The sequence below is a fragment of the Indicator indicator genome, chromosome 24 (genome assembly GCF_027791375.1).
Source record: "Indicator indicator isolate 239-I01 chromosome 24, UM_Iind_1.1, whole genome shotgun sequence".
Taxonomy (NCBI): domain Eukaryota; kingdom Metazoa; phylum Chordata; class Aves; order Piciformes; family Indicatoridae; genus Indicator; species Indicator indicator.
In genome coordinates, this window is record NC_072033.1 from 16902993 (window position 1) to 17043202 (window position 140210).

General features: G+C 50.2%; 3 protein-coding genes across 8 annotated transcripts; 2 read left to right on the plus strand and 1 right to left on the minus strand.

Annotated features, from left to right (window-relative positions):
- Window positions 1-1738: 1738 nt before the first annotated feature.
- On the minus strand, window positions 1739-4700 carry PPDPF (pancreatic progenitor cell differentiation and proliferation factor). The gene is made up of 5 exons (XM_054392001.1): window positions 4596-4700; window positions 3459-3549; window positions 2476-2553; window positions 2215-2311; window positions 1739-2051 (listed from the first exon to the last, which is right to left on the minus strand). The coding sequence occupies exons 2-5, from the start codon at window positions 3511-3513 to the stop codon at window positions 1943-1945; spliced, it is 339 nt and encodes a 112-aa protein (XP_054247976.1). The 5' UTR covers window positions 3514-3549; window positions 4596-4700; the 3' UTR covers window positions 1739-1942.
- Window positions 4701-14171: 9471 nt separating this feature from the next.
- Window positions 14172-27349, plus strand: EEF1A2 (eukaryotic translation elongation factor 1 alpha 2). The gene is made up of 8 exons (XM_054391763.1): window positions 14172-14182; window positions 15483-15699; window positions 19532-19711; window positions 20671-20967; window positions 24169-24319; window positions 25678-25934; window positions 26161-26395; window positions 26926-27349. Exons 2-8 carry the CDS (start codon window positions 15556-15558, stop codon window positions 27051-27053), a joined length of 1392 nt encoding a protein of 463 aa, XP_054247738.1. The 5' UTR covers window positions 14172-14182; window positions 15483-15555; the 3' UTR covers window positions 27054-27349.
- Window positions 27350-42611: 15262 nt separating this feature from the next.
- On the plus strand, window positions 42612-110207 carry KCNQ2 (potassium voltage-gated channel subfamily Q member 2). Of its 6 annotated transcripts, XM_054392122.1 has the most exons (18): window positions 42612-42907; window positions 68076-68166; window positions 68335-68461; window positions 70301-70476; window positions 71543-71668; window positions 74484-74594; window positions 75312-75407; window positions 76589-76683; window positions 79940-79969; window positions 84438-84506; window positions 86308-86337; window positions 91618-91671; window positions 99488-99711; window positions 100046-100154; window positions 100700-100831; window positions 102297-102404; window positions 108005-108128; window positions 109476-110207. In XM_054392122.1, exons 1-18 carry the CDS (start codon window positions 42612-42614, stop codon window positions 110205-110207), a joined length of 2730 nt encoding a protein of 909 aa, XP_054248097.1. The 6 variants fall into 6 exon arrangements, with proteins under 6 accessions (XP_054248097.1, XP_054248099.1, XP_054248098.1 ...); XM_054392124.1 differs by lacking the exon at window positions 102297-102404; XM_054392123.1 differs by lacking the exon at window positions 91618-91671.
- Window positions 110208-140210: the final 30003 nt, after the last annotated feature.

Consider the following 140210-nt stretch of genomic DNA (forward strand, 5'->3'; position numbering starts at 1 on the left):
TTTGGGGCTGGTTGTTAGGGTTTTCTTGTCCTGATTTTCCTGTGTTTTTTTAAGTTTAAAGGCTGCCACCTGCCTCCTGAGAGACACAGCCAGAGGCATGGGGGTACAGCCTCCCCAGCAGCACCCAGCACCAGTGGTGCTGGAAGCCTCAGGGGGGCCAAACCACACCCCCAAGGCTGCTGGCCCTGAGGAACCTCCTGCAGCCATTCCCTTTGGAAGCACATACAGTACCAGCAAAAGTCCCAGTGCTGCCCTGGCTCCCTCCTAGGGACAGATGGGACACAGATCCTCTGCCCTAAGGACAAGGACCACTGCCTGGAGACACAGAGCTCAGAGCAAAGCTTACACAACACTTTTCCCTACCAGAAACAACCTCCAAAGTTGGAAGTGACCTGGGGTGCCTTTGCAGAGTGGACAAAAAGCAGAGCAGCCACTCCCTCCCCCAGCTGCTCCTGGGCCAAGCTTTGCCCTTTGCCCCTGCCCCCATGGATGCCAGCAGTGCCAAGTCACTGCTCAGGGGTCCCCAGCTGCCATGAGGGCAGGGGCACACAGGGATTGCTCTATATCTGGTGCTGAAAGCAGTCCAGTGCAGGAAGATTTGGTACCCTTAAATGGAGCCCTGCCAGGGTTCTATTTGCCTCCAGCAGGAACAGAACCTTGCTCTCAGCATGCAGGCACTGGCAGGCTCTTGTTTTCTATCAGGTTGATCACAGAAGGTCCAAGTTGACTAATTCAAGGCAGAAATCAAGCAAAACGCCACTTATGGCAGTAAAGGACCAGCTGAGCTCCAGGGCTGCTCAGCCCAGTGCACCCCTGAGCAGCCACCACACCATGAGCTTCAGCCTGACTCCAGACCCACAAAATGCAAGACACATGCAAATTATCTTCACCCTCCCCTTACATGCACATTACTGAGGGCCCAGTCCTTCTCCCAGCACTGACCAGGCTCAGGCAACTGCTCCCACCCCACAAGAGACTGGAGCAGGGCAGGGCAGTGATGTGCTTGAGGAGCAAAATTAGTTCAGTGCCTGCAGGGAAAGACTGCACAGCCAGGGGAGGAGGAAAAAAGGGTGGGAAAAGCCTTTGCAGCATGCACCACAACACAGTCAGACCTTGCTCACATGCAAACCACAAACACCAGTGAGTCATGCTGGCATGGCCATATGCCCCACAGCTTTGCCAGGCAAGAAGGACATTGAGTTGCTGGAGTGTGCCCAGAGCAGGGCAACAAAGCTGGTAAAGGGTTGAGAGCAGGGCTGGGGAAGAGCAGCTGAAGGACCTGGGGATGTTTAGTCTGGAGAATAGGAGGCTGAGGGGAGACCTTCTGGCTCTCTACAACTTCCATAAAGGAGGGTGGGGTGAGGTGGGGGTTAGCCTCTTCTCCCTACTATCAGGTGATAAAACAAGAGGAAATGTCCTCAAGCTATGACACAGGAGGTTTAAGTTCACCTTTCTTTCCTGTAAGAGCGGTCAGGGATTGGAACAGGTTGCCCAGGGAGGTGGTAGAGTCACCACCCCTGGAAGCAGTTAAAGTTGTGGCCATGGCACTTTGGGCCATGGAGGTTTTGGGTTGGTGGTTGGACTCAATCTTGGAGGCCTTTTCCAACCAAAACAATTCTGTGATTCTATGACCTTGCTGCTGTGATTGGAGGCTGCAGCCCATCCTCACCCAGACCCAACACCCATAGCACTGCTCTGCCCTCCCACCCCAGAGGAAGAACCACCCCCAGTGCTTGTAAGGGCTGCTCAAGTTTATTCGTTGCCATTGCAGGACAGGAGGTAAGCCAAAGGAGTTGCACCAAGAGCAGAGTAAAAAGGCTGGTGTGGAATCATCAGGGGGTGCTGCTCTCCCACAAGGCAGCAGCCCTGCTGGGAGCAGCCTGCCGAAGCCAGGGGGAGGGGAAGGGCTGTGCCCGCCGCCGGGGGGCCGCCAGGGGGCTCCTCATGGCGAGGGCCCCGAGCTGGACTCGCTGGTGTGGCGCTGCCGCCCTGCACCGGGGGCTGGCACCAGGCCACAGGCCACCACTCCTGGCACCCGCGGTGCTCCCAAGCTGCAAGAGAGCAGAGAAGGGATCAGCACTAGGGTATTGATTATCACTGTTTGGTCTTCATGCAGTCCTTTGCTGCCAAACATCACCCATGCCCAGGGATGTCCCCCCCCTTGGGTGCCAGTTGGCATCCCCTCATGTCACCTCATGCAAGGGAGGCACTCACCTCTCCAGGGACTCTGACACAGTTGTCATGGCTGGGGGGGCTGTCTTCCCAAAGAAGAAGCTGGCCCACCAGTGGCCAGGGTCAGACTTGGGCAGACCTGGGGACAGTGTGTGCCAGGGAAAGCCCAGGTCAGGGTAACCCAAGCAGCCCTGCAACCACCCCAGCTTCATCCCACAAGAGAGGCTGGGTCACCTCCAGCAAGATCTGGAGAAGAGGGCTTGGGAGCCGTCTGCCCACCGCCCCAAGCCAGACAGCACTTACCCGGGGGGTGGGGGATGACCTCCCCAGAGTACTCGGAGCTGCCACAGGAGCTGTTGCTGGATGTAGAGCTCAAGCGCCCTGTAGAGATATCAGAGCCATCAGAGCCACCACCAACCCTTGGCTGTGCCATGACCAGCAGAGCATGGCCGAGGTGTAGCCATCCCTGTGGCAACACAGCCCAGTCCCACCACTGTCTCACTCAAGTATGTTCCCACTTTACTGCCATGCCAGTAAAGACCAGGAGGAAGGGAATACTGCAGAGATTACAAGCTGGCCAAGAGCAGGCAGCAGCAAAGCACCTGAACACCTCTGTGGGAAAACATCTGCAACCCCAAGGATATTATTTAATGGCTCTGCATCTGTAGGTGACGTTCAGGAGGCTTTCACACAACTTGAGGCCAAGATGATGCAGATTCTTGCATCTAACCCATGCAGTTATAGTCCAGCTGCTGCAAGCCTGTTACTGGTTTCAGCTCAAGGGGAACACTTTAATTCTTTCTGGTTCAGGCAACTCATTAAACCAGAAAGGCCTCCCCTGGGGAGGTGCCAGTAGCTACAACCAACCCAGACTGGTCTTGCAACTCATTTCACAGAATCATAGAATGGTTTGGGTTGGAAGGGACCTTAAAGATCATCCAGTTCCAAGCCCTCTGCAGTGCAAGATGCATTTGAAGCCATCACCTCCCCTCACCCACAATCTTAGGCTCTGCAAACTCCTTCAGTTCTTATCTCCAGCTCATACAGCTGGGCAAGGGCTGTCATGACCCCAAGAAGGGTCTGAGCAGCAGGAGGGGCAGCTGCTGGATGCCCCCTTCCTCAGCAAGGAGCCTGCTAGCTCTCATGGAGCTTCAGCTGAAAGCACATCCCTGAGCTCAGCTCCATCTCTGCTGCAGCCACATCCCCCTGAATGGTGCTGAAGCCTGGCAGAGCACCCTGCCTGCTCACCCACCCCCTCCAAACCGACCTCAGCCACAAGCCCTTACTTCTGTGGTAGTTATGTGTTGCCATGAGCGAGCCACTCGATGGGATGGATGCCATGGTTCTTGATCTTGGTTCTTGTGCAAATCTAAACACCTGCAAGCAAAGGGACACTCACTGCACAGGGGCCAAAACATGGTCCTTACAGCTTGCACACACTCAGGACCTGACCTCTGCCCACACGTTAGCAAGCGCCAGGAATTTAAGTGGCACCAGTGTGGCTTCTGAAGAGATGTGGCCCAGGCAGTGGCACTGACTGGGCATAGGGCTGAGGGCTCTTGGTGCCAAGCACAGCTTAAATCTGCAGCTACATGCAAAGCCAAAATAATTCCCTGGAAAACAGCTCCTAGCACCAAGCTGCTCCCTGGCAAGCCGGAGCTCACAGGGATGTTTTCCCTCCCAGCTCCCCTCCTTGCATCAACAGTTGGGACTCACCCAGCCTCAGGCAGAGATTGTGTAAGAAGCAGAGGAGCGTTTAGCTTGGGGCACAAGCCCAGGGCTCTCCAGCCTGGGATTCCAGCTCCAGCCTGTCCCCAGCATTGCCTCCACCGCCCCCGAGCTCGGGGCAAACTTGCCAACCCTGCTCCCTCCTGCACAACACATCCCTCCTCCTGCCACGTCTGCTCCAAGCACGGCCATGGAAATCGCACTCCCTGGCCACTTTGGAGCCGGAGATAGACTTTTCTTCTCCTGGTGCAAGGCACCCCCCGATAGAATGCTGCCTCGTCCCACACCCCGTGGTTTCAAAACGGCTTCAAACAGGCTCCAACACTTGCCAGCACAAACTACAGTCCCCTGGGGATGCAGGAGAACCCCGGACCCCCACCAAATACGGTGGGACAGCAAAAGCACCGACCTGAGCTGCAACTGGGCATACGGATCGAGTGCCACAGGACCCTCACCACCCCCCAAGCTCCTGGTGAGGCTTTCCCTACCTGAACGATGCACTCAAGTGTTGGCTGTCCCGCTACAGAATGTCCTCCAAGCATCCCCGTCCCCATTAACTATCCTTAGTGAGGAAACTGAGGCACGGATTCTCCTCCCATAAACTTCACCCAAAGAGCCTCGCTGCAGCTTTGCCCTCCTGAAGCAAAACAGCCCCCCCTACACACCCCTAAATTGCCCTCCCGATGGTAGAGTACCTGTGCTGGGCGGCTGTGGTGGTGGGGAAGGGGTGGGGGTCCGGCTGGCAGGCACTAAGGCCGCGGGGGGCCAGGAAGGGCCGCGTCCCGACCGCTCCGCACCGCCCGGCCTCGGCCGCGGCGCTGCGTGACCTGTACCCCGCCCCCTCCTTATATCCCAACTGACCACGCCCCCATGAGCTAGTGCCACCAATCAAGAGAGGGGGCGCGGCTGGACACGCCCCCTCATGGTGATAAAGAGGCAATGGCGGCGGCGCTGTGTAGGTAGGGAGTGGGTTTGGCTGGGATGCGCTGCCGCGCTCCGGGGTACCGGAGAATGTCTGCTTCATGACAGACTGACCTGGGACAGGCGACAAGGGTGCCGGGGCAGTGGTGGAGTCACCATGCCTGGAAGGGGTTCAAAGCCGTGGAGATGCGGTGCTGAGGCACATGGGTTGATGGTGACCTGGCAGTGCTGGGGTAGGGGCTGGACTCCATCATGCTAAAGAAGAGCTACGGGAGTGGTTGAGGGACTTGAACTTCTTCCTACGAAAAGGGACTGAGCGCCCTGGAGCTCATTAGTCTGAGGAAGAGAAGACTGAGAGGGGTTCTGATCAATGTCTTATGAGTGGTGGCTGTCAGGATGAAGGTACCAGGCCCTTTTGGGTGGTGCTCAGTGACAGGACAAAGAGAAATGAGTACAAGCTAGAACCCAAGAAGTTCCACCTCAACATAAGGAGAAGCTTTATGGTGAGGGTGCAGAGGCCTGGAGCAGGCTGCCCAGACAAGTTGTGGAGTCTCCTCTGGAGACTTTCAAAGCCCATCTGGATGTGTTCCTGTGTGGCCTGCCCTGGGTGATCCTGCCTTGGCAGGGCATTTGGAACTAGTCTCTGGAGGTCCCTTCCAACCCCTTTCTGTGAAAGGTCTTTTCCAACCAAAACAATTCTATGGTTCTGTTAACTAAACAAAATCAGGATTTGGGTGTAAAGGGAATCAGAAGCACAGCTAGACTCTTCCTGAGCCCCAAAGGTCAGGAGCAAACATAGGACATCACAATGAGAGTGGTAAAATACTGCAAGAGGATGCCCAGGGATGTGGTTGACGTCCTGTCCCTGGAAACATTCAAGGTCAAACTTGATGTGGTCCTGGGCAGCTTGTGGAGCTGCCAAGGGGCTGAGCTGCCGTTGGAGCTGTGTTTCTTAGCAGAGCAAGCCACTCCAGCATGGGGACAGTCCAGGTGACTCATGTCCCCAGATCCCCTGTCCTGGCCCACAGGACAGGGCAATACTCTGGGCTGGGTGCTCTCCCTGTGTGTGTCAGAGAAAGCTTTGGCACCACAAGGCTGTAAATAAATAGTTTGTTTTCAAAGTTTACCCTGGAGGTTTAAGGACAAACAAAAGAGCATGTGTGGTCCAGCTCAGGACCAAGTGCCTCCAGCCATGCCTCAGTTTCCCCATGGATGATACTGACTCAGCTCTTTCCAGGGAGTGAGTTGGCTAGAGGCTGTGATGGACTTTGAATATCCAAATACCAACTGGCAGTTTAAACAACCACGTGGTTGTTTTCATTCCTAGCATGCAAACTCAAGATCAGCTTTGATTGGTGGTTTGATTTCAGGGTCCCTTGGACCCCCAGACCAGCCCTGCTGGGAGCATTCATTCTAAGTCCCACCAGCTTCAACGCATGAAGAGCCCCAGGGCATGACCTGGAGAGATTTATCTGGTCCAGAAGGAAAAGATGTGTCCTCCTTTTTTTGCTAGTGTTTCAGACCTGAAAGGTCATTTTCCTTTCAGTGAAGCTGTGTCATCGCTCAGGTTCCTGCTTAAATCCTTCCTGAGAGCTGTATCCCTCAGTCCCTCTAATAATCTACAGAGTAATGAGTTTATAGCTATAGAAAATATGTTCTACAGTGGGTACAGGATGGGTGGTTCTCAGTGGGTACAGGATGGCTAAGTGGTGAGTGGGCTGAGTGGGCTAAGTGCTTTCATTAATATAGAGCAGAGATGAACCAACACTTCCTAAACACCACTTACACCCACGTCTGAGGCTGCTCAGCTGATGGCACAGCCCTGGGGAGGGAAGGGGACGCTGCTGCCAGTGCAGCGAGGGATGAACTGGGGCTGCACTGGTGCAAGGAGATCAGTGTCCTCGTGCAGATGAATTACAAAACCTGTCTTGTTTTGCTTTCCATCCCAAAGCCAAAACCACTTCTCCCTAAGGATACAGTGGGGCAGAGGAGCCCAATGGTGATGGAAGGAGTATCCAGCACAAAGTCTGTCAAAAGTGTTGAGGAGGAAGATAAATTTCATTGGTATTGACCAAGAATCAGTTGTTTTAAAGCAGGTGGATGACAAGATTTGGATATATTTTCTCTTCGATTTTCCTCTCATTAGAGCCTCTGAGTTGACTCTCCCTACCCTTTGCTTTGGAACAAGCTTTCTGTGTTTTCCTTTTTTCTTTCTCTTAAACCTGGCTCTCTGGGCTACATGTTACAGATGGAAATTAGCTTTTGTTATCTGCTGGTTGTGAGCACCTTTCATATTGTACTTGACAGAAACAGCTGGAAGCCAGCAAAGGCTGTGGGGCTGAAGGAGCTGCTGCCTCTGGACTCCACCAGCTCACACAGGGCATCATGGATGGGTGTTAGCTAACACTGGGGCACCCCAGTGCCCAGTCAATAAGGCTTAATGCTACTCCTGGCAATATGACATCCCAGAAGCTTCAGGAATTTGGTCAATGGTAAGAAAGTCCCCAGCAACCTGTGCTCAGGCTCTGCCCTCCTGCTCCTCCTGCGCGGCAGGTTCGGGATTTGGGCAGAGTCTGTCCAGCGCAGGCAGCTGCTGCCACCTATGGGTAAGAACCAACCGAAATGTCCACCTCAGACACCACGCCAGGGGCATCTCCTCTGTGCCCAGGGACTTTGCACCCTCACAGAGCAAGAGTGGCAGCCTGGAGAAGAGAAGGCTGCAGAGAGACCTTCTGGCGGCCTTTCAGTGCATAAAGAGGCTGATCAGAAAGCTGGGGACAGACTTTTGAGCATGGCCTGCTGGGACAGGACAAGGGGAGATGATTTGAACTCAAAGAGGGAGAATAAACAAGGCATGAGGAAGAAATGTTTGACACTGAGTTGGTGACAGCCTGGCCCAGGTTGCTTAAAGATGTGCAGATATCCCATCCCTGAAACCACTGCAGATCAGGTTGGTTGTGGCTCTGAGCAGCATGTTCCAGTTGGAGATGTCCTTGCTGACTGAAGAGGGGTTGCAATAAATGACTTATAAATGTCCTTTCCAACCCAAACCATTGAGTGATTCCATGATTCTATGAAATCAAACCCATGGTCAGCCCTGCTCTCCTCCTCTGCAGTTTGTGCCAAGGAGTGCTGGCATCCAGGGTTGATTTCCTAAAAGGCTCAGGGAACTTCCACCAGGAGCTCCCCAAAATTCTGCCTCTGATCTGCAAATGAGCAGAACGTGGAGAGAATTAGATAGAAAGCCACTAAGTGTCTGATTTGGCTATGCAAAAGGGATGTCTCCAACAGGGGAAAAGGACTGAAAGGAGACTACTGCTTGCTGGGATCCAGAAGCTTTAACTGAAAGCTTTAACTTGCTCCTATGAATTCATGACTGTTGTCCCATCTGTTCCTCTGGGAAAGGTGGGAAAAGCGTTGTGGAGAAACCAGCAGCAGCACTGAGCAGGATCCATCTCCCCACAGAAAACTCTTAGATCAGCATCTCCTCTGTGGGGCTGGAGGAGATGTGCCCCCCAGTCACTGCCATTGTCTGGGAAGGAGATTTCACTGCCACCACATGCAAACCAATTCCTCATTCATATAAATCCTTGGGCTGTGATGGGGGTTGGCTCAGCAACAGCTTTTCTCATTAAGTTGCCTGATCTATGTTTCATTCTGAATGCATCCAGAGCTTGTGCTCATAGCCAAGGATCTCCATTAACGGCCCTTGGACTAAAGCAATCACAGATATGGGCAGCCAGGGCTCTTTTCACTCAGTGGCTGTGATTCAATATGAGAAGCCATCCCCAGGATTAATGCAGCCTTCTCCTGACTGGGAGATGTGCAGAGCTGCCAAAACAAACACAGCAGTCTGTTGTAGCTTGGTGCAGCACCAGACTCCCTTGCTGGAAAACCAGCATGGGCCAGGAGCAACCCAGCATTCTGCAAGCAGCATGAAACCCCAGGACAGAGGTCCCTTATCTCACCTGAGTTTCACCTCAGTCAGGGTCTGTGCCCTCCTTGGCACACAGGGAGATTTGCGGGATCAGCTTCTCACAGCCCCCGCAGGTGCTACATCCAGGCAGCAAAGATGTCAGAGGTGTCTCTGAAGAGAGGCACTCCAAGCGGTGCTTTTCTCCTGCTTTGGAGTTTAAAAAGACTTGAGAGCGTGGCAATGTCTGTTCTGGCTGATTCCCAGAGAGCAGCTTGCTCTGGGCACTTTCGTTGTTCACAGACCCTTGCTGCCAAGGTTGCGAAACAAGAAGGTAGAGAGAAAAGACAGTGGGGAAGGAGAAAAGCAGGGCAGGAGTTAAAAATTTTCAGAGGAAATCTGAGTTTAGGTGAGGAGCTGCTGGGGATGTGCACCCAAGAATGTCTTATAACCCCTGCTGGCTGCTGCTCATCTGGGAGAGGTGGGAACCTGCCTCCAGCTGCTGGCCACGCTCTTCATGCCACCCCATCAGGGGTGACACCAGACACCACCCCCAGCTGGCCAGGTGGCTGGAGGGCTTGGACATCTTGTTACGACTTCCAAAGTTTATTTTTAAACCTTGGGCTCCAATTTAAAGGTATCAGCAGCGTGTGCTGAGTGCAGGAATTCAGAATGCTCCTCTTCTCCTACTTCTCCTGCCTTTTTGTCCCAGCATTTCTGTCTTCATCTTCCCTCACCAGGTCTACAGCTTGAGGAAAACCTACTCACATTAAAGGTGTCATGGAATCTCTCGTTTGCTGTCGTGGGCCAGGAGTGCTCTAGACAAACACACAGAGAAGCACAGCACATCCACACAGGGGCTGCAGAGGTTGACCTCAGAGCCAACTCCCTGCAAACATGCTCTGGAAACCTCTGGGAGATGCAGCAGGGAGTCCCATCCTGTCTTAACCCCAGTTAAGCTGGGGGTTCACAGGGCTGCAGGGCCTGCTTGATGTGCTGGCTCTGGCTCAGGATTGCCATGGGATGCATGTTGTGTAGACAAGGAGAGGATGCCCAGTGTCTTGGTGTTCTGAGGTTATCCACCTCCACCAGATGGTAAAGAGAGGTTGTGGAGACTCTTTCTTTGCAGAGATTCCAAACTCACCTGGATGCAATTCTGGGCTGCTATGGGTGAGCCCTGCATTAGCAGGGGTGATAGACTAGATGATCTCCAGAGGTCTGCTCCAACCCCAGCTATGCTGAGGTGCTGTAAATGCTGAAACATTTGAGTGCAAAGCTTCTGCAAAGCCTCCAAAACTGGTGTGGAAGGAATTGGAAGCCTGACTGTGGGAAGAAGGAAACCTAACAACCCTTGCATGAAGCTGTCCTTTACAGGACAACCACTGCCCTGCACCTCACTGATTTGCTTCTCCATGGCTGTGGCACTTCTTCCTTTGAGGGAAAATCTCTCTGTGCTTTGCATGGGAAGAAGGAAGGAAACCACCAATTTATAGCTACCCTTGTGTCCAGCCCCAACTTCTCCTTGGCACTCCTGGAACTTCAGGAGTGACATCAGGGCAGGCATCCCTTGTTTGCTCTCTGCTCTGCCCAAACTCCTGCTGTCAGAGCAGACCTGAGGCATTTTCAGTGACAACCCCACCAGTGCACAGAGAGCTGAGCATGTTGCTGAGGGGAAGGAGCACCCCCAGCACGATGGCAAATCCCTGCAGGCAGCCTGGGCTGTTCTCATCCCAGATACATACCAATTACCAGCACTGCGGAGTGTTCCTCCTCCCAGTCACACCAGGAGGGGCCTCCCTGGCAGAAAAAAAAAAAGGAAAATTAAACTCAAAAAAAGTCTCAATTATTATGCCTGGGAAAAGGACATTTTAGCACAGCTTGAAGCATCAGATCCTAAACTTGGAAGCTGTGGGGCTGGATGGGGTTGAAATGCTGATAATAGGGCTATGAAGTACTTACCATGCATGTGTGCAGCCTGCCCATCCCTTCAGAGGTCATTGTGTTGTCTTGAGTGACCCCCAGATCATTTGGGGATGGTTTTTGGAGTGGGGGAGCCAAGCCTAAATGAAATCAATGGGAATTGTTTCAAGGATTCACAGATTCACAGCTTGCATTGAGCGGGAAGGGACCCTCAAAGGTCATCTGCCCAATCCTGCTGCAGCCAGCAGGGACATCTCCAACTAGAGCAGGCTGCCCAGGGACACATCAAGTCTGATCTTGAATGTCTCCCAGGACAGGGCCTCCATCACCTTCTTGGGCAGCCTGTTCCAGTGTCTCCCCACCCTCACTGTGCAGAACTTCCTCCTGATGTCCAACCTAAGTCTGCCCTGCTCCAGTTCCAAACCATTGCCCCTTGGCCTATCACTCCAAGCCCTTCTAAGCAGTCCCTCCCAGGTCTTCCTGTAGGTCCTCTTCAGATACTGAAATGCAGCTCTAAGGTGTCCCTGGAGCCTTTTCCTCCCCAGGCTGAACAGCTCTTACTCTCTCACCTGGGGCCTGAATCTGGATCCAGCTGAGGTGCTAAATTTCACCTGCCCTCAGATTTTGCCTGCTCAGGTCTCTTGTATTTTCTGCAGCTGAACATTTAAGGACAGGCTGACAGTTTTCCAGGAGGAAAACCAGTTCCACTCAGGTGTGTGAGAGTTGAGCTTGAGGTGTTGATGTGTATGGTGAAGCCCTTTTCTGCAGGCAGTGGCCAGACAGACCTGGGCAGACAGCTGTGGCTTTAAGCTTCTTGGAGGCTGGGTGTAAGGTGGCTTAGCAGAACCAGGATTATCCAGGTCTGAGAGCCCTCTCCTCCTCATGCCCCACACTATTTATAGTCCCATGGGCTATCAGGCTGTATTTCACTGTAGGAGTAAAGCACATTGCACAGCCCATTTCTCTTTGCCCTGCCTGGAAAAAGGGCTGACAATTCAAATTCTCTTTCCTGAGGAAAGACCTGAATGAGGAGAGCTCCATACCATGCTCCCATGGCCCAAGCAGCCGAGGGACCTGGGATTTATTTCATCTCCTGAAGGCTGAAATCTCCATCAACAAACACAGCCTCTGCCCTTCTGAGGGCAGTTCCTAGGCTGCCTGCAGCCCTTGTGTATAAAGGAGGAGATCATTTCTTGGCAAACCACTACAATATGGACAGGAGGAATAGGGGCTTTGGATACTCATCCTTCCTGTGTGTCACTGCACTTGGGCTGGATGACCTTCGGAGGTGCCTTCCAACCCAGACCATTCTGAGTCCATCTCCAGCACATCCCAGCCTGAGCTAACATTGCTCCTCCTAGCCCAGACCAAAGCTGGGGCAATCCCTTTGGGTGCTGCCTTAGAACCTTCCTCTGGGAAGTTTGGTTTTGTTGTTTCTGGCACTTGGTTCATTTTGTGTCATGCAAGAAATGCTGCACAAAAGGAAAGAGATCTTTCCTAGCATGTTTCTAAGAAAATACTGATGACTAGGGGGAAAGGATCCAAGCTAGAGGAAGGGAGATGTAGATTAGATGTTAGGAAGAAGTTCTTCAGCATGAGGGTGGTGAGACACTGGCACAGGCTGCCCAGGGAGGTGGTGGAAGCCTCATTCCTGGAGGTTTTGAAGGCCCGGCTGGATGTGGCTCTGAGCAACCTGATCTGGTGTGAGGTGTCCCTGCCCATGGCAGGGGGGTTGGAACTGGATGATCTTTGAGGTCCTTTCCAACCCTGGCAATTCCGTAATTCTATGATTCTAACTCCAATGTTCATGAAAAAATAAAGCCTCTCTTTAAGAATTAGGAAGATTTTAATCTAAATGATCTTAGAGGTCTCCTCCAACTGAAATAATTCTCTGACTCTATGATTCTGTGGGTCAGTTTTTAACCCTCAGGCTACAAAGGGAAAGGTACTGTCCTAAGAGTACCTGACTTACTGTTCCACTCACTGGAAGGGTCGCCTGGGCCATGAAATTGGCCTGGACTCTTACAGAGCTAGATTCCAAATTAGCTTTTGTTTGACCCATATTTAGCTTTGTGACAGAATATTTTGCGTTGGCCTTGTGATTGCACAGCTGACACAGGTATGAATATTCCTTATATAAAAATATAGATTTATAGTCTATAAATAGCCACCACATGTTATTGTTTCATATGCAAAGGAGGTTTCATTGTAATACTATAGGAGATTGTTTTCCTCCTAGGGCCTGAATCCCCTCTCCCATTAAATGAGATGATGTTAATAAACCACAGATTCCTGAGCAGCCAGGTGCAGCAATTTGGTTTGCTCTATTTGTCTTTGCTTTGCTGTTTGTTCCTGAGCTAATGCATTTCCACTGAGGCAGATACTCAGGTCAGTGCCTGTGGGGCTCTGCCCAGGAATGTGTTTGCCCCTGGGGCCATGCAGCGACCCCTCTCATCCCAGCACATCTGGGAAAAACAGTCCTGCATCACTGGTTCCACTGTGGGCAGAGCAATGCTTGGGCTACTGAGTGGCCCTGGGACTCTCTCCAGTTCCAGCCCTGTCCATTCACCTCCAGGCTCCCACAAGGGATCCACAAGATGGCCTCAAGTTGTCCCAGGGGAGGTTTAGGTTGACCATGAGGAACAATTTCTTCCCCAAAAGGGTTGTCAAGGCCTGGCCCAGGCTGCCCAGGGCAGTGGTGGAGTCCCCATCCCTGGAGGGGTTTCAAAGGCCAGGAGATGTGGTGCTGAGGGACATGGTTTGGTGACAACATAGTGGTGCTGAGTTAAGGGTTGGACTGGATGATCACAAAGGTCTTTTCCAGCCTAAACCATTCTGTGATTCTATCCCTTTGTTGCCCATTCTTTGACCTCCTTCCCATCCCTCCATCTTTTATACCTTGCCTATCCATTCACCTTCCACCCTTCCTTTTCTCCCATTCCTCCATCTTTGACTCCTTCACCTCCCCCCCTTCCATTTTCCTCCCCTTTCTTTATCTCCTATCCTTCTGTCTGCTTCCCATCCCTCCATCTTTCACACCTTGCCTATCCATTCACCTTCCACCCTTCCTTTTCTCCCATTCCTCCATCTTTGACTCCTTCACCTCCCCCCCTTCCATTTTCCTCCCCCCTCTTTATCCCCTATCCTTCCGTCTCCTTCCCATCCCTCCATCTCCCATCCCTCCATCTCCCATCCCTCCATTTCTTCCATCCCTTCATCTTCTTCCCATCCCTATATCCCCCATCCCTCCATCTCCCCCACTTCCATTTCCTCCATCCCTCTACCTTCCCATCCCCATCTCCCATCTCCCCACGCCTTGCTTCTCCCTGCTCCCTCCCTTCCTTCCTCCCTCCCTCCTCCTCCTCCTCCCCCCGGCGCCTCCTCCTCCTCCCCCGCCCTGTACCGCATTGCCGTAGTGCGGGGGGGTCGCTGCATTGCGCTGCCGCCGTCAAGAGGAGGGCCCCTCCCGGGGAGATAAAGCCGCCGGAGCCCAAGCTGGCAGCCTCTGCTGCCCCGACCGCCGCTCCGGTAAGAGCTCCGGGACCCTCCCTGCCCCGGGCTGGGCAGCTCCGCAGCGGGGATGGGCAAAGGGACTGGGCTTTGGAAGGGCTTTTTGGGAGTGATGTCTTGCTCCAGGGGTTCAATGAATACCGAAACCCTGTTCCAGGTGCTGTCTGTGATGGGGTTGGCGGTGGGGGGAAGGAGGATGTGTTACCCCAGCATAGGGAGGAAGAGGATGGGGCTTTACCATTCCTTCATCCCGCAGGTGCTTCTTCTCGCAGGTGGGAAATACCAATTTTTCCACCACCTCTCCCCAGCTTTTAGCTGCTTGGGGCTGGGGGGCACAAAAAAAAATCCCAAACTCCAAGAAATCCTCAGTTCCTAAAGTGACCCCAATCTCCCACCCCCGAGCTGGGGTAGGGGGGAACAGGGACTCTGCTCCCAGAGCTGAGCTATGCTGGGGATGGAGCTGCAAAATGGCCAGATCCGGTCCGGAGCCGGTCAAGGACAGCAAAGGGACAGGGCAGGAGGGCTGGGGGGGGGAGCTGCTGGCAGGGGGATGTCATCACCCGCATGACTGAATCGCTGCTGAGCAGCAAACTCCTCCTGACCTCCTTTACTTTTGGAGGCAGATTCCTAAAATTGGATTTTATTAGAAGGTCGAATTAAAGCTCTTAATTGTGCTGGGGTTGGTGTAGCAGCTGCAGAGCCATGGTAATGCTGGCAGATGCCAGGAAAGCGCCTGGATACATCTCCTGGTGGTTCTTTGCCCCCTTCCCACTGGTTTATCCAGCTTCATGGCAGCAAAATAGAATGAACCCACCCAGTGCTTCCCACCACCACCTCTGTGCAGCTCTGCTCTGAGGGCTATTTTTGTCCAGCCCCTTCTGCAGACACCATGTTGTCACCTGAACCAGGCAGGGCTTGGGAGTGGTGTAGGCACTGTGCAGGGACAGGCACCCACAACATGGAGGAGATGCCCTCAGGTTGGGAAAGACCCAGAATGCAGCAGAGCAGCCCTGAGCCGGAGGAAGGGCACCTTTGAGGCATGGATGATGTAGCCCTGGGAGCTGGGGGTCTCCAGGAGGGTGGTAAAGGGGCAGACACCCAAAACATGGCATCTTGCTGATGGAGGCTGAATGTGGCATCCAGAAATAGCCTGGCTCCAGCTCAGCACGGGCAGGGTTGCCAGACGAGGCTGGGCACCTCTGACCAGGCTGGGGCACGTGGTCCAGTGGGAAGGTGGGGAGAGAGGAGAGCCACCCCTGCTGGGCCAGGGGTGTGCTGCCATGGGGTGTTTGTGACGTGCCTGCCTCTTGCCCCACAGCCTCCCCCAGAAGGCAGCTGCGTGCTCACAGCCTTGCCCACCTGCCCCGGCCAGCCCCACCAAGCCCAGCAGCATGGGGAAGGAGAAGACGCACATCAACATCGTGGTCATTGGTCATGTGGACTCTGGGAAATCCACCACCACCGGGCACCTCATCTACAAGTGCGGGGGCATTGACAAAAGGACCATCGAGAAGTTTGAGAAGGAGGCTGCTGAGGTGAGGAGCCCCTTCCCGACATGTGCCCCCCACTCCCACCCACAGGGATGCTGTGTTGGTGTCCCCCAGCACCTCTTTTCCTGGTGCTGCTCTTCTCATACCTTCTCTTTCTCCCTTCATTCCCACCTATTTCTCCCTTCATTCCCACCTATTCTGTACCCCTGGGTCTTCATGACTCCTGTGGCCTTGGGAAATTAGGCCACCTGGATGCTGGCCACCCTCTTCTCCAGAGCTGGGAGACTCCCTGCTGTGGGCTGGAATGAGGGCAGGGGCATCACCAGGCCTGCAAGATGGGTTAGGGAACTGGTGGTAATTGCCAGGATCCTGGAAGAACCACAAACCACCGTGTTTCAGGGCATGAAATTCCTTCTAAATATTGTGCACGAGGAGAAAGGCCTTCGAAACCTGATGGTCCCTCACCCCCTCCTTGCAGTGCTCCCTGAATTTCACTCTGAGGCATCCCCTCCTAGTACATGCTGGGCATGAGGTGCAGCAGCAGCAGGACCACTTGGTTTGATCCAGGCTCTTCCAAACCCCATCTATGCTTCTCTGGGGGTCTCGTCTGGTGTCTGGCTTGACTGGCAGTCTTCAATGCAGCAGAGCTGGCAGGGAGCACCAGTGTTTAGCTTAAATCCTTTTGTTTAACCTTACAATGGAGGCGTTCGGCAGAGCCTGTGCTGGGCAGGCAGCAAAGCACCACCCAGCCCATAGTGTCTGGCAAAGGCAGGGATTAAAGAGGAAGCAATAACCTGGGGAAGAAAAAGGTGAATTGGAAGAGCTGAGCAATTAATGATGGTAAATTCTAGAGTGGTGGGGGAGCCAGGAAGAGCCTTGCCGGGGCAGAGCTGCTCTCGCAGAAGATGGCTTTGTCGTCATCCTTCCGAGGAGCTTTAATGCAGACATCCCTCCATTATTAGGATGATTTTATTCTGGACAGGATCCCATCTTTCAATGAAAAAAAAAAAAAAAAAAAGGTTTCCAGAGCTGCCAGTCCTTATGAGATGTTTTTCTGCCTGCCTGTCTGTCTTAACCCTTTGAATCTGCTGATAGCATCCAAGCTAAACCAAGCCCTTCTGCTGCCAGGCAGCCCTTCTCCCAGCTCCTACACAATCATTTCTCTCCCTCCTGTTCTAAACTGATCCCTGATACCTCTCCACATAGTTTCGCCCCTCACCTACTGATGGGGGCATGGCAATATGAGGTTATCCTAGATGTGATTGCAGCTATTTTAATTGAAGAGATACTTTCATTGCCTTGCCAGGAGACGCAGGCACTGGGAGCTGCTATTAATAGCCTATTGACTGAGCTTACAGACTCCATTTTCTGATGCAGGGCCGGGGTTGGTTTGCTTCCATTAGGTGGCATTCACAGGAAATGGAGGCCTGCCTGCACCCAAAAAAACCCAAAAAAAACAAAACAAAAAAACCACCAGTGATAAAACAACTCAATCAAAAACCCAAAGCCAAGGTCTGATAGGTTTTTTGAGAGAAAAAAACAAGGATTCTGTTTTCTTTTCAATTCAGGGGCAGAGGGTAACAGAACCTCCCAAGGAAGAGTTATTCTGTTTAAAGAGCAATCAGCATTCCTGGTCTCCCCAAACAGCAAGCTGGCCTTCTGCTGGGGTGCCATCAAGGGGAACCAGGCTTTTCCTTGCCCTGAACAGGGAAGGTATTGTGCAGAGCTGGATAATACCCTGGCTCTGCCTTTGGTGGTGTTCACCGACAGCTCTGGGTAACTGAATACACCCTGTGAGAGCAGTGGAGCTGCTGACACAATGAGAGCTCTCATCTGCCTTCATGTTATGTATGATGCTGAGTTCTGGAGTGGGTTGCTCGTGGGGTGTTTGTCTGAGGGACATGGTTGCCTGCAGTAAGGTGCTGGTTCCTGCCTGGCTCCCATGTGAGAGGCAGGGATCTACTTTGTGCCTCAGGTTCCCCATCCAGAAGGGAAGGGTTGGGCTGGTGATGGGTGAAAGGCTGAGGGATGTTCTGGCTGAGCTTCTGCCCCAGAGCTACCTATCCTTAATGCATTGTGTGAAAGCCCAGAGTCACAGGCAGGATCACAGAATGCCAGGTTGGAAGGGAGCCCAAGGGTCATCTGGTCCAACCTTTCTAGGGAACAGTAGGGTTGAAATGAGATGGTTCAGCATCCTCCCTCAGTGTGTCTCTACCATTTCCATCAGCAAATGAGCACATCTTGACAACCCTGAGCTAGGTGACCCTGCTTCAGCAGGTGGCTTGGACTAGATGATCTCCAAAGGTCCCTTTCCACCCCATCATGGGATCCCCTCCCTCTTCCCCTGGCAAGAGATGTTCATGCTGGAAAGGGTTAACCTCCCAGCTCCTGCTCACTGAGCCTGATGCCAGGAGGATGCTTAGGAGCAGAGATTTGATTCTGGATTTTTCCACCCCCTTCCTGAAGGCTCAAGACCTTCCAGCTGCACAGTGGGGATGGGGCATCGCCCTCTCAACCCAGCATCCCCTCTGAGGAGGGGGAGGCTTGCCCCTGGCTTTAGGATTTTTCCCCTTAATCCTCTGGAGCAAGCTGCAAAGTCATCCCCAGTGCTCAGCTGTTACATAAATGCCAGCACTGCTAATTCCTGCTGCTGGCCCGCAGCTCGGGGATGGAGAGCAGATGCAGACCAGCCCCCAGGCATGGTGTGGGCAGGGTGGCTTCAGTTCTTGGTGAGAATCATCCCCAAAGGGTTCACTGCCTGCAGCCAGGAAGCGCTTCCCTCTGGGCTGTTGGTTGATAATTGGCCAGAAGGGATTGCAGGCACTGATGCTCCAGGTGGAGGAGAACACTGGGATGGAGGGAGGGAGAGAGGGATGGATGGTTGGTTGTGAGACTGGTATCACAGTGGCAGCAGTCCCATTAAATCATGCACAAATGACCCAAATTCCATTTTCCATCTTAAAAAGCCCTTTACTGAGGTCAGGAGTTTCTGACTGATGCCCATTAACCCTTTGCTTCAGCCAAGCTCCATACTATGGTCAGCATGGGCTGGTCTTGTCTTGCCCTCTCTTCATGTTGGCAGGATCCCAGCTCAGGCTGGGAGCACCACCTCCATGCTGGGGGAGGGGGAAGCCCAGCTCTCTCTTATGTCAGAGGACACCAGCCCAAAGGAGAGAAGGAGGTTCAGGGCTCCATCACAGGGCAGGGATTTGCTGTAGCTCATCTCCCCCAGTGTGATGCTCTGCATCCCAGGCTTGGCTGAGATGTTGGCCATGTGGTAGCAACAGTTGGGCTGGGGGCAGCTCCCAGCAGCTTCTAATGTGAATTCACACTGGCAAAACCCAATCACATTTCTCTTCTGCTCATAGCAACTGTCTCTGCTTTTCATTGTCTTTTAACCCATTCTCCTCCCACCCCCACGTCAGTTATGGGCATGCTCCTGCAGCAGTGCCCTTTCCCACCAGCCGGCTGTCTCATAGCCTCAGCTGATAGATTCAGATGCAACAAGAAGGTTTCTCCCACTGCTGTGTAGCTCTGAAGCAGCACAACCTCCCAGCAGCAGTGCAGGACTGTGGTGTCTGATAGAGGAGGCCTCTTGGGTCAGTGGCTCCAGCTCCTGTCCATCCAACCCCACTCACAAATACACCTCACAGCTCTTCTCCCAGCCTCTCCTCCATCCTGTTGAGGAGCCCTTTGACAGCAATGTCTCCTCTCAGCAGTATTTGATACAAATAGGTAACAGCTGCCTTTGACTTGCTTAGGAGAAATTTGCCTGCAGCAGCCTTTGTGAGCCTGAGGTGTGCTCTGGAGTGTGGCTTGCTGGCACCAGGGCTGTGGGCTTGGGTTTCTCAGCAGCTGTTGCCTTTGTGTTGGCCAGATGGGGAAGGGGTCCTTCAAGTACGCCTGGGTGCTGGACAAGCTGAAAGCTGAGCGTGAGCGTGGCATCACCATCGACATCTCCCTGTGGAAGTTTGAGACCACCAAGTACTACATCACCATCATTGACGCCCCTGGCCACAGGGACTTCATCAAGAACATGATCACTGGGACCTCCCAGGTGAGAAACAGTGGCCAGAGGGTGGGACGCTGCCAGGGGCTGGAGGGCTGAGGCTTGCTGACAGGCCCAGGGTCACATAGGTGCTGTTGGAATCCTTCTGGAGGTGAGTGGTTGAGACAGCAGATGGAAGACCCAGCATGCTGTGGTTCCTGCACCTCCCTGCTCATCTGGGTGAAAGGGCCACCAGGAGGAAGTGGGGATGGATATGACCTCTCTGGCAGGTGGGGTGCTGTGAGCTGCAGGCCTTTGAGTGAGGACATCTCCACGTTATTGTAGCCTCAGTCTGCTGTGGTATACAAGAAACTCCCAACAGTCCCTTGGGCTTTCTTGGCTAAAGGAGTCTCCATGGATCTTGCTCCTTCCTTAGCTTCTTGCCTTTGTCCCATACCCACACTGCACTGCCAAACTCCATGGTCTAGTCTTGCAGGGCAGAGTGATTTTTTCCTCATCACACTGCAGGACATTCCTGCATCTCCCTGTGGTTAATGGGTGCTGGATGAGCCTCACTGCATGCCCAGATTGATTCCCATTGGGATGCCAGCTGGGCTGGGCACAGCTTTCTGTCAAAGCCAGACAGCTTCTGCTGCGGGCTCTGAGTCCAGAAGAAAGCCAAGGAACACAAACTGCGTGGCTGTAATCTCAACCATCACCCTGGGAGATGATTTGCAAGACTTGACTAGGACTTTAGGTGAGGCCTTGGCTTGTTCAACCCCAGATGATCAAGATGTGGTCCTTCAATTTGGACAAACCCACCCTGGTTTCCAAGCCACGTTGTAAAACCATGGTTGGCAGGGCTGAAATAGTGCAGCTGGGTCACTTTTGAGGTAGTTGAGCAGGGCTGTGGGTAGCAGCTGGCAGGGAATCTATCCAAGCCATGGGCAATGTTCACCTGGGACTCACTGAGGGCTCTCGGGGGTGTCACCGGGAGCAGAAGCAATTCCTTGGCTCTCTCCTGCCAGGCTGACTGTGCCGTGCTGATCGTTGCTGCTGGCGTGGGTGAGTTTGAAGCTGGCATCTCCAAGAACGGGCAGACTCGTGAGCATGCCCTGCTGGCTTACACCCTGGGGGTCAAGCAGCTGATCGTGGGCATCAACAAGATGGACTCCACAGAGCCCCCCTACAGCGAAAAGCGCTATGACGAGATCGTCAAGGAGGTCAGCGCCTACATCAAGAAGATTGGCTACAACCCAGCCACAGTGCCCTTCGTGCCCATCTCGGGCTGGCATGGAGACAACATGCTGGAGCCCTCTCCCAACGTAAGTGTCTGCTGTGTTAGACTTCTCCCCTGCCAGCCACACTCCTGCAGGCTGGAGCTGCCCTCCATGCCCTGACAGCCAGGGGCACACTGTGTGTGCCGCCGTGCGGGACCAGTCTGTGCCAGCAGGCAGGGCCTGGGCATGTAGCTCTGGTGAGCTGAGCTGGGGTGAAAGGGCTCTGAAAGGGCTCTCTGTTCCTGGGCATGCTGCTGGCTGTGCTGTGGCCAGACAACTTCAGCAGCTAAACATGAGCATCCCCTGGAGATGAGCTGAATGGCTCTGCTCCTGGGATGTGCTTTGGAGGGTTCTCATGAGCACACCCCCAGTGACATCAGAGCCATCCACAGCTACTGTCACTCTCATCAGGACCTTCCTGAGTGCTCTGAGGATGTTTGCTGAGGGAAACTACATGATCTGGTCACAGACTTGGGATGGCTTCCACTGTGCAGACAGGCTCCTTGGTGCTGTGCTGGGTATCAGGTCCCCTTCCTCATCAGTGCTGGTTCCAATGCTGTGATCTCGTCTCCTATGATGATTTTTTTTCTCTTGAGGGTGCCAAGTTTCCCATACCAAAACTGTGGTTTTCTGGGGCTGCTCCTTGGCCAGTGGATTTCAGCAATGTTCCTCCCTCTGCACTGGGGATGAGCATGGTAGGGACAAAAAGCCAGGATGCTCTGAGGGGTCTTTGCTGTCATTTCATATAACAGCAGGGGAGAAAGAATCATGGAGTCATAGAATTGTTTGGGTTGGAAGAGACCTTTCACATTATCAAGTCCAACCAGTTCAGCACTGCCAGGGCACCACTGAACCATGACCCTCAGCACCACATCTCCAGGGCTTTTGTGGTGGGGACTCTGCCACTGCCCTGGGCAGCCTGGGCCAAAGCTTGGCAACCCTTTGTGAAAAGAAACTTGTTCCTCATGTCCAACCTAAACCTCCTCTGCTGCAACCTGAGGCTGTTTCTCTTGTCCTGTTGCTTGTTCCTTGGGAGAAGAGACCAACACCCACTTGGCTCCAGCTTCCTTTCAGGGAGTTGCAGAGAGCCAGAAGGTCTCTCCTCAGCCTCCTTTCCTCCAGGCTCAACACCCCCAGGTCCCTCAGCTGTTCCTCAGAAGACCTGAAGAATAGATGAAGGATGGATGCTTCATGGCAGACAGACTGCCAGAAGTTGCTGTTATTCTGACACTGGAGTGTTTTGGATAAAAAGCAGCCTCAGCTTTTGTCTTCTAAAGAAAGAATGGTCTGGAAAGTTCTGGCCAGAGGAAGGTGCCTGCTGTCCTGCTGGGTGACCTTGAGCAAGTTGCTCAGAGCAGAATCATCCAGCAGCCTTTTGTGAAACTGTTGGGAAATTTGATGCCTAAAGGAGCTTTAGGACTGGATTATGAGGTCAGGGCTCCACATTGAGGGAGACAACATTATGAGTCCAGCAGTAATTGAGGGAGGTCAGGGATCATGAATATGAGCTGGAGAAGTCCTGCAGTACAAGCTCACACCAGCATGAAACAGCTCACAGCCTTGCTCAAGAAAGGCAGCACTTGGGGCTGGGTGGGAAGGAAGAAATTTTTGGGGTTCTTGGGAGATTCCTGTCCCTTGAGGAGCAGAGCTGGGATAAAGGTCACCCACGGCCATGCCAAACCCAACCACATAGCTCCTGGGTGCCTCACATCAGACAGGCTCCAAATGTCAGCAGCTGCTGGCCTAGGAAGATGATCCTGGACAATTCTTCTATTAATAGGCTGTAGAGGGGAGGCCTGGAGCAGGATGGGGCTCACTGGTTGGCTCACAGAGGATGTTCCCAATGTGATGTGCTGCCCAAGGGAAGGTAGGGGCTGAAATTGCTCACCCCTCTGTAAGGGGGCACCTGGCTCCAGGACAGGCTCCCAGGAGCTGCCTGAGCTGGGAATAAGCCAGCCAGAGGTCTAGATCAGAGGGGGCGGGGTCCTCCCCATGCTGTGGTCCCCAGGACATCCCTGTCCTGCCTTTGCCAGGACTCTGAATTGGGTCAGACTCCTTTCCCATGTCGCTCATGTAGACAAGCTGGGGTAGGTATCTCTCCTCCCATTCCTCACCAAAAAAAGCTCGGACTTCTTTCACTCCCAGTTTCTGGCAGGGTTTCACTCAAGCACAAGACAGTCAAGTGACTTGTCCCTCTGTCAGGGGACCTATCAGAGAGCAAAGATTAGAGCCATGACGTCCCTGCAGCTCCTGTCACCTCCAGGTGAGCTGTGGTGGTACATCAGCCTGGAGCCAGCTCTGCGTGGGAAGCTCCAGCCCACGTCTGCTGCACAGCAGCAGAGAGCCAACTGCAGAGCACTGTGGCTGTGCTGCTCCTCCATCAGGGTCTGACACTGCAGAGCTGTTTGGCTGTGACCAACCTGCTGATTGGGGATGTCCCTGCTGACTGCAGGGGGATGACCTCTAGATGACCTTTCAACCCAGTGCATTCTATGATTCTATGACTTTGTAGACCCTGACCTTTGTTTGTTGTATCAGGGTTCTCCCAGACTCAGGATTGAATTTTTCTTGCCAGTGAGTTCCAGGTTTTGCTACAGCTTCCAGATGTGCAGCAGAGCCCTGTGAAAGTGCTGTGGTTCCCTGTATCAAACTATGAGCATGGTCAGCCCTTTTCTGGGTAAACTTTAGGGCAGGATCTTCAAAGTTCCAATTCAGGACAGGAGCTGGGAGCAGCGGCTGCCCCTCAGCAGCTGTGGGTTTCCAGCCTCCTCCCAAACCAGTTTGAAATCCAGACCCTAAAGGGGCAACAGCTGCAGTGAGCAGGGAGCAATGTTCTATCTGGGGCTTCCCTTGAAGAAATGAGTCCCTCACAACACTGAAGGTTGGGTCACTTGTTGCTGGAACTTGGCTGGAGGTCCCTGTGCTGGAAACATCATTGCTGGAGAGCAGGACCCAGGCAGCTGGCACAGCATCCATGGGTTGGTGTTGGACATGGAGCTTTGAGTTTGCTGGATTTAACCACTCCTATCATTTTCCTCCTCTCAGTGGATGTTTTGCACACCTCTGGATGGGATTGGGCAAAGGGGTGCAGAGAAGCCTTCGGGGGTGGTGGAGTGGCAAGAGCTCTCCAGCCCTCAGGGAAAGCCAGGACATGGCTGGACTGACTCTCTGAAAGTTGTCCTGGTGGGATCCCCTCTGGTTGCTGAGGACAGGCACACTCAGGGTGTGCTGCTGCTGTGTTTGTAGATGCCTTGGTTCAAGGGCTGGAAGGTGGAGCGCAAGGAAGGCAACGCCAGCGGCGTGTCCCTCCTGGAGGCCCTGGACACCATCCTGCCCCCGACCCGCCCCACAGACAAGCCCCTGCGCCTGCCCCTCCAGGATGTCTACAAGATTGGAGGTGAGCAAGAGCCTGGCCACTGGCCCTCTGCTTTAACTGGAGTCTTTGTTCCCTAGGAACTTGGGAATGACACCTCCAGGTACTGGGAGACTGGAGGGATTGGACTCTTCAGACTAAGGATGCTGGGGAGAAGGGTCGGAGCTCAGGGCAAAGCCCCTGCTCGAGACTGGGCTGGCTGGGGTGGGGGCAGACGTGCTCAAAGGTGCCCTGGAGAGGAGCAGCAGGTTTGGGAGCTGTCCCCAGGGAACACAGGATACAAAACCGGCTGCAAATTTGGGTGACCCAGAGGTCACAGCTTGCAGGGCAAGTTGGAGGCAGCAAAAACTGTGCTAGGACCCAGCTGAGGGACAGGACCAGCAGGGAGGGCCACCAGCGAGGCTGGTGCCCAGTGGCTTGTCCATGATCTGCCCATGCTGCCCAAATGCTGGTGTCCATCACCAGCACCTCCCTCTGCTGAGCTGAGCCACAGGTTCAGCCATGTAGGGAGGTCAGTGGTTGGTCCCTGTGCCTCTGGATCAGTGATGGGGACGCTTTGCTGGGCTAAAAATACCCCCTGAGCTCTCTGACCTGCTGGCAGCATCTCTGCTGACTCACCCAGCTGCTGGGGCAGGTGGGCACAGCCTTTTCCAGCCCTATTCCACACTTTTCCAAGGACGTCTGTGCTGCAGGAACCATGGGGGTTAGCAGGCTTTTGAACCCAGTCTTTTGATCGCAATGGAGATGGAAGGTGTTCAGCAGGTCTGTGTCTCCCCCTGGCTACGCTGGGGCAGAGAGGGATGGGTTTGCCATCAGGCAGGTGCCCAGAGAGCAGAGACACCATGGGAAGAGGGGAGCTGGAGGCAGGATGGATGTGGAGGAGCAGATGGGTCTGGCCAACCTCCCCAACCTTTTTCCAAGGCTGTTTCTCTTAGTGATTCTTCACCTGACTCCAAAGGTGAGTTTTCCCAAAGTCTCTTGATGACACAGGGTAGAGAAAGTAAGTTCCCTTCATTTAACCCCTGGCATGCTGTGCTGTGGCCATCAGGGATGTGGAGCATGCCCACTGTGATGACCCCCCCCCATGCAGGAGATGCCACAGCTGCTGCAATGGAAGAGCTTCCAGGGCATATGGATGGCTAAGGGTCTTCTGATTCTGGTGCCACTCCTTTCTGCCAGCTTGGGTACAAAGGAGGGACTTCTGGTTGTTTTGAAGTCCTTAATGCTGATCTTGCAGCTTAAAACTGGGTCTTTGGGCAGGCAGCAGGTGTGGTCTGTGGTGAAAACCAGTGTTGATATCTTGTTTATGCTGCAGCTGAGTTCTGGCCCCAGGCTGTGCCAAGCAGGTTACATTTTGCTCTGCCCTGTTGCTGTCTCCTCAGGGATTGGCACAGTCCCCGTGGGCCGGGTGGAGACTGGCATCCTGCGGCCTGGCATGGTGGTCACCTTTGCACCTGTGAACATCACCACTGAGGTTAAGTCTGTGGAGATGCACCACGAGGCCCTGAGCGAGGCTCTGCCTGGGGACAACGTCGGCTTCAACGTGAAGAACGTGTCCGTGAAGGACATCCGCCGCGGGAACGTCTGTGGGGACAGCAAGTCCGACCCGCCGCAGGAGGCAGCCCAGTTCACATCTCAGGTCAGCAGAGCTGCTGCTGCCACCGTGCCACCCTCCCCAGAAGTGCTCAAGGCCAGGCTGGATGAGGCCTTGACCAACTTGGGCTAGTAGAAAATGTCCCTGCCCATGGCAGGGGGTTGGAACTGGATGATCTTCAAGGTCCCTTCCAGCCCAACCCATCCCATGATACAGGGTATGCCACCACGCTGCCTCTGCCAGGCTTGCCCTGACCCTGCTGTGTCCCCAGGTGATCATCCTGAACCACCCTGGGCAGATCAGCGCCGGGTACTCACCCGTCATCGACTGCCACACCGCACACATCGCCTGCAAGTTCGCTGAGCTGAAGGAGAAGATTGATCGGCGCTCCGGCAAGAAGCTGGAGGACAACCCCAAGTCCCTCAAGTCAGGAGATGCAGCCATCGTGGAGATGATCCCTGGCAAGCCCATGTGTGTGGAGAGCTTCTCCCAGTACCCACCTCTTGGTAAGGAAACAGCTCCTTGGAGGTCTCCTGTAGAGAAGCACGAAGGTGGTACAGGTGTAGAGCCCACACCCCACGTGCTGAGCCTCTCCCAGTGTTCCCCACCAGACAGCTGGGGAGGGAGCTGGGAACATTCTGGGGGTGCAAAACTGATGCATGCACCTATAGGGCTGATGGGCTGGGCTGGGTTCTTTGCTGAGCTGGGTTTCCAGAGGCAAGGCTGAATTTTCCCTACCTATCCTCCAAGGTGGCTAAATCCTGATAATTTCTGAATGCAGAAACATTTTTCAGCTTCCCTCTCTAAGCTCTTCACTATGAGGATGGAGAGGCACTGGAACAGTTGCCCAGAGGAGTTGTGGACACCTGATTCCTGGAAGTGTTTAAGGCCAGGCTGGATGAGGGTTTGAGCAACCTGGGCAGGTGGGAGGTGTCCCTGCCAAGGGCAGGGGGTTGGAACTGGATGAGCTTTGAGGTTCCTTCCTACCCAACCCCTTCCATGCATGAATAAACGTCTGAACCCCTCCCTCCCGCAGGCCGCTTCGCTGTCCGTGACATGCGGCAGACCGTGGCCGTGGGAGTCATCAAGAACGTGGAGAAGAAGAGTGGTGGGGCTGGGAAGGTCACCAAGTCTGCTCAGAAGGCCCAGAAGGCTGGGAAATGAATCGTGGGCACCCAGTGCCCCGTGCAGAAACCACCCCTGCCACCAGGACGCTGCCACCGTCTCCCCCGGGCGCATGTGTGCACATCAGCTTGTAAGAGTTTATATGTCAACGACTGGATGCTCACCATTAAGGTCCAGTGGAAGTTCTTTAAAAGGAAAAGCATGTTCCAGCCTTTGTGAGCCTTCATCTTGATTTTACCAATAAAACTGGTGCAACATCCACAGTGGGAAAATAAAACAACCCCCCCAAAACCCAACCAACCAAAACCAAACCCCCAAAGCAACAACAAAACCAATCAACCCTAACAGCTGTGGAGCTCTGTCTGTCTGTTGGTCACTGAGGGGTGGGGCTGGATGGGCTTGGTGCTGTCCCACACAGAGCCGGTGCTGGGGATGGGCACAGGTGGGGCTGGGATGGAGGTGTGGGGGGAAGGAGGAGAGCTTGGGCACACATCTTCCAGGTGTCGCCCAGCAACCAGCTCTTGTCCCCTGCCCTGTGCAAGAGTCTGCGGTTTGATGTTCTCCTTAACCTGCTCCACCCTCTAATATCAATTATTATATCTTACTAGATTTATTATCATTTTCCTGGGCAAAATAAGCTTCAGCTGACCCCATAGAGTGATGCCAGTGAAGGAGAGAGCAGAGCATACCCCACACCTCCTGGAAGGGCTGCCAGAGTCATTTTTGTTCCCTAAAATGCCTCATCCTCTGGGAAGGAGTGCCCAAGGCTGCCTTCTCTCTGCACCTTCTTTTGCACCACACATGGTGGATCCCCCCAGGGACACATCACTCTCTGCAACTCCCTGAAAGAAGGTTGGAGCCAGGTGAGGGTTGGACTCTTCTCCTAAGGAACACAGGACAGGACAAGAGGAAATGGCCTCAAGGTGCCCTTGGGGAGGCTTAGGTTGGGTGTGAGGAACAAATTTCTTCCCCCAAAAGGGCTGTGACAGCCTAGCATCTGGATTGATCTTTGTCCTAGTGCAGCAGGTTTCATGTTCTAAGAGCAGGGTTTCATGTTCCAAGCCCCATATCCATGGCAGCTGATTGTGCCTCACCTATGGGCAGAGCTGGGAGCTGGAAGGATGCTGCTTCTAATGCAGCCCTTGGGCTTCTCTCAGCCTTTTTGCTCTTTCACCACTTCTCTCTTTTACTCAGTTTCACCATCTCAGATTTCAGCTGAACTAAACCAGGTTGAACCTGATCAGTTTCCCAAGATATGCCAGAAAACTCTGGTGCTTTATCATTGGGTTCTATGCTCCCTTTGAGAGGTCCTCCAGGTTCACAGGGCTGCAGTGTGAGAAGATGTTTTGAACATCTTCTGGAAGGGTGTCTGCAGAGGAGCCAGGAGGAATCTTTGTGCCACCCACGTGCTGTGCATGGCACACCCACATGTGTCTGTGCCTGGTAGACACAGCAGGCAGTGGCTACTGCCCCCAGGGTGCTGATTTGCAGGGCTGGGCTGGGTTTGCCAGCACAGGAGCCCTGCCACAGCACTGGGCCAGGCTTTGCCATGGGTGCTGGAGACCTGGAGCAGGCTGCCCAGAGAGGTTGTGGAGTCTCCATCTCTGGAGTCATTCCAAACCCACCTGGACATTGTGACTCTGGGCAAGCTGCTGTGGGTGACCCTGCTTTAGCAATGGGGTTGGACTGGATGATCTCCAACCCCCACCATGCTGGGATTCTGTATCTACAGTGAGGAGGTGTCAGGGTGCTATTCCCACCCCATCTGGAGACATTTCCAGGGGACATTTGCTCCTCAGAGTGGGTTTGGTTGCACTCTAGAGTGCTAGAGCATCCTGAGGTTGGTTGCACTCATGACTTTCAGGGGAAGTTGCAATGCTGGCAGTAGATGCCATGCACAGGCTCTGTGAAGGATGACATCATGCAAGGTCCTTCCCAGGAGAGCTCCAGAGGCACAAACATCATTGCTGTTTCAGGAGCACTTAATGATCCCAATTAACCTGTGACACTCTGCAGAGTAAAGTGCTTCCAGGCAGAGCCTCAAGGAGCCTACTCTGAGTTACAGAGAGCTTTGCATGAAGCCATCACCCCTGGTCCCCCAGCACTGTCCCCATCCCCTTTCTGGTCTAACAGCAGACATGTGCCAGCCACGGAGCCACCTTCCCCACAGATGTGCAGCTCTCCTCACCCCCAGCAGCAACCAGCTTCATCCTGTAGAAATTTATTTGATTCCCAAGGTCTCTGCAGCATTTGGGGTTTATGAGGCACCACGTCCTTGGCATGCACAAATTGGGGAGAGACCTGGGGATCCCTCCAGGCACAGCAGGACCATGGCAAGAGGCTCTTTTCCCATTGATAGTTTAATCTCAGCTTCCAGCTCCTCCTACAATTCCCAATTCCTGAGACATGTTGTCCCTGAGCTAGCACAGCAGGCTTGTGCCCCTTCCTGGGTATTTCCAAGCAGGCATCTGGCCCACAGCCTGTGGAGAGACCAGCCCTTGCAGCTCTGCTGGAGGGGGACAGTTCTGGCTGTGAGCTGGCACCCATGCCACGGCTTGTCACAGAATCATGGAATTGTTCCATCTGGAAGAGACCTTTGAGATCACTGAGTCCAACCTTCAACCCAAGACCACCATGGCCACTAAAGCATGTCCTGAAGTGCCAGGGCCACATATTTCTTGCACACCCAAATCACAGATTTGTTTTGGTTGGAAGGAAAGGACCTTTGTTTGGCACAGGTGACCCATTCTAGAGTCCCACCAAAAGCTCAAGGAACTCAGCACCACCCTGAGCTGGACCACCACAGAGGGCTTTCAGCAGCCCTGGCAGTGAGCTCAGATTGATTTGGGGGCAGGCAGCTGGGTGCCGTGTGGACCACGACAGGTACCAGGCAGAGCTGTGCTGGTGAGATGCATTTTAAGCCTCTGACTTCTCGGATTCCTCTCTGCCATGGTCAGGTGCACTGGCACCTCACAACCAAGAGCTCAGAGGGTTTTTTTACCTAGCAGCTTCTCTCGTTTGAAGGCGTTTTCATCACAGACCTGCGTGAGACACTTCGGGGATGCTGCTCCTCCGTAGCAGTCTCAGCGATGCCATCTCGTGGAAACAGAGACAAAGTCCTCCGGCAGCAGCTGCCGCGGAGAGGAAACCCAGTCCCGCATCCTACCGCTGCAAGCCCTGGCCCCGGCAGGAAGTCTGTCCGTAGGGAAGCAAAGGAAACAGCCTCGGGAGCTGCAAAGTGCTTGGTGTCATTTATTCGGGGATCAGAGATTGCAGCTGTGATTGTATTGCCTGAAAATTAAAGCTTGTGGGGAGGAAAAATTACTTAGAGGTTATAGGAAAGTTAAAAAGCATAAAGATTGCCTTTCCTGCACTGCTGAAGATTGGTTCTTGAGGAGGTTGGTTGAGAAACCAATGGACCTGAAAGAAGCAGAGAGGGGGAGGTGTTTGGTGGGGCTGGATGTGGGCCAGCAAGCAGTTTCCAAAAGGACATCATGGCCATGTTGCAGGCAGTCCCTGTTCACAGCACTGCTGCCTCCCTGGGGTTTCCTGGTGGAAAAGGGAATCACAAAATCACAGAATGGGTAGGGTTGGAAGGGGCCTCAGAGGTCAGCCAGTTCCATCCCTTGCTATGAGCAGGGACACCTCCCACCAGCCCAGGCTGCTCAAGGCCTTATCCATCCCAGCCTTGAACAACTCCAGGCAGGGAGCAGCCACAGCCTCCCTGGGCAGCCTGTGCCAGAGTCTCCCCAGCCTCACTGTGAACACCTCATGAACAAGACATGCCAGACCCCATAAATAGGACCAACCTTCAAGGTGTGACTGGACACCTCTGCCCATCCCCAGCCTGGTGCTGCCTGCTCTTGTGGCACCCTCTGGAGAAGGAGAAATGAGGAACCTCTCCTCCTTTGCCACCTCTCCCCCATGGGCTGTGCTGCTGGATGTGTGCTGTTAATAATTTAAGGCAGGTTTCCTTAACCCACCTGAGCTGATTGGCAACTCAGCAAGCACTTTGGGCTGTTCTAAAACATTTATGAGGTTTGCAGCAAGACTGCAAGTGGAATCCATGCTGCAGATGCTGAGCTGGCTGAATTTGAACCACTCTCTGCCCTTCTGCACTTGGAGACAAGTTAAATCATCAACCACAACTCCTCATCTTCCTGGGCACATCCCAGCAGAGCCCCAGCACAGGCACATGTCCCCAGGCAGGTGGTCACCGTGCTGCTGAGGAGCACTGCATGGCATCTTGGACACAACGAAAGCTTCTCTGGGTAAGGCAGCTCCTTCCCCATTGCTCCCTTCATCTCTCACCAGTCTCCCATGGACAGTGAGGTCCTGCTGGCCTCATGTTGACTCAAAACTCTTGGTGACACCTGGAGCGTTTCAATAGCATTGGAAAACACACTGCCCTATGGAGAAATCCCAGAATCCCAGCATGGTGGGGGTTGGCAGGGACCTCTGGGGGTCACCTAGTCCAACCCCCCTGCTAAAGCAGGTTTGCCTGGAGCAGGTTGCACAGGAATGCACCCAGAGGACAGGTTTAGTTTGGAATGCCAAGTGAACATCTCCTGAGCTCCCATCCATTCCTGCTGCCTTGGGAGCTGATGCCACTTGCTGCCAGAGAGGCCAAAGTACACTTTACCCACCCTGAACATCAGCTTCACCCCCGTGGGTTCTGCCATCTCCTGCTGGTGACAAAGGTGCTGAGTCATCTGCAGTGGAAGTGTTGCAGATGCAGCACGAAGTCCATTACTCTGTGACCTCAGAAAGTGAGTTCAGCACTGACCAATGTCTTTGCCTGAGGGCTGTGTTCCAGCAGCAGCTGCTTGCCCTGTCCTTGGGCAGTTCCACAACTCATCTCACCTTGCCAAGCTGTGCTACTGATGGGCATCTCTCCACCCAGCATGGGCAGGAATCGCTACTGCTCTGCTCCCCAGCCCATGCTGCTGGGCTCTGCCACTTTCCTGGAACAGACCCATGTGGTGCTTAGCACCCAGATCTGAGCAGGTGGGGTTGAGGCTTCCATGCCAGCCTCGGCAGTGCCTGGCCCAGGAGGACCAAGGAGACCTGCAGGCAGAAGCTTTGTTCTCCCTGGGCTTTCCATCCTTGGGACTGTCTTTCTGTTCAGGAGGCTGGTAAAACAAAGTCCTTGGATAACTCTCCTTGGGAAACAGAAGATGGGCCAGATCAGGAAGGTGGTGAAATCAGAACAGGGCAGAGGAATCTTCCCATACCTGGGTGGATCTTGTCTTTCCATCCTGCTTCCCCCCTGCACCCTTCATTAAGTGCATCAGCCACCTGTGGCCAAAGCCTGCCCCAGAGAGGTACAGACAATGACTTCAAGGTCTTTTCCAACTGAATTGATTCTGTGGTTATATGAATGTGGCAGTTTAGGCTGGGTGCCCCCTGCCACTGCTGCATGAGATACACCTCTGGTGTGCCAGGTGCCCACCCAATAGGGGTGGACACAGGAAATGGCGTATTTCTACCCATAAATCCTGCGCCCTATAAAGCCATCTGCAGAGTCATTCTCTTCCTCTTTCTTCCCTCTCTGCTCCCATGGGAGATGTCCTCTCTTATCGGGTAATGCCGGGGGAGAATGGAGGATGGGGGGGGGGGCAGTCTCAGATCTGGCCAGCCTGAGACTTGCCTAGCAGCGGGAGGGGGAAGAAAAAGCCCTGAGGGTTTGGGTAGACCCTCAGGTGGGAGAAGGGAAGGATTGGGAAACCTCTGGGTACTATGTAAGGGATTCTGTATGCTTTAGGATGTTCTTTGCCACTATGCTGTATAGTTTTTCTGTAGTTTCACCAATTGCTTTTCCATTTAAACTTTTCCATCACTCTCCAATCCGTTTGCGTGTGTCATTCTTTTGTCCCTTTCGGGTCAAGAGATGTTCTGGCTGGCCTCAAACCAGCACAGATTTTTGGTAGCAGAGGATGGTTGCTGTGGAACTCTGCGAATTGGATTGGAGAAGTGCAGAGGTGGAAAAGTTAAAATGGTATCTGGGCATTGTTGGTTTTGGTGGCTGAGCTCAAGGCTTTGTGCTGGCGCGATCGTGTGAGTGTTTTATGGGTTCCGAGGGGACGCCCTGCTGCATGGCGGTGGCGTAGAATCCCGTCTGCTGTTCTAAGGCGGCAGCGGTGATTTTGTAGCCATTTGCTTTGGGGGAAAGCTTAAGAATGCGGTGCCTGTCCCTTTCCCTTTTGTTCCCCGCAGCACCAGCGGCGAGCAGAGCGGCACGGAGCAGAGGAAGGGGAGGGACAGTCGGAAGCAGACCAGGGTCAGCTTGTCCCGCGGCGGTGGGGGCTAGCCGCAGCGGGGCGGTGAGCGGTGGCTCCTGCAACTCAAGAAGGCGAGTCGTGGCTCCAGTTCAAAAGCTGCTTCCTAGGACCCAAGGAGCGAGTATAGCTTTGGCTGGAAAAGCCGCTCTTGTGGCCCGAGGGGTGGCAGCGGTTTTGATCTGTACCGCGGCTGCAGAGGTGACGGCGACTCTGTGGTTCCGTATATCGGGCAATGGCCGCTGTTATCTCTCTCCTGATTTTCGGACGTGTTCCGAAAATGGCGCCTAGCACCTGGCTCCACCTCTCTTCTCAGCGGGTTGCAGTGCAGCCACTCCCTCTCCGGGGGAGGGCTGTGTAGCCGGATGCCTCCACGCCTCGGCATGCGTACGCTCAGGGGGAGCGGTGTGCCTGTGCGCGGTGTGCATCCGTATTAGCCTCGGGCCGCGGCTGGAAGTGGTCAGCACTGGGCTTGGGAAAGGTCCGTGCAGCTTTGGAAAGTCTCAGTATGCTGTTGCCTGCAAGGGGTGGAAGGAGTCGAGTTGAGGAGCCTGATTGTTCTGACTCGATTGCCCCGAGGGGTGGAAACATGCTGCTTGAGTGGATGGAGATTGATGTTTGATTGAGAAGTTGTGAGGTTATTTCCAGGTGGCCAGGATGTCCATCGGATCCATGAAGAGTTCACCATGCAGAAGAATGAACTCTGCGTCGCTGGGAGGTTCCACAGGATGAGGGAGAAGAGCTGGAATGAACTGTGACTTGAGCCCGAGGGACAGACCTTTTGGAAGGACGCCCAGGAGGACCTGGACTTTGCCAGACATGTCATCTAAGGACTGTTCTGATTTGATGAAGAAACATCCTTTGGACCACTGTGAGCAAGACAAAGTCACAAAAGCAAAACAGGGGCTGCATAAAAATAAGTCTGGAAGTGAGGAAATGTCATCCTGCATGCAGAGCATGGCATGAGCAGCCTGCTCTGGTTGGAGATGTCCCTGCTCACTGCGGACAAGATGACCTTGAGGGTCATTCCTACCCAATCAATCTGTGAATCTGTGAACCTGACCCTCCAGCATAGTTCTGCCTGCCCTGTCCAGTGTTCAGGCACTGAGATGTCTAGCAGAGGCTCACTGCTTTTCCAGTGTTCCCCACATGGGATCCAAAAGGAATCCCCAAAGAACCACAGAATCATTTTGGTCAGAAAAGATCTTTCACATCACCAACAGGCTGCCCAGGGGGGTTGTGGAGTCTCCTGCTCTGCAGACTTTCAAGACCTATCTGGATGCACTCCTGTGTCACCTGCCCTAGGTGACCCTGCTCTGGCAGTGGGAAACCTGGGATTTCTGGAGATCCCTTCCAGCCCCCACCACTCTATGACTGTATGATCAAGTCCAACCTTATCTAACCACCAAGTCTGATGCTAAAGAAGCAGTTTCATGAGCAGCAGAACCAAGGGCATCCAGTTTCCGCTTGATTTGTATTCTCAAAAGTCAAAGGTAAATTCTCTGATGTCCAATACACTTGTGGCATCCACCACCAGCTCCCTCAGTGGGGAGGTTCCAGGGTTTCTATCCTCCTTCTCTTCACATCTTTTCACCTGTAGCAACCTGAAATGTCCCCAGTACCTGTAATTAACCAAGATTAAAATTGTCCATAAGCTCTGCAGCTTCTAAGGGAGGGCATAGAGAGGCAGATATGTACACCCCAGCTGTCCTTACGACCTCAGGTTAGAGATAAATCATAGAATCATAGAATCATAGAATCAAGAAGGCTGGAAGAGACCTCAAAGATCATCGAGTCCAACCTGTCACCCTAAACCTCGTGACTATCTAAACCATGGCACCAAGTGCCACGTCCAATCCCCTCTTGAACACCTCCAGGGATGGTGACTCCACCACCTCCCCGGGCAGCACATTCCAATGGCCAACCACTCTCTCTGTGAAGAACTTTCTCCTCACCTCCAGCCTAAACCTCCCCTGGCGCAGCTTGAGACTGTGTCCTCTTGTTCTGGTGCTGGTTGCCTGGGAGAAGAGACCAACCCCCTCCTGGCTACAACCTCCCTTCAGGTAGTTGTAGACAGCAATGAGGTCACCCCTGAGCCTCCTCTTCTCCAGGCTAAACAGTCCCAGCTCCCTCAGCCTCTCCTCATAGGGCTTGTGCTCAAGGCCTCTCCCCAGCCTCGTTGCCCTTCTCTGGACATGCTCCAGCAATTCAACATCTTTCCTAAACTGAGGGGCCCAGAACTGGACACAGTACTCAAGGTGTGGCCTAACCAGTGCTGTGTACAGGGGTACAATGACCTCCCTGCTCCTGCTGGCCACACTATTCCTGATGCAGGAATAGTGGCCAGGAGTTTGCTGTGGGGGACAGTGTCAAAGGCCTTGCTGAAGTACAGGTAGACTACATCCACAGCCTTTCCCACGTCCACCAGGCTGGTCACCTGATCATAGAAGGAGATCAGGTTGGTGAGGCAGGACCTGCCCTTCCTAAATCCATGTTGGCTGGGCCTGATTCCTTGGCCATCCTTCAGGTGCGCAGTGATTGCCCCCAAGACAATCTGCTCCATGATTTTCCCTGGCACTGAGGTCAGGCTGACAGGCCTGTAGTTCCCAGGTTCTTCTGTCCGTCCCTTCTTGTGGATGGGTGTGACATTGGCCAGTTTCCAGTCTTCTGGGACCTTTCCAGTGAGCCAGGACTGGTGGAAAATGATGGAGAGAGGCTTGGCCAGCTCATCTGCCAGCTCTTTCAGCACCCTAGGATGAATCCCATCAGGTCCCATGGACTTGTGAATATCCAAGTGACTCAACAAGTCTCGAACTAATTCCACATGGATTTCAGGAGTACAACACTGCTCCTTGACCCCATCGACCAGTTCAGGAGGCCAGTTATCCTGAAGTCCTCCTGCCTTACTGTTGAAAATGGAGGCAAAGAAGGTATTTAGAATCTCAGGCTTCTCCTCATCCTTAGAGAAAGAAATCATAACCCTCAGTCTCTTCATGTTCTTGTGATTTCCCAGGGGTCCAGGATGAAGCCTGCAGCAAAAGCTTGGGTGCAGAGAAGCCATGACTTTAGTTCAGGAGCTTTTCTGTGCCTGTGCCACTTTCCACATGGTGGCAGAGGCAGGAGCAGGGAGGCAGCCAGGTCTGTCTGGCAGGTTCCCAACAGAAAACTTGTGGTTCCAGTTTTTTTCTTTCCCTCCATGCATGTTTGGAGCTGTTACATCTCTACAGATGCAGGGGCCATTGATCTCCACCTCCTGCTTGCAGGGACCTTCCTAACCAGGGCATTGAACCACATCTCTGTGCTCTCCCTCAGGGGCCAAACCACTCCAGCTGTCCCCAGCATGAGATCAGGATGGCCTCATCTCCTCCCAACCCCCCAGGCATCCAGCACAGTCCCCAACAGAGCAAAGATCCCATCCCATGCCACCTCCTAGCCTAACATCTCCAGTTTTCCTCCCCAGTCACCTCATTATCCCCATAGCACGTGTGGTGCAGCCCTGGAAGGCTCTGAAAGGTCCCTCCCCTCCTAACACAGGACACCTGGGGTGTTTGGAGCCTATTTATTTCAGGTGGTTCCTCTTCCCTTTCCCCACAGCAGAGCACAGTGCAGACCTCTCCAGCCTGCTCCTGCACTGTTCCCCTCTCAGTTAAGGTGTGTCAGAGTTGTGAGCTATTTCAGTCTGGGTCTGCTCTTTCTGATGCCAACCCCCAGGCCCTAAATATTCATGCAGGCTTCAATTCAGCTTTGAAGTCAGTCGGAGGCAGGTGCTTGAATGGGAACAAAACACCTCCTGGGTTTTGTGGGACTAGGTCCCAGCAAGGATGCAGCTACAGTCCTAGGAGGTGCTTTACTGGGAGCAAAGTCAGTCCTGAGCTGGATTCCAAGCTGCTGAGGCCTGCCAAGCCTGGAAGAGCTCCTACAGAGGCCAGGTGAGTGTTACTGCACCAAAGCTGTGTGCTGTAAAGAGCAAAGCACTGGTTTGGAGGGATGGGAAAGGGGCTGCTGATGGGAAGCCTTCCAGGTCAAGCCACATCTCTGAGGGAGTCACCCCAAAGAGCTCATGGTGGTGGCAGGGGGAGACTCTGGAGCATCCTTGTCTTGGGGAATGAGGCCTAAGAGCACAAAGGTGACAGCTTGTGTTGTGTGGCTTTGGCCTTTGTGAGTGCAGGAGGAGGAGGCAAGAAACCAAGGAGGTCAGGAGGAAGAATGTGAGCCCTGGGAGATATGAGGAATGACTAAGCTAAATAGACAGAGTTTGAGAAAAGGAAAGCTCAGGGGCAACATGGTCCAGGGTAAAAATACCTTCAAGGTAACAATAGAAATGAAGCAAGAGGATTGTGTGTCATCTCAAAGGAGCCTAGGGCAACAGCCAGAGCTGAGGGTAATGAAAGAAGCACACAGAGGTGGGGAAGGAGACCTGGCAGGTGAAGAATTTGCAGGAGAAAGGTCTGTGGGGGGCTGAGTGGGATAGAAGCAGAGTGGTTGCAAGGGACAGCAAGGTGGGAACGAGCCCCCATGTGACCAGGGGGCTTAGTTGTAGCTTTGTGGATGCTTTGAGTGTAAAACCAGTTTAGATCAACACAATTCACCTTTCCTCCCTTGTTTCTCCTTCCCTGTCCAGTAGCTGTCCCTTCCTGTCAGTGGTGTTCTTCCTTGTCAGACCTTCCCAGCACAAATGGGTGTTTAGACCTTGGCAATTGAAACCATCCTTAGAAAGGCAGAACATGAACTTTGCAGTTGAGAAAGGAGTGTGTGTGTGTCTGCCTTTTGAGTTAACATAGTGCCCTTTGAGGAGGCTTCAGCTCCAGGCCAGCTCAAGCCTCTCTCACACGGTGTGATTTGTCCTCCAGTGAAGTAGGTGTTGCCTAAGAACAGGACAGAGAGGTGGATGATGGCAGAGAAATCTTGCATTCAGTAAATATGGAATATAAAATGAGTGGCTCAGCACCAGGATGAGCCAAGCCTGGCTTCTTCGTGCTGGTTGCAGATTGTGATGGAAGCATTTCACTGGCTGGAAGGGGAGGACTCCTCATGGGTACCTCCTCTGGTGTCTACTATAGATGAGGTGCATGTCAAGATCCCCTTTCCCTTCAAAGAAGGAGGAGTTAGGAGGCCCTCTTGCCTCTCTCTAGGCTGCTAGTTTTGAACATTGACACAAACTTAAGTAGTGTTGAGCTGCTGACTGTCAGATTGGCTTGAAACAGGACAGCGTCTGGGGCATCTTCTCTTTAGGTTGGTGAAAAATAAATACAATCAAAAGAGGTGATGCAGTGGCTGAAACTGAGTGCCAAGAAAGACTTTTGCCCAGTGCCTAGTTTGAAACCTTTGATCTTAAGGTGGTTCTTCTGCACTAGCGTCTTCATCCCTGGTCTCAGTTGTCACAGCCCCAGGGGCTGGAGAGGTCATCTGTGCTTGGCCACAGGAGGCTCAGACCAAGGGGTGGATGGCTCCAGGAGGGAGACTTTCAGCTCCCAGAGCTGCTATTAACCCCACATCCTTGAAGGCTCCAGGTTTATAATGTGCTTTTAGTCCCTTCCTCGAGCCCACAAACAGGACAAGTCTTCAATCTAATTTAAGCTTATTCAGCCAATTTCTGTCTCTAGCCATTTCCCTGCAGCTCAAATGACAGCAGTAGCAAGCAGGTCCAGTTCACTTATCCATGTTCTCCTCAAAACAATTCCTGCTCCTCCAAACCTACAAGTTCTCTGCAGCTGTACCCAAATCTCCCCATCCTAAATGATGAAACCTTCCAACCAGAAGTGTCCCCTGGTCATGTTCGCCTTCCCTCTGCAGGTTTTTCCATTTATGTGCAAAAAAAATCCTTTCTTGCAAACATTTTGGCCCTGTGAGCCCAACTCAAGCTGGAGAAACATCACTTTTCAGGATGAATTCCTTGTGTGAACCAACCTCTTTTGGGTCAGGGCTCCTGCTTTTAAAACCAAGTATTATCTGGCATCTATAGGAAAGAGTTCCTGCTAGCCAGGCAGTGAAGAGAAAAATCCAATCAATAACTGTGGACTCCTGCAGGCTTTTTGCTCAGAGAAGGGGACAGGGTGGTGAGGTGGTGGTGAATGGTCTGGAGAACAACTCTTATGAGGAGCAGCTGAGGGAGCTGGGTTTGTTCAGCCTGAAAGGAGGCTGAGGGGAGACCTTCTGGCTCTCTACAGGTCCCTGAAAGGAGGCTGGAGGCAGGTGGGGCTTTGTCTGTTCTTTGAAGGAACAAGTGATAGGACAAGAGGAAATGGCCTCAAGTTGCAGCAGGCAAGGTTTAGGTTGGACATGAGAAGAAAATCCTTCTCTGAAAGGGTTCTCCACCACTGGAACAAGGTGCCTGGAGCAGTAGTTGAATCCCTTTCCCTGGAGGTGTTTAAAAGAGGCAGAGATGTGTTGAGTGCCATGGTTTAGCACCAGCCTGGGTAGAGCTAGAGAATGGTTGGACTCAGTGTTCAAGGACTTTTCTGACTGAAAGGATTCCATGAAGTGAGGAGTGACTGAAGTAGAGGAAGGAGATGGGTGGATGCTCAGAGCAGGCAAACCAAGCTGTTCCTGGCTTTTCCTGGGTTGGCTTTGGGATGATGTAGCCTCCTGTAGAAGAGGAGATACAGCCATCTGCTCTAGGTTATGAAAATAGCTCTGGAAGGAAGCTGTGAGTGACAAACACCAGGCTTACAAGTAGCACAGTTCACACAAAACACCAGCTGGTGGGCATGGGGAGAGGGCCCTGGTTCAGAGTTTCCAACAGCAATAGATCCCTGGAGTCATTCCACAGCTTTCACACCAGTCATTTCATACTACATCTCAGAACCTGCCAGGGGACAGAGTGTGGAGACTCTGCAGTTAGCATAGCTTGATAGGGTTCATCTTCCCTTCAGGGACTAAGCTCTCTGCCATGACATTCGTGGTTTAAGACCAGCAGAAGTGCTGAGAGCAAAGAGCAGATTCACTCCTGTCTGTCTGTGCACACATGGTGTCCTTGGATCAGAGACAAGCACCTTCCCAGAACCTCAGGAATTCTCACTGGGGAGTGCCTGTGTCTTTTTTTCCCGCCAGCCAGCCAGAAGTAGCAGCACAAAACCTTCACCTTCCAGACTACCTGCCGCAGACCCCATGGCAGGACATTGTGGCTTGGTCAGTGCTTGTGCTCTTGTTGTGCCCAAGAGCTCCACTCTCAGGACTGTGACTTGTTAGCTGCTGTGCAGGCTGGACTGGAGGAGAGCTCCTGGGAGCTGGCACAAGGGAGGCAGTGGGAAACCATACCCTGGGGGTGCCAGTGTGACTCGATGGAAGGACCCCAGACATGCTCTCCTGCCATTCAAGGTGCATTGCTCTCCAAGCAGCACTGTTGCTCCTGAGCACTCAGCTGCAACCTGCAGTGCCAATCCATGGCATACTATCTGCAGAGGAGTTAGATGTCCCAAGAGTCTGAGGCAAAGAGAATGAAAGGATGAGGCTGGAATGGGTCTTCAACCACAATTAGGCCTTTTCCATCCAAGGGACTGCTCTGCTCATGTAAGGAGACCATCCTTGGTGCCACTTGCTCATGAGGCCTTGCTTGTTTTTGAAGCTTGGCTTCTCAAGTGAAACAACATCCCCTGGCATCTGCTAGGACCACACCATGTCTTTCCTCAGCCCATCTGTACCTCCTGAGGTATGGAATTCCACCTTCTCCATTGGCCCACTCCTGGGTTTTGATGTCCTGGAGATACACCAACAAAATCTGTGATGCAGAGTGATACCACAAATGACCAACTAATCAGGCAGAGAGGAGAGCAATGAATTTGGATTCTCCTTTAGGGCTGACAGGCTATAACTAATCTTGAATTTGTTAATTGAAAATTGCTTCCTCTGTTTGTTGTTGGCCTTTTTTGTGTGTGGATGGGGGTTATTTCCTGCTGTTGGGCTGCGTGGCTGCATCTATAATGATGTACTTTGTACATTAGTGCCAGGCATGTTTGTGATTGGCCACCCAATTAAAGAACACTAATGACCTTACAAGTGTTCACAAATAATGAATAGAACAGCCCCTTGCTGAATTGTTTATTCCCTGATGTTCTTGAGGCTCTGTTCGGTTTTTATTTCCCCAGGATTTAACCCAGCTTTAGTTTTCTGCCTGCCTTGAAGAGATGGCTTCTCTTCTAGCTGAACGTTGGAGAGAAATGTGGGACACAGGAATTGTGCTGCTCATAAAGAATCAGAATGGTAGAGCTTGGAAGGGACCTCCAGAAAGGGAGTCTAAGCCCCCTGCCAAGGCAGGATCACCTAGGGCAGGCCACACAGGAATACATCCAGGTGGGTTTGGAAAGTCTCCCGAGGAGACTCCACAACCTCTCTGGGCAGCCTGCTCTAGGGCTCCAGCACTCTCACAGCAAAGGTTTTCCTTGTTTTGAGGTGGGGTTTCCTGAGTTCCAGTTTGCTGCCCCTTGTCCTATTACAGAGTACCACTGAAAAGAGATGGACCCCACCCTGACACCCACCCTTCACATATAAACACTAGGAAGGTCTGTCCCTGGTCTTCTCTCCAGACTAAACAGCCCCAGGTCTCTCAGCCTTTCCTCATCAGACATCTTCCAGACCCTTAATCATCCTTGTAGCTTCCACCAGGCTTTCTTCAGTAGTTCTCTCTCCCTCTTGAATTGGGGAGCCCAGAACTGGACACAATACTCCAGATGTAGTCTCACTAGGGTAGAGTAGATGGGGAGGAGAACCTTCCTTGACCTGGGTAGCCTGTGCTGAGCATTGACAACCCTTTGGGAGAAGAAATTGCTCCTCATGACCAACTCAAACATCCCCTGGTGCAGCTTGAGACTGTTTCTCTTGTCCCATCTTTTATTCCTTGGGAGAAGAGACTGACCCCCAAGTGGCTCCAGCCTCCTTTCACAGAGTTGTAGAGAGCCGGAAGGTCTCCCCTCAGCCTTCTTTTCTCAGGGTTGTGCTGGAGGTCTCTTTTGGGGAGCATGTTGGAGCCTCCATTAGAAGGATGATGCCAGATGCCGATTTTGGGGGGAAAGACCAGGTCCCTTGGATGGAAGAGGGCAAACGTGAATTTCTGAGGGTGTGTTGGGGATCTGGGATGGAAGGAGTGTGAGAACCTGCTGGTGGAGGGGGAGGCCGAGGGAAGCCAAGAGTTAAGGGGGCGGGCGGTGGGCGGGGCGGTGCAGGAGGAGCAGATTGCAGCTGGTTCCTGCGGCTTCGCCTGCGCCGGGTGCGGAGCAGCGGCGGGGAGCGCGGGCGGAGCCCCCTCCCCCGCCACCCCAAAGCCCCACAACCTTCATCCATCCACCTACCCACACACCTTCCCCATCTCTTCCCGACCGCCACCATGGTGCAGAAATCCCGCAACGGAGGTGTTTACCCGGGGCCAGCCGCTGAGAAGAAGCTCAAGGTGGGCTTCGTGGGGCTGGACCCTGGAGCTCCGGACTCCAGCCGGGACGGAGCGCTCCTCATCGCCGGCTCTGAGAGCACCAAGCGGGGCAGCATCCTCAGCAAGCCCCGCTCAGGGGTGTCGGGCAGCGGCAAGCCCCCCAAACGGAATGCTTTTTACCGCAAACTGCAGAATTTCCTCTACAATGTGCTGGAGAGACCGCGGGGCTGGGCTTTCATTTACCACGCATACGTGTGAGTAAAAGGGTGGGGGGCAAACCCCATGGTTCGAAAAATCCCCCCCACCACCACCTTCCTCCACCCCCACCCAGCTTGGATCTGCCCTTCTCCACCCCACCCCCTAAAATGCATCCCGAAGAGAAAGGATGTTCCAGCTGCAGACTGGGTGCATGGAGGGGATGTTGGGTGCCAGGGCTGGCTGGGGAGCCCCGGGAGGTGGGGATGCTATAGGGTGGCAAAAGCTGATTACCCCCCGACACCCACGCACACATCACCACCCCCTCTCCGGGGGCTGCCCATCTGCCGTAGCGGGCCCCAGCAGCATCCCTGGCCCGCTCAGTGCCCGGGCAGCCCGGGGATGGGATGTGCGGTGATGATGGTTTGGGAGGGGAGATGGGAACTTGAGAAAGGAGGGGTGTGGGAATTCGGGAAGAGGGGGGTTGGGACAAGATGCTTCTGTAGAGCTTTGTGGGGGGTGGTTCCCCCGGAGAAGTGTAATGCACTGGTACCCCCTGCTTCTCTGTCCTCTCCTGCTTGTGGGGGAAGGGGCTGCTCATGTGGTCGGTGCAGGGGGGCTGGAGCAGCCAGAGTGGTGGGGAGGGACTGGTGCTGCTCCGTCTTGCTTCAAATCACCATAGCAATGCTGGGAGGAGAGGAACAAAAAAGCTCTGCTCAGGCACTGTCTCTCCCTCCCAGCCTGCTTTCCTCCCCCCCCCCCCCCCCCCCCCCCCGGTGCTTTTTCTCCCCCAGCCCCATCTTTGGCTGCTGTCTGTTAGAGAAGGGCTTGGAGCCGGGGTTGGATTTGGGGCTGTGTGTTGGCTTCTGGAGGTATTTCTTGTCCCTCTGTGGGAAGCTGCCGAACTGGAGATGTGTCTAGAAAGAAATGCTAATCAGTGTCTGGGGCTTGCTGGCTGCACAGTGATGGAGCCGGTAAACAAAGGAACAGTCCCAGGTGCACAGATTTCCCTTCTACCACCTTTCAAAAAAAAAATTTTTAATTGTTATTGTTTTAGCCAGAAATGGCCACACCTGACCTGCCTGCCCATCTCTGAAGCCATTGCTGCAGAGGGAGTGCAGATGACTTCCCCTTGTTCAGAGGATTGCAAAGGGAGGGTCAAGATACATTGCTGTGCTACTGCAACTCCCTTCCCTCTGGGCTTTCCACAGTCCCACCAGGCTCTTCTGCAGGCCTGGGCTGCTCCTTCCCTTGGTGCTGATGGGGGTTTTGCTTTGCATGCTTTTCATCCTGGTGAAGGCCTCTGTCAGCCCCAGCAAGAGTTGTTTTGGTGCCTTTTATGGATTTTTGGTTTTGGTTTTCCCAATCTCTTGCTGTTGTGCTATTCTCAGATAAGGTGCTGGGAGATGCTTCCTGGTCCTCAGCCATTTTGTACATTGATGCCTCCGGGGGTGCTGGAGAGGTGAAATGCTGGCTGGGAGGAAGGGGGAGCTTTGCGGAGCACTGCAGTGAGTTTGAAGTCCTTGTCAGGAGCTCATCCCTCTAGGGAAATGGGAGAGGAGGAAAGAGAGCATCTCTGGAGCTCAGTTGTCTCTCTGAGGAGTGTGAAGTCCAGCACTGGGAGTCCTGAGCGTTCCTCATGCTCAGGCCCACCCTCTGGAGCTGTCAGTGGTTTGTGTGGCAAAATCTGCCAGATTAGTGTGGAGGGACAGACTGTTCCAGCTGGGAGCTGTGTGTGTGCTGGGGGTGGAGGGGATGTGTGCAATGTGAGCTCTGTGCTGCTCAGTACAGGTGAGACCCCAGCCTGGGAACACTGGGGTGGCAGTGGAAGAGGTGGAAGGGGCTGGAAGCCAAGTGGGAAGAGTAGGACTGGCTTTGAGAGCTTTATCAGCATCTTTGATTTAGTCATCTGCTCTGTCTTAACTTTTGACCTGTTTGGCTCTCTCTGGTGACATTTGCTTGGACAACCAGTAATCCTCATGGGGCAGGAGTAGGGGCACCCCAAACAGACCTCCTGCTGGGGCTTACTTTCCTATGAACACCCTGTGCTGAGTGCCAGGCTGGGATGCCCTTTGGTTCCCACCCTGTAGCTACCTCCCTGCCACCCCAGCCCAAGTGACTGCAATTCTCCTGCGCTTGTGACTCAACTTGTGCCTGCTGTGGTCTCCCTAAATCACCTTGGACTAGATACCTGAGGAGCCAGATGTAATCGCCACAAATCCATCCCATGACCCTCATCCATGCTCCTGTTGGGAAATGGAAGCTGAATTCAGGGCTGAGGTGGTAACAGCTCCATCTGTGAAGCATCAGTGGTACCATTTTTTTTTTTACAGTGTTTGGGGAGGTTATCTGAACTCTGGTCATCTGGACTCTGGTCTTCTGAACTATCCATGTGCCATGTTTAGCCATGGCAGTTTACTTAGATATTATTTAAAGAGCTGAAGGATGTGGTAAAAGTCCTACAAAGTCACCAGGCTGAGCCCATGCACCAGTTATTGCCCTTTGAACCTGGCATGCCCTGTGCCAGCTTTGTGTGTTTGAATGGGGCAGGGGGGGCTTTCCTGGGTGTCTGTAGCTAGAAGTCACTAATCCAGGCAGACAGGACAGATAAAAAGCTTAGTGGCTGCTTAGTCAAAGATGTTGGAGGATGGAGAGACTGGCTCAAGGTCATAAAGTTTGTATGGATGAGCTGGAGCCACCTCAATGTCCTGGTGACTGTTGGGGTCATGTTGTTTCCTCCTGCCCACACCCCCATATTGGTCTTTGGTGTCATGGCACAGGAGTGGGAATCCTGCAGAAGGCTAGGGATGAGGGAACCTCATTCTGCTGCTGTTTCAGCCTCTGCTCAGCCCCTCCATCCCAGCCTCTAATTTCTCTACTTAAGCTACTCCCAGGGCCTTTCTTGAATTAAGGTTTAGGATCTGTTTCCACTGTGACTGTGTTTGTAGACCTGCAAGGTTGGGTTTTGGCTTGTAGAGATGCTTATAGATCCAGTATGCATAGCTGTAGAGCTTCTCTGGGGCTGCTGTGCTGCTCAGACAGCTTCCCTGCACCCAATGGCCAAGACAAACTATAGAGACTCTTCCAGCATGGAGATGCTCTAATGAACCTGAGAGGTGCCTGTGTGTAAATACTTCTGAGCAGTGCCTGCCTGCAGAGCTCCATCTCCCAGGCTGGCACTGCACCAGGAGACTGCACTGCCTTGAGGTGCCTGTGCAAGCTGCACTGCCTTCCTGCACTGCATCCTAGCTACAATCCTACAATTTCTTTCCCTACCTCCCCTACCTCTTCCTGTTGCTGCCTTTGCACCATTTCATGCATGAGAAACCAGAGAAATTCAGAGCAAATCTCACCTGCTCCAACCCCAAACTGATTAGATTGGTCTCAGCTTAGATGTTGCCCTTGGGAGCCCCCAAGCCCTGCGTTGCATTTGTCATGATTCAGTTTTATGCTCAATGCCTCTTCCTACCCTGGGCACCTGCTCATGGCAGCTGTGTGCATACAGATTATGTAGGATATATGTATTTTGCACAGCCCCATGGGGAGCTGCTCCTGGTGGGTCCCATGTTTGAGCAGAGTTGCCTTTCCGAGGTCTGAGCTTCCCCTCTCTCATTTTTTCCCAATATTTCTTTCCACGTCTTTCCTTTCCTTTTTTGACAGAACCTTCGCAATGCAGCTCCTGGCCTCATTCTGCTCTAGGCTGAGCTGGAACTTGAACAGTTGAGCTGTGTCTAAGTATCAGGCCAGGCTTAGCTCTTAGATCTTGAATTCTCTGCACAGGGGGCCATTTTTGCTTCCAAAATTCTTCCATTTCATTCCTTTCAACGGTTTTGTGGGTTTGGTTTGGGTTTTTTTGTTTTTTTTTTTTTTTTTCTTCTAGTCATTTTACCTTTGTTACTATAACCTGTTCTATGCTGAGTTTGAAGGGCTGCAGTACAGGAAAGTGATTTTTGGCCCTACCTGCCACCTTACTTTAGGAGGGATCACTGTGTTCCATGCCAGCCCAAGCAAGGGACTGTCACTGGGCACCCCTGTAGCCTGATGCACCTGGAGACACTTTTGCTGATCCCCTGGGTGAGCAGCACCTTGGTCCCAGAACTTAAGGAGAGAGGCTGGGTTTGGGGCAGCAGCCAGAGAGCAGCCTGTACTCAGAGACTTGGGGCTCTGTGCTCAGCACCACCATAATTCCTGCATTTCCTTCTTTGGATGTGCAGCCTTAATGCATCTTTTTAACTGAGATAAAAATAGTTTGGGTGCATTTTTCATCTGCATACTGTGCACCATACATCCAATTAATTAAGAAAGTGCTTGGGCCTAAATGATAATAAGGAAGAACATTTCCTCCCCATCTAATTCTATTAAAATTTCCCTGTGCCATCCACATCCCATTTGTTTTGTCCCTTTTAACCCAGCCAGAAGCTACCTCTCTCTCCAGAAAGTCTCTTCTCTGCCCTGCCCAAGTCTTGGCATGGCAGGGTGGGAGCCTGGAGCTGGATGCAGTTGCTGGTCTGAAGGTCCTGATGTGTCATTTGGGACCCCTGCCTTCAGGGGCTGATGGAGGCATGATAACTCCATGTAGCTCCATTCCCAGTGGGCTGCAGGACCCAAACCATCTTTCTGGCTTGGGCTTTTAGGCAATGCTTCTGGTTTTATTTTCCACTTAATTTTTGTGCTCTTTTAATGGCATTTGCTAATTAAGAGTAAATTTAGTCTGACAACTTCCTTTGTCCATCCCCAGACACTGTGTGGTGGTAGCTCATGACAAGCTGGGGATGTTGCTGGCAGGGATGATGCCACCAAACTCATCCCATCCACTAGGTGCCATTCAGGGACCTGCTGTTCTGTCCTCCCCACCTCCCAGTTTTGATGAAGGAGCCCAGACAGATCTCCCATGTGCTGAGTTTAATGGACCTGCTGGGCTTTGACCTACAGTCTTGATGCCTTCTGCCCTGGAGACCAGGGAGACCTTCACAATGTTGATGCCTCATGAGCTCCTCTCCAGCTGCTTAGTCAGAGCTTGGTGGGAGCAACCTGATTTCAGTGGCTTTAATGTGGCACATTCCAGTTGTCACAGGCACCCCACACTGCCATGAAGGGAAGGAACACCAAAGCTGATCCTCCAGGTGACATCCTTTTTGTGCTGCAGCACATCTCAGCCAGATGAATCCTGCTGTGGCTCCATGTATTATAAATAAGAAGCAATAACCCAAAAAAGCAAACCCCAGATGCTGTACCAGAGGCAAGATGTGCATTGCTTACAGAGAGGCACTCAGCAGCAAGCAGATTGCTTGGTTGCTTTGGGGTTTGGGTTTGGTTTTGGTTTTATGCATTGCAGCAGAGGGAAGGGACATCAAGAGTGATTTGTTTGATGGGACAGGAGGAGCAGGGTGTAGGGAGTTTTGGTGTCAGGCATTAGGGGGTTTTCTTGGGACAAAAAGAATCTAAGTTTGATATTTGGCTTCTGGGATCTGAGCAGCACTTAGCCCTCTGTGATCATTTGTTTAAGGTACCCCAGGTGCTTGGCTGGCTTCTTAGGTCATAGCTTCACAGAATGGTTGGGCTGGAAGGGACCTCAAAGCTCATCCAGCTCCAACTCCCTGCCATGGACAGGTTCACCTACGCCTAGCCCAGGTTGCTCAAGGCCTCATCCAGCCTGGCCTGGCAGGGGACATCCACAACCTGCCTGGGCAGCCTCTTCCAGTGTCTCACCATCCTCACTGCAAAGAGTTTCCTCCTGATCTCCAGTCCCAACCTTCCCTCTTCCAGCTCAGAGCCATTGCCCCTCATTCTGTCACTCCCAGCCCTTGTCAGAAGTCCCTTCCCAGCTCTGCTGTAGCCCCTTCAGGTACTGGAGGGCTGCCCTAAGGTTCTTGGGGAGCTGTACCAGGCAGGGAGATGTACCAAACCCTCTTTCAGCTGTGGAATCTTCTGTAGAAAAAAGCAGGGGAGCTGAGGAGGATGGAGAGTGGCTCCTACAGAGGGTTAAGCTTTGCCTGTGCCATATTTCTCAGCCACACACAAGCCTGTCCCTGTTGGTGTCATGTCCCCAGTTCTCAATGCCTTAGAGAGGCCTTTCCTTGCCCAGATTAAAGGCAAAAAGGTCATTTGTCTCCATTAAGAACAGGCTGTGAGATGCCATCAGCACGCTGGAGGTGACCTCATCTCCTCATGTGGCTCTCCTGGCCTTCTCCTGGGTAGCCAAGGAGCCTCCTGTGCTACTTGCACTGAAGGTGGCTTCTGGGGCTTGGGTGTGTTTGTTCTGAGACACTGAATTAATGCCATGCAGTGTTGGCTGGTGGGGAGTATCTCACCCAAGGTTCTGGCTGGCCTGGGGAGAGCTGCTGTATTACAGCTTCTGGGCTGTCTAACTGCCAATAAATGAAAGAAACTGGAGCACCCCTCCAGAATGCTCTCTGGACTCCCTTTGGCATCACTCCAGCCTCTTAAGATGCTTTTTAGATGTGTGAAAAGCTTTGGTGTCTATAAGCATCTGTCCAGTGACTTTTTGGGTGGATTGGATGTCAAAGGGCAGGTTCTTGGCAGCCTTTCCCAAGGCATGGGGAGCAGAAGAGCTGTGAGATGATCTGCTTCTCCCTCCTGCTGCTGCAGAGAGGTGATGTAAAGCTACATCAGAGTCACTGGGTGCAGCATCCCTGGCTTTGCTAGCCCTGTGACTGAGCAGTCACTTGCTTTGATTCAGGATGTGCAATGCCCCAGAATGTGCAGGTGGAATGGGCTTTTGGCCAGGATTTGGTGGTGCTTAGATGCCTGCTGGGTTTCTCGCAGAAACCCAGGCTCAGGGGGGCAGGAATGCCTCCTGGAGATGCTCATTTCTCTCTGGTGACAAAGGGAGCCCCAGTTCCCTCTTACGTCTCAGGTGAAATCTGTGTAGGATGAGCTTAGGTAGCAAAGGGAAGGGACAGGGCTGTGCACAACTTCAAACTGAAGTGAGCTGAACCATCTCCCACCTCCTGCCACAGCTTGCAGGAGCTCGAAAGCCAGAGCTACACTGTGGGCACCCTGCCAGGTAAAGTCAAGGTGAGAGGTGGTGCTGATCCACATTGAAATGGGATGGCCAGGACCTGAGATCCACATTTACTCAGCCATCTTTGAGACGCAGTTTTGAGGAGGAAACCTTTCTAGCAAAGCCTGCTCTGCTCTTGAGCCCAGAACCAGGGGAAATCAGAAGGCAATCAAGCCTTGTTAATACTGATTCAAAGTCCTAAACAGCTGCAGTTGTGTTCTTCCTGGTTTTGATGCCTCCCCAGGAAGGGTGGGACAGGGCAATGGAGACAGGCAGGGTCGGAGGGAATGATTGTCCCTGCTTGGGTTAGGCAGTGACCTCTCTCTGTCTTGTCCAACTAGGACAAGATTGGAAGAGGCAGAGGTTGTTGCCTTCTGGAGGGTCTTTACCAGGGTTTCACAAATGCCTCGTTTGCAAACAAGCGCTGATCTGCCTGGCAGTGCTGCTTCCTCCTTCAGAGCTCTACCAGCCTGAGGAGGTGACTCTGCTGAAGTAAGACACTGCTGGGTGGCAGCTGAGCTGCTGCTGCCATAGATGAGTGTGGCAGGGCAGGCAATCCCAACACTGCTTCCACGGGTGTGCTGTCACTCTCTAAAGTTGTTATGATGCCCAGGAATTAACAAAGAGCTGGCAGCAGCCCTGACTCAAAGGTGACTCATGCACACCTCTGCCTCCTGGGTGAATGTAGTAGTTTGTGTTTGAGTACCTGCTGTGTGAGCTGGTCACAGCCTTGGCTGGTTATGGTTGGAAAATCTAATAGGTGGTGCAAAAAGAATGGAAAAGCCTTAGTCACACAACAGTTAAATACCAACAAAAAACTTCTTTCCATTAATATGGCAGCAGTGATCAAGCACCTCTGGTGGAAATGGAATCATAGAATTGTTTTGGCTGGAAGATGTCTTCAATATCATCAGGTCCAATCCTTAAGCCAGCACTGCCAGGGCACCACTAAACCATGGTCCTCAGCACCACATCTCCTGGGCTTTGAAACCCCTCCAGGATGGGGACTGCACCACTGCCCTGGGCAGCCTGGGCCAGGCTTTGACAACCCTTTTGGGGAAAAAATTGTTCCTCATGTCCAACCTAAACCTCCCATGGTGCAACTTGAAGTCATCTCCTCTTCTTCCTTAGTAAAAGAGACCAACCCTCACCTGGCTCCAACTTCCTTTCAAGGGGCTATAGAGAGCCAAAGGTCTCCCCTCAGCCTCCATTTCTTCAGGCTGAACACCCCCAGCTCTCTCAGCTGCTCCTATTCAGACTTGGGCTCTGGAGCAGTCTGCAAGCTTCTGTGCCGCAAGCCAAACCAAGCCAGTCCCTGCTGTAAGGACATCACACCAAAGAGCCAAGGCAGATGAGAAGCCATTGGTGGGGACCTGCTGGGAAATGGTGGCTTTGTTCCACTTTTTAACAGTGTTTGTCCAACTTTCTCTTTGCTTTTGAATTGCTGGGTTGGTTTCTAATTGTGCTTCTTGGGTGTGCAAAAGAATGGTCATGGCTTGGGTTGGAAGGGACCTTAAAGATCATCCAGTTGCAACCCCCTGCCGTGGGCAAGGACACCTTCCACTGGAGCAGGTTGCTGAAGGCCCTGTCCAAGCTGGCCTTGGCCACCTTCAGGGAGGGGAAAGCAAGGTCTGCTTTGAGTAGAGCAGCCTGCCAGGGACATGGGCCAGCCTCTTTGGTGGGAAATCCACCTCAGCAGAGGTGACTTTGGGCTGGGAGGAGCAAGGCAGCATCTTGCCTGGGTAGGCAGAGCACCCACACTGGGATGGTTTGTTGTGATCTTGGTGTTGATTACAAATGCAGTGTGCAGAGGGCTGTGAAATGGCTCACTGACGCTCTCCCTCTTCAGGTATCAGCTGTGGTGTGAAGTGACTGCTGGGAGACTTTGCTGCTTGTTTATGAGCTCTTGCACAACTTGGAGTCTCAAGTGGCCATTAAATGAGTTTATGGTGCTCAGAGGTTTGTTATCTGAAGATAAAATGGATGTCAGTGCACTCCCATCTTTCACTCAGAAGGAAAGGAGTTAAATATAAATATGTATTATAGATGGACCTACCAGGGTCCATTTTGCCTCCTGCCACTTCAAGCTGTATGGTGGTTATGCCTGAGTGCTTCCAGGATGTTCAGGGGAAAACAAAACCTCTCTCCAGTAATGAGCACTCATTGGCCTTGAGTCAGATAAGCTGCATGAAGGGCTTGGGCTGGTGTGGCCATGGGTTCAATGTTGAACACTGATTTCATGAGGTTCATCCATCCTCTCCTTCTGCATCTTGCAGGGCTGGGAATGCCATCCTTGTCCAGTTAACCTCTTGCTGGGCTGGCCTCCAGTTTTCCTGAGGGCTATTAGCAAGGATTTGTGCTCTAAGGAGGACTGGTGAGCTCCCTGAGTCATCTCCTTAGGCAGGGAGATTTCTTTCAGTCTGTGACACTCCTGGCACTGGGTCTCTCTTCTGCTTTTGTATCCTGCCCTGACTCTATATAAAGATGCAAGGCTTGAATGAGCAGCAAGACCACCTCTCCAGGGGCTCCATCCTTTGTAAGCTTGATGCTGCTGGTCCCGCTTCCTGTCTGAAGGAACATGGTCGTCTGCAGCATGGGTAGGGGTCTGGATGGGATGTTTGTCTCTCTGCTAGGACACCTTGCAGGGATGCAGTGCACTGGTGTCCAGACCTGGAAGCAAGAGTTTTCAACTGGAGAAGGGTAGGGGAATGATTTTTAAACTAGAGAAAGGGAGATTGAGAGTGGATATTAGCAAGAAGGTCTTTACCATGATAGTGGTGAAATATTGGATCAGGTTGCCCATGGTGGAGGCCCCATCTCAGGAGACATTCAAGGTTAGGATTGATGTGGCTCTGAGCAACCTGCTCTAGCTGGGGATGTCCCTGCTGGCTGCAGGGGGTTTGGATTGGATAACCTTTAAAAGTCCCTTCCACCCCAAACCATTCTCTGATGTTTTTTCTAGTGGCTCATGACCAAGAAGGAAGCAGGAGTTGCACCTTCCTTTTTCCCCTGAGGTTGATTTGCTGATGTTGAGGTTTTGGCTGGTGGGATTTCTTTTAATTAGGAGAGAAGAGAGATTTGCAAGGTGCTGTCATTCTCTAGTGGTATCAGAAAAGGGACTGGAGGCACCCTGGGTAAATGCAGACAGGCTCCTCTGAAATACTGCCAATGCCAGAGGAATGTCCCTGTGCCATTTCTCCTGGGATGTCCCTTCTCAGGCTCCTCTCCAGCCTGTTTGGTGGCCTTGTAGAAAGCTGCCTCATTGCATATGAGTTTGGGAGCTTGAGGGTGCAAGGAGAGCCCCTCAGGTACCATCTCTCTGGGGAGCTGCAGAGAAGCCAGAAGCTGATGGCAGCATTCATCCACAAGCTGACTTCACACTCAATTAAACCTCACCCTGAGCCAGAGGGACAAGTCCTGATGTCATTATGTCTGAGCTAAATTGCTGGCACTTCATGAGGGCTCCATTGCCTGAGGGACCAACACATTTAATCTGTATCAGCACTGCAGAAACTTTGTTAATGTGACCTCCTGGCTTGGTCCTTGTGGCTCCTGGATGCTCATCACTCTGGTTGTCTTTTTCTTAGTGATGGCTGTTTGTCTTTTTGTGTTGTGGGTTTTTTTTTTCCTCAGTTATGGCTGTTTCTTCTAGGGAGGAAAACCACCTGGAGAAGAGAGAACTTCCTAAGCTCTGTGTGATTTGTCAGGCCACAGAGTTGGCCATTGAATTTTTCTTGTTTTCCATGATTTTCACTTCAACATCAAGATATTTTTGTAATATTCTTATTTAGCAGCTTCTCTCTTCTACCAGCTAATGAGGGGTAGGAAGAACTTCTGCATTGACCTTTTGTTACTGCTGATGTTTTTCTTTTCCATCACAGAAATGAGAAATAATTTGAAATCTTCTCTGAGCTGCCCCTTTAAGCCCTTAGACTGAACTCCCCCTGAGGCATGTTTGTGGGTGGTGGGAACATCTCAAGTCATGCTGGAGCGTGCTCAGAGCTAGCTGCTGAGGCTTAGATTGGTAGATCTCCCATCTAAACCTGGGATAAATAACACCAAGGAGGTCTGAAAAGTGATTTTAAGTGGGTGATGGGTTAACCTTCCCTAGTATGAGGTTGTGAATACAGGGGAAGGGGAAGAAAGTGCCTGAAGGGAATGGAATGGAACTCTGTGTGCCTGCCCCTCTGCTTCTCCTGGGAGGTGGGGATGTAGACATCTACAAGTGAGTGAGACACATTCCACCCTCAGGTCTCCATTTTGTGCTTTGGAACAGCCAAATCTGAGAGACCTGCTATAGTAGGACAGGGCTTGATGTTCCCTGGGCTTGACTCATCCATGTGCAAGAACTCAAGCACCTGAGGAGCACCCCCACTGAATCTGCCATTTGTACCACCCCTCTTTGCAAGCACTCTACAGAGCAAAGAAGCCTCTGTGGGTCTGTGCTTTGTGCAGAGCTTTTGCCCAACACCAGTTCCCTGCAGAGAAACTGCTTCAGCCTCCTAAATGAGTCCCAGTCCTACCAGGCCTTGCTCTTTTGGCCCTTTTCCCCATGTGAGGAGATTGCTATTAAGAACCCCAGGGAAATTAAGTAAGTTAATGGATTGTCAGCACCTATCTGTGACTGGGAAGGCTTGGAACCCCTCTGGTGTGAGGCCAGGCTGAGGGAATGGGAATCCTTCAGCCTGGAGGAGTGAGAGCTCCAGGGACATCTTCGGGTGGCCTTCCAGTAGTTCAAGAGGCTGATCAGAAATTTTTTGAGCAGGGCCTGTTGTGACAGAACAAGAGGTGATGGTTTGAACTCGAAGAGAGAGATTCAGACTGGAGAGAAGGGAAAAGTGTTTGACACTGAGGGTGTTGAGAGCCTGGCCCAGGCTGCCCAGAGAGGTGGGAGCTGCCCCATCCCTGGCACCACTGCAGGTCAGGTTGTTTGTGACTCTGATCAGCCTGCTCTGGTTGCAGATGTCTCTCTGACTGCAGGGGGTTGGACTGGATGAAGTTTGAAGGTCCCTTCCAAGCCAAACTACTCAGCCACATCCCAATGGGATGTGAGTTTGGAAGAGTGGTTGGAACCCAGTCTGCCCCTGCAATGACATTCTCTGATGGCTGCGGTGGGCTGCTGGTATCTTCACCTCATATGTGAGGAACAGGGATGAGTAGAGCAGCCCAGGGAGGTAGCACAGACCTGATGGGGCAGCTTCTTTATTCTTCATTTGCTAAAAGCACAGCAGAAATGAAGATTAATGAAACCTTTTTGTTCCCTTTCCTCTCCCTTCTCCCCACCCCCCCCCCCCTTCCTCTCTCTCTTTGCTGTTTCTAGGGAAGACAGAAACTGTGCTAGGGAGGAGGCTAAGCTCCAAGCATCCTTTCATGAAGGCAGCATATGGTCCCCATGGGACTGCAGGGAAAGGCCCTGTAGTTATGGGGAGTGTCCTGTGAGGCTGGGTTACACAACCAGGACAGAGCTGCTCCTGCCTGGGTCTGGCAGCAGCAGGCTGCTGATGCTGTAGCTCAGGCTCCTACCTGGCTGTTATCCATTCGGAGCTGCTCAGCAGGTGTCCCCAGGGCGCAGCGCAGACCATCGCATGGCTCCGAGCCATGAGGGAGGCAGTGAGGAGAGCTCAGGATCATGAAAGGGCCATTTGATACTTACAGTCCTGGTGACATAATTCCCAGACAGCCTGAGAGACCTGGAGCCGGCTGGTGAGTGGCCAGGGAGACCTTGCTCCCATGGCACCGAGGGAAGGTGACTCCTGCCCAGCCCTGGCAGGAGCAGGCGACCCTGATGGAGAATTCCTGCTGTGATCTCCGCTTGTGAGCTCCGCACTGCCTGCTGCTGCCTGGCTCAAGAGTTAGCAGCCAGGAAAGGGATTTAGGCCTCCAGCAACTGCCTTGAGATGCCACAGGGGAAGACTGACACCTTGGGTGTGGTGCTGGGCATGCCCTGGTGTCATGTGCTTGGAGGACATAGATTTAGACTGGGTATTAGGTGTAGGACTTGGAGAGCAGATTGGGACTGGAGATGAGGAAGAACTTTCTAGTGAGGGTGGAGAGACACTGGCACAGGCTGTCCATGGAGGCTGTGGATGCCTCCTCCCTGGGGGGGCTCAAGGCTAGGCTGGACAGGGCCTTGAGCAACCTGGGCTGGTGGAAGGTGTCCCTGGCAGGGAGCTGGAACTGGATGATCTTTAAGGTCCCTTCCAAGCCATTCTGTGATGTTGCTCTGGGGTGGTGGTGTGCTGCCGTTTAAGATGCTGCTGGTGGCTTTGGTTACTGGTGTGCTTTGCAGTGGTTTTCTGTCAGGCTTTATTCTACTCTAGAAGGATTTATTGCTGAGGGTCCTGGGCATGTCCTGAGCCATGTATGGGCTTAACTCATCTGTACCCCTGATCATATGAGTTTCCCAGTGTTGGAGCTAAGGTATGGAGGAATTTGGAGACCTGGGATAGCCTTTGGCATAAGCCAACATTCCTGCTCCCTGTACTGTAACCCCAGTCTGTCCCTCTTCCAACAAGAAGAATCATTCCCCATGCAGAAAAGGAGGCTTCAGCCTGTCCTGTCAGGCCTTCCTGGGCTTTGAATTAAATATTGTCTGCGATCTCCATTACAAAGGTTGTTTGAGCACAGCTACTTATCAGAACAGACAACATTCCAGTTCTGTACTTAACAGTTGGCTTCATCTGCTGTTGGGATTTACAATGAATGAGAAGAGTTTAAAATAATGGCAATAAAAATCATGAGAGGCTGAAACTGGAAGTAAGAAGGCCTTAGAGGTCTTTTCCAATGAAACAGTTTTATGATTCTAAATGTAGAGAAGTGACATCTTTGCAAAAGGAAGTCCACTTCTCTGTCCCAGTGTGTGGTCTTGGGGGCTGTACCTTTGTACCTTCTGTCTAGAATGAGCTCTAATAAAAATTCATTAGCATTAATAGGCTGGAGAGCATTGGATGCTGTGACTTCCACCATGATGGGTTACAGGTTCCTCTCTGGAGGTCCACAGAGCAAACACCAGCTGGTAAAAATCCCAAGCAAGCCAAACCTCGTCAGGTTAGTGGAGCAGAGACTCAATGATCTTGAAGTTTTTCCAATCTAAATGGTTCGGTTTCTGTACCTTTGGCTAAGAAGGTGCAGATGCAGAGCAGAGGTCCCTTGCCCAGTACAAGTTCCAGCCAGCTGCTGAGCTCAGGGATGGGTTTGTTGTTTTCTCTACAAGCCCAAAGCTTTGGCTGCAGGTTGCACCAATTTGCAGGGTCAGATTTTTGTGTGTAAGAAACTGAGTGGTACCTGCTGCTTTGCAAGAGATTGGATTGCAGCAGCAGTAACCCAGGCCATGCTCCTGCTGTTATTGTTGCAGAAGTGTCTTGCTCCACAGCTGGGCACATCTGTGCTTGGCCAGGCACTGTCTGTACCAGAGCTGCTCGGTGTGACCCAGGCAGATGACCCTTTGCTTTTTCCCCAGGAAATAAATGCTGGAAACTGGCTTGGGAGTGGGCTGGAAATTGAAGGCAGGGTCTTGCTGCTGTCATGCTGGGGCTGGTTTCTTCTGTATCCCATGGGAGAGGCACTGTTCCCTCCTGCTCCTGAGCAAAGCTGTAACAGCTCTCCCAGGCAGCAGGAGATGGCAGGATGCTGCAGGGCTGGTGGGGCTGCAGGGGGACTTGGATTGTGCCTGAGAAAAGAGTTAAAAGCAGGTTTTTGTGAGCCTTTGCCTGCCATTTTAAAGGGGAAGGATGTTTCCCTGGCAACGAGATGGATGCTTCCCAGCAGAGCATATGGCTTCCATCACTGTGATTTCCCAGTGTGTTGAAATGGCAGCCAGATAATCTCTCCTCAGCTTGAATGTGGCCATGCCCTGGGTTCCTGCTACTCTGCAGCTTTACAAAATGCTGGATCCAGCTCCTCTAGAGCTGGCCTTACTCCCATCCTGACCCAGAGCTGGAGCTGGTGCGGTCCCATGTCAGGACCTTTGCAAAAAGGGAACTGAGCATCACTCAGAGCAAGGAGCTGCAGAGCAGGCAGGAAAACCTTCCCTGCCTCTGCTGCCTCTCACCAACCAAGCAGCTCCTCCTCGAACATGATCTGCAGCCCTCTCTTCCTATTCTCCTCACTGTTTTAAATCATTTTTAGATTTTTCCCCCTTTCACCACACAATCATCTGCCTCTTTCAGCTTGCTATTTATTGTTGTGTTTACTGGCACAAGGAAATAAGGAGAGGGAACAAACCTCTCACTTGCTGGTTGGGGATGATCTGGGGGAGCTGGTTGCTGGGAGCTGCTGGTTCTCCCAGGCTGGCTGATGTGTGCTCACATGTCAGCTTCCTCCAAGGGGCAAAAGCAGGGTGGTGTTCTCATTGCTGCCCATCTCTGGCTCTTCATTCTGTGGCAAATTTGATGGAATTTGGCTAACAAGTCCAAATATTGGGCAGAGACCCTGAGGCAGCCAGGCAGCATAATCTCAGGAGCCTCATTGCCTTAGGGACAAGCATAGCTTATAACGATCTTCTCAATGCATGTAAATCTGAAGGGAGGTCAAGAGGATGGGGCTGATGGTGTCCAGCAACAGGACAAGGGGCAATGGGCACACTCTGGAACCCACAAGGTTCTATCAGAACAGGGGGAAAATTTTTTTTGCTGTGAGGGTGCAGAGCCCTAGAGCAGGTTGCCCAGAGAGGCTGTGGAGCCTCCTTCTCTGGAGGCTTTCAAAGCCTGCCTGGATGTGTTCCTGTGCAACTTTCCTAGATGAACCTGTGAGGCTTGGACTAGATCTCTGGAGGTCCCTTCCAGTGCCCACCATGCTGTGATTGTCATAGCTGGGGAGGTTCATTCATGCACCCTAGTGGTGCTGGGGCTGGTTTGTGGCTGAGAGCAGCAGAACCCAGGCTCAGGGCTTGGGATCCAGCTGGGCAGGGTGAACTTCAACAACATTAAAAAGTTGTGCTGCACTGCAGGGACTGGAGGAGATGTGGATCATTCTTCCCCTCTTCCACTGATGGAAGTTTTGGGGGATCTATGGATGAGGCAATGAGCCAAAAAGCACATGCTGGCTCTCACCCCTCTACCCTGACTGCAGCAGACCCTCCAAGGCTGCCTACCCTGAAATGCTCTAAAGATGAAGCTCCCTTGGAACTGAGCTTCTCTTTATTTCTTTCAATGGGATCACAGCTTCCCCTTCCTCTCTGGGGTGTTTAGCTGGGGCAACCTCTCCCCCTGCAAAGTGCTCTTGATGATGGAGGGGCTGTCCTGTGCTCCCCTCAGTGCTGGGAGCTGAGCCATGCTCCCTTGATCTTTCTCCCACACCTGGCCACCCACATGCTGCATGGAGGAAGAGAGAGACAGTCAAGTGATTGAATTGTCTGTTGGCTCTGGGGATTAATTTATCAGGTGCAAGGTGAGGCTATGCCCTGGCAGACTTGGTGCTGAGCAGGTGGGGCTGCCCTGCTCCCAGCAGGACCAAGCAGGAGCTGGTTGTGCTCTGCTGTAAGCAAATGAGGCCCTGATGTGGGTGGTGGCAGGAGGATGGATGCTCCTGGAGAGCAGCAAATCTGGCTAGAGCTCAGGAAAGCCAGAGAGGGGAGACTGGAAAGACTTTGAATTCAGAGTTGTAGCTATTTATTATAGGATCATGGAATGGATTGGGTTGGAGGGGACCTTCAGAACCATCTCTTTGTTATCTCAGTGAAGCTAAGCAGAGCTGGACTGGCAGCTGCTATGGTGCACACCTACCTGCCTGCTTCAGCAGTTTTTCAGGTCTAGAGAGCACTGCCTGCTCAAGCCTGAGCTCTCTGCAGATCTGTTTATGGTTTGTATCCCTTCACCCCCACCAGCTCCTCTGGGCCTGCCTGTCCACATGGCCAAGGGCTGCCACCCCAAACAAGAGCAGCTTCACAGCCATTGAAAGCATCGGGACCATATTCTGCCACCTTGCCAGGGAGCAGCAGGCTGGCCTGGTGATGTGGGGGAGGGCTGCAAAGCTCTAAGGCTGGTCTGCTACTGCTTGTTGGACCCAGTTCTGTGGCTTTGTGTATGCCAAGCCTGAGTGTCCCTCAGGCATTGCAGGGTTTGGACCTTGCTGAGCTGCTCCCTCTCTTGTGGCAGTGCAGCCCCCTTGGCTTTTGGGGTTATTCCTGATGTGCTGTGGAGAAGAACTGCAGAGAGGGAGCATGGTCCTGCTGACTGCAGCACTCTCATTATTCCTCTGTGGACTTTTCGTTTCGCCCAAGGTGGTGTGTGTGTGTGTGGGGGTCTTCATCTTCTGGGGACTGAAATCAAAAGGCTGTGAATCAGCCTCTCCTGCTTCTTGGCTCTGAGCTCCTTCCTAATCACTAGCTGTGACAAGAGAAGTAAAATTAAACAGATGGTGAAATTACCAACTCTGAGACATATTCCATGGATGGTTTGCAAATACTTATTTCTTTTCCCCAAGACTCAGTTAATTAAACTGATGAGCAAATGAAATTAACAGTGCTTCTGGGTAATGCTTGTGGGTTACCCTTCAGTGTTATTGGTGCAAATCACATTCTTGCCTTCTCAATACTGAGGCATGAAGTTGAGGTTGGACCCTGGGAAGTGGTCAGGGCATCTACATGCCTTCAGCTCTTGTTCTGTAGTGATAGCACAAGGAGCAGAGGTTTGATACTAGAGCAGGGAAGGTTTAGATTGGACATTAGGAAGCTCTCCACTATAAGGGTGGTGAGACACTGGAATGGGTTGCCCAGAGAAGTTGTTTGCCTCATCCCTGGAAGGGTTTAAGGCCAGGCTGGATGAGGCCTTGAGCAACCTGGCCTGGTGGAAGGTGTCCATGGCAGGGGGGTTGGAACTGGATGATCTTGAAGGTTCCTTCCCAACCATTCTATGGAATCTTTGTCTGTCCTTTGCTGTTATCTGGGAGAGAGCCCTGGGGTCCTGCTTTTACAGAAACACAAAGTGTGGGCTGAGGCATAGGCAAAGTGAGAGTTTTTAGTGTTTTTCTCCAAGTCAGCAGAAAGATTTTGAGCCATTTAGTTGCCTGCTGTGGGTCTGAAGTGGTTCATGTGACTGCTGAGGGCTGCCAAGCCTCTCTGTCCCTGCGGAGGCTCCCAGCGAGGGTTGGAGGTGCTGTGATTCTTGGTGCTGTAAGACTCCTGCAAGGCAGAGACGTGGAGGCAAAGCTAAAGATGCTGAGAGAGAGCTTGTCCTTCATGGGCAGGAGTCTTTGGGCTCTGGTTGAATTGCAGCCTCTGGGACAGACCTTTGAGAATCCAGCAGCTATTCCTGTCTGCAGCAGCAGCCAGCCCTGTGCATTTTTGGGACCAGCTCCCCAGCTCCAATTAGACCAGAGCCTATTTTTGTATATCCCATTCCCTTGAGGGATGTTTAGATGAGATGCAGCTTTACATTTCACAGGGACATCTTGCTTTTAACCCAGTTTTAGAGCTCAGTTAAGTCAGGTCAGGTGCCTTGGCCAGTTCAAGCACAGAATCAGGGAATGGGTTGGGTTGGAAGGGACCCTTGAAGGTCATCCAGTCCAACCCCCTGCAGTCAGAGGGATATCTGCAGCTGGAGCAGGTTGCTCTGACTCCCAAACATCCTGACCTGGGATGGTGGCAGGGATGGGGCAGCTCCCGGCAACCTGGACCAGGCTCTCCCCACCTTCAGTGTCAACCACTTCTCCCTTCTCTCCAGTCTGAATCTCTCTCTTTGAGTTCAAACCATCACCCCTGTCCTGGAAGACCACCAGAACATCTCCCTGGGCCCTTCCCTTCTCCAGACTGAGAGTTAGACCCAGCAAGAGGATGATTTATTTTTATTTCTCCTTGCTCCAACCACGCAGCAAAGCCCTGAGCTTCTTCAACTCATTTCTTTTTTTTGAGGTGGTCCAGAAAAGCAGGGCTTTGTCCTTAGGAAGTAGTTTTGATACATAAAAAGGTTGGATTAAGAAGGTTTGTCTTCCTGTACTCAAGAGAAATGATTTCTCAGGGGCAGGGAAGAAGCAGAGTCTGTGCTGGGGGAATACCCTGAGGGATGGAAGAGAGGCAGCAACTCAGAGCACATTCATCAATATTAATGGGAGGGAAAGCTGCTGTCTCATGCAATACCCAAATTATTCAGATTGAAATCTGAGTAAATGCCTGTGCAGGCATTTTCCAAATTGCATGAATGTCCCACAGTTTATACTCTTCATTTACCTCCCAAAGCACCATAATTGCACTGTGGTTCTAGGATGCTCTCCCATGAACTGCTCCTGCAGCTGCCCCACCGAGTTTTTAGGAGAAAACCTCAGCCCAGCAGCAGTGAAGCACAGCAAAGAGGCAGAGAGGGTCAGGCTCCTGCCGGTGCAGGGGCTTGAGGGATGCTTTGGGGTTTCTTCCAGACAGCAGGCTCCTCTGAGGCTGTGTGCACAGAGCAAGGAGAATACACAGACAAGTACTTCCCAGTGATTCATGGTGCAGGGGGACAAAGAGGAACATCTGAGCTTAGAGCTCTGTGTGTGGTGATTATTATTAATAAGGATTTTATTTGGAGTTAAGTCAGTTTGCACCAGGAGAGGTTTAGGTTGGACATGAGGAACAATTTCATCCCCAAAAGGGTTGTCAAAGCCAGGCCTAGGCTGCCCGGGACAGTGGTGGAGTTCCCACCCCGGAGGGGTTTTCAGAGCTGTGTAGATGTGGTGCCGAGGGACATGGTTTAGTGGTGCCCTGGCAATGCTGGGGTAAGGGCTGGAATTCCCATCCTACTACTGCTCCTGTAACATGGCTTAGGATCTCTAAGACCACCTCTGTAGCCTGATTATCCCCAGGGCACCACTGAATGCAGCCTTGCTGCCTATATCTCAGCCTTCCTGGGATGGTGCTTTGGCCCTCTGGAGATGCTCCCCCACTGTCCTTAGTGCACTTGATGATGCACTGTGTGAGCAGGGTGCTTTAGCCATCATCTCAGTGCCCTGAGGAAGCACAGGAGCTCTCAAGGGTGTCCAGGGATGCCTTCACTGAAGATTTATTTAGAAGTTTATAAGCCATGGGGAGCCCTGTCTTGAGGCCAGCCTCTGTGTTGCCCTTAACGCTTTTGACCTGGAGGAGTGCCTGAGAGCCTCCAGGCTCCTCTGAGGAGCAAGATCTTGGGTGAGAGGACAGAGCATGGCTGAACCTGCTGGGAATGAGGCACCACCAGGAGCTATTTTTGGAAAGGAGAGCATTTATCAAGGCACAGGACCAAAAGGCAGGACTCCCTCACTTCTATTTTTAGCTCTGCTAGTGACAGAAGTCGCCCTGGGAGATGATTTTTGGCTGAGGGATGTGGAAACCTGGCCTTGAGGCATTTAGTCTTCTCTTTAGCCTTGTAAATGAATAGCTGGGCTGCAAATTCCAGCAGGATGGCTTTGCATGAATACAGATGATAGATGCTCCTGGCTGAGGGTAGGTGCAAGGCAACAATGCCCTCACCCCTGGAAGAGTCGTGGCATTATCAGAGCTTTCCTTCTGAGTCATTGGAATTTCAGTTGAGTTGTAAATGCTTCCATTTGGGTGATGAGGCTCTCAGTGTTCAAAGGTGTTTGACAGTCTGGGTCCCTTTGCTGGAGATGTTCTTTCACCTTGGCTTATTGCCATGGCTGCATTTTCATGGCCTTTGATTAACAGTCAGGTTTATAGATTCACAGAATGGTTTGGGTTGGAAGGGACCTTCAAGATCATTTAGTTCCAAGCCCCCTGCCATGGGCAGGAACATCTCCCACCAGCCCACGTTGCTCAAGGTCTCATCCAGCCTTGCCTTGAGCACTTCCAGGGAGGGGGCAGCCACAGCTTCCCTGGGCAACCTGTGCCAGTGTCTCCCCACTCTCACTGCCAAGAATTTCTTCCTAATCTCCAGTCCCGATCTGCCCTCTTCCAGCTCAAAGCCATTCCCCTTCATCCTATCACAAGAAGCCTTTGTAAAAGGTCCCTCCCCACCTTTCTTGTAGACCCTTCAGGCACTGGAAAGCCTCTCCAAGGTCTCCCCAGAGCCTTCATGATGCTTCAGTATTGTTTAGACTTTTTTCAGCATCTTTTCAGAGCCCCTAGCAGATGGACTGCTGGGATTACAGGTGGAGTGTCCATGGACATGTTGGGTTTATCTCAGCACAGGTATCAACACCTTGCTTGTATCCCCAAAGTAATTTTTAAGTGTTTTAAATGTTTTGAGTTGTTTTCTATTGTGCAGCTCTCAAATGCCTCTAGTTAAATACTGCTTAGTTTCCATTTTTGCTCTAATTAAACTATGAATTCCCTTTCCCATTTCCAGGGAAATCCAAGGAAAGATGGCACAATGGCTGCTTATAAGCTGGGATCTCCTCCTTGGTGCTGAGGGCCTTGAGGTGATTAACCTGAGAAGCAGGAGGATGATTCCATGTGCTTTTAATTGGGGGGGGGGGGGGGGGGGGGGGGGGGGCAGGGGAGAAGATAAGAAAAAGAGGATTTTTCCTCTTTCAAGTCATTTTAAGTATTCTTTTTTTTTTCCAAGAGGGAGTGCAGTCATTTCTTGTTCTGTTGCTAACCTGAAGCACAGTGGCTGTGGAACTGTGATATGCAGATTTTGTGCTGGGATTTAGAAGTAGTAGTAAGAAGGTTGCAGGGGTGTCCTAAGTCAACGTACCCTGTGGATGTAAAGCCATCAGATTTGCACAGCTGAGTCTGGGCTAAGCTTGAAGGCCTAAGCAACAGGCGTGAGGGATACTGGAGCAGTAGGAGGTGCTAGGTGCCTGCAGGAATGCTCAGTGAGAAGGTGCAGTGATATGAGTTGTCTTTCTCTAGTGGCTCCAAGAGGCTGAAGCCAGCTTCACTCCATGGAGAAGACAGGTCCAAAACCACACTCTGCCCTTTGCATCCCAACTTGGGTCTGGGGGAGGCTGGTGCCAGTTCCAGCCATGATCTTGTAGGACCCAGCTGCTGCCTGCTCAGGAGGAGGATATTGTCTTCTCCAAAGCTCCAAGCAGAACTGGCATCTTTAATGTAAAAATCATTAGATGGGATGTAATTAATGTTTCCTTGTTGCTCATTGACGTTTCCCAGAGTCAGGCTGCAGAGATAATTTGCTGTGATTAGATATGTAGCTTTAAAAATTAGATTCATCCCAACCTGTCTGCTATTTATTGCCCTGTTTCCCTTCCCTGGCTATCAATTATTATCAGGAAACCTTTCCTGCACTGTCTGGGTGGCTTAGGTGAAACTGAAGCAGGTAGCCTTGCTGCTCCCCACTGCCCTGCTCTGTGGGAGCTCAGGGGATAGCCCATCTCCAGTGCTGGACATTTCTCCTCCACTACCCACAAAGGCTCTGTAGCTCCTTCACAGCCTCCCAAGAGCCATGTTGACCCCAATCCCTTGGATTCAATTTCCATGCAGAAAGATTCTCTCTCTTCAGGTCCCTTTACAGCCTCACAGAGGTGAGAATCATAGAATCATTGAGGTTGGAAAAGGCCTTTAAGATCAAGTGCAAACACCAACCCAACACCTCCATGGCCACTAAACCATGTCTTTAAGTGCCATATTTATACACCTCCAGGGATGGTGACTCCTCCACCTCCCTGGGCTGGATTGAAAATGATAAAGTAATTTATTTTCCTTTTTTCTGCCCCATCAGTATCTATCATGTGCAGGAATCCTCTTCCTTGTAACATTTGTCCCTGCCTAGGGCTCCTCATTTGACCATGGCTTCGTTCTGGGTCCATCAGAGTTGGTCATCTTAGCAGAGGTGGTGTCTGAGTCTGCCTCAGACTTTCAGCACCAGCCCAGGTGTTTCACTGGGATGTTTTGTCACAAAAAGACAACCCTCACTCTATTTCTTTCATCAGTAAATGCAGGATTTTCTTTTTCCCTTCATCCCTTTCTATTTTCTTCTTTTGTTTCCCTCTTCCGTTTCTTTCATTGATTATTCATTTGTTTCTCCCTCTGTCAGAGACATTTGTAGCAAAATCTGGGCCACTCCAGGAGCAGGGCTGCCTGCCCCAGTTGCAGCTCCTCAGGCAGCTTGGAGGATGTGGGAATGGATGGAGTCCATTTGGCTGTGGGAGAGGTTGTGATAGGCTTCTTTATGGCAAGGGTTTTGAAAGAGCAGTTTGAGGAGAAAAAAAATGTTTGAGGTGAAACCCAGGAAAGACATGAAGGGACATCATGAGTGGGATTGCAAGGGACATTTGCTCTCTTTAGGCTGTTTCAAGTCTCTGGTGTGAGAAGAGGAAATTTAGGAGGAAGTTCTTTCCAGTGAGGGTGGTGAGGAATAGGCTGCCCAGGAAGGTTGTGGATACCTCCTTACTGGAGGTATCAAGGTACTCAAGGTCAAGTTGGGGATGGCTGGGCTGGTGGGAGGTGTCCCTGCCCATTGCAGGGGGTTGGAGCTGGATGATCTTGAAGGCACCTTCCAACCCGCACCATGCTGTGATTCTATGCTTTGCAGCGAGAGAAGACAATTCTCCTTATCTGAATTCATCTCGTGCTGACAAAGCTCAGCCTTGATGGAGATAGCTCAGAAGGTCCCTCCCCTGCAGCAGACAGGGACATTTCAGCCTGTGGTTGGAATCAGTGTTGCAGATCCCCCTGGTTTCACTTCTTACCCTGACACCAACAGGCTGTGAAGCTCCTTTGCCATGCAGAACAGAAAGGATCAGCCCCTACCAGCTGGACCATTCCCTATCAATATTCAAACCACAGTTGGTAGGAAAGTAAGCCAGAGCCAGACAGATGAATTATTTAATCCTTGTACAGAATGCAGCTCTCAGTTTCTCCTGCACTGTCCTACTTTGCTGCACCAGTAAAGCAATGCTTAGTAAATTAATGTCCCTCCTTTTGTTTGAGCAAGCAGTGAGCATCATGGGCTGGTGGAAACCTCCTCCATCCCTGAGCAGTGCCAGGACACATCAGTAGCTGAGTGTCAGAAGAGAGGCAAGTTTCTGCCACTCGTTTTGTGCCTTTTGACTTGCACTAGTACCTCCAGCACCCATGAAATGTGCAGAGGGAGAAGTTTTGATGGGGACAGGCTGTGATGTGCCACTTCTGAGCTGCTTTTGGGACATGGGAGCAGATGTCAGTGAGATCTGTGATGCATTCTAGAAGGGGTCTTTGACTCTGTTTTGTGGTAAATAAAAGAGATGGAACTGCTGTCAAAGCCTGGGTCCCCCCGAGTTCCTGGCAAGATGGGGCCTGCAGTGTCCCTGCAGCACCAAGATGACCTCCTGTCCCCAGGATGAGTTGGGGTGGCTCAGCCTGGAGAAGAGAGGGCTCTAGAGGGACCTTCTTGTGGCCTTTCAGTACTTAAAGGGGCTGATAAGAAAGCTGGGGACAGACTTTGAATCAGGGCCTGTTGTAACAGGACAAGGGGTGATGGTTTGAACTCAAAGAGGGAGATTCAGGCTGGAGAGAAGGGAGAAATGCTTGACAGTGAGAGTGGGGAGAGCCTGGCCCAGGTTGCCCAGAGAGGTGGGAGCTGCCCCATCCCTGGCACCACTGCAGGTCAGGTTGTTTGGGGCTCTGAGCAACCTTGCAGCTGTTCCTGCTGGCTGCAGGGGTGTTGGATTAGATGACCTTTGATGATCCCTGTAAGCCCAGAGCATTTTGTGATCCCTTGGACTGAATCAAACCCCTGCTGTGTCATGCCACAGAAGGGCATAGTGACAACCACAACCAGCCTGAAGGTCACCAGCCTTTCCTAGAATCATTTTGGTTGGAAAAGACCTTTAAGCTCATGAGTCCAACCATTTCCAGGCAGGAGGGAGTTAATCTCGAGTCTCTGCCTAACATTAAATCCACCCAAAAATGTCCTACCCTGGTAAGGATGGAGAAGCAGTGTCACTGCTGTGTGAGCAGATACCTCAGCAGAGCATCCCTGGAGTTTTCCCTGTGCCTGTGCTCAGCCTGCTCTGTGGTCTGCTGGTATCACAGTAATGAATTTCTCTGCTCACCTGCATGCTGGCTGAAAGCACTCTGCAGCAGGAGCTGAATGCTCCTTGGGGAAACCGCATCAGGGACATGAGCAGAGATGCCAGCTGGGAAGGGAACTGGCCTGGCATTGGCCAAACTGAGGACGCTCCAGTGGGTCCATCACACACAAGCTCCCAGTCAGCAGAGCTAGAGCCCTGGTGGTGTAGCAGCAGCACAGTAAGCTCTAGAGAAGCATGGCCCCAGACGTCCTCTGGGCTGCTTTGGTGGGGTGTGAGCAGTTCCTGCTCTGGAGGCTGATTCTCTCTCTCTCTCTCTGTTACAGTTTTCTCCTTGTGTTCTCCTGCCTGGTCCTATCTGTCTTTTCAACCATTGATGAGTACCAGAACAGTTCAGAAGGGGCCCTCTACATCTTGGTAAGTGCTGAGTTGCAAATGAAGCCATCAGTGAGGCTTAAGAAGTGAAATACACAAAATTCTGAGACTGGGGGTGTTTAACTGAGATTTCAGTGGTCACTGGTGAGAAGGGGACCACTGGGACCACAAGTAAGCCTTTCCTGACTAACAGCATTGTCTCCCTCCCAGGAAATTGTCACCATTGTTGTGTTTGGTGTGGAATACTTCGTGAGGATCTGGGCTGCTGGCTGCTGCTGTCGCTACCGGGGCTGGAGGGGGAGGTTGAAGTTTGCTCGCAAGCCCTTCTGTGTCATCGGTGAGAGCTGCCTCCTGCATGCTGTCAGTCACAGCCTGGGGGGGTGCAAGGGGCTTCTGGATATCCTCTTGTCCACCCACAGCATCTCACCCAGCAGCATGATGGCCAGGGGGAAGGAGACTCCACAACATCTCTGGGCAGCCTGCTCCAGGGCTCTGCACCCTCACAGCAAGGAAGTTTCTCCTCCTGTTCAGATGGAACCTTCTGGGTTTTCAAATAGAAAAACCTATTGCACACTCTTGCTTGCACAGTGTTCTGGTTCCATCCATGCATTGTGGGGGCTTATCCATGAGAAGAAAAAGAACACAAAGGGCTTCATCCATGAACATGTTTTTTGTTACTCTGCAGGAGGTCCACCTTGCTTTCTGCAGCCCCAGGATCCATACCATGGCCAGGAATGCCCTAGGCACCACTGCCAGCTGCCCAGAGCCACAGAACAGGGGTTTAGCTGGGAGAAACTGAGTGCAGGAGCTGGGATCCTGCCATCCTGTGTCCAACCTCAACACCAAAAGGCTCACAAGTCACTGGAAGTCTCAGAGCCTCACTTTGCATTCCCTGAGCTGCCTCGCAAGGGAGTTCTGAGACTTAATTAATTCTTGTTTAGGAAGTGCTCATCAGCCTGTTGTGAACAGGGCCATCTGTGCACAGCAGTCCTTTTTACTGGGCTAAGGAGTGGGCAGAGAGGCCACAGCCCTTGCTATGGAGCCTGCTCTCCAGTGTCAGACGTTATCTGCAGGATTTTAGCTTGTTCCACAGAAAAGCAGCCCTGTAAAGCTGGCACAGAAAAGCAGGCAAGGGGCAGGCTTTCAGGATCTTCACCTTAGCATAGATAGACCAAACCTTCTTTTCTTGGCCTTGCTTTGCCCACAAGCACTCTAGAATTGTTGTGGTGGCCATCTTCTGGGTTTCCATTCCTAGTTTAAGTAGGGAGCTCACAGCTCTGTGTGGCAGGCAGCTGTGGCTGGCCGAGGAAGGACATGCATTTGGCAAGGATTTAATCCATTTTGAGCAATGTGAAGGCTGAATCAGGTCAGAATTCAGGCTTTGCAGCATTTGGCACAGTTTCTATGGGAAGGATGAATGCTGAGAAGGAAGCTGGGAAGTTTCCATAAACTGTATAGTCATGGAATCATTGTCCTTGGGAAGATACCTCTAGGATCAAGCCCAACCCTTAACTCAGCATTGCCAGGGCACCACTAACCCACATGTCTTTCAGCACCACATCTCCACAGCTTTGAAACCCCTTCAGGGATGGAGACCTCACCACTGCCCTCAGCAGCCTGGGACAGGCCTCGACAACCCTTTTGGGGATGAAATTGTTCCTCATGTCCAACCTAAACTTCCCCTGCAGGAATCTGAGGCCATTTTCTCTTGTACTACCCTTTCTCCTTGGGAGAAGAGACCAACACCCACCTGGCTCCAACCTCCTTTCAGGGAGCTGTAGAGAGCAATGAGGTCTCCCCTCAGCCTCCTTTTCTCCAGGCTGAATGTTCTCAGCTCCCTCAGCTGCTCCTCCCCAGCCCTCTCTCCAGACTCTTCACCAGCTTCCTTGCCCTACTCTGGATTTGCTCCAGCTCCTAATGCCCTTCTTGGAGCAGGGGGCCCAAAACTGCACCCAGGGCCCCTTCAAGGTGCTGCCTCCCCCGTGCTGAGTACAGGGGGCCAACCACTTTCACCCAGGTTTAGATGACTGCTCTGATCCTCCAGCACAAGGTGCAACTGATACAAGACCACTTCCACTGCCCTGCCTTCTGCTGGCAGTGGCAGTAGGTAGTGGCATCCCCTGTGGCAGTGGCTCAGCAGCATTTCTTCAGCTTCCTCTGCCCTTTGTTGATGCAGACATCATGGTACTGATCGCCTCCATCGCCGTGCTGGCGGCAGGATCCCAAGGGAATGTCTTTGCCACCTCAGCACTCAGGAGTCTGAGGTTCCTGCAGATCCTGCGCATGATCCGCATGGACCGTCGGGGAGGCACCTGGAAGCTCCTGGGCTCTGTGGTCTATGCACACAGTAAGGTAAGCAAGGCCTAAGGGAAGGATATTGAGTTGCTCTTCGTGGTTCCCCTCCCCAACCAGACAACCAGAGATGCTACTTTGGTTTAGTTCTCCACCCCAAACATCTCCCAGGTCTGGGGAGACTAGAAAGCCACTGTGCAAGTACCACAGGGAGCAGCACAAAGTCAGACAAGGTCTGATGGAGCTTTCCAACCAGCAGAGGAGAGGAGGGAGATGTTTAGATGTTTGCAGGGAACATTTCAAACACAGAAACCACCTGACACAGCTCATTTCAAAGAGTCAGCAATTAGCCAGCAGCCTCATTAAGCAGAGGAGCTGCTGCAGGCTCTTTGTCTGGATGCACACTTCCAAGAGGCCACGTTCCTGAAGCACATCCCGCAGGCAGCAGCCTCCTGCAGGCAGCAGTGTTCTCCTGGGCTCCTGTTCCTAATGTGAGATCATGGAGAAGCGATCCCTGGTAAGGCACCTTGGCTGCTTTCTGCTTTGGGAAGAGTTTGACATTGGCAAATGAGTCATGAAGTGAAAGAAGAGTTGACCATTAGTGTTCTGTGCCCTCCTGCTGAGTCACTGGTTTGACAGTTCTGTTTCCTGCACTTTTCCTTTGAAAAGCTCTTCCAGAACTGTGTGAAAATCCTAAGGAATTCATGGGTCCCTTGTCCATCTTTGTATTAACTTCATCCAAAACCAATCACTCTTCTGAATCCTGAATTAAAACTTCCCTGGAACTGGGGGATGTTGTAGCTAAAGCCTACATCCAGGTATGGCCTGGGGAAATACTACTTTTTTTTATAGTCTGTTCCACATCTTGAAGTGCTGGAGATATTAGCAGTCCTTTTTCTTCTCCATTTGCTGTATGTATGCAGATGATGGAGTCCTCAGGATGGGGAATGCTTGGCAGGGCCACCACCAGAATGTGATCCCACCCCAGAAAGTGCTACTGCTGCTCTCCAACCAAAGTCCCTAAAACAAATGTGGGGGAAGCTGAGAGCCAACCAGAAGCAGCTCAGCTTTGAGCTGTTCACCCAGAACTGCAATCATTCTCTTCTGTCCCTTTGTGCTCTTGCAGGAGCTGATCACTGCCTGGTATATTGGCTTTCTGTGCCTCATCCTGGCCTCTTTCCTGGTGTACTTGGCGGAGAAAGGAGAAAATGAGCACTTTGATACGTACGCAGATGCGCTCTGGTGGGGTCTGGTAAGTGATTCTCGTGGAGCAGCTGTTGGTGATTAAAATAAAAGGTCCATTACCCCTTCCTCTCCTATCACTTAGGCAAGGAATGGACTTGGGGAGTACTTAGTTAACACTTTTATTAAAAGGTTTCAGGCCGCTCCATTTAGCGGTTGGTTGGTTGGTTGGTTGTGGGGGTTTTTGGGTGTTTTGTTGTTGTTTTGTTTTCCTTTTTACTTCACTAAACCTCAGAGAATGCTAAGGGATTGTGTTTCTTGAGTTCCTGGAGCTGCAAGAGCTGGGGTGGGATTTAGCTCTCAGTCGTGGGATTTAGCTCTGTCACGACTTTCGGAGCAGGTCAGATAAAGAGCCAGTGCTCCCAGGGTGCTTTGATCATCATTGTGACAAGGATTTCTGCTTTTAATTATTGAAAAATCAAGCTTGGGCAAGGCACCAGAGTGAGTTTTGTAAAATTAATAGCCTCTAAGTAGCAGAACGAAGCTGAGTGCTGAGAGCCCTCCCCTTTCACATCTCTGCTGACACAGGAGGCAAGGGCAGTACTTCCGGTCCTGCTCCGTGCCTGTGTCTGCATGTGAATTATTGGATTAGCTTATTAACAAAGAGAATTAATGACATCCTAATCTTCTTGCATTATTGTTCTCCTGCTCTGACACTGCTCCTTGACTACAAAGCATGTAACGAAAATCCCAGATCTGATCAAATCCCAGTTACAGGCTTTGGGGAGGAGTCGGCTGAGCCAGCAGCTCCCCTTCCAACAAAGGCAAAGAAGCAGCAAATGGCTTTTCAAGCCCCTTGGTTATGACAGAAAAATAAAAACAAAGCCCAATTTGACATAACGAGAAAATAAACAATGAGGAAAAAGGGACAGCTCAGCTCAGTCTGGGGAGAGCCACGTCTGGCTTTACCCCTCCTGATTTTCTAGCTGTGCAAAGCTGACAGAGGAATCTCCCCCTTGTTTCAGGACATGAAGCTGCACCAAGGTTGTTTTGCTGCTGAGACACTCAGGGTCAAATGTGAACTTCATTAAAGTAAATAGGTTTTGTCAGTGTCCAGCTCATGGATTCAGTACAGGCAGGTGTTAGGAGATGGGTGAAAGAAATTAATTTTCACATTCAGAAACTTCTCCCTTGATTTGATCTTGGTGGATTCAGTCGTTGTCTGAATGACAAAAACTTTGTAAAGCAGGTTTGTAGTGATTGTGGGGAGAGCATTGCTCTGACTTTCAGTGAGGAGCAGCCACACAGATGCATTTTCTAACCACTTTGTCAAAGTGGCATCTAATTGATAGGGCTTTTAGTGGGTCCAATTAACCTGTGCTTTGGGATTGTGCTTCCATTTGGGTGAAAGTCGTTTTATTCTAAACCAAATGCTTGAGGTTTCAAAGCCACACCAGCACAGCTTTGTCCATGGGGACTGTGGAATGGGAACAACTTTCCACTTGTCCCAGGGATGCTTGAGCAGAAGGAAAGGAGGAGGGTGGCCCCATCAGCCCCATCTCTCCCTGTCTTGCCTTTGAATCCCAGGCTCTCCCAATCCTCTCAGAAGCTTTGGGGAATACCCAACATTTCCCACTAATGGTGTCTATGAAGTGGCAAAATCTGCCCCTTCCTGTAGTTTGGATTTCAGGTGGTTCTTTGCCTCCAACAAATCTCACAGCTCCTTTCCCAAAAGGCACACAGCAGCTTGCCAGCATTTTCCTGGTGCATGAAATAATGCTGAGAGAGGAAAAACATCCCTAACTCAGGTTGTCTGAAGCAGCTGTAATTCATCCTGTTGAGCCAATATGCTGCTTTTAAATGGGGAGGGAGACCGATGGGTACTGCTGGGAGGATGTGGAACAAACATCTTTATGCATGCAAATGGCCCTGCCTCTTTCCCTCAGCTGCTAGAAGAGAGTTTGGAGGACCTGTGCTGGTTCTCTTCCTCTACCCAAAGCTCAACCCCATCTCCTGGGGGAGGCCTCTGCACCAGCTGGCAGCTCTGTGTCAGAATGTCAGCTCTCTGTCAGAAAACGCTCCTGCCTGGTGTGAGAATTCAGCATGTTGAGCAAGGACGGTGGCAGGGCTGTCCTGGGCATCACTGCTTCCTACAGAGATCCCCATCCCAAGCAGATGGGGTGCTCCTGGGTACCAGACTGCATGTTAAATTGGTCACAGAATCCCAGCTTGGTGAGGGTTGGAAGGGACCTCTGGTGACCATCCAGTCCAACCCCTTGCTAAAGCAGGGCACCCGCAGCAGCTTGCTCAGGAGCACAATTTCCAGGTGGAATCTCTCTCGAGAAGGAGACTCCACAACCTCTCTGGGAAGCCTGCTCCAGGGCTCCGCACCCTCACACCAAAGAAGTTTCTCCTCATGGAACCTCCTGGGTTTCAGTTTGTGCCCATTGCCCTGTTGCTGGGCACCACTGAGAAGAATTTGGCCCCAACTCCTTGCTTCCCACAGCTCCTTTAGCTCTCGCTCAGCATTGCTCAGTTCCACTCCAGGCTCTCAGTGCCAGGGCTCTCAGCCTTTGCTCCTCGCATTGCTGCTCCCCGCCACTCAGCATCTTTCTGATCTCCACTGGACTCTCTCCAGTAATTTCCTGTCTTTCTTGAACTGTTGAGCCCAGAACTGGTCCCAGTACTCCAGATGTGACCTCAGTAGGACAGAGTAGTGGGGGAGGTGAACCTCCCTCGACCTGCTGGTCACACTCCCAGCTCGGGACATGTGGTGACCCTGAGCTCCTCCATCTTCCACCTGCAGTGTCATGAGATGCTTGGCTGTGCTGGTGCCGTTTTAGGGCTGTCTAACCAAGAGCTGTGTGATCCTCTTCTCCCTGCAGATCACTCTCACCACCATTGGCTATGGGGACAAGTACCCACAGACCTGGAACGGGAGGTTGCTGGCAGCTACCTTCACCCTCATCGGAGTCTCCTTCTTCGCCCTTCCTGCTGTAAGCAGAAGCTGCAGAGGGGAGGGAGCCTGAGCTTGAGCACTTTACCTCCTGGAGCATGCCACATGGAGTTTGTGGCAATGCAACAGCTACATTTAGAAGTGTGGTGCACCCAGGGACCCCCCAATGGCCACTTCTCCATGGCTGCTGAGCCAAAAAAAAAAGAAAACAACCAAAAACCCACAACAGGGGGAAGAGGGGAAACCATCTCTGAATATCCATAGCTCAGACACACTGCTCATGAGCATGGAGTTAGGGGATGCAATGAGCATGGGCTGGGTGGCAGCTCTAGCTTTGGCTCTGCACAAGTATCTATTGAGTGAAAGCACTTTTTGCCCTGCAAAGTACTGTTCTAGGGGTGATGACATCATTTCAGCAGGTTACTCCTATCCCTTTCAAAGTGCTTTTCACTGTGTGGCATGGATCTCATTTCCCTGATGGGGATAGTGTGCTGAATGCCAGCACAAAGTGTTTGGTTTGGGTTTTATCAGCTGGTAGGAAAAACAGCAATTCCAGTGGGCACCAGCAAAGTGCTGCACCTTCATGGGGAGGGTATCTGATGGGGCTGCCTGGAATGGAGGCTTAGCCTTCCTTCCCCTGAATGTTTGGAGCTAAAAATGAGCCAGAACAAACTTTTGGAAGGGAAGTTGGCTGCAATTTGTATGTGAAAGCTTAGCTAACACCTTGCTAACTGCAGAACTTCCTTCTCTTCCCCAGGGTATCTTGGGTTCAGGCTTTGCTCTGAAGGTTCAAGAGCAGCACCGACAAAAGCACTTTGAGAAGAGGCGAAACCCAGCAGCAGGTCTGATTCAGGTGAGGGTCACAGCACCCTCATTTTGGGGGGCTTAGTAACCTTTTAGAAGTTGGGGAGAAGATAAGCAGGTGAGAAATGGGCCTCTGTGTGACCTGTGAGAGAACAGCTGGTGACTGGCCTTGTCTGGAAGTAACTCCAGGAAATCAGCCTTGGGGAGGAAGCAGCATGTGTGGAAGGCAGCCTGGGGGATCACAGGAGGGAAGCTCAGCCCAACCCAGCAAGACAAATGCCTTAGGAGAGCTGCTTTGCACCAAATCGCCTTTTTTTTTTTTTTTTTCCCCCAAAGGGTATTTATACTGCTATAAAATACAATTGGGAGTATTTTCTTCATGGCACCAGATGTCTGTGCAGAAGGTTGGCCTTGGTGTGTGCCATGAAGATTTGGAATTAGTTTTTACATTTCTCTGCTCCTCTCTCCAAATGCTTTAGCTCCCTGATGGACAGCAACACCTTTGATAGCTGATCTCACCCTGACAATGAGTGTCTGGTGCCCACAGCAGCTTTATCTGGGCTGACAGGGCCATTGTACCACCCCAAATCAACGAGAAAGCAAAGGGTTCAACTAATCTCACAGGAAACAGAGGGAGGACTTAAGGTTGGCTGAGGTTTATCAAGCCAAGGGTAGTGCTGGGCATGCCTGGGGCCAAAATCCTATCCTGTTTCCATTCTACCTTGTATTCAGCACTGGGGAGGTCACAGCTCATATCCTGGGTTCAGGTTTGGGCCCCTCACTCCAAGGACTTTGAGGAGCTGGAGCAGTTGCAGAGAAGGGCAATGAAGCTGGGGAAAGGTCTGGAGAACAGGACTGGGGGAGCTGGGGGTGTTCAGCCTGGAGAAAAGGAGGCTGAGGGGAGACCTTTTTACAGCTCCCTGAAAGGAGGTTGGACTCAGCTGAGGGTTGTTCTCCTAAGTAACAAGTGACAGGACAAGAGGAAGTGGCCTCAAGTTGTTGTAGGGGAGGTTCAGGTTGGACATGAGGAAGAATTTCTTCCCCTTGAGGGTTGCCGAGGGCTGGCCCAGGCTGCCCAGGGCAATGGTGGAGTTCCCATCCCCAGAGGGCTTTGAAAGCCATGGAGATGTGGTGCTGAGGGACATGGTGGTGCCCTGGTAGTGCTGGGGTAAGGGCTGGACTCAGATCTCAAAGGTCTCTTCCCACACAAGTTGTATGGTTGCTCTGCAGGCAGCCTGGAGGTTCTATGCCACCAACCTGTCCAGGACAGACCTGCACTCCACCTGGCAGTACTACGAGCGCACCGTCACCGTCCCCATGTACAGGTACCTGCTCTCCCCCTGCTCCCACTGCCTCCCTCCTCATGCCACTTGTCTCCATATTTATTTTTGTTACCTGAATACCTGGTTCCATTTGTTTCTTTACTTATTTTTTAGGTTGAAAAAGTTTGATTTCAAGAGCTCTTAAGGGCTGATAAATTCTTTTCTTCAGGAGTTGTTTTGTTGCCTTTGCTTTGTATTGGTTATTTATTTGTTTTCATTTCTTTTGACTTGATTTTAATTTCTCTGTTGTTTTTTGTTGTGTGTTTTCCTTTTGTCTGTGTGGACGTGCTGCTCTTCTTTTCCACCTTTATTTCTCCACGTCCACTGGTAGTTGCAATGTCTTGTGACAGTTGCCGTGCTGGGGTGTGAAGAGCCTCCCTCCCGAGCTGCCCTGGATTGTAGGTAAACACCATCCTCCTCCTCCTGCCCTTGCCTGGGCTCTCCTTGCACCTCCAACTGGCCTCTAATGGTCCTTCTGCCTTCCAGCAACCTTCTGTTCCTCTCTTGACTGGCCCAACCCTCTTTCCAGGTTTATTTTCCCTGGGTCTCCCTTTTCTTTCCTTTTTCTTTTTTTCTTCTGAGAAGGCAAAAATTCAGGATTCATGGAACATTTTCCCATTCCTTGTATTTTATTGGTCTTTCCCAATCTGTTGACATGGGTGGAGAGGGAGAGCAGAGCCAAGATGCTGCTAAAGCAACACTGTGTTTTAGCAGCACCCATCCTGCCTCCCTTTCAGCATTCCCAGGCAGCTTTCTCAGCTGAAACAGCACAGGTTAAAGCAGTGCTGTAGGAATTCACAGCCTCTTGGGATTTGGAGCTCCAATGAGATGGGGACAGAGTCCCCTGCAATGCTCCACTGTCCTCTGGGACAAGAGGAAGCTTTATGTTCCCTCTGTCACTCTTGGGGTTGGTGGCATTAAGGAGAAGTCTTCCCCACAAGACAAAATGGAAAACGCTGCCCTTCATTTTCCACTCCACTCTGCCCTGCAGCCCTGGGCAGGGCTGTGTATCCCTTCCTGGAGTGCTTTTAGGGGCTAGCCAGGCCTCCCTGGGTTTGTGGAACAGTCAGATGTGTTTGTTAGGTGTTCCTGTAGCTTTGTGGGGCTTTGTTGCACGTGATGGAGCTCCCTGTGCTCCATCTCCCTGCTCCCAAGCAGGGCTGTGGTCCAGCCCGGGGTTGTGCCACTGCAGGTGTGAATCCCTTTGTGTTTTCCCATGTTGCTGGTGCCTTTTAACCCTCAGCTGGACAGTCTGGATCTGTTTCCTAGGGTAAGCATCAGCTGTATTTCAGCCTGTTTTCCATCCTAAGAACCTGTTGCAAGTCCCATTGTCATGGTCAGTAAGTTACCATTGGATTCATTCCCAATGTGTCTGATCAGTTGCTTTTTCCCTAGAGACTGATGAACTGATTTCAAGATTTTGCCTACAAACCCCAACAAACCAGAACAAACCTATTTTCCAACAGCACTGAACCCACCCCATCTGAGCTCTCCCTCCCCAGTGCTTGACCTTCTTGCTGTACCTTTGCAGCACCAGCTGAGATCAGCTACTGGGGAGGGCTGAGGACCAGAGCCTGGCCCAAAGTCCACTGCAAAAAGCAGAAGGCCCAGGGGCTGGTTTCAGAGGATTTTGCCAGGTTTTACTGCTCTTTGACAGCCCAAACTTGCCATGCAGCCAGACACACAGTGACACCCTTTTGCATGAGGACGTGCTGGGGTTAGTTACCTGCTACTTAATCTGCTCATTATAACCCAGAGAGCTAATACACAGGAAGAGAATTCAGCTACAGAGCTCCAGAATAGGCAAAAAATGGGTGAAGAAAGAGCTAAAAAATATTCTTTGCTGATAAGCTTGAATAAGAAGGCAGGCTAAAGTCCTAACAGTTTTGCTGGGTGATGATGTGGGTGCTGCTCCCAATGCTGGCCCTAAGCAGCAGTGACACCCCAGGCTTCTCTGGGCTCAGGCTTATGCTCCTCCCAGCTTCACCATTAAATCTCAGCTCCTGTCTGTGCACAGGTGAAGTGAGCAGCAGCTGGAGAGTGAGCTGTGGGCACCTTGCTGGGTTCAGCTGTTAGTCAAGTTGGAGTTTTTTTATTTACCAAGAATGTATTGGAAACATTTTGGATACAGTCAGATAAATGAATTGGGAGGTTGGACAAAGGGGGCAACTGTGTTCTGGCTGCAGCTTCCATCACACACACTGCCCATCTCTCCTTGTCTACCCACTTCACTAAGCCAGTGGCAGGTTCTGGCAGCCCTGCTATGGTGCAGCCTTCATGGCAACTCAAGCCCAGTGTCACATCAGGTGACAGCTGCTGGCACATGGCTGCGCCTCACAGCATGCTTAGGAAGTGGGTTGGAGGAACACAAATATCCCTGCCTGGGGAGGATCTGCAGTCACTGCTACCTTGGCACTCTCTGTTCTCCTCATAGTAGGAGCTCTGTGACTTGATCTTTCCTGTTGTCTTCCCAAGGCATCTCCAAACCAGGCTGGCTGCTTGATACGAGATACTTGTCAGACATGCCTTGGAGGAGGTCATGTTTCTCGAGACCTTTACTCCAATCACTGCAGCAGAGCTGGTCTCCATGCTGGGGGAATACATGGTGGCCTCTGAGAGAATGCCAGCTTGCATTGTGAAATCCAAAATGTGGCAGAAGCAAAGCTGACCCATGCAGGAGGCTCCTGCACATGCAGGTGTGGTTTGGGTTTGTGGTGCACGCAGAGCTGGGTGCACCCAGACACCACAACATCGAATGCATCAGCCTCTGGGTTTGCTGGGGGGGGGGAGAATCTGGTTTTTACTGGCACTCAGAACAAGGTTTTGATCTGCACTGCACTCATCTATTGGGCTTCACCAAAATCCCCACCAGCACATCATACCCAGTCCAAGGAATCCCTGGCTGATGGGATGAAGGGCTGTGGATGTCTCATGAAAGGTCTCTGAGGCCCCCTCCCCGCCATTTTCCTCACTCCTTGATGCCTGCTTGCTGTTAGAGCACAGTGCCAGCTGCCTGTCCCCAGGGGTGCCCAGGCTGCAGTGCTTTCTGAGCTGGCCAGGATGGCAGCAAGCTCAGCCCTGGCTCCATGCTCCCCAGCAGGCTGGTCACAGCACATCAGCTGCTGGGGACACACTTGGTTCATGTGCTAATTTTCTTTATTCTGTTTCTTTTCCCCTTCACCCCTTCCCCACCTCCCCCCCTCCCCATCCCCCCCATTGTGTTTCTTTCTCTTCCCTGTGCTTTTCTTTGAACACAAAGCACGCAAACGCAAACGTACGGTGCCTCCAGGTATGAAGTGCATGTGACTTGCCCAGTGTCTGTCCTGTCCCTCCCTCTGCTTCTGCTGGGACTCTAACATGCAAAACCTTTAATTAAACAAACTAAAGCAAAGAGACCTCACCCAAACCTCTGAGGAACTCTTTTTTTTTCCCCAAAGGAATGAGTGAAAACCCAAAGCAGACTCCCTCCCTGCTGCCCTACAGACCTCCTCCATGGACACTTTAGCTGTTGGTACACACAAGTGTTGGAAACTGCCAAAATTATGATTTAAGGAAGGAGAATGGGAGAGAGCACTTGCTGAGGTTGCTTTGTGAAGAATGATTTCTTGATGGTCTTACCAACCTCCTCCCACTCATAAAACGCTTCACAAGAAAACTTCCCAGTTCACACTTTTCCCCCTTTCCCTTGCTCCTGCTGTTTGCCTTTCCCCAGCCCCCTTCTCACCCTCCATGGTGTCGTTTATCTCCCTTCATGCTGCAGGAGATGTGCCCACCAGGTGATGCTGGGTTTGTTGAATCTGCTGGTGTGATGACACCATGCATCAAGGGTAGCACAGGCTGAAACCACAGCAGCTGCTATGTCTGCTTTTGAGGACAACATCTGGAGGGGAGAGAGATCTGGGATGCTAAACTGAAATGATTGTTCCTTCTAGCAAGGAAGGGGAAAGGGGAAGGGGATATCCCTTTCAGTACCTAAAGGGGCCTAGAAGAAAGCTGGGTACAATCTTTTTAGCAGGGTGTGTTGTGACAGGACCAGGGGTGATGATTTAAAAGAGGAGATCCAGACTGGAGAGAAGGAAGAAATCTCTCACAGTGAGGTTAGTGAGAGCCTGGCCCAGGTTGCCCATAGAGGTGGTAGATTCCCCACCCCTGGAACCATTGCAGGTGAGGTGGTTTGGTGCTCTGAGAAGCCTGCTCTAGCTGCAGATGTCCCTGCTGACTGCAGGGGGTTGGACTGGATGACCTTTAAAGGTCCCTTCCAACCTAAACCAGCCTGGGATTCTATGATCTCATCAGGACTTTTCCATTTCAGCTTTTTCTTCCAAGACTGACTGAAAGCCAAGCAGTTGTTTTAGCCCCAGTTATTCAATCTGGGACTTAATCTTTTGGGGATAAATCCAAATGGAAAGACTTGGATATGGCTGTGTAAGATTTATGGTACATAATCCTACGTCAGGTTCTGCAGGGAAGTGGAGATTTTGGCATCACAGGCTTGGTTGGTACGAGGTGGGGGTCTGCAGGTGGTGTCTGCTCAAGTCAATATCTTTAAGATGGGGGATGCATGGCTTGCATTTCAAGACTGTGGACCAAGCTCTGTCCTTAGAGCAGTTTAAATCCTCCCTGGATGCATGAATGCTCTTAGAGCTGATATGATTTTAGTGCCTGGTTGCCAAACCTGGTTCCAGCTTTCACAGATGCAAGTTGTACAGCTTTAGTAAATCACAGTTACCACTTTGTGTGGTTAATTTACAGCCAATCCCCTCAATGAGTTGCAGGCCTGACATTATGGATGCATTTTCCTGTTGTCCTGAACAGTCTGCTTGGAGAATCAGACTTTTTTCTGCTGCTGGGAGTGAAATAAGAATGTGCCACTTCCATTGCATTTTTTGTAATAAAACAGTTTATAAGCTTCATAAACGTTTTCAGTTATGGAAAAGAGCTTAGGCTGGAGACACAAAGTCATGGTTTGGGTAAAAACTGGCTCCTTCTAGGTATTCCAGTGCAGCATGGAGGCTTATTTAAGCCCTGATCCTGTTCCAGCATCCATCTCCTTGTCACACTCTTCCTAATTGTTCCTCCTGGGGCTGTTCCAAAAGATCCTCATTGTCTCTGTGTGCCTTGGTGTGTTTGCTCCCAGCCACCGTCCTGTGCTCCTGCCCTCCTTGTCTTGTGGGGAGGCATGATGTCCCTACTGTCCCCAGATGCTTCAACATTGTCTGTGCTACCAGGAGTAGTGAATTTGCCTTCCCTCTGGATGTGGGAGCTGGCAGCTGGAGTTAGTGTGGTGTTTGTTGCTGCTCTGTTGGGATGGGTGATGGGGAGCAGCTGTAGGTACTGCTGGGAGTCCTGCAGTAGCTGGTGAGTTGGAAGTGTTGCTCTGGTGGGTAGCATGAGCTGTGTGTGTTCCTGTGGTGTGTAGATCTTCTCACCTAGCTCCCCCTTAACCAAAACCTGCTTCCCTTGCTAACCAGTGACACATGGGCCAGGAGGAGAGAGAGTAAACAGGAGATGCCCCAGCTGGAGGTCCTTTCCCCATGTCTCTGGAGGACATACACCACTGCAGGGGGTCCTCAGTCCAGCAGCTTAGAGCAAAGCTGGGCAGAGCCCTGCCTCTTCTTAGAGCTTCTGATGAAATAGTGCAGTGTGGTAGATGTTCTCCAGGTTGCTCTTGAAAGGACAGGTCAGGCTGAGTATCCAGTTCAGGTTAAATGTGGGCTCCTGCACATGGAAGCATTTACACCCATTTTTAATTATTACTGTTTCAGTAAAACCTTGGGGGTTTGCCCAGCCCCTCACTACCACAGAAATGGTGAATTTCTGTGTTTGCTTGTGTGGGCTGTACCTCTGCATGGCAACATCTGTGGTGGACTAAGAGATTGCCACCTTCAGCACAGTGCAGACCCTGTGTTATGGGCTGAGGGAAGGAACTGCTTTTGGGCTCCTGAATCCTTCAATCTAGTCAGCTAAGGAGCTCTTCAGCTCTGAGACTTGCATCAGTGGATTTGTGATCCCACCTGGAAAAAGGTTCGGCTGTTGTCCTGTGCTCTACTTGGTGTGGACCTCTCTGAGAAAGTAACTCACCTAAGAACATTACCTGCTGAGCACACTTTGTGCTTGATTTGGTGCACTCCCTTCTCCCATCTCGGAAGACATCGAGGGATGGGAAGGGAAGGGACAGCCCAGCCCTCATGCACTGTTCCACTGCACCAAGATCAGATTCTTTCTGATGTCTGGAGTGAAGAGGATCATTAATTCAGCAGATCAGGATGTGCTCTTCTCTAGATGGAAGCAAACAGAGCTGGACTGTGGGGAGCTGAGCCAAAATTTTCAGGCTTATTTTTATTCTTTTCTCCATGCTTAGGCTGGGAACATTTTCTGATTGCCTCAATCTAGTGAACACCAAATGTGCTCTGCTCAATAACTGTAGTTTTGAGGATGAGTTTTGTGCATGCAGAGGAGAAGCTCTTCCAGTTGTTTTGGAGTTTGGGGTTTTTTTTCTAGCTAGAGAAAAAGTGAAACTATTGTTCTCACAGTAGCTGAAAACTGTGGGCATCAGTATCTCTGCCTTTATTTCATAGTAAGCAGCAGCCCCATTGCATGCAGCATCTCAGCCAAGGCCATTTTGAGACTCCAGGAACTTCCAACCTTTTCCTTATGGTCCTAAAATGTAGTTTTTTGGGACAGTTTGAGCAGGTCACCCCCTTCTTGCTGTGGCTGCTGCACTGACTTCACACCCTCTGGGCACTATGGTGGCACTTGGGCAAGGTCATGCTGGTGGCCTGAAAAGGAGCTGGCAGCGAGCCACGAGATGAACCCTCCTGGCCTTGACTCTGAATGCAGAGTCCCCAAGTCAGCTCTTAATTGGATGCTGCTCTTCCCAACTGTGTCCAGCATTCTCCATCCTCCTCCTGACACCTCCAACTCATGTCTTTCTTGGCTGCAAACTTGTCTGTGAATAGCAAGGATAAATATTTATGGAGCAAGCCCCCAGGCTCACAGGCTCTGAAGAAAGAAATGAAGAGTGGATGTGGAGCTACTCTGATGGCTTTTAGCACAAAGGCAGGAGAAGCGACGTGGTGGTTGTTGGGGTTCTATTTATCAAGCAGCATCCCCATTGTCAGATTCTTTCCCTTCCTGAGAAAGGGAGGGAACCCTTGAATTGTAGAAGTCAATGATATATGATTTTGCTTCATTTTGGGGCAAAACTTGACATGGACAGTAGGGAATTGGTTCGACTTGACCCTAGAGCACATTGCTGTTTCTCCTGGGATGCTTCCAACCCTGGGTCCCTGGTTTCTCTGCCCCATAAGCTTCCCTGCATTCCCAAGAGCAGCAGAGTTGAGTTTTCCTGCTTGCTTCCAGAACTGGAGCTTCTCTTCACTACTCCACAGCAAAAGCACTAATCTCCCAGGAAAGCAATGCCAGCAGCTAGACTGCAGGTGGTGAGGCAGGTCTCCTGCCAAAGCACCACCCTGCTGTGCAGGAGCAGCCCCTTGTGTTTTGGGAGGTTCACAGTCTGGTGGTGCAGACAAGTTTCTCTCTCTCTTGCTGTCACCCTCTCTCTTTCCCCTCACCGCTCTGCTTTAGGATCCTGTTGGAAGTAGCAGCCAAACCCCTCTCCATCCTTCCTGAGCTGTCCCCTGGCTGCAGTTGGTGGCACAAAGGTGGTTCTGGGGGCAAGCAGGGGAGCTTCTGTGACAGGAGGTTCTGAAATCAGCTGTGCCTTAGTATTAATGGTCTTTATTTTCTCCCTCTAGACTCATCCCTCCTCTGAACCAGCTGGAGCTTCTGAGGAACCTGAAGAGCAAGTCAGGACTGACATTCAGGTTAGCAGCAGAGCTAGGAGTTTGGGAAGCACACACTTTGCAGCTTCTTTGGTTTGGGGTTTTTTCCTCTTGTTATTTTTCTTTTTCCTTCCTGCCTTTTGCATATGGACAGCCTTGAAGATGTGAGAGGTTTTCTGGCAGCTGGTGCCCCACAGGTCATGCAGTGACCTCTCCCTACCCCTCTCCCTTGCTGTACATGAATTTCTTCAGCCTAACCTGCCCCTGGAGTAACATTACAGTGCTTGGTGTGAAAAGCAAAGTCATATTTTCCAGGGGTCTGATCAAGGTGTTCCCAGTTTTCCTCTGAACTTTCTGCTGTTCCCTCCAGCCTTCCCTTGCTTCCCCCAAGAGCAGGAGAGGTTGTAGCGGTGAGAAGTGTTTGCTAAATGTGCTGTGCCAAGGTAGCCATCAAGAGACCAAGAGCTCAAACACATGCTTCGGGGGGGGAGGGGGCGGCTGTCTTGGTTTTTTTCAAGCAGATGAGACTGTCCCATTTGGTGACCAGAGAGTGTGCAGCTCCCAGAAGGGATGGAGAGATGCTGGCCATGCTGGTGGGCAGTGAGGCCAGCTGGGAGGTGTGGGGTAGGACCTACCCTGGGTCGTGTCTCTGCAGAGTAGAGATCTGTAGGCCCATGGGGCAGCCTGCAAGCTTTAAAACGTGAGTGTTTGATCTAGAGGCTGAGGCTGGACTTCTGAGCTTGTCTGAGCAAGGTTCAGAGGGTGGAGTGATGGGTTTTAGTCTTTCCAGGCTGCTGCCTTCAGCCTGAAATAGAGGGGTTGGGGTCTGTGCAGCTCTTGGTGGTGGCTGCTAGGTGGAGGCAGGGCCAGGGCTGGTATGGCCTCATGCTCAGGAGCCCTGGTGTCTGGTGTTAGGGGAGGCAGACCCTTACCTGCTGAGAAGCTCAGCCTGCTCCCTCTCTGTGGGGCTACTCCAGGACCCCAGAGTTCTGCAGTTTGCCATGTGAAGAAGCTGTGAACCAGAGTAAGTTGAAGGTCAAGCAGGTTTTCCTTGTTGCTGCTGGGAAATGATGCCACCAAGGTGTCCGACCAGGGAGGGTGAGAGATGTTTTTCCTCATGGCCTTGGCTTGCAGTGTCCTGCCTGCCCTCTGGAGTTCAGCTCACCTTGGCCTCAATGCCAGCGATCTCTTAGGGCAGTCAGGTGATTTGGCATCTTGGCAGGAAACTGCATTCAACAATTGTGGTGTCCCACTCCCTCCACGTGACTTTTGCCAACTGCTTTGGCAAAGTAGGTGCCAAAGGCTCCCAGGGTGTCAAGATGTCAGGGCAGGGTCCTTACTCCTTCCTAGCGGTGTCCCCCTCCCAGCAGCACTCATTAGCACTGTGGGTGAAGCCGAGTGTCAGGAGAGCTGCCATGAGCTCTGTCCCAATGGCCAGGAGAGAAAAGAAAATCCACCCTGGTCGCTGGAGCTGTTCAGATCCTTCCCTTTATGCAGGAACATCTCAGGGCAGTGCATTTCCAAGGGGCTGCTCCTTGAGCCCAGGGAAGTCCTCCTGTGCTCACAGAAATCACATCCCCGTGAGGTGTCTCAGCTGTGGGTAGGCGAAGGATGGGTTGGGCTAACCCCTTCAGCCCTGTGCCAGTGTTGTATGTGTTGTGTGAGTCTCCAGTGATCTTCTGTCTGGGCTACAAAGTCCAGGAACTGAGCTCCCTTCCCTTCCCTGTCTGCAGTTCCACACTCGGTTGTACTGTTTGGTATTGTCCTTTCGTTCTAACAGTGCAGCAGCAGCATCCTTTGTGCCCCTGGCACCATGCTAATGTACTATTGCTTCTGTTTCAAGGAAAGAGCAGCAGCCCGAGCCATCGCCAAGGTCTGTATCACTGCCTACACCCCATCCCCATGCACCCCCAGATCTCTGTGTGTGTGTGTCCCATGTCCTGGCACCATCGGGGGCAGCATTCTAGGTATCTATGTGCTTGTTCTGTGCTGTGGCAGTCTGATGTATCTCCTGTGCTGAACCTTAAATCAGCTCTTCCCTCCAGTCTGCCTCAGGTTGTAGCTGGGAGGATAGGGAGGCTGTGGGGGCTGGAGAGTGGTGGGCAGCAGGGTTAGAGCTGGCAGACAGTGGGGTGACAGCAGGGCTTTGGTTTGTGCTGCTTCTACCTCTTTTGTTGCTGGAGCCCTGGCTCCCAGAGTCTCACTGCAGGCTCAATGAGTGCTGATGAGTAGGTGATGCTTTACCCATGTCTGCAACACCTCAAGGCTAACCCAAGGGGAGGTGACATGGGAAGAGGAAGCCATCACCAAGTCACCGAGACAGCAACTTCTCCTGAGCTCCTCTCGCTGCAGGGCACTGAACAGGACCTGCTGCTCCGTGGGACGCAGGAGGGCTCTCTGGCACAGCAAGAGGTTGCATGGCAGAGACACCTCCCCTCCTTCTCTCCACCCCATGCCCTCTGGATGAAACTCAGGCCCTACTCCAACTTCCCTCCATGCCTCACGGCCACCTTGCAGAGGTGGCGAGCACCTTCCAAGGCCAGCCACGAACCTCACCTGCAGGAGAGCTTTTCTCTATTCACACGGCCTAGGGAAAGCAACAGGGCTGGTGTCTGGGATGCTTTGAGGATGCTTCTCTTCAGGATACTTTAGGAGTCTCTGCTTTAAGATACTTATTAGGAGTATTTGAGGATTTTTTTAATCTGATATTTTCCCAGCTCTTTTAAGGAGAGATTCTGGGACTTAATCTCTTTTTTTGTTTTGTTTTGGGTTTTTTGCTTTCTTGGGAGGCAAGACACAGAACTGATGATCTGTGGAGATCATCTGCTTGGCTTTCAGATCTTCCATCTCACACCTCAGAACATAACTTACAGCCTAAGTATTGTAAACACCAAATATATTTTTCAGAAGTATAACTGGAACCTGGAATTTTGCAGGTGTAACTTCCTGCTGTGCCTTTTACCTTATAAGAGGCCAGAAACTAGTTTTTCCTTGGCATAAAATCCAACCAAAGATTCCTGGGTAGATATGGTGCTGACAGGAGGAAAAAATCATCCTTCCTTCCTTTTTCCCCCCTTTACTCTTTTTTCTGTCTTTCATTTGAGCTTTTCTTTGCAAGCAGATCCTGTGTGGCACTCCATCCACTTTCCTGCCAAATAACCCAAATCACCAAGATCAAGTTTCAATGAGCCAGAGTATATATTCATTTTTTTCCCCTGGAATCTCAGGTGTAGTAAGAATGAGGACAGCCTCCATCCAGCTTTTTTTAAGCAGGGATCATTCCATGGGAAGTGCTTTCTGGGAGCAGACCAAGGCTGAAGTCTTGTCCACCACCTTTGGCATCAGAAGAGTCAGCATTTCTTCCCAGGGCCCTGTTTGCTCTGCTGCCCAGTCTCAGCCAGTGACACACTTTGGATGTATCAAGGGGTAAATACCAGAATTCCGACACAGTGGGGAGCTGGAGCTCATACAGTCCAACCCCCCAGCTCCAGCAGGACACCCACAGCAGCTTGACCAGGATCACAAGGTCCAGGGGGGGTTGGAAGCTCTCCACAGGAGAGCTCCTACTGCCCTTTTCCATCTGATAGTATCTTAGAGCTCAGGAAGAAATTTCTCACCACAGTCCCAAAATTCAGGGGGACCCAAATCTCCTATGTTCTCCATCAGAAGTTTCTGGATCATTCACATACCAAATCTCCCACCCACTTTGATTTCCAGCAGCTTCCCAACACTGCTCAGTGTGTCATCCTGCCCTCAGAAGAGACAATCTGTCCTGTTTCTCAGTCCACCCATCAGTTAATCATCCAGCCATGGTCTGTGGCTGATGTCTGCTTCACTTGGGAAGCTCCTTGGGATGAATCATCCCACCACCACATTTCTTCTGCTTCTGCTGGTGCAGGATTTGCCACTTTCCATTGCCATCAGTCCAGGGACTCGTTGTCCCAACTGGAGATACTGGAGCTTCCTCCTGGGGGAGTCGTCTGCAGGGAGTGGCTGATGTCCGACCGCTCTCTGTCCATAAATGATGCTCCACCAAGTCCTTGCAGCAGACAGCGCAGATTCAGCTTTCTCACTTTTTTGCATCTCAACAGCTTTTGAGTCAGAGAGGAGATGGTGTCACAGCTTGTGGGAACCTGCTGTGCCAGACAAGCATGGCTAGGGTCAGGGAGCACCCAGACATCCTGCCAGTGCACAGGGCAGCTCTGTGCCCCAGCAGTGGTGGTGCCCTCTGACTCCAGGCTGTAGGTGAGCTGATTTCTGCCCAGACCAAACTTGGACAGCTGCTGCCTGGTGTGGGAGGATGTGGGGAGGTGATGGGGTTAGTGTGGCAGAGGCTTGGGGTCATCTGGAATTACTTGGGTGGCTCCTGCTCTGGTGTAGCCTGGGACAGCAGATCTGAGAGACAGGTTATGTCCTTTCTCTACTGTTGTGGCTTGCTTTCCACCATGAGCTTGTCTGCTTCCATCTGTGACCAAGTGCCAGCAAAGCTGTGTGCTGCCCTGCTCTGGAGGACTGGAGCTCTCCCCACTGTGCCGTGGAGCCCAGGCTGTGATGAGCAGAAATGATGCTGTCCTTTTCCTACATGCTGCCAACCTCTTTGTTCTCAAACACTGCTTACAGAGCCTCCTCTGCTGCCCATTGCTTTAGGTGTTGTGCCCACCCTGCCACCTTGGCTGGCTGAAGTGGTCCTCAGCCCTTTCCCAGGCTGGCTGCTGCTGGGAGCAGTGGGAACCCATCACACCTCCTGAGACCATGCTGCTGTCATGCAGGGTCTGACTACGAGTCCTCTCTGCCTCACAACCCCAGGGAAGGAGGGCTGCTTATGTGATGGGGCTCACCCCTTCTGCTGCAGAAATGAGAAGAGCAATGAGGGTTGATTAGTGCTTAATGTTAATCAGGCTGGAAACTTGCTGTGGCATCTTGGCTCTGTTCACTTTGTTTTCTGACTGCAATGTCATAAAGACAAACATATGGTCACACAGAAGCCTCCCTAGTGCTGACTGAAATGTGTGCTTGAGCTGCTCTTCAACAGATGGTTTGATAAACATCTGAGGGCATCCATGACCACATTTCTGCCTCTTGTATTTTTCCGAAAGATAATTGGGTGAAAAGCCAAAGACTGATGGAGCAAATGATCATCATAATCCATTCATAACACAGTAACAGAAGGATTCTAGGGAACCAGGAAGCTAAAACTCAGATTACGTTGTCCAGCATGAGCTCAGCCCTGCAAGGGATGAGAGGAACCTTTTTAGAAAGTCATCCTTGGCTGTGGTTTGTTCTTGACCCTGATGGGCTTGGCAAGACCTTGGCTGTGGTACTGAGTGAAGACTGGACTGGGCTCCTTGTGCTGTGTCTGTGTACCTGTGTGTATATGGATATCTCCATGTTTCTGTGTCTGTCTGAGATACACACAACATCAAGGTCTCTGCTCAGGGCTGTGAGCAAGGCTTTTGTATGCACTGGAGGATGCTTTTGGTTGTCTCAGTGGGCCCCTGCTCATCCAGCCCAGGGTGTCTGAGGTGTCACTAGCTGCTGTGAGCCCATGGAAACCAGCGTCAGTCACAGGACCGTGACAGGGTGTGTTAGCCTGGGTTGGTGTCTGACCTTCTCACTGATCAAAGTGGTGTCAGAGACTCATGCTGGGACTGACAGTAATCTGGCAATAATCAGTTGCCTCTAGGGGAGCAGATTATGTGCGTGGAAGGGACTGCAGAGGAGACTGAGAGGAGCTTGCCCCCTGTGTCTCCCCAGGGCTCTGCATGCTCAGTTTCCCACACCCAGTCTGTCATGCTCAGACCCCAGCTCCAGAACTGCCCTGGTAGCACTACTGGTCCCCAGGGCTCCCTGGGGTTGAGAGGTCCTATTGCAGGTGCCTGAGGAGTCCCCAGGACGCTGCTGGCTGAGCTTGCAGGGGATGTCACCAAGCAGAAGGAATTCACAGAATTATTGAGGCTGGAAAAGACCTCTGAGATCACCAAGTCCAGATCTAACACCACCACCTTGGTTAGACCATGCAAATTCCTTCTGTTTATGCCCATGATCTCCTCTGACCTCTGAGTTCAGGTGCAAGACAAGGTTGGGTTTTTCTGCCTTTCAGCCTTTCTGGTCTGTCCATGAACTCAGGAAGTGCTGCTGGCTGGTGGCCAGATTGGAGTGCTGGGGGCCACATCATTACCCTCATGCATGTAGAGGGCTGCTCCATGGCATGGAGAACCCTGGTCCTGGTGGCAACATTCTGGCAGGGCAGTGCCTGAGCAGCAACTGGAGATGGACTCACAGGAGCTGTGGTGGTGCCTCAGTAACTCCCCAGCAGTGGTAGGGTCCAACTAAAGAGCATTACCAAAACCAGATGTTGAACACAGATGGTCTAATCCCTTCCCACAAGGGCCTGCACCACACCCTCTCTGGATCTACTTTTTTGTTGTTTTTTTAAATGCTAGGCCTAAAATCATGGTATTTCCTGTATGAGAAGTGCAAGTAACTCACAGATTAACCCGTGCTCTTTGTGAGGGTCTTTTTGGAAACCAAAACAATAATAATTAAAAAAAACTAAACAATAATTTTGAATGAGAGAGAAAACATAAATTTAAAAAAAATTTTAAAAGACATTTTGGATGTTGTTGGACCAAAGGAGTTAAAGTTTTGGCTCTCCATGGTTTGGACATTTACAAAAACTGTCTCTTTTTTAAATCAATTTAGAGGAAGAAAAGAGAACTTTTTTGTTTCCAGGGCAGGTCAAAAACCTCTTCCTGCAGAACTCATGCCACTTGTACATGAAGTTTGCCACCACTTCAAAGCAGAATGCATCACTTAACCTGCTCCAGTTGTAGATGGCCCTGCTGACTGCAGGGGGGTTGGAATAAGTGACCTTTAAAGGCCCCTTCCAACCCAAACCATTGTTCTATGATTTCTAAAATGGACTTTTATTGACTAGAGGCAAATTTCAGAAACCCTCTCAATTTCTTGTTTCTCTCTCTTTTTTCTTTTTTCTTTTTTTTATTTTTTCCCCACTTAAAGGCTCAAACAGAAAAATCCTGTCATGAACCCGGCCCTCAAAGCCACCTGTCTTTTAAACCTAGAGTCAGTAATCAAAAGTTTCCTGTCTGGCATTTGCTTCCAGGTCTAATTTTCACTCTCCCCTCATTTCCAGTAAAAGCAAACCGTGCAGAGAGTCACTTTGTGGATGCTGCTCAGGAAACTCTAGGTACCACGGGAAATGCGTCGCACGAAACTAATCCAAAGCTGCACGGCTCATTCTCCCTCTACCCTGCTACCACCTGTTCTGAGCACTTCTCTGCTTAATAGAGGTACTAGATGAGTAAAAGTAACAAAATTAAAAATAATAAAAAAAAAAAAAAAGGTGAAAGAGCCTCCCCGAATGCCTGCCCAGAAATTAGAGACTTCCTTGACTGCTAGCCAGGAGGAAAGCATGAACCAGAGAGATGAGGATGGGCAATTTGATCTGGGCTAGCAAGCCAGTGTCTGCTCAGCAAGGAAGGAGGTCAGGAACTTAAGTGGGATGGAAACTGAAGTTTTCCAAATAATGGAAAATGAAAAAAAAAATTAGAGCATTTTCTTTCCAAGAAGAGCCCTTCTTCCCTATGGCTCCATCCCTCCTCAAGGTGCAGGGAATCCTTGCAAATTGCGTTGCACTCTGCAGCAATGTCAAGTTAAGCAGCATGGGAAATACCAGCTTCCTACTTCTGCTCAGTCACCTTTGGCTCTCTCAACACTGCCAATTGACCTTTCCTAGTCTTGTGGCCTTTGGAAGCCACAGCCTGCCTATCTAGCACCTCTACTACGCAGCTAGAGAAGGACTAATCTCAGCCTGTCCCACCAGCCGTAGGGGATGCAGCTTCCCCATAGCCTCAATGTGGGCATTGTGAATAGTTCTGTTTCTAGGTCCTATGGGGAGCAGATAGCTAGAGCAGAGGGGTTTGTGCCAGCAGTGTTCTCATCTGTTTCATCAAGCTGACAAACTTAGGTGGCTCCAGAGAATTTCCAGGGAGCATCCTTCAGAGCACCCATTGATGGCCATAAGGGCACGCAGATACATATATCTTATTGTGCTTCTGCATAAATATAGCTACTTCCATGCCAGGAGAATCTCTTCCCCCAGCCCCAGACACTGCTTCTCAGCAGCAAACGTGCACCTTCGTGAATCTCCAAGGCCCTGAGTTTGCATGCTGTGAATGCTGGCAGGGCAACCCCCAGCAGGGCAGGAGGAGAGCCCAGCAGTGGCAGGGCACCGAGCAATGCCGCATGTTTGTGAGTTCCAATCTTTGCATGCTCTTCTTTTGGAGTCCTGTTTGAATTCTCAAAATCACCAGTTTCTGTCTCCCTCAGAAAGCCAACCACCTGCAGTTTTAAAAGCATAAACCTACAGCTTTCAAAATATATGTACCTCTGATTTCCTCCATTGTTTGTTCCAACCAGTATCTTTTCTTTTCTTGCTACTTTTTCCCTGCTGGCTGTCTGGATTATCTGTCAATCTGGAGGTTGGGACTCATGCCTGGCACTTGTGTGTACCAGAAACTCAGAAGCAGTGTGGTAAATCCCATCTCTGCATGGATAACAGAGAGGAAGAGGCATGATGCTCAGGGCTAGGCTGGATGGGGCCTTGACCAACCTGGTCTAGTATGAGGTGTCCCTGCCCACGGCAGGGGGATCGGAATAAAATGATCTTTAAAGTCCTTTACGATCCAAACCATTCTGTCATCTGGGTTTCATAATGAACAGTCCTCCATGGTAGGAAGTCCCTTGTAACTGGATCAATAGCCTCAATCTTTGAGTTAGCCTCCAGCTACATGTTCTGATGGTGCTGTGGCCTTCCTGGAAGTTTATTCTTGAAAATTCTGTTTAAATATTGGGTGATCATCATGGACACAGGCAGCATTTCAGTGCATTTCCAAATGACAAAGATTTGGTCAACAGCCTTACTCAAAAACATTGTTCAGGCCTTGTGTAGTGTTTGCATTGGCCAGGTGAGGTTGGTTTATCCACAGAGACAGAGCATGAGCAGGGAGGCCTCCCTGGAGGAAGGCTCCTGTCAGTAGCTTAACCCTGAGGCTGGTTTCAGTAGAGATTAAACCCAGCAGTGATATTTGTAGTGCTGTCCTCTCACCTGTCCATGTCCACTTCTGTTGCCTGGAAAATCAGCCATTCTGATCTTAATGCCCTCCTTGCATGTCTTCCTAGGCATGATGGTTTTGGTTGGCAAAGCCAGTCTGACCTTTTCTGCTTTCTACTGAATTCCTTCCCACTGTGGTCCTCATTCCATCTTCCCTATCTCGACTTCTGCAAGGGAAAGGGATAACAAAAAAAATTATCTCACAATCTTCTTAATCCATTGGAAACCCTGAGAAGGAGGTTTATACACTGTGGTTCTTACAGTCAAAAAGGAGTCTTGAACTTTGGAGTAGCTACAAGAGCATTTGTGTCATCTGCATCCATCCTGGACGTAGTGCTTTACACCATGCTGTAGTAAAACTTCAGGTTAACCTTGAAGAGACATAAAAATAATTCATATCTCTTGTTTCTCTGGACCTTTGGGCTGCCTGCCTGCAATCCCTCACTGCACAAAATCTGAGGGGAAGATGCCAGCAGCTCGATGCATCTAAAGCTGAGTGCTAAAAGCTTTCATGTAGAATGCATGTAACAAAATAACAGCAAATATTGAGGCAATGATGGAGGACTTAATGGAGTTAAATTAATAGAAAGCTCCTCAGAAGCTGTAGTTTCTTAATGTACTAAAGCAATGATCTCCAGCCAATAAATGCACACATCATCGCTCCGCAGTGTAACTATATCAAGCCAAATTATCAGGTCTATCAAATTCTGTTTTGTAAGAGACTTTTCTGGTGTCAACTCAGAGAGATGAAGGCACCACATAGACTTGAGCACAGGAAGAAATGGCACCCAGAGAAGCGAAGGCAAGATGTTTGCAGAGGGTGTGGGTGTTGCTTGCTTAGGAACACTCAGCCACTCAAAGATGCAGTCTGGCTGCTGGCTTTGCTCCTAAAACACTAGATAGCTGACCTGGCTAAGGGCAAAAGGTTGCAAACATACAGAATGTGCCTGATGTGATGTTTGACAGCACTCAGCAGCAGCATGGGAGAAAGCTTTCCGTGATAGGAAGAGTGGAGTGACAGTAACAGGAGAGCACCAAAATCCAAGGCTGAAGACATGCTGCAGTGTCCCAACACTCAGCTGCAGAAAGGCTTACTGGTGGCTGTGGGGATGGTGCAGCTCTGCTCCTTCCTCTTACAATTTCAGTGACTGCCTTCAACCCAAGCCTAACACCTTGGCTGTGGATGAGGAAGAGCAGAGCAGTTACTCACCATGGCATTGATCGTGGGCTGACCTTTTGTTTTCCTTACACCCAGGTTGCTCTGCTCCTAGAAGCTCCATTCTCTGGGCTGAATTCACCTTTGAAGTGGCTTTTCTGAAATTACTGGAGGCAAATGAGGCTTAATCCTGGTCCTCTCTTGATTTCCAGCCTAGTCATGGCAGGCTTTCTTTCCTTAGTGTCTCTTGTGGTTTCTGCCTCTTATTCACACCTGCAATCAGACTGGAGTCCAGTGCTAGCCACAAAGGCTGTTGTTCACTCCTTGAACCCCTGCCTGGCTTTAAGAAGCTGTTCTCATCTGCCACAAAGCACAAACTGGATTAAAATCCAATCTCATTTCCCAACAGGAGATAACGTTTCTCTCCTGGCCATAGCTTCTCAGAAGAATGAACACAGTTCGTGGCTGAGTTCATGTGCAGGGATGGGTCTGGGTCCACCTCAGTCCAGCTCAGCTTGGCTAATGTTTGCTGCCTATAAAAGGAGAGGAAATTAAACCATTGCTCAAGAGTGGTTTAAAACCAAAGACAAGACCTTACAAAGGATACCATTTATTGATCCAAAATTACTACTGATGTAATGAGTCCACATTTATTAAAGTGTTGATTTAATGCTATCGAGGATTTTGGAATGAACCCCAAACCAGAGGGTTCCAAACAGGAACCTTAAGGAAGGTGATGGCAGCTCCATTTAAGGTGTGTTCTTGTGTGTTTGCTGCTGAGTGCTGGGCTGTTGGTCCTAATCAAACCTCATTGAAAAGCCTACCATGATAGTGAGCACCTTTCTACCATGTGTGGGACCATCCATTGGTCCTCTTGTGTTTGTCCAGCATTTTTTGACGGGCAGCAGAGAAAAATCAACTCAGTTTCTATCCTTTGTTAAATACAAGTCAAACCCTGAAAGTTTTGTAAACTTTCCCTAAAGACAGCCTGGAAACATGACATTTTTGTTATAAAACACATTTTTAATGGATGCCAACTGAAAGTGGTTGTGAAGACCTAGGAGCTCAAGCATGTTCTGTTATGCTGTTAGGGCTCCCTTCAGTCTTTGTCTCCAGTTGCCAGTCTGGTTTTCTTCCCTTGCCCCTGGCATGGGCAGGTGCCTGCCTGATGCTGTCAGGCCTGCAGGCTGCAGTTGCTGGGGATGTGTGGCTGGGTTGCTGCTCTCCTGTTCACGTCCCCAGCACAGAACCCTCTGTGCTCTTCTGAGGTTCATTTGCCATCTCCTCCAGTGACATCCAGTGCCACTTCCCCGAGACACTCTGCATGACTTTCTGGTTGAATGAGAACATGATCTTGGACTAGCTGACAGCATCTCTCTCCCTATGGCTATATTTCTGTTGGGCTTTCCTAGCAGCTCCTGCAGATCCCAACAGCTTTTTAGTCTGTGGGGGTTGTACTTGCATGTGATTCCAGGTGTCATTCCCAACCAGAGAACTGCATGGCAGAAGGGAAAATTCAATTAATTGTTCAAATTGTCTCATGTCTGTGTTAAAACAAAGAAGGTACATCGGGTGTTGGCTTGGGGTTTTTTTTCCTGCGTAGTGACTACTCCAGGAGTATACCCCACCCAGACCTGAGTCGTTTATCAGATTTTTCTGGGATTTTTTAATGCGTAAAAATGTTGCACCCCATTTTCTCAGACATGAAGCTCTTTGCTCATAACTCTCACTCAGTTCAGTGCTTTCTTCTTCTTCTTCTTTTTTTTTTTTTTTCTTTTGTGATTCTTGCAAACATTTGCAGCATCTTTGTAGTGGGAATGGAAAAATGGCCCCAAAGAGAAGTGCTACTTTACTCAGTGATAGGCAACTGGTTTCATGCTGAGATTGGTGATGGGAGCGGCTCAGCAGAAGATGAGGCACAAAGAGATGGCTTTGAATTCTGAATGTTGGTGTATTGATGATTCTCATTCTTATTATTATATTTGTTTTTTAAACAAACCCAGGTAGTTCAAAGCATTAGTATGACTGAAATGCAGGAGATTCCAGGAATATTCTTCTGGAAAATCCACTAAAGTAAAGGAAAGAAAAAATCCAATTGGCCTATTTAGGTTAAAATGACAAATAAAATTCCAATCTGGTTCTAATCTAAGAAACCCAGTGTGAGAATTGGGAACTAGAATTGGTTTTAAGCCCTTGGCTCATTGTCTGCTCTAATTTTGGTAGCATTAGTTACCAAGGCTTACATCCAGAAAGGTGTTTAGGTACATGCTTGTTCCCAGATTCCTGGGTGGATTTGTCCCTCTGATCTGATTTTCAGCTCTGCTGAACATCTGTTGGTCCCATGGCTTCCAGACAGACTCTGCAGATGGGCAGTGTACTGGAAATGAAACCTCCAGTCTTTACCTGAACTAAACCTACATCATTAATTGGAGCAATTCTGCCTTTTCTAACTCAATCACAATCAAATTTTATTTCCTCTCAAATCTTTCAATGTGAAGTTATTACCCAAACCATGGCCACAGATGACACTGTCCTGCATCCCAGGAGATGCTCTCCCTGGTCGCTTCAGAGCTGTGCAGCTCTGGAATATGCTGCCTCAGCACCTTTCTCTCCCTATCAGTGTTGGAAGTCTCACAATGTGAAATGACTTAGTAAAAATAGCAGCTTCTTACTCAGCAAATCTGTTCCCTGTGTGGCTTCAAGTCACATCTTCTTCCCTTATGGACAAACCCAACTGTCTGTTCCCATCAGCATGGTGCAGCTGGAGAGCAGGGACCTGCCTTTGCTTTGCTTCAAATAGCAGCAGCTAAGTTCTGATTGAAGAGCCTTGTGCCAGTTCTGAAGGCAAAGGAGTTTTGGCTCAGAGTTTTAAGGTGGTCTTACTGAGAGACAGAAAAAAACCCACAACAGGTCTTTGGTTGGTGACCTGGAAATCAAAATTCCTACAATGTTCTTCCTGCAAATTGAGTCAGAGTATTGGCAGCAAAACACTTTAGTCGCCACTGCACTGGTGCAAAGTATTGGGAATTACACCCCTGGCTTTGCTCAGTTTTGCTTTACCTCTACAGAAAATATTGTCTCTGTGTGCAGGCACCTTGTGTCTGACCTCCATTAATGTCTTTTAATCATCAACAGCTGTCAGCAAGTATCAAGCTATTAGAATTTATTACAACTTATTAAACTAGTAAAATATCAAACTAAATGCAGTTTGGTTTCCCCAATGCTGCCTCTAGAAAGTTTGCCCTTTCCCAAAGATTCACCAAACCTTCTTGGGTTTGCAGTTTTCCTGTGAAAATGCATCTGGGTTAATTACAAATTCCAGAATTTAGAAAATAATTAGAGCTGAGGAGTCAGTAGAGTATTTCTCAGTGAGATCCTCTCTGTTTCTGGAGAAAGATCTCGGGAGAGATCTTCCATTCAAACCATAATTACAAGGTTTGTGAAGAAATGGGGTTTTAGTAGAAAAATAGCGATGAAATGCCGTAAGCTGAAGTTGTGAAGTTTCATTTTGCATGTTTATGACACCCTGGGGCAGACCTGCAGCTAGATGGTAGCAAGCTTTTAGATTGGATCTTTAGAGGATGCATTGGAAGTGTTTGTGCTTGGGTATTTCAATATACAGTTGGGGAAAGAGGATCTTTTGGGCTGTGTAAAAGGGGCAGATGGTGTTTTAAGAGGAAGGAACTGCAGGAGGTGAAGAAAGGTGTACCTGAAGGGGATCTGAAGAGAAGTTGGAGAATCATAGAATCATAGAACTGTTGGGGTTGGAAGAGACCTTTGAGATCGTCAAGTCCAGCTGTTCACCCAGAGCTCACAATCCCACCACTGTTGCTAAACCACTGCACTAAACCATGTCCCTCAGTGTCACATCTAGGTGGCTTTTAACTACCTAGAGGGAAGGTGACTGCACCTCCCTGGGCAGCCTGTGCCAGTGCTTGAAGCAGGGACTTTCTATAAGGGTAGGTAGTGCTAGGGCAAGGGGCCATGGTCTGAAACTAGAGCAGGGGAGATTTAGGTTGGACGTTAGGAAGAAGTTTTTCACTGTGAGGATGGTAAGACACCAGAAAAGGTGGCCCAGAGAAGTTGTGGACACTTCATCCCTTGAAGTGTTTAAGACCAGGCTGGATGAGGCTTTTGAGCAGCCTGGGCTGGTGTGAGGTGTCCCTGCCCTTAGCAATGGGCATGGAACTAGATGGTCTCAAAGGTCCTTCCAACCAAGCCATGCTTGGAAAGGACAGGCCTGAGCACCAGAAATGTTCCAAGGAAGTTAAAAGTTGAAGAGAAGGGCTTTTCAGATTTGGTGTTTCCTTATTAGATGCAGGGTTTGGAAGGCAGTTGTGAAAGAAAAGCTTCCTCAGTGCTGATCGGAGCCGATCGGTGATTTAAGGACTCATGAGCTCATTGTGGAACGTCATCCTGTCCCGCCAGCCCTGGCATCCCACGAGAGGCTTCTGTTTAAGTCCTCATTATTTTCTCTCTCTTAACGATCATTCCCATTTCACTCATCACAGTGGAAACACATCCCCAATGCTTTCTTTCAAGAAAATCAAAACAATAAAAGAAATCAACAATGAAAAAAAAAATTAACAAAGCCAACAGCAAATCTGCATCTCACTGCTGCTTGGAAGTGCTCTTGGTTTCTAACGGCTGGTGGGGAAGGACTGTGTGGTTTCCAGAATGACTCCTCCTGCTTGTCTCCTTTTTGTCTTTGTTTCATCATGTTTCTCTGAACAGTCAGAAGGTCAGTTTGAAAGATCGTGTCTTCTCCAGTCCCCGCGGTGCTGGCACCAAAGGGAAAGGCTCTCCACAGGCTCAGGGCATCCGGAGGTCCCCCAGCGCTGACCAGAGCATCGAGGACAGCCCCAGCAAAGTACCCAAGAGCTGGAGCTTCGGAGACCGCAGCCGAGCCCGGCAAGCCTTCCGCATCAAGGGAGCAGCATCGCGGCAGAACTCTGAGGGTGAGGGCCTGGGCACCGTGCTGGCTGTGCCACATCCGCCTGGTTTTGAACATCTCCGGGGATGGGGACTCCACCAGCTCCCTGGGCAGCCTGTCCCAATGTCTGACCACTTTTCCAGTAAAGAAATTCTTCCTATTATCCAGTCTAAGCCTCCCCTGGCACAGGAGTCATTCCCTCTTGCCCTGTCGTTAGTCACTTGGGGGAAGTGGCCAACACCCCAACACCAGCCTGCCTCCAACCTCCTTTCACGTGGCTGTAGAGAGCAATTAGCTTTCCTCTCAGCCTCCTCTTCCTCAGGCTAACAGATTACCTTTATTCCCTCTCCCAAACCCAGAAGCAAGCCTCCCTGGAGAAGACATTCCTGATGACAATAAAAGCTGCAACTGCGAGTTTGTGACAGAAGATTTGACCCCAGGGCTGAAAGTCAGCATCAGGGCAGTGTGGTAAGAGAGGGAAAGGGGGGAAGCAGTCCAGAAAAATTAATAATAGAGGAAAAAACATAACCAAAATAACTGTGAAGCCCAAGCAGAGGTGGCAAATGCTGCTGGGTCTGTGCTGCAGGCTGCTTTCCCCTGGGTGGCCTGTCCTCCTTTGCAGAAAATGCTGCCAGAAAGGGCATTTTTTTGCTGAGCGAAGGGAAAAAACAGAGAAACAAGAAAATCTCCTGCAGGGATGCATCCAAACAATCATCCTCACCAGCTCAGAGATTTAATGCTGACATTTAGAAAAGTGCTACAGTGAGGCCACTCACACAGCTGATAGCCCAAGGGGCATTGAGGACCTGCTGCTGAGCACAAGGCTTCAGCCTTGAGGCCTCACATCCTCTTTCCCCTTTCTCCTGTTACTGTATCCCCTCCCAAGCCCATAGGGTTGGGATTGATTTCATTTCTCTGCCAAAGCAGCTCCCTGCAGTGCCTTTTCTCTGCAGTAAGTAGGTCAGGCTGCAGCCCAGGGACTCTATTTTGCCTTTGCTCTCCATCTCCTGCAGCATTATGAGGTTCCTGGTCTCCAAGCGCAAGTTTAAGGAGAGCCTCCGGCCCTATGATGTGATGGATGTCATCGAGCAGTACTCAGCTGGCCACCTGGACATGCTCTCCAGGATCAAAAACCTTCAGGCCAGGCAAGAGAACCCTCTGTTTGCTTTGATTTTTCATTGGTTTTTTTTTTGGTCACTGTGTGGAGGAGAGAGACATTTTCCTTTGTAGATGCAACTTATGTTTCCTTCCCAAGAGAAAGCTTCACAGGAAACACCAGTGCTTGTGGCTGGAAACCACAGGGGTGAGCAGGATAGGGACTGGTGATAAGGGTACTGCACCACTAAAGATGGCTTAGTACCACCCCAGGACAGACACACAAAAATCACAGCTGATCTTTCTCCTTTACTGTGGACTTTCTGTTATTGTAATATATCCCTAAGAAAGGCAAATCTGTTTCAAAAGTGGATTTGGGATTTAGGACTACCCGGCAGTTTCATTGGTTTCACTGTCCTCACTGAGCAAGAGATCAGTGATGTTGATGAAGTGGTCATCATCATAGCCAGAGGGTCACCATGAGATCCCATGGGCGGTCACCTGCCCGGTACAGCTGGCACCCTGTGGATGAGATGTTTGCCTGGGGTGGCTGTGGCCAGTGCTGGGTCATGCCCAACTGGTGCTAGAAGTACAGAAAGGTTGTCATGGGGCACCTTGGAGAACAGATCCTTTCGTTTCCCTTCAGCAACCAAAGCACCATGTTCTCCCTCCCAGGGTTTTGGGGGATGAAAGCCCCATTCAAACAAACTTCTGGGGAGTTTACCTGCCCTTTCCTCTTCAATCATGAATGCCTCTGTCACTGTGTCTGTAATGTGCTCTTTCAGTGTTGTGTTCACTCTGTCTCATGTCTCATCCTGACACCCTGCCAGCCACGGATGTCTCCCATTCACTGAGTTATCCAATCCCACAGCATCTCACCAGTTCCTAAGGGCTCATGGCTCTCTGAACGAGCTGAGGTTGGGTTCCCTAGCTCTGGAACTGAACAGAGGGTGAATAGATTGTTGCTTATATCCAACCCCCCCTGGGGGAAGTTGCTACACAAATGCAAACATATTCACAGAACCCCAGAATCCCAGCTCTGGAGACCTGCCAGGCCAACCTCACTGCTAGAGCAGGGCACCCTGCAGCAGCAGCTTGCCCACAATGTCCCGATGGATTTGGAATCTCTCCAGAGAAGGAGACTCCACAACCAATCTGGACAGTTCCAAGGCTCCAGCACCATCAAAGTTAATCTGTTTTCCAGAGGATAAATCATGTTGCCTGCTCTGTCTGGGGTGGGGGGGAATCTCCTCATGATATTCCAGTGGTGCCTAAACTCCAAATCTCACCCCATGGTGGATAAGACTCTGGCTTTCACCAACAGCCAGGTGGTAGGAGAGAACCTTCTGGTTCCAGTGGAATCTATTTTCAAATCCTCTTGCTCTGTCATTTCTAGGTTTTCTGGTTGTTTCTTTCTGCAACTTTTCTGACCAACTTTTCTCTACATGTTGCTTCATTATGCATTTGTTTTGTGTTGTTGTTTTGGGGTTTTTTTTGTCTTATTTACTTTGCCAGGATAGATATGATTGTGGGTCCCCCACCCCCTTCAACTCCCCGGCATAAGAAGTATCCAACCAAAGGATCCCTGTATTCCTCCAAAGACTCTCCCCAGTACTCGCCTAGGTTAGGATTCACCAAACCTGCTGCTTTCTCTGGAGTTTTTCCTTTGCTTTAATGTCAAACCCCTTTCATGCCAGTTACATGACGGCAGGGCAGCTCTCTGCACTCAGCCAGGCTTGCTGCTCTTCATATACTTTCAGTAAGGAGCTGTCACACCAGGCAAGCCAAAAGAGACTGACCAAAAGCTGTTCATGCAAACATCGATAGCCCTCAGGCCCTGCAGCAGGCATATTGTTTGTTCTTAGCCTTCTTCTAGGTGTCAGGAAGCAAAGTGGTGTCTTCTTTACAATTTCAGATGGGATCAAGCTAGCTTCAAATGTAAAAGGTGGAATATATACCCACAAAGCCACTCTGAATTGGACAACCTGATTGCTAAAAGATGAAACACTCCACAGAGGATTCTCTGCAGCTCTTTGTAGTGATGAGTTCAGTGGGCAAAGTAGGAAGGAAGTGTTTCATATCCAGTGGTCTCTTTATCTTGCTGATGGTAGCTCTGCTGACCATGGAGGGAAAAAATTGTTAGAGATACAAACACAGGAGTAAAAAAAACTTGTGAAATCCTGATTTTTCGAGATAAAAGAGAGTCAGACACAGTCCTGAAGCCCACAGCAAGATTTTTCTCATTGCTTTTATTTCAGTCCTCTCCCTAGTTGAAAGCATCCCTGAAGATGATTCCATGAGGAACATATTCTCACTTAAGTTTCTATTTTAGGACATTTTGAAGTATGGTCAGCAGGGCCATGAACTGAGGTCTGGTCTGCTGGACCATCAACTGAGCTGTGTTTTCACATTGTATTGAGACTATTCCATCTCAAAGCAAGTAGAAATATTTGCCAGAATGTAATTTTCCATGCACAAATAGTAGGTGATTTTTAAATGCAGCAAGCATGGCCTCCAATATTTTCATTCTAAATGTACTTGCTCTCCCTAAGAGCTGATACTTGACAAATCTCTGGATTTTTGTTGAAGCAGATCTGAGCAATCTTTGCTAAAGGAATGAGAGTAAAAGGACTATTGCAAGGTTACCTTTTACCACTCACCTAGCTCAGAGATTGAAGGAAAAAAAAAAGAGTTTTCTAGAAGCCCCAAGCTTCATACTTGGGAAAAAAAAGATACTCTCAGAAAAATATTTTTCATATTTCTCCTCCCTCCAGATGATGAGGCTGAAATTAGTCTTTAAAACTGAAATCACTTTCCTGTCTGAAGAAGCATTTGGCTTTTAAAAGAGCAATACCTATTCAAGTGGATTTTGTTGTATTTCACCTGTAAGAGGAGGTGTGCAACAAGCCTGCACCAGAGGCAGGATTTTAACGTGGAAGCTTGGGGCTCACTCACAGCAAAGGTGATTGATGAGCACTAGGGTGGGAAGCTTCAGACTGGGATGCTTGTTTTATTCAATCCAAATCTGTGGCTGTATCAGCTTAGTGTTAATGAGGTTTCTCCCACCACCTTGATTTTACAATGTCTGATGCTGATGGCCACACTAAAAACCTGCTCACACATGCCCACTAGGCTCAGGGGCATTCGACTTTTGTAACAATTACTCCCTTTCTCAATGTGTTTTCTCATTTCTTCTTTATTGAGCTGTTGCTGGGAGGTTCCAGAAAGCAGCAGAGTAACGAAGGCTGCTCAGACCCCTGCTCCTACCCACTGGAATCCTTGTGCTGGGTTTCATTCTGGAAGCTGCATCCTGTCTTACACCCCAGTGGCACTGGTGAGGTGCTCACGGTGCCTGGCAGATGGGAACCAGAGCTCTGAGCAGCCCCACATCCAAAACCTCTGGGTCAGGCTCTGCTGTTGCCATGACCTTTATCATCTCAGTGCCATGGATCCATGCCATGGGGACGTGTGCTGTGGGGTCCCCATGGGCTGCACCACCCTTTCTTTTTAGCCTCCACAAACCCTCTTTTAGCCAAGTACTGGCCAGGGAAACAAACCCAAGTGATGTCTCATCTCAACCCATCTCGTGGATTGGGTTGTGGTGCTCTAGCGACAAGGGCTCAGCTCAGACAAAAATGTTTCTGCGGGCAGCTCCTAATCAAAGGAGCTGGATCCCAGTGGATGCGCATGGCTGTGGTTTGGCTGAAGGTGTTTGCTCCATGCTGCCCACATAGACCATTTGGATGAAATTCCCTTGATGATTTAGCATAGAATAGGTGCAACCTCAGGGAGAACTTTTAGCCAACAGATGCTGCTCAAAATATGTCTGGAGCAAAGCTGATTTCCTAATGAGGAGGTAAGTAGCCAGTCCTGTGACATGGATGAAGGGGGTTTGGCTTCAGTGCCTGGATTGTATACTCAAAGCTGTAACAGATAAAGAAAAATACAATAATTGGATTGAACCTATGTTCACAAACACTTCATTTTTATCTCATTTGAGCTGTTTGACCTTTTGATGTCTGCTTCTGCCCGAGGGTGGCATATAACGCCTCTTTGCATGCACTGTTGGCATGAAGCATAATGAAGCATGAGAAAATCTGCACCTGTGGCTGATGCAAGACTTGACTTTTTTTCTTTTTTTTCTATCATTAGAAAGAAGGAAGGACACCAAAGTTGACTTGAAATAGCATCCCCCTTTCTCTCTCCCTCCCAAGCTAAGACCTAGCAGACCCTCTTGAGGATAGCAGATAGCCTAGTTTGTCACATCAGAAATCTTTGAGTCCTCTTCTGTCACCAAGGAAAGCACACAGGGCTGTCTCTTTCAAAGCCTCAGCTGAACTCTTCCCTCAGCACAAGTGTTTGGCATAGCCAAAATAAGTGTTGGGAAGATGTGGGGCTCCCCAGGGGATGTAGTGTAGAAATGAGGTTTGGTATCTCAGATGAATGGTCCTTTGCCACTCAGTAGGCATGCAGACTATGCCCCTACTGCTTACAAAGGAGGAATATGTTCTTTCTTCATCCTTTGAGCTTTGCTGCCTGATATGGACAAAGCCTCAAGCTCTTTTATAGCAGCTAAAAGGACCTTCTGCTCTTTGCAGTGCTCAGCTAGGTTACAGGTGGGTTGGGAGCTCACAGGGAAATTCCTCTCATCTCTAGTATCAGATAAGGCAGCAATGATATCTGTCTGAGGGTAGGAGCACTCTCCTCTGGTCTAATTTCTGCCATGGGAAGAAAAGGGGTGGGAGACTTCAAGCCTGGTTTCTCCCATCAAGAGAGGAGGACTTGATTCACCTTCTTCTCCCCTGTCTGCAGTGAAGACAGTGGCCCACAGCTGTCCACTGTACCATCCTTGGTGCAGAACCTGCCTCCAAGGCAAGATCTGGCTTCCTGGTTTCTCAGAGCCGTAGATGACCATCTCAGGAGTCAGGACTTTGTTAAAGTATAGACAAGAAAGGAATGAATCATTCAGGAACTCTCCTGGGCTCTGATATCAATCGAACTCTGGACAAGAGCTTTGAAAGCTTTATGGGTGAACTCTGTGCAGGGCTTCAGTCCTGCTTTTAAATCACAGCAGGTCTACAGTCAGGTGGTGTCCAGCTGGAAGAGGATGGAAGAAGTTGGTTCTCTTCTAGATACTGGTGGTCACTCCATCTGTGAAGCTCCATTTGGCCTCCTGTGCTTCATGTGGGTCATCTGAGGTTTGCTTACTGCATAGCTCATCTCTTAAGGTCAGGGCTAGAAACAGGGCTGCACAAGACTCTCTGCTATTATGATCCACCCTAACATGGCCATGTCCAGCTTTCCTCTGTGTTACAATCTGTCCTGCCTCCCTCTCTACTCAGCACCTGTTGAAGGACATCTCACCTCCCTTAGTGGACTTTGCAGTGCCAGTGCCATGCTAGATGAGACACAAGGAGAGCACCCTGATTGTTCTTGGTCTTCTGCAATACTCAGTAGCTTTTAGACTTGGGGGCCTCTTGAAACAAAAATTCATTGTTTTATGAGTTTCCTTGCTTGTGCATACAGGAGAGGAGGTCGTACAGTGCCTGTACCACGCCTTGACTTGTGATTCCAAACCCAGGTAGCCCAAGGTATCCAATTTAATGTCCTAGGATTCCTTGTGCTGTGTGTCCTGTCAGTCCTTGCATCCCTTGTGGGGAGTTCCTGTCCCTGTCAGTAGTTTCCTTCTCCCATTACAAGAGAGAAATAAGGCATGTGTATTCCTCACACTTGTAATCAGAGCACTTGCTGCTCCTCCTCCTCCCCTGCTTGCTCCTAGGAGAAGGATCAAACACGGCTTTTGAAACAGCCTGGCCTCCTGGCACGTCCCTGCCCAAAGGAAGTGTCTTCTGGGATCAAAGATAATAGTTGTTGGAATATATTTCCTGATTTTGGTGTGATGTGCACATCCACTTCATCTCTTGGAGCCAGACCTTCTGGTGCTGTAAACTGCTGTTGCTCTAACATAAGCCAAGTGAGCCTCGCTGGTCCATCCCCACCGGTATCTGTCCCTTAACAGCCAATGTGTGTATGAAGTCCCTGTTCAGTGTACAGCAAACAGAGGGCTCTTGTGTTGCAAGCAGCCTCATCTCTCATTCCTTCCCTTGTTTTTTTTTTTTTTGTTCATTTTCCTTTGTCTGTCTGCATTCAGCTCCTCCCTTCTCCTCCTCTGGTGCATGGACCCCTGGCCCACACGGCAGAACTGCGTGAGAAGCATTTTGAGTTTTCTGCTCCAGATACCTCCACTTGGTTTTGGTCAGGTTAATTAACATTTCTTGTCCCCTGCCACCTTTACCTTTGGTGCATTATGCAAGAGTAAAGTTTACCTGCTGTAGAATGAGGTTAGAAATTGGGCTGCAGTTAAAAAAGCTGTCCCAAAACTGAGTTGCACCCCCTGGCTTAGGAGGGGTCAAGAAGCTCTGATGTTTGCTCTATAGAAAACTTCTGTTTTATGCCTCAAAGAAAATTGTCTTCCACCTTCCAAACTGCATCTGCCTTCCCTCTGCCTCTGTCTTCTGAGCTGTATATGATCCCAGATGGTTCCACACTGGGAATGAGATGTTGCAAATGTGTGTAAAGAAGTTTGTACCAAAGAACCTGCCCCGTGGCTTTCTTTGGCTGCTGATTTGTCAGCAGTGTCCTCTGCGGGTACCAGCTTGGAGTCCATCCAATGATTCACTGAGACAATTTGCTAATGTTTGGTGAGTTATGACCAAATTCACCCTTGATTTAATTCCACTGAACCACTGTGCATGACATCTGCTTGTCTGGATCTTAGGACTAGCAGCTCATTTTCATGGGCATGATCATTACACACTTCAGTTTGCGTCAAGGAGAGGAAAGGCTGAGAAAAATAAATAATCCCATTGGCAGAGGCTGAACAGAAGACTTGACCTTGCCACTCAAATACCAGTTTCTCAGTACAAATAAGAAGTGGATGGTCTGGCAGGAAGACAGCTACAGAACTTCTTTGCAGTGGGTAAATTTGCTGTGCATAATGTGTCAGGTCTGATCTGTACAAGCAGCCATGGGTGATTTCCAACTCTGCTAATACTGCTCTGAGTTTTGCATCCGAATTAACACTGCAGTGCCACTGCCTGTCTGTCAGTAAGGTGAAGTGCTGGATGGCAGAGGCTCAACAAGCAGAGCCCTCCTCACCTGCTGCCTCAAACTGACTCCAGGTCCTTCCCTGGGGTGGGGTGGGGATTCTCTGATCCTGGTAGAGTTGACCAGATCGTTGGGAGAGGCTCCTCCATGACCGACAAGGATCGCACCAAAGGGCCAGCTGAAGGGGAGCTTCCTGAAGATCCCAGCATGATGGGCAGGCTTGGAAAGGTGGAAAAGCAGGTATGTGGGGTCAGGAGGGAGTATAGCAGGGGTGTTGAGTGCATTGTGCAGGGGGCTTCTTGCTTTGTTTTTTCCCAGTGGGATGTTAAATAGGGACTAAGAGTATTTTGCAAGAGAAACAAGGTGGGTGTTATGAAAGGGCACCAGATTTTTTTTGTTCAGGTGCCCAAATGCTTCTCCCAAAGCAGAAACTTTGGAGTCTGTGGTGCAGAGGCTTTCTTGTTTAGTTGAGTTACCAGAAGGTTATGTTGTATTTGGAAATGGTACAGTAGCTTCCTAGGCTCATTGATGTTGGAAAAGCCCTCTAGGATCATCAAGTCCAACTGTTAACCCACCACCACCATGCCCGCTAAACAATGTCCCAAAGTGCCATGGCCACAACGTTTTTTGGACCTCTCCAGGGATGGTGACTCTACTTCCTCCCTGTGCAACCTCTTCCAATGCCTGACCACTCTTGCAGCAAAGAAATTTCTTCTAATATCCAATCTGTGGTTTCTTTGTCACGACATTACACATGCTTCAAATGAGTCCTGGGCTGCTGTAGCTCTCAGCCTTAGAGAAGATGAAAATCTTCCTAGACGATAAGGCTCAGAAGTCCCCTTGGCCATCTAAGCCCAGGCGAGTGCTAAATGCAGGAAAGGGCTGAAAGGATGTGTATGTGTGCTCCAGATTTCATGGAATTTGGTGTCTCTCAAAAAGATTTGGGTCCAAAGCAGGGCCACAACAATGATCTGAGGGCCAGAACCCTCTGCTGTGAGGAGAGGCTGAGAGAGTTTGGGTTGTTCAGCCTGCAGAAGAGAAGGCTCCAGGGAGACCTTCTTCTGGTCTTTGGATGCTTAAAATGGTTGATAAGAAAGCTGGGAACAGACTTTTTATCAGGGTCTGTTGGGACAAGACAAGGGGTGATGGTTTAAGTGAACATTAGGAAGAAATTCTGCACCATGAGGGTGGTGAGACCCTATCCTGGGTTGCCCAGAGAGGGTGTAGATGCCCCATCCATGGAACCATCCCAGATCAGGATGTTTTGGGCTCTGACCAACCTGCTCTAGTTGCAGATGTCCCTGCTGACTGCAGGGGGTTGGCCTGGATGACCTTTAAAGGCTTCTTCCAACCCAAAGCATTCAGTGGTTATAAGAGCTTAAGGAAAACCCTGTAACAAGGTGACGAACTCAGTACTTCAGAACAAGACAATTAAGTATTGTCCAGAAGTTTCAATTTGATGTAGGTCAGTGCAGGCAGAGCCCAGCCCAGCCCCAAACCTGCCTATATGGGTTGGATGTCACTTGAGCTCAGGATGTGCTGCAGCCCTCATGCTGCGTGTAGCAGTAGCACTGTGGTGTGTTGCAGGTGCAGTCCATGGAGAAGAAGCTGGACTTCCTGGTGAACATTTACATGCAGCGCATGGGCATCCCACCCACAGAGACAGAAGCTTATTTTGGGTCCAAAGAGCCAGATCCTGCCCCTCCCTACCACAGCCCCGAAGACAGCAGGGAGCACATCGACAAGAACGGCTGTATCATCAAGATCATCAGGTCCACCAGCTCCATGGGGCAGAAGAACTTCTCAGCCCCTCCAGCCCCAAACAACGCATGCCCCCCCTCCACGTCATGCCCGCAGCAGGGGTACCAGCCGCAGGGGTACCAGCGGCAGGGCCACAGCTCCTCTCCTGTGGGTGACCCTGGCTCGCTGGTGCGCATCCCGCCCCCGCCCTCCCACGAGCGCTCCCTGGCAGCCTACAGCGGGCACAGGGCGAGCGCAGAGTACCTGAGGAACGAAGACATTACAGCCAAACACCACGAGAGTGCCATGAGGGACAGCGACACCTCCATCTCCATCCCCTCGGTGGACCATGAGGAACTGGAGCGCTCTTTCAGCGGCTTCAGCATCTCCCAGTCCAAAGAGAACTTGGACATCCTTAACAACGGTTGCTATGCAGCCGTGGCCAAAATCAGACCCTACATTGCAGAAGGGGAATCAGACACCGATTCTGACCTCTGCACACCCTGTGGGCCTCCTCCCAGGTCGGCCACGGGTGAGGGACCCTTCAGTGACATGGGCTGGTCAGCCCCCAGGCAGTGAAGCCTTCTCGCCGTCGCCGGGGGCAGGCAGCTGCCTGCTCAAGCTCTCCACATGGCGAACTTCTCAAGGAAATTGACAGCTAAGGCTTTCCTCCTTCTGGGACATCCTTAGCTGGCTGATGCTTTCTTGCAGCTTACTCTGGGTGGGGGGGAATGAGTAGGTCCAAGCCTGCATTTGTGGAAGAGATCACAGCGGTGAGCAAACTGGAGCTGTGAGGTCCAGATTTCTTTCATACTCTCTTTCTAAGACCATTGGGTGAAATTATTCCACAGTGAGGGGAAGGTGATTTGCATTTCTTGGGAATCTTCAGAAGTGCAGGACAGGAATAAATCACCCAGCCAGGGCTTTTTTGGAGATCACAGTAACTGGTGGGTGTTAGGTGGGAATTGCCATGTCATGGCACCGGTGAGGATACCTTTAGGTCCTTAGGAGCTCTGCAATGAATGCGTGTCTGCTCCTGGCTTAGATTTCAGGTCACATGGAATTAGGGAAGGGTTGATACTCTGCTTCCTCATTAACCATCAGAGAGGTGGCATAATTCCAATATAATACATGGAAATGTGCAGAGGTTTTGTAGGATCCTGGAGGAGAGGGATGGTGGCTGGAATATTTGCATCAACAGAAGGCATGGCCTTAAGGCGGGACAGGTTAGTTAGCATGGGGATTATCCCATTTTAGGAAACTGGAAAACTCAGCAATAGGAGCCAGAGGGCAGAGAAATGAGGCAGAGAAAGAGGGCAAGAGGTGACAAGGCTTGAATTTCACATTTTAAATCATGTATTATACAGAATTATTGCTCCTCCTGTTGACAACCAACCTGGAGGTGTTTTGGAAGCGAAGGCAAACCAAAGGCAACCCCTCTGGAGGGCTGCCATAGGGTGAAGCCATTCTCATGGTCCTCAGTGCTGCTGTGGAGGCAGAGCCATCAGGCTGAAGGGGGAGGGTGGGTGTGCAAGGTGCCATGGTCCCCACGCTGCTGCAGGTCAAGTGCTGAGCTCCAGCCTTTGGAGGCCGTGGGGGTCAGAGCAGGCACTTCTCTTACAGTTTGCATTGTGCCTGAACACTTTTGCACACGCCATGCCCCGTGAAAACCTCCCTTTTCTTCTTCAGCCCTACCAAGAAGCTCACACCCAGGTTTGTGGGGCCTCTTTTGGTTTTGTTTGGATCCCCCCAAGCTGAGTTAAGAGCTGCTTCTTTGTTTCTTTATGGTCTTTCAGGAGCCTCTTGGCTGTGCTTGCCCTCGGGTTGTGCCAAGTCTGCCTCGGTTTGTTGAAGAATTTTCTCTTGGAGAGATCGTGGTGTGGTTCCTGGGAACCTCAGCAGCACATTCAGCTGGGGGAAGGCAAGGGGAAAAGTCATGCTCAGACCAAACCGAAGTCACAAAGCGATCCTTTGCACAGATTGGGAGGGGAGGGCAAGGGGGGGTTGAATGGGGATGGATCAGAAGAATTTGTGTTTGGGATCCATCTCCAGGGCTGGGACACCATGGCTGGGGTTGTGCCTCTGAACCCTCTTGTGCATCTCCAGCCCAAGGTCTGTGTGTCTTTTCTGATGGGGCTGTGATTTCCAACCCTGTCTCCATGGTTTCCCTGTGTCGTATCCAAGAGCCTGGTAAGGATGCTTAGGTGAGAACTTCATTTCTGTGTGGCCTTTGAGAGGTAGAACATTGACTTGCTTGGGGTGAAGGGACAATCACAGCCTTTTTCTCTCCTGTTTGCTTGACCAGAGGCAGCAGCAGGGCAGATGTGGGATTATTTTGGCCTTAGAGAAGATGTGGGTACAGTCTGCCAGCTTGCAGACAAAAAGCAAGGACCCACATACAGGTCTTCATGTGGGACTGAGTGGGGAAAGGCTCTGCACAATTTTTCTTGCCATTTTTCACCATTCAGGAGGGTAAAACACTTTCCTTAGAAGGAGCCTGGACTTCCAGCTGTGGCAGCTATTTTCTTTCCCATTTGATCCATGTTTTGGTTACCCCTGCATTTTTTCCCCTCTGCTTGTGCTCCCAAACTTCTTTTGGCTCCAGATTTCTTTGTGCAAAGTGAACCCAGCAAGGGCCTTTGACTTCCATACAGAGAAATCTTTGAATGGCTGCAAATTGTGCAGATTTTCCCTGGCACACTGCAAAAGGAGATGCCTTCTGGTAGAGCAAGAAACGTCAGCAGGTCCCAAGTCAGATCTGGTAGCACATGTTTTCTAGTGACCACAAGAATGGAGATTGCATTGGGTGAGGTAGAAGTCGACATTGCTCCAGCCAGCTGCTCCCTGCAGATTTCGTCTGACTTAGAGGTAACAAAGATTTATTAAATTATTTGTTTGCAATTGATTTCTGAGGCCTGCTGGGAATTTGGAACAGAAGGAGTAGGACAGAAAGGCAGGAACTCTGAATGAGGATGAGGATGATGTCCTGTGGTCCAGCTGCAGCACAGGTCTTTAATACAGGAAGCGAAGTCAACAGGACTTGAAGACACAATTTTTGTGTCTTCACACAAAAAAAGGGCATGTCTTTTTCACCATGTCCTAACTCTGGTGCCCTTCTATTTTGGAAGTCTCTTTCCCAGTTCTTATTGCAAAATCCTTTTTCCTGTCCAGACAATGTTAGACTCTTGAAAGCTGATACTGCCCATGGCCCCTGAGAGATACAGTTCCACTGTCACCTCCAAGGCCTCCACAGGCTGAAATCTGGCAGAAAAATCTTTAGGGACTGCATCAGAAGAGTTGTGTTTTCCCTCTTCAAGTTACCACACCAGAGTTTGGAAAGATTCTGACTTGTAGCCTTGGAAGGTTTTGGGTTCATCCCACAGACAGTGACTAGAGAAAAGTGGTTTGTATTCAGGCAGCACAGATTGTGTCTTGCTGCTACAGATTACAGACAGAACTGCTGGTGCGGTTTGTTGGAAGGTGTATGAAACCTCCCACCTTTAGCTGTGGCAGCATTCCAAAGCATTCTGACACAGGCCTCCATCCACAACCATGCTGTAAGTCATCACTTCTCACTCATTCACCCAAAAAGTCCTAGAGTTTTGGGTGGATTTACACCAGAATTGACCCCAAATAATGCTTCTTATATCCATGAGATGATTTCTGCCTGTGTAAAAGGTAACAGCCTGCTCCTTACTTATTTACATAAATAATTTCATTCCTGCTCTAAATCATAATCCAATATTCCCTTCAATCCCTCAGGTCCCCTATGCCTATAGCACACACTATTGGTGATCTCCCACAAGAGCTCTTGGCCACTAGATTAAAAGATACTAAATCAGATTTGTTTGGTTAATAAGGCAGACCCAATGATAAGGACCTTGAAAAGGATGGACAGGCAACCTTTGAGCCTCTGCTGAACCTCTCTAGGGCTGGTCTTTACTCCCTTGTTCCTCCCAAGTCTGATTCTGCATCTTTTGGAGGACAGAAACAAGTTCTAGAGAGTGCCAGGTGTGACCAGGTGAGCCCAAGGAGAGCAGAAGAAGATAGGAAAGCCAAATTTCCAGCAGGCCATTTGAGCTGCTCAGAGGGTGCCTGTGCCCACACATGGCTGTATGCGCAAAGCCTGCTTTTGAGGTGCCTCTGTACCGAATAAAGCCATGGCCTTGGGCCAGAGCTTGGAATCTGCTTTCCAAGAAGACTTTGGACATTTTATTTTCAGAGTCTGGGTCTAGATGTGGGGATAAATACTGCAAATTGGATGGAGCAATCCCTGAGATTGAGACCTGGAGCCTCAGTCAGGTTTTGGGAGCTTCAGGTCTAGGAGTTGAGTTAATGTTTCCAAGGAGTTTCTGGAGCCAAGCCTGGAGATGCTGCAGTCTCTGTGCAGGTGGCTTTCCTGGTGTGACCCCAAGAGGTAGGAGCACAGCATTAGCCATAAGTCAAAGTTTCCAATATTTGGGAAGGGTCTTTAATGTTACTCCAGTGCAGGTTTTGTATGTGCATTTCCTTGCTGACTCATTTTCTTATTAGTAACTTTTAAGACAAAAACATCAAAGAACTCACTGCAAGCAAATCTCTTGCCCATCAGCAAGCCATTCCCCTTCTTTAGATGATGATGATAGATCAGAGGTTTTCTAGAATTTATTGTGTTCCAAATGCAGAAATAGAAGCAGCACTTCACAATGATCCCTGCAGGGCCATTGCTATTTACAGAACAATAGGTGTATGTCTACATTTTTAATGGACTTATAAGATTTTAAATTCTGTGAATTTTTAGAAGTTTGGAGAAGCTACCTGAGAAGCCAGAGCATCACCTCAGATAAAAATGCTCCCTTTCCTAACAGATACTCAAGAGAAATAGAAAACATGTGGATTCAGATTTTTCTCAACAGGGAGCTACTACAAACCTCATTTCTCTTATCTCTCCAGACCACTATGGTCACAGCAACATAGAATCATAGGACACATTGTGTTGGAAGGGACCATTGAAGGTCATCTAGTCCAACCCCCTTGCAATCAGCAGGGACATTTCAACTAGAGCAGGTTGGACTGGATGATCTTCAGAGGTCCAGTCCAACCCCAACCGCTCTGTGATGACCACAACAAAAGTGCATTAAGAGAACTAAATTCCTGAGGGACTTGCCCAAGAGTTATGCCATACAAAGACCCTTAGCAGTGACTCTGTTATTGGGAATGTTAAAAAGCCCAAAAGCAGGCTGAGGATTTCTGTTTCTTCATCCTCCTCCATGATCATGTGGGCCCTGGCCCTCCATCCCTTTCTTCCCAGCACACCTGTAGTCCTCCAACTCATGCCCACATCCTCTCACCCTCTCTCCATCTTCTGTTTTCATCAGCTTCCTCTTCATGAACCAGCAAACAAGGAAATCGGATACAAAAGCTTCTTCACCTCCAAGTAATGCTGAGGCTGGGATGCTGAGGGCTGTGGCATGGAGGTAAGGGCAGCAGCTCCCTCCCAGCTCCACTTGGGTCACTGCTGCTTGGCAGTGGCAAAGCAAAACTCTTGCTTTGAGCGCACCAACAGCCTGACTTTGCTGTGTCCCCAAGCCACACCTGCGGACAGCATGGCTGTGAGGTCGTTGGGTTTTTACCAACAACAATAGGGTTGATTGAGGGTCTTTTGATAAGGATAATAATAGTGCATAGGAATCTTCTTTAGTATATCTTAGTGTCTGATGCCCCAGTGACACAATACTGCTTGCCTTATATTAGTGTCTAGAGGGAGAGGGATTACAGCCTTCGATCCAGTATTAACCACGCTGATAGTGTAGGTAGCAGCAAGGGGCGGCTGTAGCAGGAGCAGCCGGGTCCTTTTTAACCTGCGAATGTGCTTTCCAGACTCTCTCACTGACTGTACTCTCAAATTTTGCCTGCTACTGCATGCAGCCTGAGATGAGTAGACAGCAATATGCTCCAGCTGTATCTGCACTCCCAGATTGCTGTAGTACCTAAGGAGGTGGCATTGCCAAAAGCATCGTGCTGGGGAGCAGTTGCTCTCCCAGCGAGCCGTGGGGTGCTGCAGTGCTTCTGTAGCTCCACTGATGTACCGAGTGTCTGTCATGCTGCAGCTGACCATTGTCCCATCCCTCTGGTACAGCATGCACAAACTCCACTTCTACTGCTTGTAACTACAGGGTGACAACCCACGTTTGTACTTGGGGTTCCTCAAAAACCCATGGACATGGGGAGGGCAAAACTGTGAATTGTGTTGGCTCTGTGTAACAACTTCATTCCATTCAGATGCCTCTCAAGAAGAGCATCCCAAATGCCCCTTTCTGAGGGCTTGGAGGAGCAGGAAGTGCCAAGAATGGAGGCTTGATCTTCATTTGTGAGATGCTGTTTGAACCCACGTGTGTGGGACTTGCTGTATGTTCATATGTGTGTTTTAAACCCAGGGTTCTTGCCTGCATCCAGCTCTGGTGTGCACCTGTGCCTGCAGCCCAGCCCCAGGGGCAAGGGGGGGAATGTGACTCCCAAACTCTTAAAAACTTTCTTTGGGGTTTCTTGTCTACAACCCTTGGGGGTCTTGGGGACCCTGCAGCTGTGCCATAGCCATTCCTTGTGGAAGCATCTCTTATTCTCCTTCTGGAGAGGCACTGAGCTACCTGCATACCTCCATCGATGTTCTGCCACAGCTCTCCCTGCTGCAGTCTCAGGCTGCCAGGGCCTTCGTGGTTTGCTCGCCCTGCTGGTGTTTGCAGTCTCTCGTAATCTTTTCACACTATTGCCATAAGTTAATTTGACTCTGGTCCCATATCCTCACCTTGCTTTGTCCAGACTGTATACAAGTGACGACGTAATGCCAGAACTCTGCTCTGAGACTTGCTTTTGGCCTGGCATCACTGGATGCCCCAGACACCTTCAGCTTTTGTTGGCATGACAGCTTTGCTTACTGGCAATTTGTTTGCTTCCTCATTGAGCCATAGTGGCCTCAACACATCCCTGGCTTGTTCTGCTGGAGCCTTTCAGTGCAGGGATGGAGTTTCTTTTGCCTCTCTGCACAGCACCCTGTGTGGGTTTGTCCTCTTGGCCTTAGCTGACTGTGGTGAAACAAGGATGAAGGTTTGGGCTGTGTTTTCTTTTCAAGCTGAAGGTCTCAGAGAAGAGTTTTCAGATTAACAGTGTTGATGGCTTTGCTCTCTGAAGCAAGAGCTGCTGTCAGACCCAGTCCCCTTTAGCTGCCCACACATGTGGCTTTGCATGCCAGGCTGCAGTTCCGTAATGGAAATGGAGAGCAGTTGGTCCCAGCCATGGCATTTCCAAAGCTGCTAGTGACCCTAGAAGCATCTTGCCCCCCTGCCAAACTCCTGTAAATACAGCCTCAGGTGAATTGTTTAAGCAACATCTCTTTGCCTGGTCCTGAGAAACTAACTGCAAAGCTTTCAAAAGCTTAGTGCCAAGCTCAAGCTATATTTCACCTGCATCTGTGCCCATAATTTCTGAGGGCAGGGTTAATGGTTTCCAAGAGAAGCCATGCCAAAAATCACCATTTTGGATGGTTATCAAATCCAAGGCTGAATGTCATTCCGCCAATGAAGCCTCCCCTGGAATTTCATCTCCATTTGGCTAAGGACCTGGGGAGATGCTCTTTCCTTCCCACTCCATAAGAGAAAAGGTCAGCACAGGTCTTGCAAGCCCAGATGAGAAAATTCCTCCTTATTTTAGCATGCCATGAGCACCTCCTGTTAGAAATAGAAGCAGCACTTCACAATGATCCTGAAGCCTGACCAACACAGTGCTGTGACCTAGTGTTTCACGTGTTCCATGATGCTCATGAAAAGGTTTATTGCAGGTGTGGATGCAGAGGGCTCCTATAGCACATCTATAGGCATCGCATTCAGCCTTTCTGATGGCCTGGGAGAACCTGGTGACAGGTTTACCTGTCCTGCTTGGTTATTCACACTGGTTCAGCACCTTCCCTGAAGCCGAAGATATTCTGTGCTTCTGTCAGCAGGCAGGATGGGGACCTTTCTGTCCTGGTTACCCTTCAACACCACCCAAAACCCTGAAATTTGAAGTTTCTTCACTTTTACTGAAAATCAATTCACACACAAGGTAGAGAACCTGAGACTTTCAGGCACACTGAGGCACAACAAGATGTAGCTGAGAAATACTTTTGTTATTCTAAAGGAAGGGCGGCTTTTAAACCTAGCTGCACTTGCTGCGTGGTACATCAAACACCTGAGGAGAGTCAATCAATTATCCTTCTCGATCTTCTATTCTTTTCTCAGTAATTCCTAAAGGTGGGTGCCTCTTCTCAGCTGGATTCCTGCTTCTCCACGTTATATTCATGAGATTTATCTTTGCTTGGTGTCACTCTGGCACACCAGCCACGTGTACTGCACCCAGCCCACACATTATAGATTCATAGAATGGGTTGGGTTGGAAGGGACCTTCAAGACCATCTAGTCCCAACCCCACTGCCATGGGCAGGGACATCTTCCACCAGCCCAGGTTGCTCAAGGCCTCGTCCAACCTGGGAGGCCTTGAACACCTCCAGGGAGGGGTCATGCCAAAAGCTGATCATCTAACCAGCATACATGTGCTGAACAGACACCAAACAGAGGGTTACTTGCCTTGGTGTAACTGGGAAAAGAGGAAAGTAAAGAATATAATTTTGTTAAGAAATCCACTGCATTCCTATGCTGCTTTAAACAGCTTTCACCAGGAGGCAACAATAAATGAGATTGCTTAAAACAAAATCCGTGAGCAAAACAAACAGCCCCAAAGAAGTTAGCAGCTGCTGATTTTCTCTATACCCTCCACTGCTGCTCATCTGAACTGTAATTTCTGTACAGGTTGAAGGAATTTCACAGTTTGTCTTTTTCATCACCTGCAAGATTAAGAAGGACAACACAGCTTTGGTTGCAGCAGCCTGGGTGTGAGGTTTGTGCCCATGCAGGTGCCTGTTGCTGTGCACAAGCACAGGCACACACGCTTTGAAACTGATGAAGGTGCATCTCAGATGCACAGGGGGGAGAAAAACCTTTTTTCTTCTATATTTTGAAGGTGGGAGTAAAGTAGTAAACCTTTCTGGGAGGTGAGAGTGGGTAGAAGTAAACCAAAAGACCATTTCAAGAACGTTTCTCTATCCTAAAGGGGCTGATGTGGAACTGCCACCCCAAACCCCACTTCTGAATGCAGCAGGTAAAGCTTTAAATGATAATTTCTTTGGCTTCCTTTCAAACAAACGAACGAAATAATATAGAAACCATTGCCAGTTCCAGGCCCAAACGATTCCTGAGCTATGTAACCAATCAGTTGTCCTACACCAAGGGCAAAGGCTGGGACAGAATGAGCCTGCTGCAGCGGTGCTGCCTGATGGGCAGTGCCAACATCTCCCAAACCTGGCATCACCCTAGTATGGACTACTGCCTGGGCAGAGCAGCCTGCTGCCCTGTGGCTCTTCCCTAGATTTTAGTGAAGAGACATTCAAGAAAAGAGTTATCAAAAGCCCATTTTTCATCTTAGAATTATGAAAGCAAAGACAAATAAATAATAATCAATGGTTTTAACTGATTAAGCAATATCAATATATCAATCTGATTTTCCAAGCAGATCAGACCCCTGACTCCAATTGCCTCTATACAGAGATTTCACCAAAGGAATCCCCTTCCAGGACTGAACCTTGCCCATATTTTCCTAGATGTAAGATCTCTCCTGGGTAGAACTTACCCTTCAGAGTTGAAGCTAAATAAACAAAGGCATGAAGAGCAAAAGTGCCTAGTTAATGCTGCCGGATACCATTGGAAAAATAGCAATCAGGTTTTCCCCCGGCCTGAAATTCATCTCTCAGTCCAAAGTCACCAGCTGTAAGAGTTGCTTCAGTGCCAAATGTGTCTCCAAGCAAAGGGTACATCCAATGCTGAAGGATGTTGCTGTTTCCCTGAGATACCTTGAAGCTATCAGAACCTAAAACAGCATCTGGCTCATTTGGCCTTAACTGGGCTAGAAATGCTTCATGTATTTGTCCTGGTGGTGAGCTGAGAGGTGGAATTCCACAATGGAATGGGCCCTTCTCACCTGGCACAAGTGCAGGAGCCGCACAAGCCTTGCCTCTTCCTTGTGAACAGCTGGGGCTCAGCTGGGCATGACAGGTTAGTTGTCCTTTAGAGAGCAGAGATTGCTGCTGCTTTGCTTCCTTTCATTTGCTCCACTGCCTTGCACTTTCATCTCCAAAGAATCTCTCATTAATGCCTTGGGTACTTCTGCACAATTTGAAGACATTTTGTATGTATTGAAGGGTGCACACTTTCCCTTGTAAAATAGCAATGGGACTTCTTTTGTTTCCTTTTGGTTTTCTGTTTGGTGAATGTGTGATTTCCTCTGTACATTTCAACCATGATGTCATGCAACGTCCTCTCAATAGCAACAGATGCCAAGGGAGTTTTCTAAGGGACTAGCTTGAAGCCAAATGACACAGTCACAGGTGGGTTTACTTTTAAGCATCACAAGAAGAGACCTGAACTGACAGCGAAGCCTTGAGCATGACACAGCTCAGACGGAATGACTCTGGCAGCTGCAGAACCGGGCAGGGTGACACTAAACCCAACAGCGACGGCTGCAGTCGGAGGGGAAACGGAGGAAAATTAAATAATCACAATCATTAATTTAAGCCTCAAAGCATCAGAATGGAAAATTTGCATTCAGTAAAAATACCAGAGGTTTAACCTTCATGAGATGAAATACACATTTATTTTTCTTTGCACTTCCTCTGCTCACTGTGTTTGTTTATTTCTGGTGGACAAGGGGCAATGGTTTGAAATGAGAGCAGAGCAGACTGAGATTGGATGTGAGGAACAAGTTGTGCAGCAGGAGGCTGCTGGAACACTGCAACAGGTTGCCCAGGGAAGGAGCTGAGACCTCATGCCTGGAACTATTCAAGGTGAGGCTGAAGAAGGCTGTGAGCAAGCTGCTCTGGTGGAGGATGTCCCTGCTGACTGCAGGGGAGTTGGACTAGGTGACCTTTGGAGGTCCCTTCCAACCCCAACCATGCTATGATTCTTGGTGCTTTAGGGTCATATTTCATGGCTGATGATGAAGACTGAGATGGGGACTGAGGACCTGATCGTTCCTGACATTAAACCTTTAAATCTCCCTTTTCTTATTTCATAGAATCATAGGGTGGTCTGGGTTGAAAGGGGCCTTTATATCTAATCCAACTCCCAAATACTGGACAACATTTCTAAGACAGACAACGTTTTTCTTTCTGTTGTATAAAATCAAACTCAGAAATCTCTTAATGCCCACAGCTCCAAGGACATTGTTCTTAACAATATTGATTTCCTTCAGGTTAGACATCAGCCACATCCTGACAGATGAAGGATGGTTATTGAAGCTCCTCACTCCCTGAGCCAACTCCTTATCACTGTGCTAAAACTGAAGCTGGTGTCAGCAAAGTGGGCTCAGAGCCAAGCAATGGCATTGCAGAGGGACCTTTATCTGTCCCACAAGTTATCTTGCTTACCAGGCATCAGACCTAAATTAAGACAGGGCAGGCTGAGCTCTGGAGAGCTCTCCAGGAGCACTTCCCATAGTGAGGCTGGCTGATGACACAGCACTGCCAGTTTGCAAGAGAAAAAGAAAAAAGGGAAAATCCCTCCCTCCACACTGAAAGTTTGTCCCATAAAAATGAGTTATGAGAACCCAGATGAAGCAGTACCTGGATTTTAAAGAGCCTGCCAGGCATTTGAGCAAGGCAGTGAAAGAGGCTTGGTAGAACAAACCCTTTCTGTGGGCACAGCTCCCCTGGCTGTAGCAGATGACTTGGCTCAAGGCCTTCAGCAGGTCCTGTCCTCCCCAAAGCCCAGAGAAGGCCAGGTGTGAGCATTTCCCAATGCATACAGCACATTAAGGTGAACTTAGATAACATCATTAAGTTTTATCTCATCATGTTTCACACCAGGGAGATAAGCCTCCTAAATCACATTTCCCCATCACCATCTGAGCAGGCTTCTGCTTTGGCTTGTGCTGTGCCCAAATGCTGTTCTCCTGGTGGATGAGAAGCCCAATGTGAGCCAGCAGTGTGCACTTGCAGCCCAGAGAGCCAACCAGATGCTGGGATGAATCAAGAGAAGTGTGGCCAGCAGGTTGAGAGAGGTGATTCTCACCCTCTGCTCCACTCCAGTGAGACCCCACCTTGAGTTCTGTGTCCACTTCTGGTGCCTCTATTACAAGAAGTGTTGGAAGGTGTCCAGAGAAGGGCCACAATGAGGATCAGAGGGCTGGAGCTCATCTGCTAGGGAGGCAGACTGAGAGAGTTGGAGTTGTTCAGTATGGAGAAGAGAAGGCTCCAAGGAGACCTTCTTGTGGCCTTCTGATATCTGGGGCTACAAGAAAGCTGGGGAGGGACTTTGTAGGGTGTCAGGGAGTGGTAGGACTGGGGGAAATGGATCCAAGCTAGAGGAGGGAAGATTTAGATTAGATGTTAGGAAAAAACTCTTCCCATGATGCTGGTGAGACCCTGGAACAGGTTGCCCAGGAAAGTGGTAGAAGCCTCATCCCTGGAAGCTTTTTAAGGCCAGGCAGGATGTGGCTCTGAGCAACCTGATCTAGTGTGGGGTGTCCCTGCCCATGGCAGAGGGGTTGGAACTGGATGGTCCTTGAGGTCCCTTCCAACCCTGACAATTCTGTGATCTGTCCCCACCATCCAAACAGGGATGCTGGTAGAACCAGACATGGAACCTGCTGTGCTGGAGCAGAGCTGAGCTGCCCAGCAGACCTGGAGTCCTTGCTCACACATTCATCAGGGGACACCAGGAAGGAAGAGGCATTGCTTTTTACTTGCAGTTGGCCCTGAGAGTCTGGTCCAGAGGAAATATCATGAGGACTCTTCCCCTGCACAGGTAAGTGCTGGTGGGTAAGTGCTGGAGCCTTAGAAAAGATTCCTGTGAACAGAAACCATCCAGATTCCTGAGGACTGCCATTTCCCTGGCTGTCATAGGAGTACATCCACAGGCTCCTCAGAGCTTTTTGCTGTGTGGTCTCTCAGGAAGTGGGCCCTGAGGTCATGGGACAACACAGTGACACTGCAGTGGCTTGGGGACACCCCCAGTGAAGGTCACAACCTGAGGACTCTAGCTAGGCAAGACAGCTGCTTGAAGAAATTGTTCTCCTGAGTGAGCATGGCCAGTTAGGGTTGTAATGCAGTGGAGGGGGTGAACTTCTGCAGGCTGAACTCTGCCAAGCTCTGTTCTTCAGCAGGATCCCAGTGCAGGTATTGCTGTGCCAGATTCACCAATTAAACCAAATGAAACCATTTCATGTCCTGGAAAATGAGAGTGACATATCCTCCCTGTTCCCTGGAGGGGAGCAGGAGCTGTTACAAGTGGAAGACAGGTTGCAAACACCTAACTCCCGCTTTGGATACCCTATTTAAGAAACATGGAGCTTCTCAGTCCAAGGTGAAACAAACAAAAAAATCCACCTACAACTTTTTGGTCCCAGTTACAGTCAAATCCATCATCTGGGTTTCCACTCCTCGGTGGGCAGAAACCTTTTTCCCTCCCCAAGCTCTGCCGTGACTCACTGGCAGAACCATGAATGAGTCCATTTAATTCTACTTCAGCACTGCTCTGGGGTATCACCTTTATTGCAGTCCTGGCAGCTCTCTCCTATTCCTATCAATAGTAACCTAATGATGGCTTTGGGCTTAAAGTAGCTTTCTGGAAAGGAAACCTTTCTCAGCAAGGTGGTCACCCTCTGTTGATGTGAGGAGGTTAATAATACATGGCAAAAAGAAAGACATAGAAGTGGAAGGAAGAGAAAGTGGTCACAGAGCACTTTGAAAGGGGATGCAATCTGGCATGGATAAGGAATTTGATAGATAATGGAACATGAGATTTTTCACACAAAACTCATCAGCAAATTTGTTAGCTCCTGTGAACAGGAAGCAAGGTAGAGGTGCAGAGAAGAGGTTTTTGGCTGCTACTGAAAAACTGATAACCATTGAACTTAGACACTAAACAAAGCAAATAATGTCCCCAAGCTCCTCTTTTGCCTTTGGCTTTCAGAGATTTCAGCTGAGTCAGGCCCAGTCCTGCATGGCCAGACCCATCAGTTACACAATCCTGATGATTTACTGAAGGTAGGCTCTAGCTACACTGACATTATCACTCCAACCTTCTAGTACCCAAAATGAGCAGAAATCTGTCTACTTCTAGGGGAAGTTTAGGTTGGATAGTAGGAAAAAATTCTGCACTGCAGGAGTGGTCAGGGATTGGAACAGGCTGCCCAGGTAGGTGGTGGAGTCCCCATCCCTGGAGGTGCTCAAGAAACCTGTGGCCATGGCAGTTGGGGACATGGTTTGGTGGCCATGGTGGTGTTGGGTTGACAGTTGGACTGGATGATCTTAGAGGGCTTTTACAGCCCAAACAATTCTATGACTGATTTTCTGATACTCTGAATCTTCTTCTCCCTCTGCTCTTGGTCAGCACTGGTGTGAGGCTTTGGTGATCTGGCATGTCTCTAATTTTTGGAGCTTTCTTCTCAACTCCTTTTTAATCACACAAGTGGTGCATGGGCTTGGGGCTGGTTCTCTGCACTGATGCAAGCACAACTTTGTGTCCTTTCAGGTCCTCTAAAAGACAAATGCTAAAACATGATTTTATTCTTTGCTTTGTACTGATTCAGCTGAAGCTTTTGCTGAAATCAGGGCATGAAGATGGCAGTGAAAACAAATCAATTAAGACAGTTTTAATTAAGTGATTAAACCAAACAGTACACACACAGAGGTGGGCAATGGTTTGCAACTCGAGCAGGGGAGATTTAGATTGGACACTAGGCAGAAGTCCTTTACCCTGAAGGCAGGCTTGACGCAGGCATGCAGCCTGCCACACAGCCTGGGCTCTAGATGGCAGAGTAAGCACACTGCTGAACACCCTGCAGTGACATCTCAGGTGCCCCATTTGCACTGGTCCTCACTTGGGCTTGAGTGGGGAGGTTTGAGAAAAGGAAGTGAAGGAAAAAAATCTGGGATCTCTGTCCTCAAAATAAGGGGAGGAAAAAGGAGAGGTGAAGCAGAATGGCTCCAGTTCCTCTCATCTTTGAGTGCATGGAACCCTCTGCCCATGTAAGGGCAGCTCAGTCACAGACTTCCATGCTAAAATGAGCACTTTTCAGCTCCCCTGGCCAAGGACAGCATTGATGTGCCAGGCTGTGCAGCCACAGCCTTCTCCCCAGCAGGTGGTGCAGGAGCTTTATTTCAGGAGCCGACAGAGCATCACTTAGTTAATTTGGGAGGTTTATTAGTGCAGTGGTGATAACTTGGACCTTCATTCTCTCCTTTATATTGTGTCCTGCAGACTACAGGGGCTGTGCTCATCTCCTCTGTGGCACCATCCTATGAGAAGGGAATGAAGTTCCCACATAGCTTCAGTTGTACTTCAGAGGGAGGGAGGTTATTTCCCCCCATTTTTTTTGCTTGCTTTCCTGTGTTCACCAATGCTATTTAGCTAATGGACAGAGTGCTCTTTGAAGATGTGTGGCACTTTGTAAAGTCTTAGTATGCTTACTCTGCATTAGTCAGAACATGCAGTGGTACAATTCATCTTCCAGAGCAGCATGGAAGCCTTTGGGAGCAGCTAGAGAGCTGATTTACTTTTTCTCTTCTTAATGGAAAGAGAGTTGGGAGGCTGAAGCTGGTCTTTGAAAGAGATGCTGTGTGATGGATGTTGATGGGTTGTGTGACAGAGAAATGGATGGCTGAGAGAAGAATAAAGGTAGTTCTTTTGTAAATCAACTTTTTTCAGCTTGTTAGGGTCCACCATGAGGAAGCTGGGTTTATCCAAAATGGAAAAGAAGCTGCTTTAATGGTTTGGAGTTCTGGAAAGGTGGGGGTAAGCACCCCTGGTCCTGCAGGAATAGGAGCTCTTCAGCAACCCTGTTTCCCCACAGCATCCTTCTCAGGAGCCACACAGTTGGGCTTACCCAGGGACATACTCTCCAATGCCACATCTCTGTGGATTCATCCTGCATCTCATCCTGTTCTTCACCTCTGAAGGATATCAAGGACATAACCCCCCTAGATATCTGTTAGTCCCACTCTCCCCTGCCACCAGCTGTGTGCAGTCAAGCAAGTTTTTCTTGTGGTCTACACAGGGACAGCCATTTGCTGGAGATTCATTAATCCCCCATGTAGACAAGACAGAGAGGATCTCTGATAGCTCCTTTAGATGTTGAGAGCTCCAGCTTGGTGCCCTCTGTAGAGCTGTGGCTAATTCCTTGTCATTCCGTTTGCTGAGTGAATTCAGTCAGTACTTACCATGGGCACACAAGCCAAGGGTTATCTCTGACAATAGAAGCTCCAACCATGGCAGGAGCTACAGTGCCTCATGAGAATGAAGTGGTGCATTAGCATAAGTCCATCAGGAGCAGATTTTGCAAGTAGTTGGTTTAGATTCTCAGCTCAGATCTGCTTTGGTTATTAGCTCTTGGACACTTTGGTTTTAATTGGACAATTTCAAGAAAATTTTATCCAGTGCCTCTGGTCTTTCTGCAACAGAAAAGTTCTCCTTAAAGAAGAGCTCTCTGGAAGTTTTCCTCTCTGTAAACCAATATGTGTGGAGAAAAGTCTGTGCTGTGACAACAGTCACAGCTGTTACTGACTGTCCTCCTCTTACTATCTCCATGATCTTGGAATACAGAATGCTCAGATATGGAGGGGACCTCCAAAGGTCATCCACTCCAACCCCCTCTGCAGAGGTATCCTGAACTCAATCAGGTTGCCCAGAGCCCTGTCGATCCTCACCTTGAATACCTCCTGTCCACTTTTGCAGTCCTTTGGGACCCTCTGTCCTTCCAGGCTCCTTGCCAAGGTCTCATGGGAGATCAGAGCTCCCCAGGTCACTGCTTCCATGGAAATGATTGCAGACCCTTTCCAGACAACTTTTCCCTTCCCAGCTCAGATTTCTGGGAATAGCAGCCTGCACATATTTGGCCACCTTGCCTGAAACGAGGCAGATGAAGCCTTGTAAAACTCTTTCCCTGACATTGAGAGCTGCTAATTTTTAATGCAAACTGTTGCCTTGGTATTTGCATTTGAAATGAGTTTGCGGTTCTTGAATTCTCTTGCCACCCCCTCTGCAGCTCTATAGACTCTGCAGTTTCACAGGAGCAAGCCAGGCTTCGGGTTGTCCTTGGGAGCTTTGCTCATGTCCCTAAGATGTGCAGTTCTTGATCATTTCAGTAAATGGATGATGTCTTCTTCAGACCTGCCAAGTATAATCCCACCAAGAAAAGCTCAGACTTCATAAACCAGTGGCTGGGGAAAAAGGCCATTTCTGGTCCATGCTCTTAACCTATTTTTTTTCTTCCTGGTTTATTGGCTTGGGAGCTGTAATTAAACCATTTTGTTTTCCGAAGAGCTGTTGCTCATTCAGCCTGAATGAGCTTCCTCCAAGCACTGTAGCCAGCAGTAAGAGTAAGATCTGGTGTAGATGGTGAAGCAGACCTCGTCTCCTTTGTTTGGAGGCAGAACACTGCCAGAACAAAGTAGAAAGGCAAGCTCAAGAGTGGTCAGGGATTGGAACAGGCTGCCCAGGGTGGAGTCACCATCCGTGGGGGTGCCACGAAACGTGTGGCTGTGGCACTTGGGGCCATGGTTTGGTGGCCATGGTGGTGTTGACCTGATGATCTTGGGGGTCTTTTCCAACCCAAACAATTCCATGATTCTGTGATCTATTAAGTCTTCTTCATATCATGTTCTTCCAATACTATTGAAAAAAAAAATCAGAATTCTACTCAAATCAGTGACCTGTTCAGGAGAGTGGGTGCTGCTGCTAGAGATGTGCTTATGCTGAGAACTCCCCTCAGATTTGGAAATTTCAGTCAAAACCAAAAAAGAAAAAGAAGGTATCACACAGTTCAGTGTGGAGACAGGCTGGAGAAGAGGAGACTGAGGGGAAGCCTTCTCACTCTCTACAACTCCCTGGAAGGAGGTTGGAGCCAAGTAGGGAGTGGCCTCTTCCCCCAGGTAAAAAGTGACAGGACGAGAGGACATAGCCTCAACTTGCATGAGGACAGGATTAGGTTGGATATCAGAAGAAACTTCTTCACTGAAAGGGTTCTCAAGGCCTGGAACAGGCTGCTCAGGGAGGTGGTTGAATCCCAGTCTCTGGAGGTGTTTAAGAGGCAGAGATGTGCTTCTGAGGGACAGGGTTTAGCCCCAGACTTGATAGAGTTAGAGAATGGTTGGACTCAATGATCTTAAAGGTCTTTTCCAACCAAAACAATTCCATGAATGTCCTGGAATGTGTTTTCAAAGGGACAGTCTGCCTCCAGATGTACACACACCAGAGCTGGCTTGAAAGCAGAACCCATTTTCTGTGTGATAATAAGGATCTGACTGCACACAGCCTGCCCTGTTGGCTCCTAGAATGATGTCAGATTTGCAAGGTGGAAACACAAAGAGTATTTCATCACTCTCTTTGGTCAGGGTGTTGACTGTTATAACTTATTGTAGCTACCAGCTCCATCTGTTAATACAAACTTACACAGAAACTCAATCAATAAAATGTTGGGAAAGAAACACAAATTTTATTTGTGGGTGCTCAGTGCTGACTGAAAGAGAAGCAAAAGGATTTAGTGCCAAGCATGAGCACTTTTCTCATGAAAATTAATCAGACCCAACCTACCCTGAGTGAAGAAAGAATTTCATGCTTTGGTAACTGCTCCTGACGCTGTAATTTATAGGGCCCCTCTCTGTGTGTAACCACTGAAGTGCTGAAATAAGAGTTTTTCCTCAGGAAATCATAGCTCATTTCCCCTGTGGGACACAACACAGTCCCTGCAGCTGCAGGAAACCTCTGGGTGCCTCCTGCTCCAGCCGTGCTCCCAGGAAGGGAGGACCAGGACATTCATGGCATCGTGGAATCATCTGGTGTGCTGGTTTGAGGCCAGCCAGAACATCTCTTGCCCCGAAAGGGACAAAAGAATGACACACGCAAACGGATTGGAGAGTGATGGAAAAAAGTTTAAATGGAAAAGCAAATTGGTGAAACTACAGAAAACTACAAACTACAAAGCATAGTGGAAAAGAACATCCTAAAGCATACAGAACCCCCTCACAGAATTCCCAAAATCTTCCCAATCCTCCCTTCCTCCCACCTGAGGGTCTACCCAATCCCTCAGGGCTCTTCCTTCCCCCCCACTCCCATTGCTAGGCAAGTCTCAGGCTGGCCGGGTCTGAGACTGCCCCCCCCTCCCCCCCCCCCTCCATTCTCCTCCTGGCGTTAGGCCTAGTCAGGCCTAAGAGGCCTGAGATACTCCCCCGGCATTACCCAATAAGAGAGGACCTCTCCCATGGGAGCAGAGAGGGAAGAAAGAGGAAGAGGATGACTCTGCCGATGGCTTTATAGGGCACAGGATTTATGGGTAGAAATACGCCTTTTCCTGTGTCCACCCCTAGTGGGTGGGTAACTGGGACACCAGAGGTGTATCTCATGCAGCAGTGGCAGGGGGCACCCAGCCCAAACTGCCACATCTGGGTTAGAAAAGACCTTTAAGTCCAACAGTTACCTAACTCTACCAAGTCTGCTGCTAAAACACATCCCTCACCACCAAAACTCTGAGTCTTTTGAACGCTTCCATGGATGGGGATTCAGCCACCTCCCTGGGGAGCCTGTTCCAGGCCTTGAGAACCCTTTCAGTGAAGAAGTTTCTTCTAATATCTAACCTAAACATTCCCTGGTGCAACTTGAGACCATTTCCTCTTGTGCTGTCCCTTGTTCCTTTGGACAAGAGACTGAATCCTGCCTGGTTCCAGCCTCCTTTCAGGGAGCTGTAGAGAGACAGAAGGTCTCCTCTGAGCCTGCTTCTCTCCAAGCTGAGCAACCCAGTTCCCTCAGGTGATCTGCCTGAAAACTGGATAAGTAAGCAAGAATCAGCACTGATTTTGCTTCTGGAGACACATGGAGGTACAGATCCATACGTTTTATGCTGGGGGGCGGGCAGATGAAGGGCAGAAGGGACACAAGGAGGAAGGATGTGACAAAGGAGGGACTGAGTTGCTGCCTCAGGACACAGACAGGCTGGGGGGTGTGATGGATGGGAACTGCACACAGCAAAGTGTTTAGGGCTCAGTACTCTGATGCCTGGAACAAAATGGGACTGGTGCTGCCCAAGACTCATCTCTGGCTGTCTTTTGCCTTCTAGGCTCCAGCCCAAATTTACTCCAAAGCAGGAAAATCCCACTGGTCATGGGGGCATCCTTAGGAGGGGCTGCTTTTGCTGGCCTTCAGAGTTCTGTCGTTTTGCAGCGAGTTGTGATTTTCTGCAGTGATTTACAAAATCACTTCAGATCCCAAGGCTGCAGGCCCTGGGTGTGTAATCTGTGTTGGGGAACGGATCCATCTTCATTAGCTCTGTGAGCAGCCACAGACATTCAGAGCCCCACGTTAACAATAACTGCTCCCACTCGTGATTGAAGCAGCGGCACACATCCAACACATGAAATGCAAGAGCCCAAACCCCATAAACGCTCCTGCAGCTTTAATTACAATAGAGCAGAGAATAGATAGCAGATAGTCACGAACCTCTTGACAGGCAGCTGTTTGTATGACAAGAGCAGGGGGAATACAGACCATATTGAATGCATCCAGAAACACCGGTCCTGGGAAGAGCCTGGAGAAAATGCCTACCACATTGTAATGACATTTTTTCCAGCTAATTTTCCATTTAAACAAGGCAGCATTATCAGTTTACAATCAGCTGAGACTCTGACACTATCTTGCAGTGCTTCCTTATCACATTGACAATAGCTCTTTCTTTGGGCTGGCTTGGAATTAGCATTCAGGACCAGCAGTGATGCAGGCTCCCAAGCCACGCACCTGTACACGACAGGAAATTAAAATCAGGAGCCAGAACTGAAAGCAGACCTTGCATACAAGCACCCCAAGCCTCTGGAGATGTAGTATAGACTGGAGAATTTCATGCTGCATTGAGCATGGGTGCAGCCTGATTTCTGGGTCCAAATGGGTGTTTATTTAAGGCACATAGGGAGACTCTGAGGCTGGGGACACTGCTTTGCACAGATTAATCTTGATCAATCACTTTGCTTCGTTGTCCCTGAGCTCCCTGCGAAATGAGAATGTCAGCTTTCCTCCACCCACCCTTCAAGCTGTGAGGTGTTGAGGAAGAAGTGCTTTACAAGAAGGGTAATGAAACCCTGGAACAGGTTGCCCAGAGAGGTGGTGGAGGCTCCATGTCTGGAGACATTCAGGGTTAAACTTGGTGTGGCCCTGAGCAACCTGATCCAGTTGGAGGTGTCTCTGTGCACTGCAGGGAGGTTGGACAAGATGACTTTGGAGGGTCCCTTCCAAGACAATTCATTTAATGATTCCATGGTCTTCTGGATGGTACAGGGCAGAGGAAGTAGGCAAAAGAAATTACCAGGGTAAGATGTCCAAATACCAAGGAGTTATTTGATTGAAAAGTACCAGAATTCCACCAAAACCAAACCCAACAACAACAAAAAAGCAGAGATCCTCTCCTTTGCCCCTTGAAATGCAAGTTTCTGGAGGGGCAAACCTGCCTGCACTGAGAACTGGCTTCTGCTGCAACTTTGTGAAGCTTTCCTTAAATACCAGCTAAAAACCAAAAAAAAAAAAGCAAAGTTTCTTTTTCTGTTCACAGCCTTTTTTAACAGGCCATGAAGAAGTAAAGAGCATCTCCATATTGTGAGCAGGTGATCTAGTTAAAAATGTCCTTGTTCAAGATGACCTTTGAGGGTCCTTCCCAACCGGATGAGTTCTACAATTCCATAGTTCTTCTTTCTTTGTTGCACTCTATCCTGACCCAGAGCAGCTTTCTCTCCTCTTAGAGGTAAGGACCACCCAGTCTTGGTGTTTTATCTGACCACATTCCTCTGGGAAAGGAAGAGGCTGCAGCTTTTCTCTCAAAAAGGTAAAATCACAGAGCTGTTGTGGCCAGATCACAGAGCTGTGGTTCGCTCTGTGCTCTCAGCAGGGTGCTCACAGGACTTTGTCTTTTTTTCTTTTTTGCATGCTCTCTTTATTACACACTGTAATAGTAGAGCTTTCCTGTTGAACTTCAGGTCCTAGAAGCAGAGCTTTGCTGAGAAGTTACTTTGTGGCCTGCGGCTGTGCATCCAGGTTGCCTGCTTCAGCACAGCGACCACAAGCAACAGGAAAGGGATAGCTGTGCTTAATGCAGCCAAGTCATGGCACCTGGGCTCCTGCCTATTCAAACGGCCCAGGAGGTCAGACATTTGGATGCTCACAGGTTACAGTTGCTCACTGAGTCAAGAAGCATTTTGTACCAGAGAGCCCCAAACCCTGGCTTGGAAGAGGGAGGTAGGACTCATATTAGGGCTGAAAGCCAGGTGGATTAATGTTCCTCTCACACCTTGCCAAGCAGGATTGAAATGCTTGCCAATTGTCCTTTATAGAAGGCAGCTGAGAGTCTGGACAAACCAGATTATAGTCACCAAATGCTTCAAAGAGGGGTGGCAACAGTTTCAAGCAGCAAACCCAGCGCTGCCTTCCTTGCAGGTGCAGCCACAGCCCATCAGGAGGGGAAGCCAGGTCTGCCTTGACTAACAGCAGCAAAGGTACTGTGCCCATCCTTGTCCCCATCCCTACCCCCAGGATAGCCTCACCTGACAGTCATTGCCATCACACAGCCATGTTGAGAGAGGTTGTGGAATCTCCTTCTCTGGAGAGCTTCCAACCCCCCCTGGCCATTGTGCTCCTGGGCAAGCTGCTGTGGGAGCCCTGATTGGAGCAGGGGGTTGGACTGGATGAGCTCCAGAGGTCCCTTCCAACCCCACCATGTTGGGATTCTGTGAAGACACTGCAGAAGCTTTTTCCTTTAGAAATATTCAATCCGCTGCTCCCTTCTGCCTGGCATTTCCTTTTCATTTCAGATGGCACATAATTAGAGTCCCAATCACCTATGAACTTACCACCACCAGCCCTAAACAACCCACAAAGAGCCAAAGTGAAGGGGAAAACCTTACCATTTATTCAGGCTCATTTAGCTCCTAAGGGTTTGCAGGAAACTATTAACTGGCATCCCCTTGACTGGTATTTGGTAGTGAAGGATGCAATCTTTGACACCTTGGAGGAAAAGCCATTGTAAGGAGGAGAGTTCTGAATGTGGAAAGTATTTGGATTAATTCTTCCAGCTTAAGCAAAGTAAAGACAGAAAATAACATTTCATTTGCACCCAACAGCTATTGCCACCTCCACAGGCTCTGAGTCACTCTGACAGGCACAGCTGAAGGTGTATCAGACTCTCACCCAGCTCCAGAAAGATCTCTCAGGCATCCCCAGGCTGTCAGCAGCTGAATTTCCTCATTTTCACTGGAATGATGGTGGGCTGTGTGCCTTTGATGATCTGACCCTACCTGTGCCAGGCATGACACAGAGGGGTTGCAGCAGCTGAGAGGGTTTGGGGGTTGGACTAGAGGACCTTTTGAAGCTGCCTTCCAACCCAGTGCATGCTGTGGTGATTCTAAAAGGGTACTTCAAGAAAATTGGAAGCAAATTAGACTGAAAAGCTCATGAAGCATTTAGGGAGGCAGAGGAAAGGCAAAGCATTGTATCCTGAAGGGAGAAGGAGGAAGGAACTGAGCCAGGATCCCAGATATAAACCTGGTTTAGATGTGCCTTACTCAGTAGGGGAAAATCCTTTAAGGCAGAACACAGGAACTTGCTCAGCTTGGAGGGAGAAGCAGATCATCTCTCACCATTATGATGAACAGGGCTGCATCCTTCAAATGTTGCACTGAAGTTAAATCCAGGAGAGAGCTCTAGAGTCCTGCCAGAAACAGGAACAGCCTGCCCTGAGCTATATTTAGGTTGGGAAGGGAAATGGAAAAAATACTTCTCTTTTTTCATCATGGGTTTGTCCCCTCTCCTCCCCTCCACCATGATTTTGGGGCAGTTTGTGTTCCTCAGTGCACTGCAACTCCATTGATGTGCTCCAGCATATCAGGGCTGTGGGAATAAGCAGCTTCTTCCTTCTGGAGGCAACACTACAAAGACAAACACTTTGCCTTATCAATTATTTCCTCCCCATTACAACTTGAAGGCTATTTAGGATGAGAGGAAATGGCTTAGGATGAGAGGAAATGGCTTCAAGTTGCACCAGGGGAGGTTTAAATTGGATATTGTGAAAAATATCTTCAGTGCCGGAGTGGTCAGAGATTGGCACAGGCTGCCCAAGGAGGTGGTGGTGCCACCATCCCTGAGGTGCTCACTTTGGGACATGGCTTAGTGGGCATGGTGGTGTTGGGATGACAGTTGGTCTTGATGATCTTAGAGGACTTTTCCAAGCTCAATGATTCACTGATTCTATTACTGCAAATTGTCCTTCTTCAGCCAGGCTACATTTAGAATCATTCATTGCTGCCCAGTTCTAAATATAAACTCTGCTATAGTTAGAAATGTCTTTAATTTTCCTGTATTACAGGCATTAATCTGCAATTTGGTGCAATCTGAGGGTTCTCCCTCTCTCTCCTCTAGTTAGGTCCTGTTAAAATAATAAAAAAAAAGGTAAGAAAGTCAAACCTCCAACTGCTTTTGAAAGAGGTGAGGGATTCCTGTAACCTAGGTCCTTTGAAGCACCAGTGGAAGCTCTTCACTGTACATCAGTGACCGGTTTCCTGAGATGTCAGCCAAATCAGAGGAGGCTCTACAGGTAGAATGAATGTATTCATGAGATGTTTCATTCATACACTGCGGCTCTGGTAATAGAGCACTGCTCAGCAGGTGTTGAAGGGGTGGGAGATGACACTGCTCAGCTGAGGTCTCTCTGGCAGCATCCCAGGGTGAGCAGATTTTGGCACAGGTCTTTCTGGCCAGGCTCTGCCCTCACCCCCAACCAGGCAAGGCTCACCTTTTATTTGCTACCAGAACTGTCCCATAAATAGGATCCTTCAGAGTGCTGATCCTGGCCTATTTCCCAGCCTCTCTAACTGCTTGATCATATCTGGATCAGAAATTGGTCCTAGCCTGTCCCTGAAGGATGTTGCTGGGACATTTTTGTCGGGATAGAAAATTTTGGGTTGGAGCTGTGAGATCATCCACATTTTGGCCAGCCTGGCCAGCTGGTTGCCTCCCTCTAAACTGCTTCTTACCTGTGATCATATTCATGATGTTGAGTTACTTGTAGCTAAGAAGAAAGGCAGTGAAGTGGCAGTGACTTCCCTTCTTCTGCCCCACTTCCTGTAGCCCTTCCCAAACATAGTCTGATCAGTCTGTCACCTTGGCCTGAGTTATGTGCCAAAACCAGCTCTTTGGCATTGGAAGGGAAGAGATATTTGTGAATTTCCTGGGCAAGGAAGAAGAGAACTGAAGGACTGGGGAGACAGCTGGACTTGCTCTATGTTCTTCCTCTATTGAAGTCAAGTGGAGCTGCTTGCACTGAGTGGGATCTGTGGGAGAGGGTTTCCTGCTTTTGGAAACCCCACACAATCTTTCTTTTTTAATTGTTATTTTAAATCAAGGCAGTGGGAGATCCCAGTGAGAAAATAACTGGGCTGCTCAGCAAGAGGAGCACGGCAAGAGAGAGCACATTCTGAGCAAGGAGTGTGTGGTAGTTTGAACTCTGAGTTTAGGAGCTCAAATGATAATAGATTGAAATTCCTCCCCCTGCCCCTCTCCCTTTTCTCTCGGCAGGGTGGAGAGAGAGAAAAAAGGAAAAAAAAAAAGGTAGGGGAAAGAAAAAAAATAAATTCGTGAAAGAAATAGTCTGAAGTCAGTTTGGAAGTAGGAGAAGTAAATTTTTCCTTTTTTACAAAAGGGAAAGGAAAAATAATTTTGTATATATATATAGCAGTAACAGGGGGGTTCACAGAGGCGAGGGATGAGGGTAAGCAGGAAAAAAATATACAAAACCAAGCCTGGATGGCCTTGTGTTCCCCTGGATGTCGGTGGATTCAGTTGGGAGAGAGAAAGGGCCCCAGCCACGTGGTCCAGTGTAGGAGGCAGTGACAGCAACAGTAGCAGGAGATCTTCTCGAGCAGACGAGGCAGGAAAGAGAGAGTGAGCAGCAAGCTGTCCGCCCTTTTTATAGGCTTGCTGGACAGGAAGGGGAAGTGGAATAGACCACCTTTGAGTCAGGGGACCACCTTCTCCCAGCAGGGGAGGGGCCAAGCCCTCCCCCAGATTAAGTTTCTTTTGTCCACCTGGGGCTGGGTTCTTCTCAGATCCATCCAGGATGGGTGTGCCCCAGCACAGAGTGTTTGTTTGAATTATTAAGCCCCAGGTGAAGGTCCATGCTCTTCCTGTTAGCAAAACCTGGGCTTCCCATCTTGCAGTAAACAAGGATTTAGTTTTAACTGAAGTGAGCTGAAGCTTCACCAACCTTCCCCCTTCTCCATCAAGAGCCTCACTGTGCAATTCCACACTGAGCCAATTCCCAGCTCAGCATGAGCTGTGTATTGACAACTCCTGTTAGCAAAAGAGGAGGAAGAAAGGAGTAATCTGAACTGAAACACTTTGTGTGAGTCTATTAAAGTTTGATTGCTGCTGCCCAAAAGGAGGATGTTAATAATGAATTGTAGCTGAAGGCTTTGCAGGCTTGGAGAGGAGGACATCATTATGACAGCTGAAGCAGGGAGGCACAGCTGGCAGCACCAAAACATCCACCTGCATGTTTTCATCGTACCATTTACTCTCAAAACCAAGCTAATGGCAGAAATTTGGAAGATAAACAGCACAGCCTAGCTCAGTGCAGCTGTGATCACCTGTTCCATTAGGTGCATTTTCTTTGCAAATTTGGGGGTCAGTCTGTTCTCCCAGGATAAGCAATAGGATAAGAGGAAATTACCTCAGGTTGTACCAGGCGAGGTTTAGGTTGGACATGAGGAGTGGTTTCTCCTCCAAAAAGCCTGTCAAGCCCTAGCCCAGGCTGCCCAGGGCAGAGGAGGAATCCTCATCCCTGGAGGGGTTTCAAAGATGTGGAGATGTTGTGCTGAGGGACGTGGCTTAGTGGTGACCCGGCTGAGTTAACAGTTGGACTTGATAACCTCCAAGGTCTCCTCCAACCAAAATGGTTCCACGGTTCTATGACATCTCCAGGGCCAGCAAGCAGGGCCTGCTTTCCCCCTTGGCTACATTTATGTGTCTAACACAGGCATCACTTTCCAGAAAAGCTGTCAGTAAAAACCCTCTCCCAACACCCCCTCCCAAGCTGGGCATGCATTACAGGATGGGACCTTCTCTCTGTGCCCACCTTGTCAATAAATCCCCTCTGCATTCCAGTGCTGCACCAGGAGGGAAGAAGGTTGGTTGTAGAGTCCTTGTTCCTTGTGGATGATAAACTGCCTGAATTTTACTTACAACATTCATCATATTTAATGTGCTTGATAACTGCCTGTGAAACCTGAAGTAAAAGGCCATGAATCATAGAATGGTTTGGGTTGGAAGAGACCTTAAAGGTCTTCAAGGTCCAACCCCGTGCCTTGGGCAGAGACATTTCCTGCTAGTCCAGGTTGCTGAAGGCCCCATCTGAGCTGGCTTTGAACATTTCCAGGCTTGGAGCCTCCACAGCTTCTCTGGGCAACCTGTTTCAGTGCCTCACCACCCTCATGGGGAAGAATTTCTTCCTAATGGCTCATCTAAACTGAACCTCTTCCAGTAGAACCCAGTTTCTTCCAAAATCTTCCTCTTTCCCTGGTGCAAAAGCTAACCAAAGGAGAAGATGAGCTGCATTATGGATTCTGAAATGAGAAGCACTCAAGGAAAAGCCATTGATCTCAAATTTAAAAGTATGGCTACTCAGAGCGAGCTGCTAAGAGCAGCATAATTATACTGCACTGGGAGCTGCCAGCATCAGTGCATTTTTCTCTTCTCCAGCAAGACTGACAGTGCCTCTGGTCAACACCATCAGACTAAGGCTCCTGGAAGCCTTTGAAATGTTCTTCTTCCAGAATGAAAGGAAATGAGTTAGATCAAAGTTGAATAATGAAGGCTAAAACCCCTCTCTTTTCCTCTTCCACTTTCTAATTACAATAAGTGTGTAATCTCCATGAAGACAGAGGTTCAGCAAAACCAAGAAATGGCAGTGCTTCAAAGACAGGGCCAGAACCTTTCTTTGCTAATTGAAGCTTTTCAAGTAGCCTACACAAGCCATGAAGATAGAATTTATCCTCTGGGAGTGGGGGAGTAGGAAGAGGAGGATTGATAACAACAAAAGGAGAAGAGGAAAAAGAGAAAAGAAAATACTCTGAATCCTATTTTTGATGGGATTTCTAATTCCCTTTCTCAGCCTGCACACACCTTCTGGCTCTGTGTGGCCTCAGGTTGGTGACATTCATCCTAATCATCATCTTGACCACCAAACCCTGACATTGCCAAGAGTTTTGAGCAGGGCCTGTTGTGAGAGGACAAGGGGTGATGACAAAAGGGAGATTTAGCCTGGAGAGAAGGAAGATGTGTTTTATATTGAGGGCAGTAAGACCCTGGCCCAGGTTGCCCAGAGAGGTGGGAGCTGCCCCATCCCTGGAACCATTCCAGGTTAGTTTGTTTTGACCTCTGAGCAAGCTGCTCTCATTGCAGATGTCCCTGCTGGCTGCAGGGTGTTGGACTGGATGATCTTTAAAGGTCTGTTCCAGACCAAAGATTTCTATGGTTCCAAAATTTCTTCCACAACAAACTCAGTACTGTTAAAATTAAGCAGCTGAAGAGACTCAAGCTCTTAGCTGCTGCCTTTTTTTGCAGGCAAAATTTAGGAAGTAGAGGAAATATTGGGTGCTGCGGACCTCCCAGGCTTTGGATGAAGGGCTTGGTGGTTTGCTTGCTCACTGCTTGCTTGACAGAACAAAGTGTCACAGCAAACCAGAGCATCCCATGGGCTGCTCTGAACTGTGCCAGGGCCAGCATGGCCTCTGCCTGGCTCAGGGTTACAGAGCAGCAAGAGAATGGTGATTTGCAAGAGTTTATTTCAGTGGGGATTTAGTGCTCTTGTCCTGCTGTCTGCAGTTGTTGCCATACTACGTCCCTTGCACACAAATTGACCCTGACTCCTCTCCTCCAAGCATCTGGCCAGTACTAAAGGGTGGCTTGGTGGAAGCAAGGTGAGCTAAGAGGATAAACAACTATTCTTTGGTGTGGTGAGATGGGCTTGGGGGAAGGGAGGGAGGGAAAGATTAAAATAATCTTTTTGGAAAATGGATGGGAAAGCTTTAAGCAGAGATTATCCACAGCCCAAGCCTGACCCAGTGCTCTACCTTGAGCAAATCAAAACCCACCCTACTCAAGGGAAAATCAGGAGATTGACATAAACCCCACAGAAATTGGTGGCCAGCTCATTGCTTGGCTGTTTAGACCTGACAGCCACAGCAGAATGGCAGCAGATAGATCAGACTCAGCAGGGTGCCTTTGGAATCTTTTCCACTAATCACCTCCTCCCACAGGCTTATTATTATCTTGTGTGGGTAAAATCAGCTTGTTCCCAGTATATGCCATACAGGGCTCCCAGAGGCTCCACTAGGGCTCTTCCCCTTTCGCCAATGGTGCCAGATTTGGGCAATCCATCTATAAAGGATGACAAGAGCACTGAGGTTGCACAGAAGCTAATGGGTAGATGGTTCTGTGATTCCCATTCAGAACAGAGGTTCTGCTTCCTCTTTTAGCATGAGAAGACATCCATGAAGAAAGGCTGTGCTCAGCCATCTCCAGAACTGGGGCTGGGGAACCCCAGCACAGCCAGCAGGGCTTGTGAGGACACAGAGTTGGGCAGAGTGAATTTGTGGGGACAGACAGAAGGTTAGAGGGCTTCTGTGGCAGCAGGAGCATCATTAGAGGAGAATCCCATGGCCCTGTCCCACAAAGAAATCTCAGTATCTGTAAAGGGAGGCTACAACTAGTACTGCTGAGCAACTCTCTCACCCCAGTGAGCACAATGGGGGCAGTTTGGAGTCTTGGGGGTGGAAGAGAAATGCAAAAATGCTACATTCTGCCTTCAATTTCTAGTTTCCTCCAAAAAGGGATAAATATTTCATGACTTCTTTTGCTTAAAATAAAATGTTGTGAGTCAGAGAGAGACTGGCAGCCAGCTCAGGTGGGCAAGGAAAGATGCAGCTGGTTGTCCTCAAGGTAAAATGTCCTGACATGAAGCAACTGATAAAGGGTGCTGGAGTTGAAGTGACATGTCACCACTCCAAACAAACACAACAGACTTGACTGAAGGCTCAAAATGCCCCAGTTTCTTTGTATGAAGAGAATGGTATCCAAGTAAGACAAAGGGCCAAAGCCTGGGAACTCTTTAGCATGTGTGTGGCAGGCAAGAGCAACAGAAGGGCTGCTGGCTGTCCAGCCTCTGCTCCAGCCAGGCAGAGAGAAGCAAAGCTGAAAGTTTGTTTTACCAGAGGTTCAGAGAATCATTAAGGTTGGAAAAGACCTCTAAAATCATTAAGTCCAACTGTCAACCCAAGAGCTCCATGGTAACTAAACCCAAAATGTCATGTCTCCAAGTGTTTTGAACACCTCTGGGGAGGGTGACTCCACCACTGCTGCCCTGGGCAGTCTGTTTCGGCACTTGACCACTCTTTCAATAAATAAATTCTTCCTAATATCCAACCTAAATTTCCCCTGG

Bases quoted from the DNA above. Each gene is read 5' to 3' on its own strand.
- PPDPF (XM_054392001.1), bottom strand. From the start codon at position 3,513: ATGGCATCCATCCCATCGAGTGGCTCGCTCATGGCAACACATAACTAC. The intron at 2,554-3,458 runs GTAAGGGCTTGT...ATATCTCTACAG, and splicing joins AACACATAACTACCACAGAA to GGCGCTTGAGCTCTACATCC. The intron at 2,312-2,475 runs GTAAGTGCTGTC...CACTGTCCCCAG, and splicing joins GGTCATCCCCCACCCCCCGG to GTCTGCCCAAGTCTGACCCT.
- EEF1A2 (XM_054391763.1), top strand. From the start codon at position 15,556: ATGGGGAAGGAGAAGACGCACATCAACATCGTGGTCATTGGTCATGTG. The intron at 24,320-25,677 runs GTGAGCAAGAGC...CTGTCTCCTCAG, and splicing joins GGATGTCTACAAGATTGGAG to GGATTGGCACAGTCCCCGTG. The intron at 25,935-26,160 runs GTCAGCAGAGCT...CTGTGTCCCCAG, and splicing joins CAGCCCAGTTCACATCTCAG to GTGATCATCCTGAACCACCC.
- KCNQ2 (XM_054392122.1), top strand. From the start codon at position 42,612: ATGGTGCAGAAATCCCGCAACGGAGGTGTTTACCCGGGGCCAGCCGCT. The intron at 68,462-70,300 runs GTGAGAGCTGCC...TTGTTGATGCAG, and splicing joins CAAGCCCTTCTGTGTCATCG to ACATCATGGTACTGATCGCC. The intron at 99,712-100,045 runs GTGAGGGCCTGG...TCCCAAACCCAG, and splicing joins ATCGCGGCAGAACTCTGAGG to AAGCAAGCCTCCCTGGAGAA.